This window comes from Salvelinus fontinalis, chromosome 41 (assembly GCF_029448725.1).
Source record: "Salvelinus fontinalis isolate EN_2023a chromosome 41, ASM2944872v1, whole genome shotgun sequence".
Lineage (NCBI taxonomy): Eukaryota > Metazoa > Chordata > Actinopteri > Salmoniformes > Salmonidae > Salvelinus > Salvelinus fontinalis.
The window spans coordinates 17,739,213-17,883,391 of record NC_074705.1 but is presented as its reverse complement, the minus strand read 5'-3'; the positions used below and the strand labels follow the sequence as shown (position 1 = coordinate 17,883,391).

General features: G+C 42.7%; 5 protein-coding genes across 8 annotated transcripts; 1 reads left to right on the top strand and 4 right to left on the bottom strand.

Annotated features, from left to right (window-relative positions):
* Positions 1–25,571: 25,571 nt before the first annotated feature.
* Positions 25,572–28,562, bottom strand: LOC129840581 (scaffold attachment factor B2-like). The gene is made up of 2 exons (XM_055908564.1): positions 26,739–28,562; positions 25,572–26,348 (listed from the first exon to the last, which is right to left on the bottom strand). Exons 1-2 carry the CDS (start codon positions 28,527–28,529, stop codon positions 25,698–25,700), a joined length of 2,442 nt encoding a protein of 813 aa, XP_055764539.1. The 5' UTR covers positions 28,530–28,562; the 3' UTR covers positions 25,572–25,697.
* A 35,365-nt stretch (positions 28,563–63,927) lies between these two features.
* On the bottom strand, positions 63,928–87,572 carry LOC129840269 (1-acyl-sn-glycerol-3-phosphate acyltransferase gamma-like). Of its 2 annotated transcripts, none has more exons than XM_055908025.1 (10): positions 87,298–87,572; positions 70,438–70,495; positions 69,752–69,976; positions 68,255–68,424; positions 67,975–68,136; positions 67,257–67,410; positions 67,074–67,176; positions 66,900–66,975; positions 66,583–66,781; positions 63,928–64,990 (listed from the first exon to the last, which is right to left on the bottom strand). In XM_055908025.1, exons 3-10 carry the CDS (start codon positions 69,927–69,929, stop codon positions 64,899–64,901), a joined length of 1,134 nt encoding a protein of 377 aa, XP_055764000.1. In that variant the 5' UTR covers positions 69,930–69,976; positions 70,438–70,495; positions 87,298–87,572; the 3' UTR covers positions 63,928–64,898. The 2 variants fall into 2 exon arrangements, with proteins under 2 accessions (XP_055764000.1, XP_055763999.1); XM_055908024.1 differs by lacking the exon at positions 87,298–87,572 and adding an exon at positions 74,688–74,965.
* Positions 87,573–88,991: 1,419 nt separating this feature from the next.
* On the bottom strand, positions 88,992–115,773 carry pdxkb (pyridoxal (pyridoxine, vitamin B6) kinase b). 2 transcript variants are annotated; one of them, XM_055907973.1, is made up of 11 exons: positions 115,316–115,770; positions 109,784–109,838; positions 104,261–104,365; positions 102,257–102,340; positions 99,018–99,052; positions 97,443–97,528; positions 96,698–96,743; positions 94,808–94,919; positions 94,533–94,669; positions 92,611–92,677; positions 88,992–92,407 (listed from the first exon to the last, which is right to left on the bottom strand). In XM_055907973.1, the coding sequence occupies exons 1-11, from the start codon at positions 115,403–115,405 to the stop codon at positions 92,289–92,291; spliced, it is 936 nt and encodes a 311-aa protein (XP_055763948.1). In that variant the 5' UTR covers positions 115,406–115,770; the 3' UTR covers positions 88,992–92,288. The 2 variants fall into 2 exon arrangements, with proteins under 2 accessions (XP_055763948.1, XP_055763949.1); XM_055907974.1 differs by lacking the exons at positions 88,992–92,407; positions 92,611–92,677 and adding an exon at positions 92,684–94,098 and having other exon boundaries at positions 115,316–115,773.
* Positions 115,774–128,244: 12,471 nt separating this feature from the next.
* LOC129840328 (transmembrane protease serine 3-like) lies at positions 128,245–135,140 on the top strand (the record flags this gene model as incomplete). Its single annotated transcript, XM_055908126.1, has 10 exons — positions 128,245–128,578; positions 128,722–128,871; positions 129,422–129,538; positions 129,760–129,883; positions 131,056–131,184; positions 133,084–133,130; positions 133,242–133,407; positions 133,572–133,744; positions 134,675–134,770; positions 134,905–135,140. Coding segments are annotated over 10 exons (1,572 nt in total), but the record flags the coding sequence as incomplete, so codon positions are not given.
* A 1,648-nt stretch (positions 135,141–136,788) lies between these two features.
* Positions 136,789–143,952, bottom strand: LOC129840431 (homeobox protein PKNOX1-like). Of its 2 annotated transcripts, none has more exons than XM_055908321.1 (11): positions 143,759–143,952; positions 142,944–143,056; positions 140,960–141,102; positions 140,584–140,755; positions 139,893–140,066; positions 139,598–139,715; positions 139,170–139,267; positions 138,939–139,073; positions 137,904–137,980; positions 137,627–137,799; positions 136,789–137,305 (listed from the first exon to the last, which is right to left on the bottom strand). In XM_055908321.1, the coding sequence occupies exons 2-11, from the start codon at positions 142,992–142,994 to the stop codon at positions 137,115–137,117; spliced, it is 1,332 nt and encodes a 443-aa protein (XP_055764296.1). In that variant the 5' UTR covers positions 142,995–143,056; positions 143,759–143,952; the 3' UTR covers positions 136,789–137,114. The 2 variants fall into 2 exon arrangements, with proteins under 2 accessions (XP_055764296.1, XP_055764295.1); XM_055908320.1 differs by having other exon boundaries at positions 139,568–139,715; positions 143,759–143,951.
* Between the last annotated feature and the right edge of the window lie 227 nt (positions 143,953–144,179).

Sequence of the window (144,179 nt, the reverse complement as noted above, 5' to 3'; positions counted from 1 at the left end):
ACAAAACACTTACACTAACAAAAACAACAAACGATCGTGAAGCTAAACAAACTACGTGCACACATGCAACATAGACATAGACATAGACAATTACCCACAATAGCCTAATGCCTATGGCTGCCTTAAATATGGCTCCCAATCAGAGACAATGAAAGACAGCTGTCTCTGATTGAGAACCATTCAGGCAACCATAGACACCTACACTAAACACAACCCCATACCCTCTACAAAACCCCCTATACAATACAACCACCCAAGATGAGACAAATACACACAAACATCCCCCCTGTCACACCCTGACCTAACCAAAATATTACAGAAAACAAGGATAACTAAGGCCATGGCGTGACAGTAGCGCCCCAAAGGTGCAGACTCTGGCCGCAAAACCTGACACAGAAGGGGAGGGTCCGGGTGGGCCTTCCTACGGCGGTGGCTCGGGTGCGGGACGTGGCCCCCACTCCACCATAGTTAATACCCGCTTTGGTGGCTCTGGCAGATCCTGGCTGACTGGCGGCTCTGGCAGATCCTGGCTGACGGACGGCTATGGCAGATCCTGGCTGACGGGCTGTTCTGGCAGATCCTGGCTGACGGGCGGCTCTGGGAGATCCTGGCTGACGGGCGGCTCTGGGAGATCCTGGCTGGCTGACGGCTCTGGCTGGTCATGGCTGGCGGGCGGCTCTGGCTGGTCATGGCTGGCGGGCGGCTTTTGCTGGTCATGGCTGGCGGGAGGCTCTGGCTGGTCATGGCTGGCGGGCGGCTCTGGCTGGTCATGGCTGGCTTGCGGCTCTGGCTGCTCCTGGCTGGCGGGCGGCTCTGGCTGCTCCTGGCTGGCGGGCGGCTCTGGCTGCTCCTGGCTGGCGGGCGGCTCTGGCTGCTCCTGGCTGGCGGGCGGCTCTGGCTGCTCCTGGCTGGCGGACGGCTCTGGCTGCTCCTGTCTGGCGGACGGCTCTGGCTGCTCGGGACAGACGGGCGGCTCTGACGGCTCGGGACAGACGGGCGGCTCTGACTGCTCGGGACAGACCTGCGGCTCTGACGGCTCGGGACAGACGGGCGGCTCTGATGGCTCGGGACAGAAGGGCGGCTCTGGCGGCTCGGGACAGACGGGCGGCTTTGACGGCTCGGGACAGGCGGGCGGCTCTGACGGCTCGGGACAGACGGGCGGCTCTGACAGCTCGGGACAGACGGGCAGCTCTGACGGCTCGGGACAGACGGGCAGCTCTGACGGCTCGGGACAGACGGGCAGCTCTGACGGCTCTGGGCAGACGGATAGCGCAGGTGGCTCTGGGCAGACGGACAGTGCAGGCGGCACTGGGCAGACGGCAGACTCTGGCCGGCTGAGGCGCACAGTAAGCCTGGTGCGTGGTACTGGAACTGGAGGTACCGGGCTAAGGACACGCACCTCAAGGCTAGTGGGGGGAGCAGCAACAGGACGCACAGGACTCTGAAGACGCACAGGAGGCTTGGTTGCTTGGTGCCGGAACTGGTGGTACCGGGCTGGAGACACGCACCATAGGGCGAGTGCGTGGAGGAGGAACAGGGCTCTGGAGACACACTGGAAGTCTGGTGCGTGGTGTTGGCACTGGTGGTACTGGGCTGGGGCGAGGAGGTGGCGCCGGATATACCGGTCCGTGGACGTGTACTGGCTCCCTTGAGCACTGAGCCTGCCCAACTTTACCTGGTTGAATGCTCCCCGTAGCCCGACCAGTGCGGGGAGGTGGAATAACCCGCACTGGGCTGTGTTGGCGAACCGGGGACACCATGCGTAAGGCTGGTGCCATGTTTGCCGGCCCGAGGAGACGCATTGGAGACCAGACGCGTTGATCCGGCTTCATGGCACCTGGCTCAATGCGCAATCTAGCCCTGCCAGTGCGGGGAGGTGGAATAACCCGCACCGGGCTATGCACACGTACAAGAGACACCATGCGCTCTACCGCATAACACGGTGTCTGCCCGTACTCTCGCACTCCACGATAAGCATAAGGAGTTGGCGCAGGTCTCCTACCTGACTTCGCCACACTCCGTTGTATCCCCCCCCAAGAATTTTTTGGGGCTGACTCACAGGCTTCCTACCGCGTCGTCGTGCTGCCTCCATTCTCCGGTATCCCTCCTCACACTGCTCCATAGAATCCCAGGCGGGCTCCGGCATTCTCCCTGGGTCGATCGCCCACCTGTCGATCTCCTCCCATGTAGTATAGTCCAGAATCTGCTCCTATTGCCATAAATCCTGTGTAGGTTGCTCCTGCTGCTGCTTAACACGCTGCTTGGTCCTGGTAAGGTGGGTAATTCTGTCACGATCGTCTTGATGAGGAAGAGTGGACCAAGGTGCAGCGTGATAACAATACATCTTCTTTAATGAAGACAAACAAAACACTTACACTAACAAAAACAACAAACGATCGTGAAGATAAACAAACTACGTGCACACATGCTACATAGACATAGACAATTACCCACAATAGCCTAATGCCTATGGCTGCCTTAAATATGGCTCCCAATCAGAGACAATGAAAGACAGCTGTCTCTGATTGAGAACCATTCAGGCAACCATAGACATACCTAGACACCTACACTAAACACAACCCCATAACCTCTACAAAACCCCCTATACAATACAACCACCCAAGACGAGACTAATACACACAAACATCCCCCCTGTCACACCCTGACCTAACCAAAATATTACAGAAAACAAAGATAACTAAGGCCATGGCGTGACAGATGTTTTATTTATCTTATACTTGTCATTAGAATGTCTTCTTTTGGACTATACTGTTGGCAGTTGCATTTTCCTTTCTCCTCTAGGGAAAAGTCACTTGGGGCCCAGAGAGGGGAGAGGTCAGACTTGTCTTTTACATATCTGGTAATATGCAGAATACCAGAAAGGGAGAAGTCAGGTTTGAACATTGTCTTTCATAGGTGAATATATCTGTGAAACCATGTGAAGGGCTCCACTATGTCTGTACTCCAGTCACTCCCTCATTTTCCCATTGGGGGGGAGGAGTATGGCAGTGTCTGGAACCATTATACCACCCCTCTGATGTTGAACTTATCTTTCATAGTATATGACCTAGAGGTTCACTCCCCTTAGTGAGCTTCTCCAGGAGTGGGGAGAAGAGGGGGTGTATTTGAGATGGGAGTATCTAGATTTTACTATTGATATAAGATGAGGTAATGTTTTGGTCCTAAGAAGTACCAAGAACGAGATAAGAACCTCGTCTAAGAGACCAAACTGAACGATAATTTATAGCTAATGCTATCTGGCTATGGGATACTCCTCTTTCAAGTAAAAGGCCCTTTGTGAAGTTCCTAAGATCTGTGGTTCGTCATGTGAGTTGAGAGGGGTGTTTCTTGGCTATAAAAGATACTAAGATACTATATTATTTTGTAAGCACTCTCAGAGAATTAATTTATAGACACTGAATTGATCTGATAATCAAAGGGCCATGGTGAAGCTCATATAATTAAAGATGGACTATAATTCTGACTTTTTTTGTGGTTTGTAAACTCTCATCATTTAGTAATACAGGAAATTACCATGAAAGCTGTGTAAGGGATATTTGACCAAGAAGGAGAGTGATGGAGTGCTGCATCAGATGACCTGGTCCACAGTCACCCAACCTCAACCCAATTGAGATGGTTTGGGATGAGTTGGACTGCAGAGTGAAGGAAAAGCAGCAAACAAATGCTCAGCATATGTGGGAACTCCTTCAAGACTGTTGGAAAAGCATTTCCAGGTGAAGCTAGTTGAGAGAATGCCAAAGTGTACAAAGCTGACATCAAGGCAACGGGTGGAAACTTTGAAGAATCTCAAATCAAAAATATATTTTGATTTGTTAATTATAGATTAAACGTATCATTGCTCAACGGCCATTGGACATAAGCATTTAGTTGGAAATCGCAAATGCAACAATGAGTGGTTTGGAAGGAATCAGTCGCTAACTGCAAGAATTGCAATGCAGTCATTAGCCTGCTATTCACTGGAGTGGCTGTGTAGTCCCAAGTCTAAGATTAAGGGTCTCTTTTCCTAGTTCAAAATGATAAACAATCAACATTGGCCATGCTGTCAATGAAGCATGATTTGTGCCCCCCTCAAAACAACTGTTAACTCGGAACTGCAAAATCTGACTTACGTAAATTCAAGACAACTGTCAACTCGGGAAAAATGATCTATGACTGGGAAAATACATTTTGAACTTTTATCCAGCTCGGAATGTTAATTTCGCAACTCAGGCCTCATTCTAGAGCTATGACCTGACGATCACTGACGTCATCATGATTCATGCTTTTTTTGTTGTTGAGTTCCCAGTTTTCTTGAAGGCACCATGAATCCAGAAAATGCCAGACTTTGATGACAAAGTTTGGTGACAATTTAGCCAACGATGGACCGCCGCGCCACCTTCCTGTTCAAGTGAGCACAGCACAACAAGGTGAGTCCAAAAAGGTTGTGTATGCTGCTACATAAATGACGTAATATGGCAGGGAGATATATATACTGCAGCTAAGAAAGTAAGCTGTTAGTAGCCCATGTGCCTCACCGAATGAACAAACTATTTCGCTGCCAGACAAGGCTTTGCTGATAGCTAGGTGCAATATTGGTAAGGTGTTGGGACTGCTGTTGGGACTCTGCTGTTGGGACAGCTTTATGTAGGCTCTAACAGTTTGTGGGCACCGCTTTTCATTGTTGTAGTGCAATTAATGTATTGTTTAGTGTTGGGTAGTGGTTTTGCTGGCATGCATTCTACATTGATCATATTCCCTCATTCATATCCCCCTCTATCATATTCCTCTCTATCATATTCCCTCATTCGTATCCCCCTCTATCATATTCCTCTCTATCATATTCCTCTTTATCATATTCCTCTTTATCATATTCCTCTATCATATTGATCTCTATCACATTCCTCTCAATCATATTCCTCTCTATCATATTCCTCTCTATCATATTCCCCTCTATCATTTCCCTCTCTATCATATTCCTCTTTATCATAATCCTCTCTATCATATTCCTCTCTATCATATTCCCCTCTTTCATATTCCTCTCTATCATTTTACCCTCTATCATATTCCTCTCTATCATATTCCTCTCTATCATTTTACCCTCTATCATATTCCTTATATATTATATTCCGCTCTAACATTTTCGTCTGTATTTAATTCCCCTCTATCATATTCCCCAGGGCTCTGGCAGTGCTTTTTTGCAGGGCTCTGGCAGTGCTCCTCCTTGCACAAAGGCGGAGGCAGCGGTCCTGCTGCTGGGTTGTTGCCCTCCTACGGCCTCCTCCACGTCTCCTGATGTACTGGCCTGTCTCCTGGTAGCGCCTCCATGCTCTGGACACTACGCTGACAGACACAGCAAACCTTCTTGCCACAGCTCGCATTGATGTGCCATCCTGGATGAGCTGCACTACCTGAGCCACTTGTGTGGGTTGTAGACTCCGTCTCATGCTACCACTTGAGTGAAAGCACCGCCAGCATTCAAAAGTGACCAAAACATCAGCCAGGAAGCATAGGAACTGAGAAGTGGTCTGTGGTCACCACCTGCAGCTCATTGTATATCATATTCCGCTCTATCATTTTTGTCTGTATTTAATTCCCCTCTATCATTTTCCCCTATTTCATATTCCCTTTATCTTTTCCCTCTATTTCATATTCCCCTCTTATTACATTCCTCTAAATCATATTCCTCTGTCATATTCCTCTCTATTGTATTCCTCTATAATTTTTCTCTATTTCATATTCCCTGTTTCATATTCTCCTCTATCATGTGCCTCTATCATATTCCCTCTATGGCTGCTTCGAGTGATGTATTGTTGTCTCTACCTTCTTGTCTGTTTTGCTGTTGTCTGTGCCCAACAATGGATGTGCCTTGTTTTGTGCTGCTGCCATGTTGTGTTGCCTCCATATTGTTGTCATGTTGTGTTGCTAACATGTTGTGTTGTCATGTGTTGCTGCCATGCTATGTTGTCATCTTAGGTCTCTCATGATGTAGATGTGTGTATTGTCCTATATTTTCATTTAATGTATTTATATTTTTAATCCCAGCCCCCATCCACGCAGAAAGCCTTTTGCCTTTTGGTAGGCCGTCATTGTAAATAAGAATTTGTTCTTAACTGACTTGCCTAGTAAAATGAAGGTTAAATAAAATAAAATAAATAAAACATCATATCATATATTCCCCTCAATCATATTCCTCTCTATTATATTCCTCTCTATCATATTCCTCTCTATCATATTCCCCTTTATCATATTCCTCTCTATCGTATTCCCCTTTATCATATTTGTCTGTATCATATTCCTCTCTATTATATTCCTCTCTATCATATTCCCCTTTATCATATTCCTCTCTATCGTATTCCCCTTTATCATATTTGTCTGTATCATATTCCTCTCTATCATATTCCTCTCTATCATATTCCACTTTATAATTTTCCTCTATATCATATTCCTCTTTATCACATTCCTCTCTATCATATTCATCTCTATCATATTCCTCTTTATCATATTCCTCTCTATCATATTCATCTCTATCACATTCCTCTCAATCATATTCCCCTCTATCATATTCCTCTCTATCATATTCCACTCTATCATATTCCCCTCATTTATATTCCCCTCTATCATATTCCTCTCTATCATATTCCTTTCTATCATATTCCCCACTATCATATTCCTCTCCATCATATTCCTTCCTATCATATTCCCTCCGTCATATTCCTCTTTATCATATTCCCCTCTATCAACTTCCTCTCTATCATTTCCACTCTATCATATTCCTTTCTATCATATTCCTCTCTATCATATTCCCCTCTATCATATTCCTCTCAATCATATTCCCCTCTATCATATTCCTTTCTATCATACTCCACTCTATCATATTCCCCTCATTCATATTCCTCTCTATCATATTACACTATATCATATTCCTCTATATCATATTCCTCTCTATCATATTCCCCTCTATCATATTCCTCTGTATCACATCCCTCTATATCATATTCCCCTCTATCATATTCCCCTTTATCATATTCCCCTCTATCATGTGCCTCTATCATATTCCCCTATTTCATATTCCCTTTATCTTTTCCCTCTATTTCATATTCCCCTCTTATTACATTCCTCTAAATCATATTCCTCTGTCATATTCCTCTCTTTTGTATTCCTCTATCATTTTTCTCTATTTCATATTCCCTGTTTCATATTCTCCTCTATCATGTGCCTCTATCATATTCCCTCCATGGCTGCTTCGAGTGATGTGTTGTTGTCTCTACCTTCTTGTCTGTTTTGCTGTTGTCTGTGCCCAACAATGTATGTGCCTTGTTTTGTGCTGCTGCCATGTTGTGTTGCCTTCATGTTGTTGTCATGTTGTGTTGCTAACATGTTGTGTTGTCATGTGTTGCTGCCATGCTATGTTGTCATCTTAGGTCTCTCATGATGTAGATGTGTGTATTGTCCTATATTTTCATTTAATGTATTTATATTTTTAATCCCAGCCCCCATCCACGCAGAAAGCCTTTTGCCTTTTGGTAGGCCGTCATTGTAAATAAGAATTTGTTCTTAACTGACTTGCCTAGTAAAATGAAGTTTAAATAAAATAAAATAAATAAAACATCATATTATATATTCCCCTCAATCATATTCCTCTCTATTATATTCCTCTCTATCATACTCCTCTCTATTATATTCCTCTCTATCATATTCCCCTTTATCATATTCCTCTCTATTATATTCCTCTCTATCATATTCCCCTTTATCATATTCCTCTCAATCATATTCCCCTCCATCATATTCCTCTCTATTATATTCCTCTCTATCATATTCCCCTTTATCATATTCCTCTCTATCATATTCCTCTCTATCATATTCCTCTCTATTATATTCCTCTCTATCATATTCCCCTTTATTATATTCCTCTCTATCGCCTTCCCCTTTATCATATTCCTCTCTATCGTATTCCCCTCAATCATATTCCTCTCTATTATATTCCTCTCTATCATATTCCCCTTTATCATATTCCTCTCTATCGTATTCCCCTTTATCATATTCCTCTCTATCATATTACCCTCTATCATATTCCTCTCTATTATATTCCTCTCTATCATATTCCCCTTTATCATATTCCTCTCTATCGTATTCCCCTTTATCATATTTGTCTGTATCATATTCCTCTCTATCATATTCCTCTCTATCATATTCCCCTCAATCATATTCCTCTCTATTATATTCCTCTCTATCATATTTCCCTTTATCGTATTCCCCTTTATCATATTCCTCTCTATCATATTCCTCTCTATCATATTCCTCTCTATTATATTCCTCTCTATCATATTCCCCTTTATTATATTCCTCTCTATCGCCTTCCCCTTTATCATATTCCTCTCTATCGTATTCCCCTCAATCATATTCCTCTCTATTATATTCCTCTCTATCATATTCCCCTTTATCATATTCCTCTCTATCGTATTCCCCTTTATCATATTCCTCTCTATCATATTACCCTCTATCATATTCCTCTCTATTATATTCCTCTCTATCATATTCCCCTTTATCATATTCCTCTCTATCGTATTCCCCTTTATCATATTTGTCTGTATCATATTCCTCTCTATCATATTCCTCTCTATCATATTCCCCTCAATCATATTCCTCTCTATTATATTCCTCTCTATCATATTTCCCTTTATCGTATTCCCCTCTATCGTATTCCTCTTTATCATATTTGTTTGTATCATATTCCTGTCTATCATATTCCTCGCTATCATATTCCCCTTTATCATATTCCTCTCTATCGTATTCCCCTTTATCATATTTGTCTGTATCATATTCCTCTTTATCATATTCCTCTCTATCATATTCCTCTCTATCAAACCCTCTCTATCATATTCCTCTCTATCATATTCCTCTCTATCATATTCCTCTCTATCATATTCCTCTCTATCAAACCCTCTCTATCATATTCCTCTCTATCATATTCCTCTCTATCATATTCCCCTCTATCATATTCCTCTCCATCATATTCCTCTCTATCATTTTCCTCTCTATCATATTCCACTCTATCGTATTCCCTCATTCATATCCCCCTCTATCATATTCCTCTCTATCATATTCCACTCTATCATATTCCTCTCAATCATATTCCCCTCTATCATATTCCTCTCTATCATATTCCTTTCTATCATATTCCCCTCTATCATATTCCTCTCTATCATATTCCACTCTATCATATTCCCCTCATTCATATTCCCCTCTATCATATTCCTCTCTATCATATTCCTTTCTATCATATTCCCCACTATCATATTCCTCTCCATCATATTCCTTTCTATCATATTCCCTCCGTCATATTCCTCTTTATCATATTCCCCTCTATCAACTTCCTCTCTATCATTTCCACTCTATCATATTCCTTTCTATCATATTCTTCTCTATCATATTCCCCTCTATCATATTCCTCTCAATCATATTCCCCTCTATCATATTCCTTTCTTTCATACTCCACTCTATCATATTCCCCTCATTCATATTCCTCTCTATCATATTACACTATATCATACTCCTCTATATCATATTCCTCTCTATCATATTCCCCTCTATCATATTCCTCTGTATCACATCCCTCTATATCATATTCCCCTCTATCATTTTCCTCTCTATCTATTCCCCTCTATCATATTCCTCTCTATAAAATTCCCTCTATCATATTCCCCTCTATCATATTCCCCTTTATCATATTCCCCTCTATCATACTAACCTCTATCATATTCCTCTCTATCATATTCCTCTCTATCATATTCCTCTCCATCATATTCCCCTCTATCATTTCCCTCTCTATCATATTCCTCTTTATCATAATCCTCTCTATCATATTCCTCTCTATCATATTCCCCTTTATCATATTCCTCTCTATCGTATTCCCCTTTATCATATTCCTCTCTATCATATTACCCTCTATCATATTCCTCTCTATTATATTCCTCTCTATCATATTCCCCTTTATCATATTCCTCTCTATCGTATTCCCCTTTATCATATTTGTCTGTATCATATTCCTCTCTATCATATTCCTCTCTATCATATTCCCCTCAATCATATTCCTCTCTATTATATTCCTCTCTATCATATTTCCCTTTATCGTATTCCCCTTTATCATATTCCTCTCTATCATATTCCTCTCTATCATATTCCTCTCTATTATATTCCTCTCTATCATATTCCCCTTTATTATATTCCTCTCTATCGCCTTCCCCTTTATCATATTCCTCTCTATCGTATTCCCCTCAATCATATTCCTCTCTATTATATTCCTCTCTATCATATTCCCCTTTATCATATTCCTCTCTATCGTATTCCCCTTTATCATATTCCTCTCTATCATATTACCCTCTATCATATTCCTCTCTATTATATTCCTCTCTATCATATTCCCCTTTATCATATTCCTCTCTATCGTATTCCCCTTTATCATATTTGTCTGTATCATATTCCTCTCTATCATATTCCTCTCTATCATATTCCCCTCAATCATATTCCTCTCTATTATATTCCTCTCTATCATATTTCCCTTTATCGTATTCCCCTCTATCGTATTCCTCTTTATCATATTTGTTTGTATCATATTCCTGTCTATCATATTCCTCGCTATCATATTCCCCTTTATCATATTCCTCTCTATCGTATTCCCCTTTATCATATTTGTCTGTATCATATTCCTCTTTATCATATTCCTCTCTATCATATTCCTCTCTATCAAACCCTCTCTATCATATTCCTCTCTATCATATTCCTCTCTATCATATTCCTCTCTATCATATTCCTCTCTATCAAACCCTCTCTATCATATTCCTCTCTATCATATTCCTCTCTATCATATTCCCCTCTATCATATTCCTCTCCATCATATTCCTCTCTATCATTTTCCTCTCTATCATATTCCACTCTATCGTATTCCCTCATTCATATCCCCCTCTATCATATTCCTCTCTATCATATTCCACTCTATCATATTCCTCTCAATCATATTCCCCTCTATCATATTCCTCTCTATCATATTCCTTTCTATCATATTCCCCTCTATCATATTCCTCTCTATCATATTCCACTCTATCATATTCCCCTCATTCATATTCCCCTCTATCATATTCCTCTCTATCATATTCCTTTCTATCATATTCCCCACTATCATATTCCTCTCCATCATATTCCTTTCTATCATATTCCCTCCGTCATATTCCTCTTTATCATATTCCCCTCTATCAACTTCCTCTCTATCATTTCCACTCTATCATATTCCTTTCTATCATATTCTTCTCTATCATATTCCCCTCTATCATATTCCTCTCAATCATATTCCCCTCTATCATATTCCTTTCTTTCATACTCCACTCTATCATATTCCCCTCATTCATATTCCTCTCTATCATATTACACTATATCATACTCCTCTATATCATATTCCTCTCTATCATATTCCCCTCTATCATATTCCTCTGTATCACATCCCTCTATATCATATTCCCCTCTATCATTTTCCTCTCTATCTATTCCCCTCTATCATATTCCTCTCTATAAAATTCCCTCTATCATATTCCCCTCTATCATATTCCCCTTTATCATATTCCCCTCTATCATACTAACCTCTATCATATTCCTCTCTATCATATTCCTCTCTATCATATTCCTCTCCATCATATTCCCCTCTATCATTTCCCTCTCTATCATATTCCTCTTTATCATAATCCTCTCTATCATATTCCTCTCTATCATATTCCCCTCTTTCATATTCCTCTCTATCATTTTACCCTCTATCATATTCCTTATATATTATATTCCGCTCTAACATTTTTGTCTGTATTTAATTCCCCTCTATCATATTCCCCTATTTCATATTCCCTTTATCTTTTCCCTCTATTTCATATTCCCCTCTTATTACATTCCTCTAAATCATATTCCTCTGTCATATTCCTCTCTATTGTATTCCTCTATAATTTTTCTCTATTTCATATTCCCTATCTCATATTCTCCTCTATCATGTGCCTCTATCATATTCCCTCTATGGCTGCTTCGAGTGATGTATTGTTGTCTCTACCTTCTTGTCTGTTTTGCTGTTGTCTGTGCCCAACAATGTATGTGCCTTGTTTTGTGCTGCTGCCATGTTGTGTTGCCTCCATATTGTTGTCATGTTGTGTTGCTAACATGTTGTGTTGTCATGTGTTGCTGCCATGCTATGTTGTTATCTTAGGTCTCTCATGATATAGATGTGTGTATTATCCTATATTTTAATTTAATGTATTTATATTTTTAATCCCAGCCCCCATCCCCGCAGAAAGCCTTTTGCCTTTTGGTATGCCGTCATTGTAAATAAGAATTTGTTCTTAAAACTTCTTAGGGATAGGGGGTGACATTTTCACTTTTGGATGAATTGGTGCCCAAATTAAACAGCTTCGTACTCTGTCCTAGATCATATGATATGCATAGTATTATTACTATTGGATAGAAAACACTCTGAAGTTTCTAAAACGGTTTGAATTATATCTGTGAGTAAAACAGAACTCATTTGGCAGGCAAACTTCCAAACAGGAAGTGAAAATTCTGAAATGGGTCGCTGTGAAAGGCATCGCCTATTCATTCTCCTATATTTATGGATCTGTATGCACTTCATACGCCTTCCACTAAATGTCAACAGGCAGTAGAACGTGGAATGAAGCGCATAGCTTGATGTGGGACCGGATGAGGGCCAATGGAGTGACTGGTCAGGCATATTGCCAGTTCTTGGCCACGCACACTACGCATGTGATGTCCTTGTCTGCAATGCGTTAGATAGACATGAAGAAATGCTCCGTCTGGGACGTTATTGGATATACACTGCTCAAAAAAATAAAGGGAACACTTAAACAACACAATGTAACTCCAAGTCAATCACACTTCTGTGAAATCAAACTGTCCACTTAGGAAGCAACACTGATTGACAATAAATTCACATGCTGTTGTGCAAATGGAATAGACAAAAGGTGGAAAATATAGGCAATTAGCAAGACACCCCCAATAAAGGAGTGGTTCTGCAGGTGGTGACCACAGACCACTTCTCAGTTCCTTTGCTTCCTGGCTGATGTTTTGGTCACTTTTGAATGCTGGCGGTGCTTTCACTCTAGTGGTAGCATGAGACGGAGTCTACAACCCACACAAGTGGCTCAGGTAGTGCAGCTCATCCAGGATGACACATCAATGCGAGCTGTGGCAAGAAGGTTTGCTGTGTCTGTCAGCGTAGTGTCCAGAGCATGGAGGCGCTACCAGGAGACAGGCCAGTACATCAGGAGACGTGGAGGAGGCCGTAGGAGGGCAACAACCCAGCAGCAGGACCGCTACCTCCGCCTTTGTGCAAGGAGGAGCACTACCAGAGCCCTGCAAAATGACCTCCAGCAGGCCACAAATGTGCATATTCCTCTCTATCATATTCCGCTATATCATATTCCCCTCTATCATATTCCTCTCTATCATATTCCCCTCTATCATATTCCTCTCTATCATCTTTCCTATATCATATTCCTCTCTATCATATTCCTCTTTATCATATTCCTCTCTATCATATTCCCTCCATCATATTCCTCTTTATCATATTCCCCTCTATCACATTCCCCTCTATCATATTCCTCTCTATCATATTCCCTCCATCTTATTCCTCTTTATCATATTCCTATCTATCATATTACCATCTATCATATTCACTATTTATCATATTCCCTCTACCATATTCCTCTCTATCATATTCCTCTCTATCATATTCCTCTCTATTATATTCCTCTCTATCATATTCCCCTTTATTATATTCCTCTCTATCGCCTTCCCCTTTATCATATTCCTCTCTATCGTATTCCCCTCAATCATATTCCTCTCTATTATATTCCTCTCTATCATATTCCCCTTTATCATATTCCTCTCTATCGTATTCCCCTTTATCATATTCCTCTCTATCATATTACCCTCTATCATATTCCTCTCTATTATATTCCTCTCTATCATATTCCCCTTTATCATATTCCTCTCTATCGTATTCCCCTTTATCATATTTGTCTGTATCATATTCCTCTCTATCATATTCCTCTCTATCATATTCCCCTCAATCATATTCCTCTCTATTATATTCCTCTCTATCATATTTCCCTTTATCGTATTCCCCTTTATCATATTCCTCTCTATCATATTCCTCTCTATCATATTCCTCTCTATTATATTCCTCTCTATCATATTCCCCTTTATTATATTCCTCTCTATCGCCTTCCCCTTTATCATATTCCTCTCTATCGTATTCCCCTCAATCATATTCCTCTCTATTACATTCCTCTCTATCATATTCCCCTTTATCATATTCCTCTCTATCGTATTCCCCTTTATCATATTCCTCTCTATCATATTACCCTCTATCATATTCCTCTCTATTATATTCCTCTCTATCATATTCCCCTTTATCATATTCCTCTCTATCGTATTCCCCTTTATCATATTTGTCTGTATCATATTCCTCTCTATCATATTCCTCTCTATCATATTCCCCTCAATCATATTCCTCTCTATTATATTCCTCTCTATCATATTTCCCTTTATCGTATTCCCCTCTATCGTATTCCTCTTTATCATATTTGTTTGTATCATATTCCTGTCTATCATATTCCTCTCTATCATATTCCCCTTTATCATATTCCTCTCTATCGTATTCCCCTTTATCATATTTGTCTGTATCATATTCCTCTCTATCATATTCCTCTCTATCATATTCCTCTCTATCAAACCCTCTCTATCATATTCCTCTCTATCATATTCCTCTCTATCATATTCCTCTCTATCAAACCCTCTCTATCATATTCCTCTCTATCATATTCCTCTCTATCATATTCCCCTCTATCATATTCCTCTCCATCATATTCCTCTCTATCATTTTCCTCTCTATCATATTCCACTCTATCGTATTCCCTCATTCATATCCCCCTCTATCATATTCCTCTCTATCATATTCCACTCTATCATATTCCTCTCAATCATATTCCCCTCTATCATATTCCTCTCTATCATATTCCTTTCTATCATATTCCCCTCTATCATATTCCTCTCTATCATATTCCACTCTATCATATTCCCCTCATTCATATTCCCCTCTATCATATTCCTCTCTATCATATTCCTTTCTATCATATTCCCCACTATCATATTCCTCTCCATCATATTCCTTTCTATCATATTCCCTCCGTCATATTCCTCTTTATCATATTCCCCTCTATCAACTTCCTCTCTATCATTTCCACTCTATCATATTCCTTTCTATCATATTCCTCTCTATCATATTCCCCTCTATCATATTCCTCTCAATCATATTCCCCTCTATCATATTCCTTTCTTTCATACTCCACTCTATCATATTCCCCTCATTCATATTCCTCTCTATCATATTACACTATATCATATTCCTCTATATCATATTCCTCTCTATCATATTCCCCTCTATCATATTCCTCTGTATCACATCCCTCTATATCATATTCCCCTCTATCATATTCCTCTCTATCTATTCCCCTCTATCATATTCCTCTCTATAAAATTCCCTCTATCATATTCCCCTCTATCATATTCCCCTTTATCATATTCCCCTCTATCATACTAACCTCTATCATATTCCTCTCTATCATATTCCTCTCTATCATATTCCTCTCCATCATATTCCCCTCTATCATTTCCCTCTCTATCATATTCCTCTTTATCATAATCCTCTCTATCATATTCCTCTCTATCATATTCCCCTCTTTCATATTCCTCTCTATCATTTTACCCTCTATCATATTCCTCTCTATCATATTCCTCTCTATCATTTTACCCTCTATCATATTCCTTATATATTATATTCCGCTCTAACATTTTTGTCTGTATTTAATTCCCCTCTATCATATTCCCCTATTTCATATTCCCTTTATCTTTTCCCTCTATTTCATATTCCCCTCTTATTACATTCCTCTAAATCATATTCCTCTGTCATATTCCTCTCTATTGTATTCCTCTATCATTTTTCTCTATTTCATATTCCCTATCTCATATTCTCCTCTATCATGTGCCTCTATCATATTCCCTCTATGGCTGCTTCGAGTGATGTATTGTTGTCTCTACCTTCTTGTCTGTTTTGCTGTTGTCTGTGCCCAACAATGTATGTGCCTTGTTTTGTGCTGCTGCCATGTTGTGTTGCCTCCATGTTGTTGTCATGTTGTGTTGCTAACATGTTGTGTTGTCATGTGTTGCTGCCATGCTATGTTGTTATCTTAGGTCTCTCATGATATAGATGTGTGTATTATCCTATATTTTAATTTAATGTATTTATATTTTTAATCCCAGCCCCCATCCCCGCAGAAAGCCTTTTGCCTTTTGGTAGGCCGTCATTGTAAATAAGAATTTGTTCTTAAAACTTCTTAGGGATAGGGGGTGACATTTTCACTTTTGGATGAATTGGTGCCCAAATTAAACAGCTTCGTACTCTGTCCTAGATCATATGATATGCATAGTATTATTACTATTGGATAGAAAACACTCTGAAGTTTCTAAAACGGTTTGAATTATATCTGTGAGTAAAACAGAACTCATATGGCAGGCAAACTTCCAAACAGGAAGTGAAAATTCTGAAATGGGTCGCTGTGAAAGGCATCGCCTATTCATTCTCCTATATTTATGGATCTGTATGCACTTCATACGCCTTCCACTAAATGTCAACAGGCAGTAGAACGTGGAATGAAGCGCATAGCTTGATGTGGGACCGGATGAGGGCCAATGGAGTGACTGGTCAGGCATATTGCCAGTTCTTGGCCACGCACACTACGCATGTGATGTCCTTGTCTGCAATGCGTTAGATAGACATGAAGAAATGCTCCGTCTGGGACGTTATTGGATATACACTGCTCAAAAAAATAAAGGGAACACTTAAACAACACAATGTAACTCCAAGTCAATCACACTTCTGTGAAATCAAACTGTCCACTTAGGAAGCAACACTGATTGACAATAAATTCACATGCTGTTGTGCAAATGGAATAGACAAAAGGTGGAAAATATAGGCAATTAGCAAGACACCCCCAATAAAGGAGTGGTTCTGCAGGTGGTGACCACAGACCACTTCTCAGTTCCTTTGCTTCCTGGCTGATGTTTTGGTCACTTTTGAATGCTGGCGGTGCTTTCACTCTAGTGGTAGCATGAGACGGAGTCTACAACCCACACAAGTGGCTCAGGTAGTGCAGCTCATCCAGGATGACACATCAATGCGAGCTGTGGCAAGAAGGTTTGCTGTGTCTGTCAGCGTAGTGTCCAGAGCATGGAGGCGCTACCAGGAGACAGGCCAGTACATCAGGAGACGTGGAGGAGGCCGTAGGAGGGCAACAACCCAGCAGCAGGACCGCTACCTCCGCCTTTGTGCAAGGAGGAGCACTACCAGAGCCCTGCAAAATGACCTCCAGCAGGCCACAAATGTGCATATTCCTCTCTATCATATTCCGCTATATCATATTCCCCTCTATCATATTCCTCTCTATCATATTCCCCTCTATCATATTCCTCTCTATCATCTTTCCTATATCATATTCCTCTCTATCATATTCCTCTTTATCATATTCCTCTCTATCATATTCCCTCCATCATATTCCTCTTTATCATATTCCCCTCTATCACATTCCCCTCTATCATATTCCTCTCTATCATATTCCCTCCATCTTATTCCTCTTTATCATATTCCTATCTATCATATTACCATCTATCATATTCACTATTTATCATATTCCCTCTACCATATTCCACTCTATCATATTCACCTCTATCATATTCACTATATATCATATTCCCTCTACCATATTCCTCTCTATCATATTCCCTCCATCATTTTCCCCTCTATCATATTCCTCTCTATCATATTCCCCTTTATCATATTACCCTTTATTATATTCCCCTCCATCATATTCCTTCTATTACATTCCTCTCTATCATATTCCCTCTATCATATTCCCTCTATCATATTCCTCTCTATCATATTAACCTTTATCATATTCCCCTCTATCATATTCCTCTCTATCATATTCCTCTCTATCAAATTCCCTCTATCATATTCCTCTCTATCATATTCCTCTCTATCATATTCCTTTCTATCATTCTCCTCTCTATCATATTCCTCTCTATCATATTCCCTCTATTATATTACTCTCTATCATATCCCCCTCTATCATATTCCCCTCTATCATATTAACCTCTATCATATTCCCCTCTATCATACTAACCTCTATCATATTCCTCTCTATCATATTCCTCTCTATCATATTCCTTTCTATCATTCTCCCTCTCTATCATATTCCTCTCTATCATATTCCTTCTATTATATTCCCCTCTATCATATTAACCTCTATCATATTCCCCTCTATCATACTAACCTCTATCATATTCCTCTCTATCATATTCCCCTTTATTATATTCCCCTCAATCATATTCCTCTCTATTATATTCCTCTCTATCATATTCCCCTTTATCGTATTGCCCTCTATCGTATTCCCCTTTATCATATTTGTTTGTATCATATTCCTGTCTATCATATTCCTCTCTATCATATTCCCCTTTATCTCATTCCTCTCTATCGTATTCCCCTTTATCATATTTGTCTGTATCATATTCCTCTCTATCATATTCCTCTCTATCATATTCCTCTCTATCAAACCCTCTCTATCATATTCCTCTCTATCATATTCCTCTCTATCATATTCCTCTCTATCAAACCCTCTCTATCATATTCCTCTCTATCATATTCCTCTCTATCATATTCCCCTCTATCATATTCCTCTCCATCATATTCCTCTCTATCATTTTCCTCTCTATCATATTCCACTCTATCGTATTCCCTCATTCATATCCCCCTCTATCATATTCCTTTCTATCATATTCCCCTTTATCATATTCCTCTCTATCGTATTCCCCTTTATCATATTCCTCTCTATCATATTACCCTCTATCATATTCCTCTCTATTATATTCCTCTCTATCATATTCCCCTTTATCAAATTCCTCTCTATCGTATTCCCCTTTATCATATTTGTCTGTATCATATTCCTCTCTATCATATTCCTCTCTACCATATTCCCCTCAATCATATTCCTCTCTATTATATTCTTCTCTATCATATTCCCCTTTATCGTATTCCCCTCTATCGTATTCCCCTTTATCATATTTGTTTGTATCATATTCCTGTCTATCATATTCCTCTCTATCATATTCCTCTCTATCAAACCCTCTCTATCATATTCCTCTCTATCATATTCCTCTCTATCATATTCCTCTCTATCATATTCCTCTCTATCAAACCCTCTCTATCATATTCCTCTCTATCATATTCCTCTCTATCATATTCCCCTCTATCATATTCCTCTCCATCATATTCCTCTCTATCATTTTCCTCTCTATCATATTCCACTCTATCGTATTCCCTCATTCATATCCCCCTCTATCATATTCCTCTCTATCATATTCCTCTCAATCATATTCCCCTCTATCATATTCCTCTCTATCATATTCCTTTCTATCATATTCCCCTCTATCATATTCCTCTCTATCATATTCCACTCTATCATATTCCCCTCATTTATATTCCCCTCTATCATATTCCTCTCTATCATATTCCTTTCTATCATATTCCCCACTATCATATTCCTCTCCATCATATTCCTTTCTATCATATTCCCTCCATCATATTCCTCTTTATCATATTCCCCTCTATCAACTTCCTCTCTATCATTTCCACTCTATCATATTCCTTTCTATCATATTCCTCTCTATCATATTCCCCTCTATCATATTCCTCTCAATCATATTCCCCTCTATCATATTCCTTTCTATCATACTCCACCCTATCATATTCCCCTCATTCATATTCCTCTATCATATTACACTATATCATATTCCTCTATATCATATTCCTCTCTATCATATTCCCCTCTATCATATTCCTCTGTATCACATCCCTCTATATCATATTCCTCTCTATCATATTCCTTTCTATCATATTCCCCTCTATCATATTCCTCTCTATCATATTCCACTCTATCATATTCCCCTCATTTATATTCCCCTCTATCATATTCCTCTCTATCATATTCCTTTCTATCATATTCCCCACTATCATATTCCTCTCCATCATATTCCTTCCTATCATATTCCCTCCGTCATATTCCTCTTTATCATATTCCCCTCTATCAACTTCCTCTCTATCATTTCCACTCTATCATATTCCTTTCTATCATATTCCTCTCTATCATATTCCCCTCTATCATATTCCTCTCAATCATATTCCCCTCTATCATATTCCTTTCTATCATACTCCACTCTATCATATTCCCCTCATTCATATTCCTCTCTATCATATTACACTATATCATATTCCTCTATATCATATTCCTCTCTATCATATTCCCCTCTATCATATTCCTCTGTATCACATCCCTCTATATCATATTCCCCTCTATCATATTCCCCTTTATCATATTCCCCTCTATCGTGTGCCTCTATCATATTCCCCTATTTCATATTCCCTTTATCTTTTCCCTCTATTTCATATTCCCCTCTTATTACATTCCTCTAAATCATATTCCTCTGTCATATTCCTCTCTTTTGTATTCCTCTATCATTTTTCTCTATTTCATATTCCCTATCTCATATTCTCCTCTATCATGTGCCTCTATCATATTCCCTCTATGGCTGCTTCGAGTGATGTATTGTTGTCTCTACCTTCTTGTCTGTTTTGCTGTTGTCTGTGCCCAACAATGTATGTGCCTTGTTTTGTGCTGCTGCCATGTTGTGTTGCCTCCATGTTGTTGTCATGTTGTGTTGCTAACATGTTGTGTTGTCATGTGTTGCTGCCATGCTATGTTGTTATCTTAGGTCTCTCATGATATAGATGTGTGTATTATCCTATATTTTAATTTAATGTATTTATATTTTTAATCCCAGCCCCCATCCCCGCAGAAAGCCTTTTGCCTTTTGGTAGGCCGTCATTGTAAATAAGAATTTGTTCTTAAAACTTCTTAGGGATAGGGGGTGACATTTTCACTTTTGGATGAATTGGTGCCCAAATTAAACAGCTTCGTACTCTGTCCTAGATCATATGATATGCATAGTATTATTACTATTGGATAGAAAACACTCTGAAATTTCTAAAACGGTTTGAATTATATCTGTGAGTAAAACAGAACTCATATGGCAGGCAAACTTCCAAACAGGAAGTGAAAATTCTGAAATGGGTCGCTGTGAAAGGCATCGCCTATTCAATTCTCCTATATTTATGGATCTGTATGCACTTCATACGCCTTCCACTAAATGTCAACAGGCAGTAGAACGTGGAATGAAGCGCATAGCTTGATGTGGGACCGGATGAGGGCCAATGGAGTGACTGGTCAGGCATATTGCCAGTTCTTGGCCACGCACACTACGCATGTGATGTCCTTGTCTGCAATGCGTTAGATAGACATGAAGAAATGCTCCGTCTGGGACGTTATTGGATATACACTGCTCAAAAAAATAAAGGGAACACTTAAACAACACAATGTAACTCCAAGTCAATCACACTTCTGTGAAATCAAACTGTCCACTTAGGAAGCAACACTGATTGACAATAAATTCACATGCTGTTGTGCAAATGGAATAGACAAAAGGTGGAAAATATAGGCAATTAGCAAGACACCCCCAATAAAGGAGTGGTTCTGCAGGTGGTGACCACAGACCACTTCTCAGTTCCTTTGCTTCCTGGCTGATGTTTTGGTCACTTTTGAATGCTGGCGGTGCTTTCACTCTAGTGGTAGCATGAGACGGAGTCTACAACCCACACAAGTGGCTCAGGTAGTGCAGCTCATCCAGGATGACACATCAATGCGAGCTGTGGCAAGAAGGTTTGCTGTGTCTGTCAGCGTAGTGTCCAGAGCATGGAGGCGCTACCAGGAGACAGGCCAGTACATCAGGAGACGTGGAGGAGGCCGTAGGAGGGCAACAACCCAGCAGCAGGACCGCTACCTCCGCCTTTGTGCAAGGAGGAACACTACCAGAGCCCTGCAAAATGACCTCCAGCAGGCCACAAATGTGCATATTCCTCTCTATCATATTCCGCTATATCATATTCCCCTCTATCATATTCCTCTCTATCATATTCCTCTTTATCATATTCCTCTCTATCATATTCCCTCCATCATATTCCTCTTTATCATATTCCCCTCTATCATATTCCCCTCTATCATATTCCTCTCTATCATATTCCCTCCATCTTATTCCTCTTTATCATATTCCTATCTATCATATTACCATCTATCATATTCACTATTTATCATATTCCCTCTACAATATTACACTCTATCATATTCACCTCTATCATATTCACTATATATCATATTCCCTCTACCATATTCCTCTCTATCATATTCCCTCCATCATTTTCCCCTCTATCATATTCCTCTCTATCATATTCCCCTTTATCATATTACCCTTTATTATATTCCCCTCCATCATATTCCCTCTATTACATTCCTCTCTATCATATTCCCTCTATCATATTCCCCTCTATCATATTCCTCTCTATCATATTAACCTTTATCATATTCCCCTCTATCATATTCCTCTCTATCATATTCCTCTCTATCATATTCCTCTCTATCAAATTCCCTCTATCATATTCCTCTCTATCATATTCCTCTCAATCAAATTCCCTCTATCATATTCCTCTCTATCATATTCCTCTCTATCATATTCCCTCTATTATATTACTCTCTATCATATTCCCCTCTATCAAATTCCCCTCTATCATATTAACCTCTATCATATTCCCCTCTATCGTACTAATCTCTATCATATTCCTCTCTATCATATTCCTCTCTATCATATTCCTTTCTATCATTCTCCCCTCTATCATATTCCTCTCTATCATATTCCCTCTATTATATTACTCTCTATCATATTCCCCTCTATCATATTAACCTCAATCATATTCCCCTCTATCATACTAACCTCTATCATATTCCTCTCTATCATATTCCTATCTATCATATTCCTCTCCATCATATTCCCCTCTATCATTTCCCTCTCTATCATATTCCTCTTTATCATAATCCTCTATATCATGTTCCTCTCTATCATATTCCCCTCTTTCATATTCCTCTCTATCATTTTACCCTCTATCATATTCCTTATATATTATGTTCCGCTCTATCATTTTCATCTGTATTTAATTCCCCTCTATCATATTCCCCTATTTCATATTCCCTCTATCTTTTCCCTCTATTTCATATTCCCCTCTTATTACATTCCTCTAAATCATATTCCTCTGTCATATTCCTCTCTATTGTATTCCTCTATCAATTTTCTCTATTTCATATTACCTATCTCATATTCTCCTCTTTTTTATTTATTTATTTATTTCACCTTTATTTAACCAGGTAGGCAAATTGAGAACACATAAAGCAAAGCAGTTCGACACATACAACAACACATAGTTACACATGGAGTAAAACAAACATACAGTCAATAATACAGTGAAAAATAAGTCTATATACAATATGAGCAAGTGAGGTGAGATAAGGGAGGTGAAGGCAAACAATATATATATATAAATAAATAAAAATATAAAAAGGCCATGGTGGCGAAGTAAATACAATATAGCAAGGAAAAATAACACTGGAATGGTTGGTTTGCAGTGGAAGAAGGTGCAAAGTAGAGATAGAAATAATGGGGTGCAAAGGAGCAAAATAAATAAATACAGTAGGTAAAGAGGTAGTTGTTTGGGCTAAATTATAGATGGGCTATGTACAGGTGCAGTAATCTATGAGCTGCTCTGACAGCTGGTGCTTAAAGCTAGTGAGGGAGATAAGTGTTTCCAGTTTCAGAGATTTTTGTAGTTCGTTCCAGTCATTGGCAGCAGAGAACTGGAAGGAGAGGCGGCCAAAGGAAGAATTGGTTTTGGGGGTGACCAGAGAGATATACCTGCTGGAGCGCGTGCTACGGGTGGGCGTTGCTATGGTGACCAGCGAGCTGAGATAAGGGGGGACTTTACCTAGCAGGGTCTTGTAGATGACCTGGAGCCAGTGGGTTGGGCGACGAGTGTGAAGCGAGGGCCAGCCAACGAGAGCGTACAGGTCGCAGTGGTGGGTAGTATATGGGGCTTTGGAGACAAAACGGATGGCACTGTGATAGACTGCATCCAATTTATTGAGTAGGGTTTTGGAGGCTATTTTGTAAATGACATCACCGAAGTCGAGGATTGGTAGGATGGTCAGTTTTACAAGGGTATGTTTGGCAGCATGAGTGAAGGATGCATTGTTGCGGAATAGGAAGCCGATTCTAGATTTAACTTTGGATTGGAGATGCTTGATGTGAGTCTGGAAGGAGAGTTTAAAGTCTAACCAGACACCCAGGTATTTGTAGTTGTCCACATATTCTAAGTCAGAGCCGTCCAGAGTAGTGATGCTGGACAGGCGGGCAGGTGCAGGCAGCGATCGGTTGAAGAGCATGCATTCTCCTCTATCATGTGCCTCTATCATATTCCCTCTATGGCTGCTTCGAGTGATGTATTGTTGTCTCTACCTTCTTGTCTGTTTTGCTGTTGTCTGTGCCCAACAATGTATGTGCCTTGTTTTGTGCTGCTGCCATGTTGTGTTGCCTTCATGTTGTTGTCATGTTGTGTTGCTAACATGTTGTGTTGTCATGTGTTGCTGCCATGCTATGTTGTCATCTTAGGTCTCTCATGATGTAGATGTGTGTATTGTCCTATATTTTCATTTAATGTATTTATATTTTTAATCCCAGCCCCCATCCACGCAGAAAGCCTTTTGCCTTTTGGTAGGCCGTCATTGTAAATAAGAATTTGTTCTTAACTGACTTGCCTAGTAAAATGAAGGTTAAATAAAATAAAATAAATAAAACATATCATATATTCCCCTCAATCATATTCCTCTCTATTATATTCCTCTCTATCATATTCCTCTCTATTATATTCCTCTCAATCATATTCCCCTGTATCATATTCCTCTCTATCGTATTCCCCTTTATCATATTTGTCTGTATCATATTCCTCTCTATCATATTCCTCTCTATCATATTCCTCTCTATCATATTCCACTTTATAATTTTCCTCTATATCACATTCCTCTCTATCATATTCCTCTCTATCATATTCTCCTCTATCATATTCCCTCCATCATATTCCTCTCTATCATATTCCCCTCTATCATATTCTTCTCTATCATAATCCTCTCTATCATATGCCTCTATCATATTCCCCTCTATCATATTCCTCTCTATCATCTGTCCTCTATCATCTTCCTCTCTATCATATTCCTAGCTATCATATTCCGCACTACCCTCCACCCATCCTCGTCATCCCTTTCCATCCTCATCATCTCAGCACAGCTACGCTCCATCGGGTCAATTTGGAACTCAACATTTTAACAGTGCAACACTCCCCAGATTTGTGAAAAGTAAACATTGTGTGTTTATACTGTGTTATACAGTATGCCTTGACAAAAATCAAACAGAGAGTAAACCTGTTCAATTAAAACATTTTATTCCTTTTTTCATTGCATGCAAAAATACAGTATCCCTCCCTGCTCTCTCTCTCTATTACCCAGTATGCTCATCCATCTTCAAGCTTTCATCCTTTCCCTGCTCTTCTATCACCCTCTTAGTTCCACCTCCAGCTGGCTCTTTTTCTTCTTCTCCAGTCTCTTCCTCTCCTCTTTCCTCATCTTTTCTCTCTTCTTCTCCTCCTTTTCTTGAATCTTTCTCTCCATCTCCAGGAACTCAGTTTGAGCTTTCTCTCTCTTTTTCAGCTCCTCAGAACACTTCTTCTCTTTCTTAATCCTGTCTTTCATCATGTCATTATGTATCTTCATCAGCCCCTCTAACCTCTTTTTCTCTGCCCTTTCCTCCTCTTTTCTTTCCTTCTGTCTCTTTTTCTGTTCTAACTTCTCCCTCTTTTCCTCAGCCTTCATGACTTTCTCCTGCTCTTTCTCTCTCTCATTCATCTCTTTCTCCTCCCTCTTTATTTTCTCCTTCTCCTTGTTTTCCATCCCCTTTCTCTCTTTCTCATCATCTTTCAACTTCTTATTCAGTTTCGTATTCTTCAAAAACGGGATTTTCTGCATGTGGTTCCTGACCAGAATGCCCACTCTTCCCAGGATGCTCTCTGCTCTCTCTGATGAAAACATTCCATTGGAGCTCTTGGAATGGGCACAGTCCGCCCCACGCTTCCATCCCTCCCTCGGTCTCACCTCCTCCTTGACACTCCTCTCTTCACTCTCAAGTTCAATATCTGTCCAATAATCCTGACAGGAAGACATTGACTCTAGATGTAATATTGTTCCAATGTGGCACATTCAATACACATTTGAGTGATCAACATAGAATGATGGCCTCATGGGGCACACAATTTGGAGGACAGTAAATTAAGGTCCTTTGTTTTTTTGTATCCCCATTATATTTTACAATACCCATAGATGTTCTTCCTGGGTCCATACTAAACGTAATACAAATGTTAACCCTAGTGAGGGGTGATGGCTCATACTATGAGCAAAGAGCAGCAAGGTTGGGGTCAATTCCAGTCAATTCCAGTCAATTCAAGAAGAACTCTAAAATTCCAAATCTCTTCAATGCTTTGAATTGAAATGGAACTGACCCCAACCCTGTAAAATTGTAGTGTAAAATAGGACACCTACCTTTGCCTCTTCCAGGGTCCAGGTCCTGGGTTCATCATTGTGGGTTGCCAGAGTTGAGTTAACATCTGGGACCAGCTGGTGAGCGTGAGGGCAGAGATCTACCTCTTCACTAGTGCCCTTCACTTTCTGCTCTGCCTCCTTGTGGTCCTTGTCATGGATGCATGCCCGGCTTGGAGGAAGTGCTAGGACAGGGCTTTTATCACCTGTCAGTTCCTCTCTCTTGACAGTGGATGCAACTGCACTTGCCTCTGTGTCAACTGAGCACTCTGTGTTGTCCTCAACTGTCTCCTCTGGCAGTTGGTGGTCGTTGTTGTAGTGGAGGCATGGCAGAACTGAAGGACTTTTTTCACTCCAAGTGTAAATGACGTCAGTTGCCTCTGTGTCGACTGAGCACTCTGTGTTGTCCTCAACTGTCTCCCATAGCTGTGTGTGGTCAGTGCTGTGGGTGCAGGACAGCCTTAGAGGCAGTACTGCGGGTGCAGGAGGACTTATATCAGCCGAAACCTCCTCTTGGAGGACAGTGGACACGGAAGCGGCTGCTTCACTGGCAACTGGACATGTGTCCTCTACTGCCTCCTCTGGCAGTTTGTAGTCATTGTCAAAGACAAGTGGCAGACTTGAAGGCAGCACTGAGGGAAGACGTGTAGCTGCCGATGAATCCTCTCTATTAACAACTGATGCCTCTGTGGAAACTGAGCACTCAGTGGCGCCCTCTATCGTCTCCTCTGGCTGCTTATGGTCATTGTCCAAAATGTGTGACAAGCTTGGAGTCAGCCTTGGAGCAGGGCTTTTATCACTCAACAGGTCCTCTCCCTGGACAATGGATGTGTCTACAGCGATCTCTGTGGCAAGGGAGGACTCGGTGGCGTCCTCTTTTTGCTCCTTTGTCAGTTTGTGGTCAGAGTCTCGGATACATGGCAAGCTTGGAGGCAGTGCTGCAGGGTCAGGAGGGCTTTGATCAGCTGCCATGTCCTCTTTGAGGTGAGTGGACACATCATTGGCTGTTTCACTGGCAACTGGACACTTGTGGGTTCCCTCTACTGCCGACCCTGGCAGCTTGTAGTCAATGTGAAAGACAGGTGGCAGACTTGGAGGCAGCATTGGGACAGGGCATTTAGCTGCTGATCTGTCCACTCCATCAACAGTAGCTGTGCCTGAAGTGTTCTCTGTAGCACCTGAGACCTCATAGGCATCCTCTACTGTCTGCTCTGGAGGCATGAAGTCATCGTCAAAGACTGATGGCAGGCATGGAGGCAGCACTGAAGGAAGACTTCTATCTGCCCATCGGTTCTCTCTCTTGACAGTGGCTGTGCCTGCAGTGGCCTCTTTGGCAACTCGGCACTCTGTGGCTGAAACAGCAGGCTGGGAGGTTTCCGGGACATTGAATGAATTGCCAATGAACCGCTGATTAAGTGGTGGGAGGGAGAAAGGATAGAATCTGTCCTCTTCCTTGACATTAGATTTTGCCACTGGAGCAACTGAGACCTCAGTGGTTCCCTCTACTGTCTGCTGTGGTGGAATGGAGTCATTGTTAAAGAAGTGTGGCAGGTATCGATGCAGCATTGAGGAAAGATGTGTATCTGTCGATAAGTCCTCTCTTTCACCAGTACATACATCTGCAATGGCCTCTGCGGCAACTGGGCACTCAGCAGGGACAAAGTATGAAAATACAATGAACCGCTGTGCATCCTGAGCGCGTATGGCCAATAGAGAGGGGGGATGCAACATGGTTGGTATAGGCCTCCGATTGGTGAAAGCCAGCGGTGGGAGGGAGTCAATACAGGGAGCCATGAACTCAGTGAGTGGACGGTTGGTCACATCTCTCACATTCTGCGGGAGAAAAAAAACTGACATGTGATCATATTCGCTACATAAATACTTTATGAATCAATGCTATTTTCTTATACATCACATATACAGTGCCTTCGGAAAGTATTCAGACCCCTTCACTTTTTCCATATTTTGTTACCTTATGGCCTTATTCTAAAAATGATTAAATCGTTTTTTCCCCTCTTCGATCTACACACAATAGCCCATAATGACAGAGCAAAAACAGAATCGTTCCAAATTCATTACAAAAAGAATTTGGAATATCACATTTACATAAGTATTCAGACCCTTTACTCAGTACTTTGTTCAAGCACCTTTGGCAGCGATTACAGCATAGAATCTTTTTGGGTATTACGCTACAAGCTTGGCAATCTTGTGTTTGGGGAATTCTCCCATTCTTCTCTAAAGATCCTCTCAATCTAAGTTAGGTTGGATGAGGAGATTTTCTGCACAGCTATTTTCCGGTCTCTCCAGAGATGTTCGATCCGGTTCAAGTCCAGACTCTGGCTGGGCCACTCAAGGACATTCAGAGACTTGTCCCGAAGCCACTCCTGCATTGTCTTGGCTTTGTACTTAGGGTCATTGTTCTGTTGGAAGGTGACCCTTCACCCCAGTCTGAGGTCCTGAGTCTTCTGCAGCAGGTTTTCATCAAGGATCTCCCTGTACTTTGCTCTGTTCATCTTTGCCTCAATCCTGACAAGTCTCACATTCCCTGCTGCTGAAAAACATCCCCACAGCATGATGCTGCCACCACCATGCTTCACCGAAGGGATTGTGGCAGATTTCGTCCAGACGTGACGCTTGGCATTGGGGCCAAAGAGTTCAATCTTGGTTTCATCAGAGCAGAGCATCTTGTTTCTCATGGTCTGAGAGTCTTTAGGTGCCTTTTGGCAAACTCCAAGAGGGCTGTCATGTGCCTTTTACTGAGGAGTGGCTTCCATCTGGCCACTCTACCTTAAAGGCCTGATTGGTGGAGTGCTGCAGAGATGGTTGTCCTTCTGGAATGTTCTCCCATCTCCACAGAGGAACTCTAGAGCTCTGTCAGTCACCATCTGGTTCTTGGTCACCTCCCTGACCAAGGCTCTTCTCCCCCGGTTGCTCAGTTTGGCTGGGCGGCCAGCTCTAGGAAGAGTCTTGGTGGTTCCAAACGTCTTCCATTTAAGAATGATGGAGAACAGTGCCTTCTTGGGGACCTTCAATGTTGCAGAGACTTTTTGGTACCTTTCCCCAGATCTGTTCCTCGACACAATCCTGTCTCGGAGCTCTACGGACAACTCCTTCGACCTCATGTTTTGGTGTTTGCTCTGACATGCACTGTCAACTGTGGGACCTTATATAGACAGGTGTGTGTCTTTCCAAATCATGTCCAATCAGTTGAATGTACAGCTGGTGGATTCCAATCATGTTGCAGAAACATCTCAAGGACTATCAGTGGAAACAGGATGAACATGAGCTATATTTACAGTCTCATAGCAAAGGGTCTGAATACTTATGTAAAAAAGGTATTTCAACATTTCTAAATACCTGTTTTTGCTTTGTCAATATGGGGTATTGTTTGTAGATTGCTGAGAATTTGCATTTATTTAATCCATTTCAAATAAGGCTGTTAAGTCACAGATGCTCTGCACCAGTCTGTACCAACCCTGGGTCTTCTAGCCAATGGGTCAACTAAGTGTAAATGTACATGTCCCACACCCAGCATAACGTCTGACATTTTAGACATTTAGCAGATGCTTTTATCCAGAACGACTTACAGTTAGTGCATTCAACTTAATAAGATAACGAGGTGGGAGAAGCATATAATCCTGATATGAAGGTCTACTAGAGATCGCTTGGTCTTGTAATTTATATATTTTTAAAGACAAGATAACCATAAGAACTGAGGACTATGTACATAACAATACTCAGACAGAGAGACAGACACGATACAACACAAGAGAAGATATCAGACCAAATATTGTTAGCTTACATTTCATGGCATATCGCACATTTTGCCCGTATATTAACATGTATTTGCTTTAATCAATATTGTTGAATAGAACTCTAGTCAACTTTAGTTGGTCTTGTTACCTCCTCAATTAGGCTTGGCATTTTCCTCGTCTCAAACCAAATCCTCTTCATTACCTCCTGCTCCCTCTGGATCTGCCACACCAGAGCCAAAATACATAATGTTGTAGTAAGTGGAGTGCTGCTCACCAAAGAATAATGCATCTCTTTACAATGTACACACATTTTCTTCCCAGCTACTTACATTGAAGCAAGTGACAATCCTGATCCAGAGATGATTACGCAATAGACCTATCTGAATTACTAGTAACAAGTTGGCTACTGGAATAGCGACCAAGCTCAAATGAATTGATTTAGGCTGTACCTATCATTATGTGCACAATATTCTTTATGACATCATCATTGTGATGCAAGGCGTTGCCATTGGAGATGACAAAGCACAACACAGATTTTAAAAAGAAAACTTCAGTCTCTCTCTGTACCTTACTACTGAGCCTTATTCAACCCCCCCCCCCATCATGTAACTCCACTCCATATTGGGCCTGGTTCTCACAAACCACACTAATCACTTATATCATGTCATTCAAAAAAAGGTTTGGGATAGAAAATGACTCTATATCCATGCAGGACGTAACTTATTGTACAGTTTCATCTATTTTATAAAACAAGGAGGGAAACACTCCAGTCTTCTCTTTGAGTGCCCCTTTGTGCACCTTCATTTAAAGAGGTCTATCAATTCAACCATTTGAAATGGATGACCATTCAATTAAGAAAAGCTGATTTTCATTAGCAATTTAGCAACTACAAATTAGGTAGGCCTACTTGTTTTTTTACAGAACCTTCCCTTTTGGTACAATATTATTGAGATAATTCATTACAATATAGGTTGTTATTAACACAGAGAGATGGTTTTCTTTCATCAATATAATGATTTGCCATTAGCCTGGCTCACTACAACAACTAACATGCCATCTCAGGTGTCAGGATGAACCATTTTCTCACAAAAAAAGGATTCAAGCAAACTGTCTCTCGTCAACAGTTTCTCTTGTCGCCATGATTTCATGTTATGCCTACTTAAAAGGTCTTGTTAGCACACAAGTAATTTGAAGTAGTTATTCTACAGAATCATAGTTATTCAGTAAGTTCTATTACAACCTACCTCTCAAGTAAGCAGTGTGTTCTCTCTCTAATGAAATAGGACATGAATAATGTGTCAGTGGTTCGTTGAATCAGTCTCTTTGCACGGTTCTGTTTGTCTGTACAACAGGGAACCTTCCAGAATCAGAATCTTGTGATGTCACAATGAAGGCCTCGTTGCCATGATTACCCACAGAAGCTCTCATGTGTAATCAAATGCTGGAACAATTCACTTTTTTTAACCTATGCAGCACAGTCATAACTAATATTTACATTGAATCCATGTAACCACATTTCTTTTTCAATTAAAATGCTCTACCTCATATCAAATGGTTGACCATTCATGATACAGGTGTTTTGATTAATTCAAAGTCAATGTGTTTTAGATATCACAACTAGCATCCAGGTTAACTTAGGTTACTTGTTTGATCTCAGCCTACCACTAATATCAATGTTTCTCATCATCCTTAATAACATATGTAGGCTACCTAACTACAGTAAGACAAGTCTTCCATAGTCTATGCCAACTCAGTAACAAAGTTCCATCAAACAAATGAGGGTTTAAGAAAACATCTCTCTTCAATGGCCTCAGCTCTTAGCCATATGATCAACAAGGTCAAGTTCAGCACTAAAATCAAGAAGCGGCTCACCCACAAGTAGATCTTGGTCATGTGACCTGAGCCATTGATGGGTTCAATCAACTAGAGCTGTTGCAGTCGAGGGATCTTTACGGTACGCATGCTGGTAGAGAAATAAGATGTGCTGGATGTGTAATTATCTAGGCCTAAAACACTTGATTGAAGAGGAGGTGTCCCTGAATTCTTGTATTGTAGTTTAGTATATTACTCATGAAGGAAATCAATATCAGCTGACTATAGAACAGTAGTTTTAGACCTGCCAACGGGGCCCATTGTTTAAAAACCTTTCTGAAATGTTTCTTATCCATGTCTTTCTAGTTGATCTAACCAATCAGACTCAAGAGCATCACACATTCCTCCATTCATTCCCCTCTATCATATTCTTCTATCATATTCATTTATAGCAAAAAACTGGCTTTCCTGTTTTGCATGTTATTTTGACATTAATAGATGTCACATATCAGTTTGCGAACAATGTAAAAATATATATACAGTAACAGTCAAAGGTTTGGACACACCTACTCATTCAAGTTTTTTTTCCCAACATTGTAGAATAATAGTGAAGACATCAAAACTATGAAATAACACATATGGAATCATGTAGTTAGAAAAAAGGTGGTAAATAAATGAAAATATGTTTTATATGGGAGATTCTTCAAAGTAGCCACCTTTTGCCTTGATAACAGCTTTGTACACTCTTGGCATTCTCTCAACCAGCTTCATGAGGTAGTCATCTGGAATGCATTTTAATGAACAGGTGTGCCTTGTTAAAAGTTAATTTGAGGAATTTCTTTCCTTTTTAATGCGTTTGAGCCAATCAATTGTGTTGTGACAAGGTATGGGTGGTATACAGAAGATAGCCCTATTTGGGGGGAAAAGGCCATATTATGGTAAGAATAGCTCAAATAAGCAAAGAGAAATGACAGTCCATCATTACTTTAAAACATGAAGATCAGACAATCAGGAAAATGTCAAGAACATCAAGCGCTATGATGGAACTGGCTCTCATGAGGACTGCCACAGGAAAGGAAGACCCAGAGATACCTCTGATGCAGAGGATAAGTTCGTTAGAGTTACCAGCCTCAGAAATTGCAGCCCAAATAAATGCTTCACAGAGTTCAAGTAACAGACACATCTCAACATCATCTGTTCAGAGGAGGATGCGTGAATCAGGCCTTATAAGGTCGAATTTCTGCAAAGAAACTACTACTAAAGGACACCAATAAGAAGAAGAGAATTGCTTGGGCCAAGAAACACAAGAAATATACTTTAGGCCAGTGGAAATCTGTCCTTTGGTCTGATCAGTCCAAATTTGAGATTTTGGTTCCAACCGCCGTGTCTTTGTGAGACGCAGAGTAGGTGAACGGATGATCTCCGCATATGTAGTTCTAGGCCTGAATCATGGAGGAGGAGGTGTGATGGTGTGGGAGTGCATTACAGGTGAAACTGTCTGTGATTTATTTAGAATTCAACCACACTTAACCAGCATGGCTACCACAGCATTCTGCAGCGATCCACCATCCCATTTAGTTTGCGTTTAGTGGAACTATAATTTGTTTTCAACAGGACAATGACCCAACACACCTCTAGGCTGTGTCGTAGCTGAATCAGACTTAGTTAGGTAACATAGATAAATAAGATGTTGTCACGATCGTCTTGATGAGGAAGAGTGGACCAAGGCGCAGCGTGATAACAATACATCTTCTTTAATGAAGACAAACAAAACACTTACACTAACAAAAACAACAAACGATCGTGAAGCTAAACAAACTACGTGCACACATGCAACATAGACATAGACATAGACATAGACAATTACCCACAATAGCCTAATGCCTATGGCTGCCTTAAATATGGCTCCCAATCAGAGACAATGAATGACAGCTGTCTCTGATTGAGAACCATTCAGGCAACCATAGACACCTACACTAAACACAACCCCATACCCTCTACAAAACCCCCTATACAATACAACCACCCAAGCAAGATGAGACAAATACACACAAACATCTCCCCTGTCACACCCTGACCTAACCAAAATATTACAGAAAACAAGGATAACTAAGGCCAGGGCGTGACAGTACCCCCCCAAAGGTGCGGACTCTGGCCGCAAAACCTGACACAGAAGGGGAGGGTCCGGGTGGGCCTTCCTACGGCGGCGGCTCGGGTGCGGGACGTGGCCCCCACTCCACCATAGTTAATACCCGCTTTGGTGGCTCTGGCAGATTCTGGCTGACTGGCGGCTAAGGCAGATCCTGGCTGACGGGCGGCTATGGCAGATCCTGGCTGACGGGCGGCTCTGGCAGATACTGGCTGACGGGCGGCTCTGGGAGATCCTGGCTGACGGGCGGCTCTGGGAGATCCTGGCTGGCTGACGGCTCTGGCTGGTCATGGCTGGCGGGCGACTCTGGCTGGTCATGGCTGGCGGGCGGCTTTAGCTGGTCATGGCTGGCGGGCGGCTCTGGCTGGTCATGGCTGGCGGGCGGCTCTGGCTGGTCATTGCTGGCGGGCGGCTCTGGCTGGTCATGGTTGGCGGGCGGCTCTGGCTGCTCCTGGTTGGCAGGCGTCTCTGGCTGCTCCTGGCTGGCGGGCGGCTCTGGCTGCTCCTGGCTGGCGGGCGGCTCTGGCTGCTCCTGGCTGGCGGGCGGCTCTGGCTGCTCCTGGCTGGCGGGCGGCTCTGGCTGCTCCTGGCTGGCGGACGGCTCTGGCTGCTCTGGTCTGGCGTACGGCTCTGGCTGCTCGGGACAGACGGGCGGCTCTGACGGCTCGGGACAGACGGGCGGCTCTGACTGCTCGGGACACACCTGCGGCTCTGACGGCTCGGGACAGACGGGCGGCTCTGACGGCTAGGGACAGGCGGGCGGCTCTGACGGCTCGGGACAGACGGGCGGCTCTGACAGCTCGGGACAGACGGGCAGCTCTGACGGCTCGGGACAGACGGGCTGCTCTGACTGCTCGGGACAGACCTGCGGCTCTGACGGCTCGGGACAGACGGGCGGCTCTGACGGCTCGGGACAGACGGGCGGCTCTGACGGCTCGGGACAGACGGGCGGCTCTGACAGCTCGGGACAGACGGGCAGCTCTGACGGCTCGGGACAGATGGGCAGCTCTGACGGCTCTGGGCAGACGGGAAGCTCTGACGGCTCTGGGCAGACGGATAGCGCAGGCGGCTCTGGGCAGACGGACAGTGCAGGCGGCACTGTTTAGACGGCAGACTCTGGCCGGCTGAGGCGCACAGTAGGCCTGGTGCGTGGTACTGGAACTGGAGGTACCTGGCTAAGGACACGCACCTCAAGGCTAGTGGGGGGAGCAGCAACAGGACGCACAGAACTCTGGAGACGCACAGGAGGCTTGGTTGCTTGGTGCCGGAACTGGTGGTACCGGGCTGGAGACACGCACCATAGGGCGAGTGCGTGGAGGAGGAACAGGGCTCTGGAGACACACTGGAAGCCTGGTGCGTGGTGTTGGCACTGGTGGTACTGGGCTGGGGCGAGGAGGTGGCGCCGGATATACCGGACCGTGGACGTGTACTGGCTCCCTTGAGCACTGAGCCTGCCCAACTTTACCTGGTTGAATGCTCCCCGTAGCCCGACCAGTGCGGGCAGGTGGAATAACCCGCACTGGGCTGTGTTGGCGAACCGGGGACACCATGCGTAAGGCTGGTGCCATGTTTGCCGGCCCGAGGAGACGCACTGGAGACCAGACGCGTTGATCCGGCTTCATGGCACCTGGCTCAATGCGCAATCTAGCCCTGCCAGTGCGGGGAGGTGGAATAACCCGCACCGGGCTATGCACACGTACAGGAGACACCATGCGCTCTACCGCATAACACGGTGTCTGCCCGTACTCTCGCACTCCACGATAAGCATAGGGAGTTGGCGCAGGTCTCCTACCTGACTTCGCCACACTCCGTTGTATCCCCCCCCAAGAATTTTTTGGGGCTGACTCACAGGCTTCCTACCGCGTCGTCGTGCTGCCTCCATTCGCCGGTATCCCTCCTCACACTGCTCCATAGAATCCCAGGCGGGCTCCGGTATTCTCCCTGGGTCGATCGCCCACCTGTCGATCTCCTCCCATGTAGTATAGTCCAGACTCTGCTCCTATTGCCATAAATCCTGTGTAGGTTGCTCCTGCTGCTGCTTAACACGCTGCTTGGTCCTGGTAAGGTGGGTAATTCTGTCACGATCGTCTTGATGAGGAAGAGTGGACCAAGGCGCAGCGTGATAACAATACATCTTCTTTAATGAAGACAAACAAAACACTTACAAACGAACAAAAACAACAACCGATCGTGAAGATTAACAAACTACGTGCACACATGCGACATAGACATAGACAATTACCCACAATAGCCTAATGCCTATGGCTGCCTTAAATATGGCTCCCAATCAGAGACAATGAAAGACAGCTGTCTCTGATTGAGAACCATTCAGGCAACCATAGACATACCTAGACACCTACACTAAACACAACCCCATAACCTCTACAAAACCCCCTATACAATACAACCACCCAAGACGAGACTAATACACACAAACATCCCCCCTGTCACACCCTGACCTAACCAAAATATTACAGAAAACAAAGATAACTAAGGCCAGGGCGTGACAGATGTTTTATTTATCTTATACTTGTCATTAGAATGTCTTCTTTTGGACTATACTGTTGGCAGTTGCATTTTCCTTTCTCCTCTAGGGAAAAGTCACTTGGGGCCCAGAGAGGGGAGAGGTCAGACTTGTCTTTTACATATCTGGTAATATGCAGAATACCAGAAAGGGAGAAGTCAGGTTTGAACATTGTCTTTCATAGGTGAATATATCTGTGAAACCATGTGAAGGGCTCCACTATGTCTGTACTCCAGTCACTCCCTCATTTTCCCATTGGGGGGGGAGGAGCATGGCAGTGTCTGGAACCATTATACCACCCCTCTGATGTTGAACTTATCTTTCATAGTATATGACCTAGAGGTTCACTCCCCTTAGTGAGCTTCTCCAGGAGTGGGGAGAAGAGGGGGTGTATTTGAGATGGGAGTATCTAGATTTTACTATTGATATAAGATGAGGTAATGTTTTGGTCCTAAGAAGTACCAAGAACGAGATAAGAACCTCGTCTAAGAGACCAAACTGAACGATAATTTATAGCTAATGCTATCTGGCTATGGGATACTCCTCTTTCAAGTGAAAGGCCCTTTGTGAAGTTCCTAAGATCTGTGCTTCGTCATGTGAGTTGAGAGGGGTGTTTCTTGGCTATAAAAGATACTAAGATACTATATTATTTTGTAAGCACTCTCAGAGAATTCATTTATAGACACTGAATTGATCTGAGAATCAAAGGGCCATGGTGAAGCTCATATAATTAAAGATGGACTATAACTCTGACTTGTGTGTGGTTTGTAACCTCTCATCATTTAAGTAATACAGGAAATGACCATGAAAGCTGTGTAAGGGATATTTGACCAAGAAGGAGAGTGATGGGGTGCTGCATCAGATGACCTGGTCCACAGTCACCCAACCTCAACCCAATTGAGATGGTTTGGGATGAGTTGGACTGCAGAGTGAAGGAAAAGCAGCAAACAAATGCTCAGCATATGTGGGAACTCCTTCAAGACTGTTGGAAAAGCATTTCCAGGTGAAGCTGGTTGAGAGAATGCCAAATTGTACAAAGCTGACATCAAGGCAACAGGTGGAAACTTTGAAGAATCTCAAATCAAAACTATATTTTGATTTGTTAATTATAGATTAAACGTATCATTGCTCAACGGCCATTGGACATAAGCATTTAGTTGGAAATCGCAAATGCAACAATGAGTGGTTTGGAAGGAATCAGTCGCTAACTGCAAGAATTGCAATGCAGTCATTAGCCTGCTATTCACTGGAGTGGCTGTATAGTCCCAAGTCTAAGATTAAGGGTCTCTTTTCCTAGTTCAAAATGATAAACAATCAACATTGGCCATGCTGTCAATGAAGCATGATTTGTGCCCCCCTCAAAACAACTGTTAACTCGGAACTGCAAAATCTGACAACTGTCAACTCGGGAAAAATTATCTATGACTGGGAAAATACATTTTGAACTTTTATCCAGCTCGGAATGTTAATTTCGCAACTCAGGCCTCATTCTAGAGCTATGACCTGACGATCACTGACGTCATCATGATTCATGCTTTTTTTGTTGTTGAGTTCCCAGTTTTCTTGAAGGCACCATGAATCCAGAAAATGCCAGACTTTGATGACAAAGTTTGGTGACAATTTAGCCAACGATGGACCGCCGTGCCACCTTCCTGTTCAAGTGAGCACAGCACAACAAGGTGAGTCCAAAAAGGTTGTGTATGCTGCTACATAAATGACGTAATATGGCAGGGAGATATATATACAGCAGCTAAGAAAGTAAGCTGTTAGCAGCCCATGTGCCTCACCGAATGAACAAACTATTTCGCTGCCAGAAAAGGCTTTGCTGATAGCCAGGTGCAATATTGGTAAGGTGTTGGGACTGCTGTTGGGACTCTGCTGTTGGGACAGCTTTATGTAGGCTCTAACAGTTTGTGGGCACCGCTTTTCACTGTTGTAGTGCAATTAATGTATTGTTCAGTGTTGGGTAGTGGTTTTGCTGGCATGCATTCTACATTGATCATATTCCCTCATTCATATCCCCCTCTATCATATTCCTCTCTATCATATTCCCTCATTCATATCCCCCTCTATCATATTCCTCTCTATCAAATTCCTCTCTATCATATTCCCCTCTATCATATTCCTCTCCATCATATTCCTCTCTATCATTTTCCTCTCTATCATATTCCACTCTATCATATTCCCTCATTCATATCCCCCTCTATCATATTCCTCTCTATCATATTCCACTCTATCATATTCCCCTCATTTATATTCCCCTCTATCATATTCCTCTCTATCATAGTCCTTTCTATCATATTCCCCACTATCATATTCCTCTCCATCATATTACCCTATATCATATTACCCTATATCATATTCCCCTCTATCATATTCCTCTCTATCATATTCCCCTCTATCATATTCCCTCCATCATATTCCCTCTATCATATTCCCCTCTATCATATTCCTCTCTATCATATTACCCTCAATCATATTCCTCTCTATCATATTACCCTCTATCATATTCCACTCTATCATATTCCTCTCTATCATATTACCCTCTATCATATTCCCACTATATCATATTCCTCTATATCATATTCCCCTCTATCATATTACCCTCTATCATATTCCCTCAATCATATTCCCTCTATCATATTCCCCTCTATCATATTCCCTTCTCTCATGTGCCTCTCTATCATATTCCCCTCTATCATATTCCTCTCTATCATATTCCCCTCTATCATATTCATCTCTATCATATCCCTTTCTATCATATTCCCCACTATCATATTCCTCTCCATCATATTCCTTTCTATCATATTCCCTCCATCATATTCCTCTTTATCATATTCCCCTCTATCTTATTCCTCTCTATCATATTCCTCTCTATCATATTCCCTTCTATGATATTCCTCTCTATCATATTCCCCTCTATCACATTCCTCTCTATCATATTCCCTCCATCATAATCCTCTCTATCATATTTCCTCTATCATAATCCTCTATATCATATTCCCCTCTATCATATTCCGCTCTATCATATTCCTCTCTATCATATTCCCCTCTATCATATTCCCTCCATCAAATTCCTCTCTATCATATTACCCTCCATCATATTCCTCTCTATCATATTACCCTCTATAATATTCCTCTCTATCATATTACCCTCTATCATATTCCTCTATATCATATTCCTCTCTATCATATTACCCTCGATCATATTCCTCTATATCATATTCCTCTATATCACATTCCTCTCTATCATATTCCCCTCTATCATATTCCCTCCATCATATTCCCTCTATCATATTCCCCTCTATCATATTCGCCTCTATCATATTCCCTTCTCTCATATTCCTCTCTATCATATTCCCCTCTATCATATTCCCTCCATCATATTCCTCTCTATCATATTACCCTCTATCATATTCCCTTCTCTCATATTCCTCTCTATCATATTCCCCTCTATCATATTCCTCTCTATCATATTCCTTTCTATCATATTCCCCACTATCATATTCCTCTCCATCATATTCCTTTCTATCATATTCCCTCCATCATATTCCTCTTTAACATATTCCTCTCTATCATATTCCTCTCTATCATATTCCCCTCTATCATATACCTCTCTATCATATTCCCCTCTATCATATTCCTCTCTATCATCTTTCCTCTATCATATTCCTCTATATCGTTTTCCCCTCTATCATATTCTCTCTATCGCATTCCTCTATATCATATTCCCCTCTATCATATTCCTCTCTATCATATTCCCCTCTATCATATTCTACTCTATAAAATTCCCTCTATCATATTCCCCTTTATCATATTAACCTCTATCATATTCCCCACTATCATATTCCTCTCTATCATATTCCTCTCTATCAAATTCCCTCTATCATATACCTCTCTATTATATTCCCCTCTATCATATTCCTTTCTATCATATTCTTCTCAATCATATTCCTCTCTATCATATTCCCCTCTATCATATTAACCTCCATCATATTCCTCTCTATAATATTCCTTTCTATCATTCTCCCCTCTATCATATTCCTCTCTATCATTCACCCCTCTATCATATTCCTCTCTATCATTCTCCCCTCTATCATATTCCTCTCTATCATATTGCCTCTATTATATTTCTCTCTATCACATTCCTCTATCTTATTCCCCTCTATCATTTCCCTCTCTATCATATTCCTCTTTATCATATTCCTCTCTATCATATTCCCTCCATCATATTCCTCTCTATCATATTCCTCTCTATCATATTCCCCTCTATCATATTCCCCTCTATCATATTCCCCTCTATCATATTCCCCTATATCATATTCCTCTCTATCATCTTTCCTCTATCATATTCCTCTATATCATATTCCGATCTATCATATTCCTCTCTATCATATTCCTCTATATCATATTCCCCTCTATCATATTCCTCTCTATCATATTCCCCTCTATCATATTCCCCTCTATCATATTTCCACTATCATATTCCTCTCTATCATATTCCCCTCTATCATGTTCCTCTCTATTGTATTACCCTCGATCATATTCCTCTCTATCATATTACCCTTTACCATATTCCTCTATACCATATTCCCCTCTATCATATTGCCCTCTATCATATTCCCTTCTTTCATATTGCCTTCTATCATATTCCTCTCTATCATTTTCCTCTCTATCATATTCCACTCTATCAAAAACCTCTATATCATATTCCCTCATTCATATTCCCCTCTATCATATTCGTCTCTATCAAATTCCTCTTTATCATATTCCCCTATATCATATTCCTCTCTATCAAATTCCTCTCTATCATATTCCCTCATTCATATTCCCCTCTATCATATTCGTCTCTATCAAATTCAACTCATTCATATTCTTCTCTATCATATTCCTCTCTATCAAATTCCTCTATATCCTATTCCTCTCTATAATATTCCTTTCTCTCATATTCCCCAATATCATATTCCTCTTTATCATATTCCCCTGTATCATATTCCTCTCTATCATATTCCCCTCTATCATATTCCTCAACATCATATTCCTTTCTATCACATTTCCCACTATCATATTCCTCTTTATCATATTCCTCTCTATCATATTCCTCTCTATCATATTCCCCTCTATCATATTCCCCTCTATCATATTCCCCTATATAATATTCCTCTCTATCATCTTTCCTCTATCATATTCCTCTATATCATATTCCGATCTATCATATTCCTCTCTATCATATTCCTCTATATCATATTCCCCTCTATCATATTCCTCTCTATCATATTCCCCTCTATCATATTCCCCTATATCATATTTCCTCTATCATATTCCTCTCTATCATATTCCCCTCTATCATATTCCTCTCTATCGTATTACCCTCGATCATATTCCTCTCTATCATATTACCCTTTACCATATTCCTCTATACCATATTCCCCTCTATCATATTGCCCTCTATCATATTCCCTTCTTTCATATTGTCTTCTATCATATTCCTCTCTATCATATTCCTCTCTATCATATTCCTCTCTATCAAATTCCTCTATATCCTATTCCTCTCTATCATATTCCTTTCTCTCATATTCCCCAATATCATATTCCTCTTTATCATATTCCCCTGTATCATATTCCTCTCTATCATATTCCCCTCTATCATATTCCTCAACATCATATTACTTTCTATCACATTTCCCACTATCATATTCCTCTCTATCATATTCCCCTCCATCATATTCCTCTCCATCTTATTCTTTTCTATTACATTCCCCACTATCATATTCCTCCCTATCATATTCCTCTCTATCATATTCCACTCTATCATATTTCCTTCTATCATATTCCTCTCTATCATATTCCCCTCTATCATATTCCTCTCTATCATAATCCTCTCTATCATATTCCCCTTTATCATATTCCCCTCTATCATATTCCTCTCTATCATATTCCCTCCATCATATTCCTTTCTATCATATTTCCTCTATCATATTCCTCTATATCATATTCCCCTCTATCATATTCCTCTCTATCATGTTCCCTCTCTATCATATTCCTCTATATCATATTCCTCTCTATCATCTTTCCTCTATCATATTCCTCTACATCATATTTCGATCTATCATATTCCTCTCTATCATATAATCCTCTATATCATATCCCCCTCTATCATATTCCTCTCTATCATATTCCCCTGTATCATATTCCTCTCTATCATCTTACCTCTATCATATTCCTCTACATCATATTTCGATCTATCATATTCCTCTCTATCATATAATCCTCTATATCATATCCCCCTCTATCATATTCCTCTCTATCATATTCCCCTGTATCATATTCCTCTCCATCATATTCCTCTCTATCATATTCCTCTCTATCAAATTCCCTCTATCATATTCCTCTCTATCAAATTCCCTCTATCATATTCCTCTATATCATATTCCCCTCTATCATATTCCTCTCTATCATAGTCCCCTCTATCATATTCCTCTCTATCATCTTTCCTCTATCATATTCCTCTCTATCATATTCCCCTCTATCATATTCCTCTCTATCGTTTTACCCTCGATCATATTCCTCTCTATCATATTACCCTTTACCATATTCCTCTATACTATATTCCCCTCTATCATATTGCCCTCTATCATATTCCCTTCTTTCATATTGCCTTCTATCATATTCCTCTCTATCATATTCCTCTCTATCAAATTCCTCTATATCATATTCCCTCATTCATATTCCCCAATATCATATTCGTCTCTATCAAATTCCTCTTTATCATATTCCTCTCTATCAAATTCCTCTCTATCATATTCCCTCATTCATATTCCTCTCTATCATTTTCGTCTCTATCAAATTCAACTCATTCATATTCCTCTCTATCATATTCATCTCTATCAAAATCCTCTATATTCTATTCCTCTCTATCATATTCCTTTCTCTCATATTCCCCAATATCATATTCCTCTTTATCATATTCCCCTGTATCATATTCCTCTCTATCATATTCCCCTCCATCATATTCCTCTCCATCATATTCTTTTCTATCACATTTCCCACTATCATATTCCTCTTTATCATATTCCTCTCTATCATATTCCCCTCCATCATATTCCTCTCCATCATATTCTTTTCTATCACATTCCCCACTATCATATTCCTCCCTATCATATTCCTCTCTATCATATTCCACTCTATCATATTTCCTTCTATCATATTCCTCTCTATCATATTCCTCTCTATCATATTCCCCTCTATCATATTCCCCTCTATCATATTCCCCTCTATCATATTCCTCTCTATCATATTCCCTCCATCATATTCCTTTCTATCATATTTCCTCTATCATATTCCTCTATATCATATTCCCCTCTATCATATTCCTCTCTATCATGTTCCCTCTCTATCATATTCCCCTATATCATATTCCCCTCTATCATATTCCTCTCTATTATATTCCCCTCTATCATATTCCTCTATATCATATTACCCTCTATCATATTCCTCTCTATCATATTCCCCTCTATTATATTCCCTCCATCATACTCCTCTCTATCATATTCCTCTCTATCATATTCCATCCATCATATTCCTCTATACCATTTTGCACTCTATCATATTCCCTCTATCATATTGCTCTCTATCATATTCCCTTCTTTCATATTGCCTTCTATCATATTCCTCTCTATCATATTACCTCCATCATATTCCTCTTTATCATATTCCTCTCTATCATATTCCTCTCTATCATATTCCCCTCTATCATATTCCCCTCTATCATATTCCTCTCCATCATATTCCTTTCTATCATATTCCCTCCATCATATTCCTCTTTATCATATTCCCCTCTATCTTATTCCTCTCTATCATATTCCTCTCTATCATATTCCCTTCTATGATATTCCTCTCTATCATATTCCCCTCTATCACATTCCTCTCTATCATATTCCCTCCATCATAATCCTCTCTATCATATTTCCTCTATCATAATCCTCTATATCATATTCCCCTCTATCATATTCCGCTCTATCATATTCCTCTCTATCATATTCCCCTCTATCATATTCCCTCCATCAAATTCCTCTCTATCATATTACCCTCCATCATATTCCTCTCTATCATATTACCCTCTATAATATTCCTCTCTATCATATTACCCTCTATCATATTCCTCTATATCATATTCCTCTCTATCATATTACCCTCGATCATATTCCTCTATATCATATTCCTCTATATCACATTCCTCTCTATCATATTCCCCTCTATCATATTCCCTCCATCATATTCCCTCTATCATATTCCCCTCTATCATATTCGCCTCTATCATATTCCCTTCTCTCATATTCCTCTCTATCATATTCCCCTCTATCATATTCCCTCCATCATATTCCTCTCTATCATATTACCCTCTATCATATTCCCTTCTCTCATATTCCTCTCTATCATATTCCCCTCTATCATATTCCTCTCTATCATATTCCTTTCTATCATATTCCCCACTATCATATTCCTCTCCATCATATTCCTTTCTATCATATTCCCTCCATCATATTCCTCTTTATCATATTCCTCTCTATCATATTCCTCTCTATCATATTCCCCTCTATCATATACCTCTCTATCATATTCCCCTCTATCATATTCCTCTCTATCATCTTTCCTCTATCATATTCCTCTATATCGTTTTCCCCTCTATCATATTCTCTCTATCGCATTCCTCTATATCATATTCCCCTCTATCATATTCCTCTCTATCATATTCCCCTCTATCATATTCTACTCTATAAAATTCCCTCTATCATATTCCCCTTTATCATATTAACCTCTATCATATTCCCCACTATCATATTCCTCTCTATCATATTCCTCTCTATCAAATTCCCTCTATCATATACCTCTCTATTATATTCCCCTCTATCATATTCCTTTCTATCATATTCTTCTCAATCATATTCCTCTCTATCATATTCCCCTCTATCATATTAACCTCCATCATATTCCTCTCTATAATATTCCTTTCTATCATTCTCCCCTCTATCATATTCCTCTCTATCATTCACCCCTCTATCATATTCCTCTCTATCATTCTCCCCTCTATCATATTCCTCTCTATCATATTGCCTCTATTATATTTCTCTCTATCACATTCCTCTATCTTATTCCCCTCTATCATTTCCCTCTCTATCATATTCCTCTTTATCATATTCCTCTCTATCATATTCCCTCCATCATATTCCTCTCTATCATATTCCTCTCTATCATATTCCCCTCTATCATATTCCCCTCTATCATATTCCCCTCTATCATATTCCCCTATATCATATTCCTCTCTATCATCTTTCCTCTATCATATTCCTCTATATCATATTCCGATCTATCATATTCCTCTCTATCATATTCCTCTATATCATATTCCCCTCTATCATATTCCTCTCTATCATATTCCCCTCTATCATATTCCCCTCTATCATATTTCCACTATCATATTCCTCTCTATCATATTCCCCTCTATCATGTTCCTCTCTATTGTATTACCCTCGATCATATTCCTCTCTATCATATTACCCTTTACCATATTCCTCTATACCATATTCCCCTCTATCATATTGCCCTCTATCATATTCCCTTCTTTCATATTGCCTTCTATCATATTCCTCTCTATCATTTTCCTCTCTATCATATTCCACTCTATCAAAAACCTCTATATCATATTCCCTCATTCATATTCCCCTCTATCATATTCGTCTCTATCAAATTCCTCTTTATCATATTCCCCTATATCATATTCCTCTCTATCAAATTCCTCTCTATCATATTCCCTCATTCATATTCCCCTCTATCATATTCGTCTCTATCAAATTCAACTCATTCATATTCTTCTCTATCATATTCCTCTCTATCAAATTCCTCTATATCCTATTCCTCTCTATAATATTCCTTTCTCTCATATTCCCCAATATCATATTCCTCTTTATCATATTCCCCTGTATCATATTCCTCTCTATCATATTCCCCTCTATCATATTCCTCAACATCATATTCCTTTCTATCACATTTCCCACTATCATATTCCTCTTTATCATATTCCTCTCTATCATATTCCTCTCTATCATATTCCCCTCTATCATATTCCCCTCTATCATATTCCCCTATATAATATTCCTCTCTATCATCTTTCCTCTATCATATTCCTCTATATCATATTCCGATCTATCATATTCCTCTCTATCATATTCCTCTATATCATATTCCCCTCTATCATATTCCTCTCTATCATATTCCCCTCTATCATATTCCCCTATATCATATTTCCTCTATCATATTCCTCTCTATCATATTCCCCTCTATCATATTCCTCTCTATCGTATTACCCTCGATCATATTCCTCTCTATCATATTACCCTTTACCATATTCCTCTATACCATATTCCCCTCTATCATATTGCCCTCTATCATATTCCCTTCTTTCATATTGTCTTCTATCATATTCCTCTCTATCATATTCCTCTCTATCATATTCCTCTCTATCAAATTCCTCTATATCCTATTCCTCTCTATCATATTCCTTTCTCTCATATTCCCCAATATCATATTCCTCTTTATCATATTCCCCTGTATCATATTCCTCTCTATCATATTCCCCTCTATCATATTCCTCAACATCATATTACTTTCTATCACATTTCCCACTATCATATTCCTCTCTATCATATTCCCCTCCATCATATTCCTCTCCATCTTATTCTTTTCTATTACATTCCCCACTATCATATTCCTCCCTATCATATTCCTCTCTATCATATTCCACTCTATCATATTTCCTTCTATCATATTCCTCTCTATCATATTCCCCTCTATCATATTCCTCTCTATCATAATCCTCTCTATCATATTCCCCTTTATCATATTCCCCTCTATCATATTCCTCTCTATCATATTCCCTCCATCATATTCCTTTCTATCATATTTCCTCTATCATATTCCTCTATATCATATTCCCCTCTATCATATTCCTCTCTATCATGTTCCCTCTCTATCATATTCCTCTATATCATATTCCTCTCTATCATCTTTCCTCTATCATATTCCTCTACATCATATTTCGATCTATCATATTCCTCTCTATCATATAATCCTCTATATCATATCCCCCTCTATCATATTCCTCTCTATCATATTCCCCTGTATCATATTCCTCTCTATCATCTTACCTCTATCATATTCCTCTACATCATATTTCGATCTATCATATTCCTCTCTATCATATAATCCTCTATATCATATCCCCCTCTATCATATTCCTCTCTATCATATTCCCCTGTATCATATTCCTCTCCATCATATTCCTCTCTATCATATTCCTCTCTATCAAATTCCCTCTATCATATTCCTCTCTATCAAATTCCCTCTATCATATTCCTCTATATCATATTCCCCTCTATCATATTCCTCTCTATCATAGTCCCCTCTATCATATTCCTCTCTATCATCTTTCCTCTATCATATTCCTCTCTATCATATTCCCCTCTATCATATTCCTCTCTATCGTTTTACCCTCGATCATATTCCTCTCTATCATATTACCCTTTACCATATTCCTCTATACTATATTCCCCTCTATCATATTGCCCTCTATCATATTCCCTTCTTTCATATTGCCTTCTATCATATTCCTCTCTATCATATTCCTCTCTATCAAATTCCTCTATATCATATTCCCTCATTCATATTCCCCAATATCATATTCGTCTCTATCAAATTCCTCTTTATCATATTCCTCTCTATCAAATTCCTCTCTATCATATTCCCTCATTCATATTCCTCTCTATCATTTTCGTCTCTATCAAATTCAACTCATTCATATTCCTCTCTATCATATTCATCTCTATCAAAATCCTCTATATTCTATTCCTCTCTATCATATTCCTTTCTCTCATATTCCCCAATATCATATTCCTCTTTATCATATTCCCCTGTATCATATTCCTCTCTATCATATTCCCCTCCATCATATTCCTCTCCATCATATTCTTTTCTATCACATTTCCCACTATCATATTCCTCTTTATCATATTCCTCTCTATCATATTCCCCTCCATCATATTCCTCTCCATCATATTCTTTTCTATCACATTCCCCACTATCATATTCCTCCCTATCATATTCCTCTCTATCATATTCCACTCTATCATATTTCCTTCTATCATATTCCTCTCTATCATATTCCTCTCTATCATATTCCCCTCTATCATATTCCCCTCTATCATATTCCCCTCTATCATATTCCTCTCTATCATATTCCCTCCATCATATTCCTTTCTATCATATTTCCTCTATCATATTCCTCTATATCATATTCCCCTCTATCATATTCCTCTCTATCATGTTCCCTCTCTATCATATTCCCCTATATCATATTCCCCTCTATCATATTCCTCTCTATTATATTCCCCTCTATCATATTCCTCTATATCATATTACCCTCTATCATATTCCTCTCTATCATATTCCCCTCTATTATATTCCCTCCATCATACTCCTCTCTATCATATTCCTCTCTATCATATTCCATCCATCATATTCCTCTATACCATTTTGCACTCTATCATATTCCCTCTATCATATTGCTCTCTATAATATTCCCTTCTTTCATATTGCCTTCTATCATATTCCTCTCTATCATATTACCTCCATCATATTCCTCTTTATCATATTCCTCTCTATCATATTCCTCTCTATCATATTCCCCTCTATCATATTCCCCTCTATCATATTCCCCTCTATCATATTCCTCTCTATCATATTCCCTCCATCATATTCCTTTCTATCATATTTCCTCTATCATATTCCTCTATATCATATTCCCCTGTATCATATTCCTCTCTATCATATTCCCCTCTATCATATTCCTCAACATCATATTACTTTCTATCACATTTCCCACTATCATATTCCTCTCTATCATATTCCCCTCCATCATATTCCTCTCCATCTTATTCTTTTCTATCACATTCCCCACTATCATATTCCTCCCTATCATATTCCACTCTATCATATTTCCTTCTATCATATTCCTCTCTATCATATTCCCCTCTATCATATTCCTCTCTATCATAATCCTCTCTATCATATTCCCTTTTATCATATTCCCCTCTATCATATTCCTCTCTATCATATTCCCTCCATCATATTCCTTTCTATCATATTTCCTCTATCATATTCATTTACATTTACATTTAAGTCATTTAGCAGACGCTCTTATCCAGAGCGACTTACAAATTGGTGCATTCACCTAATGACATATTCCTCTATATCATATTCCCCTCTATCATATTCCTCTCTATCATGTTCCCTCTCTATCATATTCCTCTATATCATATTCCTCTCTATCATCTTTCCTCTATCATATTCCTCTACATCATATTTCGATCTATCATATTCCTCTCTATCATATAATCCTCTATATCATATCCCCCTCTATCATATTCCTCTCTATCATATTCCCCTGTATCATATTCCCCTCTATCATATTCCCCTCTATCATATTCCTCTCCATCATATTCCCCTCTATCATATTCCTCTCTATCAAATTCCCTCTATCATATTCCTCTCTATCAAATTCCCTCTATCATATTCCTCTATATCATATTCCCCTCTATCATATTCCTCTCTATCATATTCCCCTCTATCATATTCCTCTCTATCATCTTTCCTCTATCATATTCCTCTCTATCATATTCCCCTCTATCATATTCCTCTCTATCGTATTACCCTCGATCATATTCCTCTCTATCATATTACCCTTTACCATATTCCTCTATACCATATTCCCCTCTATCATATTGCCCTCTATCATATTCCCTTCTTTCATATTGCCTTCTATCATATTCCTCTCTATCATATTCCTCTCTATCAAATTCCTCTATATCATATTCCCTCATTCATATTCCCCAATATCATATTCGTCTCTATCAAATTCCTCTTTATCATATTCCTCTCTATCAAATTCCTCTCTATCATATTCCCTCATTCATATTCCTCTCTATCATATTCGTCTCTATCAAATTCAACTCATTCATATTCCTCTCTATCATATTCCTCTCTATCAAAATCCTCTATATTCTATTCCTCTCTATCATATTCCTTTCTCTCATATTCCCCAATATCATATTCCCCTCCATCATATTCCTCTCCATCATATTCTTTTCTATCACATTTCCCACTATCATATTCCTCTTTATCATATTCCTCTCTATCATATTCCCCTCCATCATATTCCTCTCCATCATATTCTTTTCTATCACATTCCCCACTATCATATTCCTCCCTATCATATTCCTCTCTATCATATTCCACTCTATCATATTTCCTTCTATCATATTCCTCTCTATCATATTCCTCTCTATCATATTCCCCTCTATCATATTCCCCTCTATCATATTCCCCTCTATCATATTCCTCTCTATCATATTCCCTCCATCATATTCCTTTCTATCATATTACCTCTATCATATTCCTCTATATCATATTCCCCTCTATCATATTCCTCTCTATCATGTTCCCTCTCTATCATATTCCTCTATATCATATTCCCCTCTATCATATTCCTCTCTATTATATTCCCCTCTATCATATTCCTCTATATCATATTACCCTCTATCATATTCCTCTCTATCATGTTCCCCTCTATTATATTCCCTCCATCATACTCCTCTCTATCATATTCCTCTCTATCATATTCCATCCATCATATTCCTCTATACCATTTTCCACTCTATCATATTCCCTCTATCATATTGCTCTCTATCATATTCCCTTCTTTCATATTGCCTTCTATCATATTCCTCTCTATCATATTACCTCCATCATATTCCTCTTTATCATATTCCCCTCTATCATATTACCATCTATCATATTCACTATATATCATATTCCCTCTACCATATTCCTCTCTATCATATTCCCTATTATTTTCCCCTCTATTATATTCCTCTCTATCAAATTCCCTCTATCATATTCCCCTCTATCATATTCCCCTTTATTATATTCCCCTCCATCATATTCCCTCTATTACATTCCTCTCTATCATATTCCCTCTATCATATTCCCCTCTATCATATTCCCCTTTATTATATTCCCCTCCATCATATTCCCTCTATTACATTCCTCTCTATCATATTCCCCTCTATCATATTCCCCTCTATCATATTCCTCTCTATCATATTAACCTTTATCATATTCCCCTCTATCATATTCCTCTCTATCATATTCCTCTCTATCAAATTCCTTTCTATCATATTCTTCTCTATCATATTCCCCTCTATCATATTCCTTTCTATCATATTCTTCTCTATCATATTTCCCTCTATCATATTCCCCTCTATCATACTAACCTCTATCATATTCCTCTCTATCATATTCCCTCCATCATATTCCCTCCATCATATTCCTCTCTATCATATTCCTCTCTGTCATATTCCCCTCTATCATATTCCTCTCTATCATATTCCTCTATATCATATTCCTATCATATTCAATCAATCAATCAATCAATTTTATTTTATATAGCCCTTCGTACATCAGATAATATCTCGAAGTGCTGTACAGAAACCCAGCCTAAAACCCCAAACAGCTAGAATGCAGGTGTAGAAGCACGGTGGCTAGGAAAAACTCCCTAGAAAGGCCAAAACCTAGGAAGAAACCTAGAGAGGAACCAGGCTATGAGGGGTGGCCAGTCCTCTTCTGGCTGTGCCGGGTGGAGATTATAACAGAACTATGCCAAGATGTTCAAAAATGTTCATAAGTGACAAGCATGGTCAAATAATAATCATGAATAATTTTCAGTTGGCTTTTCATAGCTGATCATTAAGAGTTGAAAAACAACAGGTCTGGGACAGGTGGCGGTTCCATAACCGCAGGCAGAACAGCTGAAACTGGAATAGCAGCAAGGCCAGGCGGACTGGGGACAGCAAGGAGTCACCACGGGCGGCAGTCCCGACGCATGGTCCTAGGGCTCAGGTCCTCCGAGAGAAAGAGAGAAGGAGAAAATTAGAGAGAGCCAAGATTTTCAAAATGTTCATAAATGACAAGCATGGTCAAATAATAATCAGGAATAAATCTCAGTTGGCTTTTCATAGCCGATCATTAAGAGTTGAAAACAGCAGGTCTGGGACAGGTAGGGGTTTCGTAACCGCATTTATGTACTGAAAGTATATTACAGCACTAGCTGTTACGAGACTGGAACAGGATTTTTTGTAAATAACTGAACAAATAAGCCTTTCGCACCACCGTGACCTCCTAACTGTCCCAAAGCCCTTCGAACGACATGTATATACTCCGCACCGTAACCGCATTCCCCTCTATCATATTCCTCTCTATCATCTTTCCTCTATCATCTTCCTCTATATCATATTCCCCTCTATCATATTCCTCTCTATCATATTCCCCTCTATCATATTCCTCTCTATCTTTCCTCTATCATATTCCTCTCTATCGTATTCCCCTCGATCATATTCCTCTCTATCATATTCCTCTATATCATATTCCCCTCTATCATATTCCTCTCTATCATATTCCCCTCTATCATATTCCTCTCTATCTTTCCTCTATCATATTCCTCTCTATCGTATTCCCCTCGATCATATTCCTCTCTATCATATTACCCTCTATCATATTCCTCTATACCATTTTCCACTCTATCATATTCCCTCTATCATATTCCCTTCTTTCATATTGCCTTCTATCATATTCCTCTCTATCATATTACCTCCATCATATTCCTCTTTATCATATTCCCCTCTATCATATTAACCATCTATCATATTCACTATATATCATATTCCCTCTACCATATTCCACTCTATCATATTCCCCTCTATCATATTCACTATATATCATATTCCCTCTATCATATTCCCCTTTATTTTATTCCCCTCCATCATATTCCCTCTATTACATTCCTCTCTATCATATTCCCTATATCATATTCCCCTCTATCATATTCCCCTTTATTATATTCCCCTCCATCGAATTTCCCTCTATTACATTCCTCTCTATCATATTCCCTCTATGATATTCCTCTCTATCATATTCCCCAATATCATATTCCTCTTTATCATATTCCCCTGTATCATATTCCTCTCTATCATATTCCCCTCCATCATATTCCTCTCCATCATATTCTTTTCTATCACATTTCCCACTATCATATTCCTCTTTATCATATTCCTCTCTATCATATTCCCCTCCATCATATTCCTCTCCATCATATTCTTTTCTATCACATTCCCCACTATCATATTCCTCCCTATCATATTCCTCTCTATCATATTCCACTCTATCATATTTCCTTCTATCATATTCCTCTCTATCATATTCCTCTCTATCATATTCCCCTCTATCATATTCCCCTCTATCATATTCCCCTATATCATATTCCTCTCTATCATATTCCCTCCATCATATTCCTTTCTATCATATTTCCTCTATCATATTCCTCTATATCATATTCCCCTCTATCATATTCCTCTCTATCATGTTCCCTCTCTATCATATTCCTCTATATCATATTCCCCTCTATCATATTCCTCTCTATTATATTCCCCTTTATCATATTCCTCTATATCATATTACCCTCTATCATATTCCTCTCTATCATATTCCCCTCTATTATATTCCCTCCATCATACTCCTCTCTATCATATTCCTCTCTATCATATTCCATCCATCATATTCCTCTATACCATTTTCCACTCTATCATATTCCCTCTATCATATTGCTCTCTATCATATTCCCTTCTTTCATATTGCCTTCTATCATATTCCTCTCTATCATATTACCTCCATCATATTCCTCTTTATCATATTCCCCTCTATCATATTACCATCTATCATATTCACTATATATCATATTCCCTCTACCATATTCCTCTCTATCATATTCCCTATTATTTTCCCCTCTATCATATTCCTCTCTATCAAATTCCCTCTATCATATTCCCCTCTATCATATTCCCCTTTATTATATTCCCCTCCATCATATTCCCTCTATTACATTCCTCTCCATCATATTCCCTCTATCATATTCCCCTCTATCATATTCCCCTTTATTATATTCCCCTCCATCATATTCCCTCTATTACATTCCTCTCTATCATATTCCCCTCTATCATATTCCCCTCTATCATATTCCTCTCTATCATATTAACCTTTATCATATTCCCCTCTATCATATTCCTCTCTATCATATTCCTCTCCATCAAATTCCTTTCTATCATATTCTTCTCTATCATATTCCCCTCTATCATATTCCTTTCTATCATATTCTTCTCTATCATATTTCCCTCTATCATATTCCCCTCTATCATACTAACCTCTATCATATTCCTCTCTATCATATTCCCTCCATCATATTCCCTCCATCATATTGCTCTCTATCATATTCCTCTCTATCATATTCCCCTCTATCATATTCCTCTCTATCATATTCCTCTATATCATATTCCCCTCTATCATATTCCCCTCTATCATATTCAATCAATCAATCAATCAATTTTATTTTATATAGCCCTTCGTACATCAGATAATATCTCGAAGTGCTGTACAGAAACCCAGCCTAAAACCCCAAACAGCTAGAATGCAGGTGTAGAAGCACGGTGGCTAGGAAAAACTCCCTAGAAAGGCCAAAACCTAGGAAGAAACCTAGAGAGGAACCAGGCTATGAGGGGTGGCCAGTCCTCTTCTGGCTGTGCCGGGTGGAGATTATAACAGAACTATGCCAAGATGTTCAAAAATGTTCATAAGTGACAAGCATGGTCAAATAATAATCATGAATAATTTTCAGTTGGCTTTTCATAGCTGATCATTAAGAGTTGAAAAACAACAGGTCTGGGACAGGTGGCGGTTCCATAACCGCAGGCAGAACAGCTGAAACTGGAATAGCAGCAAGGCCAGGCGGACTGGGGACAGCAAGGAGTCACCACGGGCGGCAGTCCCGACGCATGGTCCTAGGGCCCAGGTCCTCCGAGAGAAAGAAAGAGAGAAGGAGAAAATTAGAGAGAGCCAAGATTTTCAAAATGTTCATAAATGACAAGCATGGTCAAATAATAATCAGGAATAAATCTCAGTTGGCTTTTCATAGCCGATCATTAAGATTTGAAAACAGCAGGTCTGGGACAGGTAGGGGTTCCATAACCGCAGGCAGAAGAGTTGAAACTGGAATAGCAGCAAGGCCAGGCGGACTGGGGGCAGCAAGGAGTCACCACGGCCGGTAGTCCCGACGTATGGTCCTAGGGCTCAGGTCCTCCGAGAGAAAGAGAGAAGGAGAAAATTAGAGAGAGCCAAGATTTTCAAAATGTTCATAAATGACAAGCATGGTCAAATAATAATCAGGAATAAATCTCAGTTGGCTTTTCATAGCCGATCATTAAGAGTTGAAAACAGCAGGTCTGGGACAGGTAGGGGTTTCGTAACCGCATTTATGTACTGAAAGTATATTACAGCACTAGCTGTTACGAGACTGGAACAGGATTTTTTGTAAATAACTGAACAAATAAGCCTTTCGCACCACCGTGACCTCCTAACTGTCCCAAAGCCCTTCGAACGACATGTATATACTCCGCACCGTAACCGCATTCCCCTCTATCATATTCCTCTCTATCATCTTTCCTCTATCATCTTCCTCTATATCATATTCCCCTCTATCATATTCCTCTCTATCATATTCCCCTCTATCATATTCCTCTCTATCTTTCCTCTATCATATTCCTCTCTATCGTATTCCCCTCGATCATATTCCTCTCTATCATATTCCTCTATATCATATTCCCCTCTATCATATTCCTCTCTATCATATTCCCCTCTATCATATTCCTCTCTATCTTTCCTCTATCATATTCCTCTCTATCGTATTCCCCTCGATCATATTCCTCTCTATCATATTACCCTCTATCATATTCCTCTATACCATTTTCCACTCTATCATATTCCCTCTATCATATTCCCTTCTTTCATATTGCCTTCTATCATATTCCTCTCTATCATATTACCTCCATCATATTCCTCTTTATCATATTCCCCTCTATCATATTAACCATCTATCATATTCACTATATATCATATTCCCTCTACCATATTCCACTCTATCATATTCCCCTCTATCATATTCCCCTTTATTTTATTCCCCTCCATCATATTCCCTCTATCATATTCCCTATATCATATTCCCCTCTATCATATTCCCCTTTATTATATTCCCCTCCATCATATTCCCTCTATTACATTCCTCTCTATCATATTCCCTCTATGATATTCCTCTCTATCATATTCCCCAATATCATATTCCTCTTTATCATATTCCCCTGTATCATATTCCTCTCTATCATATTCCCCTCCATCATATTCCTCTCCATCATATTCTTGTCTATCACATTTCCCACTATCATATTCCTCTTTATCATATTCCTCTCTATCATATTCCCCTCCATCATATTCCTCTCCATCATATTCTTTTCTATCACATTCCCCACTATCATATTCCTCCCTATCATATTCCTCTCTATCATATTCCACTCTATCATATTTCCTTCTATCATATTCCTCTCTATCATATTCCTCTCTATCATATTCCCCTCTATCATATTCCCCTCTATCATATTCCCCTCTATCATATTCCTCTCTATCATATTCCCTCCATCATATTCCTTTCTATCATATTTCCTCTATCATATTCCTCTATATCATATTCCCCTCTATCATATTCCTCTCTATCATGTTCCCTCTCTATCATATTCCTCTACATCATATTCCCCTCTATCATATTCCTCTCTATTATATTCCCCTCTATCATATTCCTCTATATCATATTACCCTCTATCATATTCCTCTCTATCATATTCCCCTCTATTATATTCCCTCCATCATACTCCTCTCTATCATATTCCTCTCTATCATATTCCATCCATCATATTCCTCTATACCATTTTCCACTCTATCATATTCCCTCTATCATATTGCTCTCTATCATATTCCCTTCTTTCATATTGCCTTCTATCATATTCCTCTCTATCATATTACCTCCATCATATTCCTCTTTATCATATTCCCCTCTATCATATTACCATCTATCATATTCACTATATATCATATTCCCTCTACCATATTCCTCTCTATCATATTCCCTATTATTTTCCCCTCTATTATATTCCTCTCTATCAAATTCCCCTCTATCATATTCCCCTTTATTATATTCCCCTCCATCATATTCCCTCTATTACATTCCTCTCTATCATATTCCCTCTATCATATTCCCCTCTATCATATTCCCCTCTATCATATTCCCCTCCATCATATTCCCTCTATTACATTCCTCTCTATCATATTCCCCTCTATCATATTCCCCTCTATCATATTCCTCTCTATCATATTAACCTTTATCATATTCCCCTCTATCATATTCCTCTCTATCATATTCCTCTCTATCAAATTCCTTTCTATCATATTCTTCTCTATCATATTCCCCTCTATCATATTCCTTTCTATCATATTCTTCTCTATCATATTTCCCTCTATCATACTAACCTCTATCATATTCCTCTCTATCATATTCCCTCCATCATATTCCCTCCATCATATTCCTCTCTATCATATTCCTCTCTGTCATATTCCCCTCTATCATATTCCTCTATATCATATTCCCCTCTATCATATTCAATCAATCAATCAATTTTATTTTATATAGCCCTTCGTACATCAGATAATATCTCGAAGTGCTGTACAGAAACCCAGCCTAAAACCCCAAACAGCTAGAATGCAGGTGTAGAAGCACGGTGGCTAGGAAAAACTCCCTAGAAAGGCCAAAACCTAGGAAGAAACCTAGAGAGGAACCAGGCTATGAGGGGTGGCCAGTCCTCTTCTGGCTGTGCCGGGTGGAGATTATAACAGAACTATGCCAAGATGTTCAAAAATGTTCATAAGTGACAAGCATGGTCAAATAATAATCATGAATAATTTTCAGTTGGCTTTTCATAGCTGATCATTAAGAGTTGAAAAACAACAGGTCTGGGACAGGTGGCGGTTCCATAACCGCAGGCAGAACAGCTGAAACTGGAATAGCAGCAAGGCCAGGCGGACTGGGGACAGCAAGGAGTCACCACGGGCGGCAGTCCCGACGCATGGTCCTAGGGCCCAGGTCCTCCGAGAGAAAGAAAGAGAGAAGGAGAAAATTAGAGAGAGCCAAGATTTTCAAAATGTTCATAAATGACAAGCATGGTCAAATAATAATCAGGAATAAATCTCAGTTGGCTTTTCATAGCCGATCATTAAGATTTGAAAACAGCAGGTCTGGGACAGGTAGGGGTTCCATAACCGCAGGCAGAAGAGTTGAAACTGGAATAGCAGCAAGGCCAGGCGGACTGGGGGCAGCAAGGAGTCACCACGGCCGGTAGTCCCGACGTATGGTCCTAGGGCTCAGGTCCTCCGAGAGAAAGAGAGAAGGAGAAAATTAGAGAGAGCCAAGATTTTCAAAATGTTCATAAATGACAAGCATGGTCAAATAATAATCAGGAATAAATCTCAGTTGGCTTTTCATAGCCGATCATTAAGAGTTGAAAACAGCAGGTCTGGGACAGGTAGGGGTTTCGTAACCGCATTTATGTACTGAAAGTATATTACAGCACTAGCTGTTACGAGACTGGAACAGGATTTTTTGTAAATAACTGAACAAATAAGCCTTTCGCACCACCGTGACCTCCTAACTGTCCCAAAGCCCTTCGAACGACATGTATATACTCCGCACCGTAACCGCATTCCCCTCTATCATATTCCTCTCTATCATCTTTCCTCTATCATCTTCCTCTATATCATATTCCCCTCTATCATATTCCTCTCTATCATATTCCTCTATATCATATTCCCCTCTATCATATTCCTCTCTATCATATTCCCCTCTATCATATTCCTCTCTATCTTTCCTCTATCATAATCCTCTCTATCGTATTCCCCTCGATCATATTCCTCTCTATCATATTACCCTCTATCATATTCCTCTATACCATTTTCCACTCTATCATATTCCCTTCTTTCATATTGCCTTCTATCATATTCCTCTCTATCATATTACCTCCATCATATTCCTCTTTATCATATTCCCCTCTATCATATTACCATCTATCATATTCACTATATATCATATTCCCTCTACCATATTCCACTCTATCATATTCCCCTCTATCATATTCACTATATATCATATTCCCTCTATCATATTCCCCTTTATTTTATTCCCCTCCATCATATTCCCTCTATTACATTCCTCTCTATCATATTCCCTATATCATATTCCCTCTATTACATTCCTCTCTATCATATTCCCTATATCATATTCCCCTCTATCATATTCCCCTTTATTATATTCCCCTCCATCATATTCCCTCTATTACATTCCTCTCTATCATATTCCCTCTATGATATTCCTCTCTATCATATTCCTCTCTATCATATTCCTCTCTATCATATTCCCCTCTATCATATTCCTCTCTATCAAATTCCTTTCTATCACATTCTTCTCTATCATATTCCCCTCTATCATATTCCTTTCTATCATATTCTTCTCTATCATATTTCCCTCTATCATATTCCCCTCTATCATACTAACCTCTATCATATTCCTTTCTATCATTCTCCCCTCTATCATATTCCTCTCTATCATATTCCCTCTATTATATTACTCTCTATCATATTCCCCTCTATCATATTAACCTCTATCATATTCCCTTCTTTCATATTGCCTTCTATCATATTCCTCTCTATCATATTCCCTCCATCATATTCATCTTTATCATATTCCCCTCTATCATATTCCTCTCTATCATATTCCCTCCATCATATTCCTCTTTATCATATTCCTATCTATCATATTACCATCTATCATATTCACTATATATCATATTCCCCTCTATCATATTCACTATATATCATATTCCCTCTACCATATTCCCTCCATCATTTTCCCCTCTATCATATTCCTCTCTATCAAATTCCCTCTATCATATTCCCCTTTATTATATTCCCCTCCATCATATTCCCTCTATTACATTCCTCTCTATCATATTCCTCTCTATCATATTCCCCTCTATCATATTCCTCTCTATCATATTCCTCTCTATCATATTCCTATCATATTCTGAGCTAATCAGAACACACTGTTTAGACATTGCCACAGGCTGTCAGAATTGGAAGAAGAGGTGAGAGGCCTTTGGAAGCAGCGTTGGCATGGAACCCATCTGCCATCTGGTGCCCGTGCCTAGCAAGTCCTTCCTGGCACCAAACCTCTGTCACCTGGTTCCCGGATTATCCACGTAACACATGGAGCCCCTTTCCACCAACCACTCTGGCATGATCAACGGACCCAGAGGCAAATACCATTGCCCACCACCCAGCGTACCCATGTGGCTTCCCATGCCCAAGCCAGAGCCCAACTTCACCCTGGGCTTCTGTCTAGCCTGCTGTGGCTGATCATGGACCAGCAGCTCCATCGGTTGGATATGTTGGTTCTTTTGACTCTGCTGAAGAACCAAGCAGAAGCAGGAGCAGCAGCAACAGCAGCAATTGCAGTAGGAGCAGTAGCAACAGCAGCAATAGCAGTAGGAGCAGCAGCAATAGCAGCAATAGCAGTAGGAGCGGCAGCAACATCAGCAATAGCAGTAGGAGCAGCAGCAATAGCAGTAGGAGCATGCAGCAATAGCAGCAATAGCAGTAGGAGCGGCAGCAACATCAGCAATAGCAGTAGGAGCAGCAGCAATAGTAGCAATAGCAGTAGGAGCAGCAGCAATAGCAGTAGGAGCAGCAGCAATAGCAGTAGGAGCAGCAGCAATAGTAGCAATAGCAGTAGGAGCAGCAGCAATAGTAGCAATAGCAGTAGGAGCAGCAGCAATAGCAGCAATAGCAGTAGGAGCAGCAGCAATAGCAGCAATAGCAGTAGGAGCAGCAGCAATAGCAGTAGGAGCAGCAGCAATAGCAGTAGGAGCAGCAGCAATAGCAGCAATAGCAGTAGGAGCGGCAGCAACATCAGCAATAGCAGTAGGAGCAGCAGCAACAGCAGCAATAGCAGTAGGAGCAGCAGAAATAGCAGTAGGAGCAGCATAAATAGCAGTAGGAGCAGCAGCAATAGTAGCAATAGCAGTAGGAGCAGCAGCAATAGCAGCAATAGCAGTAGGAGCAGCAGCAATAGCAGCAATAGCAGTAGGAGCAGCAGCAATAGCAGTAGGAGCAGCAGCAATAGTAGCAATAGCAGTAGGAGCAGCATAAATAGCAGTAGAAGCAGCAGCAATAGTAGCAATAGCAGTAGGAGCAGCAGCAATAGTAGCAATAGCAGTAGGAGCAGCAGCAATAGTAGCAATAGCAGTAGGAGCAGCAGCAATAGTAGCAATAGCAGTAGGAGCAGCAGCAAAAGCAGCAATAGCAGTAGGAGCAGCAGCAATAGCAGTAGGAGCAGCAGCAATAGTAGCAATAGCAGTAGGAGCAGCAGCAATAGTAGCAATAGCAGTAGGAGCAGCAGCAAAAGCAGCAATAGCAGTAGGAGCAGCAGCAACAGCAGCAATAGCAGTAGGAGCAGCATAAATAGCAGTAGGAGCAGCAGCAATAGTAGCAATAGCAGTAGGAGCAGCAGCAATAGCAGCAATAGCAGTAGGAGCAGCAGCAATAGTAGCAATAGCAGTAGGAGCAGCAGCAATAGTAGCAATAGCAGTAGGAGCAGCAGCAAAAGCAGCAATAGCAGTAGGAGCAGCAGCAATAGCAGCAATAGCAGTAGGAGCAGCAGCAATAGTAGCAATAGCAGTAGGAGCAGCAGCAATAGTAGCAATAGCAGTAGGAGCAGCAGCAACAGCAGCAATAGCAGTAGGAGCAGCAGCAACAGCAGTAGGAGCAGCAGCAACAGCAGCAATAGCAGTAGGAGCAGCAGCAATAGCAGCAGCAGCAATAGCAGTAGGAGCAGCAGCAGCAATAGCAGTAGGAGCAGCAGCAATAGCAGCAGCAGCAATAGCAGTAGGAGCAGCAGCAGCAGCAGTAGGAGCAGCAGCAGCAATAGCAGTAGGAGCAGCAGCAGCAATAGCAGTAGGAGCAGCAGCAATAGCAGTAGGAGCAGCAGCAGCAGCAATAGCAGTAGGAGCAGCAGCAGCAATAGCAGATGCAGCAGTAGTATCAGCAGCACCTGTGTGCTGCTAACTGCCCAACACTGGGCTCATCAATACCTGCCTAACTAGCAAAAGATGATCTCGTCTGATCTAATTATTAGACCAGTGGGGTATTAATGCAGATAGTTAACCCCATGCTTCAGCCATCTATATATAGCCACTATGCTTCATCAGTTTTATACACTGTAGGTGATCAGTCTTATTACTTAAATAACACACCTGTCTGATATGGGCCATGTAGGCCTCCTTTTTAATATGTTATTGGGCTAATTTCAGGGGGTGGGAGAGGCATAGCATTTTAGAATGACAATAACTGGCCATGCATTAAGTATTATGCTTATTTTTCTTATAAAATGCTGGAAAATCCAATTTTGGATATGACAAATCTACTCCGCAAATGGCCTGTGGTCAAAGCATAAATCTATTCTGCTGGCAGCCGAGTTGGATGGCAGGGACAGCCAGTGTTAGTGATGATGTCATCCTCAGACGAGTCGTCAGCTCTTGGTCACTGGACGACTCTGATACTAGCTTTGTGTCACCTGATATTGGGCTTAAAGGCATTCAAACTGTGGTTACAGACATTGTATTGCATACAGTAAGGGGTCAAATAGACAGGGGACCAGAGTGTGGTGGGATGGTAGGCCTAACTATCTTACAATTAATTTGTATTAATTAGATGTTGATCCACCATTGACGAAAAGCACTCATCAAAACCCCTTGAACAATTCTCGCCAGAGTACTGTAGGGAAAGAAATGAAATCCCACCATTCAATCACTTTTGTATATTCATTGACAACCAAACGGTAAATGTTTTATTGTTTATAACAATCAGTATTTCTGGGATCTACAAGCAATTCAGAAAACTCAGGCCCAAACCTGGCTTTATATTAACCTTAAATACTGCATTTCATTGGTGCGAGGTTGGCCGCCACGTCTGTGCTTTTCTGGGAAGGACGGCAGGAGTAGCAGCATGCTCAATCTCGTTTGTGTCAGGATTCAGCACAAGTTTCATGATGAGACGGACAAACAAATAACAGGATGTGCTCAGAGGCGTTACGATTCCTTCACCTCCACACCCAACCTTCATGGGGGTAAGGGTGGGGAGCTAAAGCATGCTGGGAATCTGTCTTCTCCAGACAGTAGAGCCCCTTGCTGAAACTAGAGGGACATCTGACTGGTATTGGGCTGGCCCAGTCAGAGATACTGAAGCAGAAAATTAGGATCTTTGATAGGTGGAGAGAACTTGTTTAGGGTGGGCTACTGTGGCAGGAAGTAGGGTGCGTGTTGGAGGAAGTGGTACTGCTGAAACATGAAAATTCTGCAGCACGTGGATGAGGTGAAACCACAAGGCTGTGCAGAGGAGACCGACACCGATGCGGGACCTCGAGCTGCGGTGCAGGGAGCGTTGGGTGTTAAAGAGATACACCCCCTGGTATCTACCATGCAGTCCTGCTGTCTGTCACCCCCCCCTCTCACCGGAAGGATGCATTCACTGAGAGTCAACTGCAACAATTCCATTTCAAATTTTGTTCCGAGTCACAATCATCATAATCAATATTTTAACTTAGGTCTAAAAAGTCTATTCGGTTATATCCCCCCCCCCCCCACCTTCCTGCTGTGTTTTAACATATTTTTGCAGGAGGGTGGCTGCACAGGGTGTATCTGTGCGGGGACCGCAACGACCGCTCAGACCCCGAGTATATTGACAGTAGAGGGACCGTAACGTGACTGCCACAAAGAGTTCTAGTTCTCCTTCTTGCCCTCCATTTTGCCGTAGGTAGAGCCGGTTTTGTTCACCTCAGATACACTGATCAGGCGGCGCACTGCTATGGAGGCTGTGGAGAGAAGAGACAGAGAGAGATTTGTCAATAATAGTAGAAAAAAAAGCAGAGGATAAAAACTGAGGTATAATACAAATGAACAAAGTGCAGATACAGGAGTAGGCAATCATATGTACATACTATACAGGGCTCAACACTGCAACCAAAACACTCATTCAGTCATGCGCTGTTTTGAATGAACATTTCTAAAGTCTTTCCCAAAAAACTTCCCCGATTTAAAATGTTGACTGCAAAGATGGAATCAGGAAAACGGAATTTACGAAAAGATAAAACAGATTTTTTTACAGGGCCCTACAACTGTAGAGTGACTGTTCAAAATCGCTAAAAATAGTATGGGGTCACTTTCACGCCATATGTATTGAATTCCAAAAATGACAAGTTGCACAACGTTCGGCGCAGGTGTATGGCGAACCAGCTACCAACACCTGCGCCGATCGCTGTGCGACAGGTAATTAATATGTTTACCTAAGTAGTTAGATGGTTTGTCATTAAATGTGTTGATAGACATGCTTCTAATATCCGTAGAGTATTGACCCGTGACTGAGAATTTTGAAGTACTGACGTCAGACCATCTACTTAAGTAGGCAATAGGAAAAAAGCCTGTCTATCACGTTCTTTGATTGGTTTAAGACGAACCGTCGCTCCAAAACTAGCGGACCAATGGAGACTAATTGTCTGCGCCTCCCTCTAAACCCCGCCCTTCGTGGAAAAATAATGACAAAACTCGCAATCGAAAAGACTGGCAGTGAAAGCAAAAGAAACAGACATCGAAAGCAAAGATAAGAGGAGCGCAACCAAAAGGTAGTACATGCAGGCAGGAGCGTAGGCAAAATCTATTCAATAGGATTGGTTTCTGGGAAAGTTTAACCGAAAAACGATTATTGCATTCATTTTCAAATATTTGTTCAAATCATTTGTCATAGACTTAGACTCTCGCTTTAAAATTATTTGCTTACAAGTATTTGGGTTTTGCTTTTGATGTCTTATTTTTATAAATAAAAGATAAAAGATGACTATTCATCATCAGCCTGGTCGTCATTAATTGGCGCTCAGTGGTGAAAAGAATTGGTGCGACCAAATCTTGTGCCATCAACTGAAAAAGCAGCAGAAAAGGGTAGTCTAGAGCCATGCTTTATTTACACTATACATTTAGAGCAGATAAGTGTATTTATTTAACTAGGCAAGTCAGTTAAGAACAAATTCTTATTTACAATGACAGCCTACCCCGGGCCAAACCCAGACGATGCTGTGCCAATTGAGCGCCGCCCTAATGGGACTCCCAATCACGGCCGGATGTGATACAGCCTGGATTCGAACCAGGGACTGTAGTGGCGCCTCTTGCACTGAGATGCAGTGCCTTAGACCACTGCGCCACTCGGAAGCCCTAGTCCTGGACTAAAACACATGCTTAAATGAAGAATCTCTATTGAAATAGCTTTTTAGTCTAGGACTAGGCTTATTCTGTGTTCGGGAAACGAGCCAATAATGAGTCAAAATTAGATTATATAGTACAGGAAGGTCCTAACAACAGAAGAACTTGGAAAAAGCAGTAGGCTTAGCGCAGGCTAAATGGGTGGCATCCGCACCGATGATGCAGAAGATCAGGAAGCCGATGATGAGGAGGGGAGAGCCGCTGACAAACACCCCGCAGGCGAAGTTGAGGAGGGGGGTGAGAAGCAGGGTGGCCCAGAAGAGGAAGTTGAGCAGCGTCCACAGCCGACGGGGGGGCTTGATGGTGGGACCGGGGAAACTGCCCTCCTTCTCGTAGTGCTCCTGCAGTGCATCCTACAGAAAGAGAAAGGAAGAAAGAGAGAATGTCGTCAATATTATATTAGTGGAGAGAGTCATTGACTTATGGCTAGAAAGGGTAAACAAATGGGAGGGAAAGCTGAGTTCCCAGCACCTTCCGCTGGTAGAGCTTGTGAAGCCAGGTTGCACACTCCTTCTCGTCCTCTGGGATTTCCTCCACTGGGTACCGCCTATACAGGAAGGAGAGGAACTGTCAGTTCAGTACAACGCTACTAAAGGTCAGCAAGTCACTGCCTTTGTTTGTGGGAGAGGGATAGGCGCCACCTACTTGATATTCATATCCGCCATGTACTTCTTTCCACTGACGATTCCCAGCAGCGTTGGGACCTTCTTGTCTCTGAAATTCAGTGTCACGTCGTACACAGCAGATACTGAGAAAGGAAAGAGTGCGACCATGAGTGTGATGCTGCAAATGTGTGTGGGCACGTGCTTGTGCGTGTGCGTGTCCCACCTGTGCCTTTGAGACAGCTTAGTGTTGTGGTGAAGCCTTTGGTTCTGGGCAGTAGATGGTATTTGAGTTTCGGTAGACCTTTACTCTCTGCTATCTCCATACTGATCTCATGCTTCTTCGGTGTGAAACGGGTGCCTTCACAGTACAAGAGGAACTGAAGAGAGAGAGAGAGAGAGACAAGTCAACAAACACACACACTGTTGATGTCTTTGGAGGTGACCCTGTTGATGTCTTTGGAGGGCAAACACTTAACACACTAAAGCTCGTTGACCTTGTAATCCCCGTTTGTCCCACTGGAAACTACAGAAAGTAGGAACGCCAACAGAGGTGAACTACCTCAGACACACCCTGCCTTTCTGGAAACACTGTCCACAGTAACACGTACACAAACAACACACACAGAATCTCAGTTGTATTTCTTTGGTTCCTCCTCTCAGATCCTCTCTCCCTTGCATTCCCGCCCCCCCCCATGAGAGTTTGTCAGATTACTGGCTTAGATTATGTGCACGTACCCACCAACAATTCTTGGGCCGTGTTTATTTGGGCACTCAGCGGAAAACAGATGAAAAACGCATATTTTTGTTTACCGATATGCGTTTTTCATCTGTTTGATGCCTAATGAACACGCCCCAGGGTACAACTCCATACAGAGACGCGCTGACGGTCAGGGGGAAGAGGGGCAAACGTCATTGTGTTGTCGGTTTGTCGTCCTACTCACCCACATAAACTCAGGGTAATCCTTTAGCTGGGTCAGGCCTTTGAACACGGTGTCTCTGTCCTCCTCCCACTTCCTCTTACAGAAGACAATCTCCAGGAAGTACCAGGTCCAACCAATCAGAGGCACCTTCAGCAGTTCGTACTTGGCCAAGACCTTTGAAGCCTGAGAAGACAAGACAAGACGACTTCGTTCAGCCAAACTACAATACATTTTATTTTCATAAACAGTAGATATAGGCGGCTAAACTCAATCCCCCTCTCACACACACACACGTACTCACTCCAAGCACGCCGTAGCGTTCACACATGGTCCAGCCGCAGAGGAAGTCGATCTCGTAGTTGTGGTTGAGGATGATGATGACGTGCTCCTTGCCAAATTTGTCCACCGTGGCCTGGTCTGCGAATATGGTGCATTCTGTACCCGACCACCACTCCAGCAGCATCACCAGCTCTACAGGACAGAGAGGGCCAGCAGAGAGTTAAGACAACGAACCAGTGTAAACTCCGTCACAATGAACCACCCAGTCACAAACTGCAGTCAATTTTGTCCCCCCACACCAGACGCGATCAGGACACGCAGGTTGAAATATCAAAACCAACTATATTAATTTGGGGACAGGTCGATAAGCAAATATTTATGACAATTTAGCTAGCTAACTTGCTGTTGCTAGCTAATTTGTCCTGGGATATAAACATTGGGTTGTTATTTTACCTGAAATGCACAAGGTCCTCTACTCTACCGTTTTACCTGTGGATTATTTGTCAAACCGAGTTTGTTTCTCGTAATCTCTCCTCCTTCAGGCTTCTTCTTCTTCTCTGGACTTTATATGGAGGTTGGCAACCAACTTTAAGGTGCATTACCACCACCAACTGCTCTGGATTGTGGACCTCAGTTTGTGTTTCAATCACCCACGTGGGTATATGCTTCTAAAAACCAATGAGGAGATGGGAGAGGCAGGACTTGCAGCGCATCAAGCATCACAAATAGAAACAAGTTCTATTTTGGCACCTGGCTACGCAGACGTGGGTGCAATGACTGAATAACTTGTGTAAATATATTTTTGCCACGTTTGCGCACGCGATGGGAGAGGTGTGGTCAGAATAAGGAGCGGTGTGGTCAGAAATAAGAATTTGTTCTTAACTGACTTGCCTAGTTAAGTAAAGGTAAAAAGAAATAAATGCTACAGCGTTCACACTTGGTCGAGCCACAGAGTACTATCTGCGCATCAACCAGTCAATCCTTAGCATGTTCATAATTATTAAACACACCATCAACGATTAACCAAATAATTTTTATGTTTGATTATTAAACAACAAATTGACTGAAGTTGGTTCAATTACTTGAATTCCATTTAGATATTTTTTTTGTGTGAGCACAACGCCCGTTTCTCTAGAGAGAAATCCTATCAAGCACAAGAGACATCAAATCAAGAACGAACTGTGGGATGCTGTTGGGAGTTGTAGTTTTCAACAGACAAATATTCAACCTAGTTCAGTGCAGAAAACGTGGTAATGAACTACAATGACCAAAATCCATTGCGCCCATTGTTCACCGGCAGCCCCACACACAGACCGCATGAGAGAGGAATGCACACAACACAGCAACGAGAGGGATAGAGGGGAACACCAAAACCAGTACACTATGTGGGTGGAGTTTGCACTGCATTTAAGACTGGTTTGTTTTAGGACAACAGACAGAATGTGCTGCTCTGAGCCGAGCCCCCCCTCCCACACACACACACAAACAAATACACGACCCAAGACTGAGTGTGACTCACGGCTCCAGAGGGAGTAGGAGAGGCGGGTGTTGATCTTTCTGTAGAGCTGCCTGTCGATGGGCCATAGGACGCAGGTGCAGAGCTGAATGAAGTTGATGATGAGGCCGCTGACCACAAACACAAAGCCAACGAGCAGCTGCAGGATGAACAGGCTCTTGATGTACGCTATCAGCCCCATGGCCAGGGCTGTCTAGGGGCTAGCAGGGCCACCAACACACTACCGACCTGGGGGAGAACACCACAAAAAAACAATGCACTTCCATTTAATCCTGTGGAAAATACCACCAGGTAGCACCGGTTCTCCATATGACGTTGAGAAATAGTGCATTGTGGGTAGTTCCGAAGATATCCAAAAGAAGTTTATAAATAAGTACAAAAAATAACATAACTATGATCATGACTAGAATTAAGTTACTAAGTATTTGACCACACCGTTGTTACTTCGGTGAGTAAAAACCTCATGCTTCCTACCCTTTAAAAGAGGATGTTTATGAATATGAGTAGGGAAAGGAGTTTCCCCTGACCATCTGATCTGACCAGGAATAGGTTTGAGCCTTATTGCCTATGACGAGGACCCAGAGTTTTCTTAGTCTGGTCCCATGGTCAGGGAAAACTCCTGACCCCTTCGATGAGGCTGGGTTAATAATGGAAGGGTGATAATGTTCAGAAATTCCAGTGCAACTAACCACGGTGGGTTCCCTTCACAAGCCCCGTTTGCACGGTCCGTCAGCCAATACCACAGACCTGTGGGACAGAGAAGAACATCATTACAAACTAGTCAGTCACAATCAGTTTAACAGTCAGCCATGCGCAAGGTCCTAAACGATATCCTTACAGCCATCGATAAGAGACATTACTGTGCAGCCGTATTAATTGACCTGGCCAAGGCTTTTGACTCTGTCAATCACCTCATTCTTATCGGCAGACACAACAGCCTTGGTTTCTCAAATGATTGCCTCGCCTGGTTCACCAACTACTTCTCTGATAGAGTTCAATGTGTCAAATCGGAGGGCCTGTTGTCCGGACCTCTGGGTGTCTCTATGGGGGTGCCACAGGGTTCAATTCTCGGGCCGACTCTTTTCTCTGTAACTATCAAATGTTATCGCTCTTGCTGCGGGTGATTCTTTGATCCACCTCAACGCAGACGACACCTTTCTGTATACATCTGACCTGTCTTTGGACACTGTGTTAACTAACTTCCAGACGAGCTTCAATGCCATACAACTCTCCTTCCGTGGCCTCCAACTGCTCTTAAATGCAAGTAAAACTAAATGCATGCTCTTCAACCGATCGCTGCCCGCACCTGCCCGCTCGTCCGACTAGCATCACTACTCTGGACGGTTCTGACTTAGAATATGTGGACAACTACAAATACCTAGGTGTCTGGTCAGACTGTAAACTCTCCTTCCAGACTCACATTAAGCATCTCTAATCCAAAATTAAATCTAGAATCGGCTTCCTATTTCACAACAAAGCATCCTTCACTCATGTTGCCAAACATACCCCCGTAAAACTGACCATCCTAGCGATCCTCGACTTCGGCGATGTCATTTACTAAATAGCCTCCAACACTCTATTCAACATACTCGTCGCCAAACCCACTGGCTCCAGGTCATCTACAAGTCTCTGCTAGGTAAAGCCCCGCCTTATCTCAGCTCACTGGTCACCCTAGCAGCACCCACCCGTAGCACGCGCTCCAGCAGGTATATCTCACTGGTCACCCCCAAAGCCAATTCTTCCTTTGGCCGCCTTTCCTTCCAGTTCTCTGCTGCCAATGACTGGAACGAACTGCAAAAATCACTGAAGCCTCATATCTCCCTCACTAACTTTAAGGACCAGCTGTCAGAGCAACTCACAGATCACTGCACCTGTACATAGCCCATCCAACTACCTCATCCCCATACTGTATTTATCTTGCTCCTTTACACCCCAGTATCTCTACTTGCACATTCATCTGCTGCACATCTACCATTCCAGTGTTTAATTGCTATATTGTAATTACTTCACCACCATGGCCTATTTATTGCCTTACCTCCCTTATCCTACCTCATTTGCACATACTGTATATAGACTTTCCCTAAGGTATTATTGACTGTACGTTTGTTTATACCATGTGTAACTCTGTGCTGTTGTATGTGTCGAACTGCTTTGCTTTATCTTGGCCAAGTCGCAGTTGCAAATGAGAACTTGTTCTCAACTGGCCAACCTGGTTAAATAAAGGTGAAATAAAATCTATAAAAAAAAAAACAACAGCTTAACTCTTTCCCAAAACAGAATCTAACTTGCACCAAATGGCCGCAAACAATTCTTTAAAAAAGACTGCAAACATACAACTGAATTAAAACAGAGAACTGTGACAAAAAAAGAAAAGAGCAGGTTCATTCTGAGGAGTTCAGCAGACAACCAGTCGGTTTCTGTGACTTCTTTCCATTTATATTTCCCCAATATAATATAGGAAACTATCAGGTTAAAAACACAGCTTGCCCACAAAAATAAACGCCCTTCCACCCAAATGGCGTTGCCCATAACCTCCCTCGCACTGATATGTACATGTCCGCATACCCACACACACACGCTCACACACCCTTTCACCTAGTTGGAACAAGGCCAGCAACTCTTTACTCACTCCCTTTCTTGCTCTCTTGTTCACACACACACACAGTGTCCAACTCCTAAACTAGCCCCATTCAGTGTATTGCTAACTTTTTTTTCAAAGTCACAGCACAAACTTGCCTTGCTGCAACACAGCTGGGGTCCCCAAAGTAGCGTTTTCGCACCCTCTCCCCTTGCCTCTATGCCTGTCAATCTATCAATCAAATATATTTTATATAGCCCTTTTCACATCAGCAGTTGTCACAAAGTGTTAACTCTTTGTGTGATGTTGCTGTGACTTCTGTTGCAGATAGATAATCCCAGAATTGAGTGGGAAAAGTCGCCAAATGCTATTAAAACCCCTTGGTGGCAAATCTCTCCAAGGCAGCCTGATAAGTAGCTGCATTTGTTGCTAGGCTCTGAACAATAACAGTCTCTGGAGCAGTTTCAAAACTCGCTAAATATAGAGACAAAGTCTCTACATTGGCAACACTTGCCCCATTCAACCTCTCTGGGATTCTGGTGTGTCCTCTTTGCTAAATCTAGACCCCACACACACACCCTCAAACAGCAGCCCTGCATCACTCCACTCCCTTCCCCATATTACTATTATTAGTAATACTACAGAATTAGTAATACTGTATCCACTACAGAAATTTCACCTACTGTGCCCCAATTCCTATGTCCAATCTCAATAATAAAATAGGCTACTTTCCAAAGCTATACCGAACCCATCCTAAAACAGTGATAACTACAGTGGCCTAATAACAGAATGAGCATTAAGTCAAAGTCACACTGTTTTTGTCAAATCACATCCTAGAACGAGTCAAATCAATGGCTGTGTGTGTGTGTGTGTACTACAGGCCAGCTGTACCAACTCCACAGGAGGTCCCACCCACAGAGCACCCACAGAGCGTGGACTTGAGTAACCTCAGTACCCACTGAACCAATTTCAATCAATGTTGGCACCAATGCTTATTGTTGGAACCCACTGAATTGTTTAATCACTATGACCTTGACCTTTTGTCAATATTCCAGCAGCCCAAACGGCATTTTCAGAGATAAATAAACAACATGTATCTGACCAGCATCTACTCAAATATAGGGCTGTGGGAACCGAGGGCTGTGGGAACCGAGGGCTGTGGGAACTGCGGGAACATAGGGCTGAGGGAACATAGGGCTGTGGGAACTGAGGGAACATAAGGCTGAGAGAACATAGACTTGGTCCCTCTGAACACACTAACTCTCACCCTCCTGTGTGTGTGTGTGTGTGTAACAGAGTTGGATTCATAGCCTCACTACTTAACGTGGGTGGAGACATTTCAAGCTATCAAACTGCTAGCTATATGCTAGCTATAGTTGGCTAAGACACTGTCAAACGGGCAGTCTTGGTGCCGTGACCCAGATCTACAGCTGCACTCTGCTCAACGACTGGGGTCACTGTGGAGTGAGTTTAGGAGGTGTGAGTGTAACCGTGTTGGATTCATAACCTCATTCCCCAGCTTGAAACGTCTCCACCTGTACTTTCGAACTGCTATCTTTTCAACAGCGTAGTCAAGCGCGGGTCACTTGTGTTTGAGAAGCAGAGGATCCGAGATCAAGGGTCAGTAAGGACTTGTGAGGAAGGAAGCTATACTGTTGAGCAAGCACAGTGACACGTGTGCATATTTCTCCGTGGGCTGACTAGGATTTCCCAATCCACTTTCTCAATAGTTCAAGGTTCTGTTCTAACTTCACTGTCCTGAGGAGTTGTGAAAGATGCCATACAGCCAAGGCATAACAGGGTGTGGTGTAGGTCTGTAGGACCCATGTTTTAAATGGCCCATTAAATGAAGGCCGTTTCCTGCAGATAGCGCTGAAGGCAAGAAAACGTCCTTTTCCCGAAACTCAAGAATCAAGCAGACATCCACAAAGGCGGGTGCCGTTCTCTACGGATACTGATCTTTGGTATAGGCTATCAAACTTCAACTTTTCCCCCACATTGACATCGGGTTGCAAAGCGTTGGACTGCTTCCGTCACCAAACAACCACGGCAGTCAAACGTAAAAACTGTAGCCGGCAATATCAACTCTGCAAACAGTTGAATTAGAATACGAACAGTTGATACAGTGCGTCTGGCATCTGCAAGGAGATAATAGCATGCATGCTTAACATTTTAACTACCGGTATAGCCTATCTATTTCTCTACAGTAGGAGCATCAGTTCAGTCAAACAGGTGATTGAGTTAACACGGAGACATTTTTTCTTTGACTAGTAATTCCATCGTCCAACGATGTCAATATTCGTGAAATAACATCCCATTCACACCGATAGCCCCTGGGAAATGAGCATAAATACCACTAACCTTGTTCTGGAAGAGAGAGCAAGTAGTTTTGTCAAAGTGTGAAGCCTTCGCTTTGCCCACAGACAGGAACAGAGTGAGAATTACAAATAGTGGGAAAGAGAGCGTGAGAAACACCAGCGCTCCTCAGTAAACATGGGTGAACTTTGGAGTCTTGCCTAAGAGACTAATGACATCTCACAAGGCCGTCCATCAGCAGAGTGGGAAACTTGTCCCCACACAGAACAAAAAGGAGCGAGAGACAAAAGGAGAGGGAGACGCTCCCTCAGCCTGCCTGCCAAAGCGCTGCCTGGTGAGGGGGGATGGGGAGAGGGGGATGTCTGCCATCACCTGATCCCCTCAGACGAATGGCTGGCCGTCAATACTGGGCCAATGAACTGAGTGACACACACGCACACAAAGAGGTTAAAAAAGTTCAGCCATAATTTTCCCCAGGTATAAGGAGGGTGGGGGAGACCACGTCCTGCTTTCGTCTCTCCCGACACACACTATTCTAATCACTGAATTAAATTGAGTGGAAGAAATAGAACACGTGTTTGGTTTTTTAAATTCTATACACAGGCCTATACATTTTGGGGATGTTCAGTTGTCAACTCATATCTTGCTTTCTATGGGCATGGTGCCCATAAGGCTGCTTGTCTATTAGTTTTAGACCAAATGGAGTCATCGTGTTATTTGATGATTTACCCAAACATATCCTAAGAAGTCCACTGTTTGCCAACTAGGAGGCCTCAGGCAGATTTCAGTAGATACAACTACAAACATCTCACATATAGTATGTATGTAGGCATTAACACATTGTGAAATGTCATTTTTACAAGTGTCTTAATGCGATTTCTGATGTAGGGGGTCCCCATATATTTGTTTAAGCGTTTCAGTGAGTCTTGAAACAGAAGAGATTTACAACCCCTGGCCTAGCCTACATGGCAGGCAAAGGATGTAAATTGCCATTGATTATGTACCAGGTTAATGCCATTTAGCAGGCTACCAAGTATGCAAGGGTAAACACACACACACACACACACACACACACAAGGCCTGATTGGATGTGGGACGTGGCAGAGATTAGCAATAGCCACTCAGGGCTAAACTGATTAACAGGGAGAAACAGCCTGGCCTCCATTGTCCTTCCGAAGGCCAAAACAGGCTAAACTTGGCCAAGATGTTACGCAGCAGAAGGTCCCGAGCCACGTCTGAACAAATAAGACAAACCCACAGAAGTCAACAACCAACCAAGCCCAGTCTACTAAAACCAGAGTCAGGCAGTTGAATAGATTTTAATTGATAGTTTGTGGTTGCCCACAGCCTCACGCAGTTGGAGTCAACAAACGTACCAGTCATGTCTATAAAGTTCTTATAAGTTCTGGCGCAATCCTCGACTGCTCCCTCAACAGGACTTACCAGTAGGTATAGTAGGCGATCGCCAGCACCAACAGTGCCCCACACAGCCCTGTAAAGAGCATCACGGCCCCCTGGTTCAGCATCTTCACCCCCCTCCTTGATTCCCCCCCCAAAGGAAAGAAAAAAGGATCACGGAAAAGAAAGAGATAAATCTCCAAAGCGTTTTAAGAGGAGGAGTCAGTGTCCACGGTGCCTGAGACTCATGCTAATACGGTGCCTGAGACTCATGCTAATATGCATAGGAGACAAATTATGATGACAGCATGAACACTAAATCCCAAGGAAAAGAGGAGGATGAGGAGGGAGCGTCCATCTGCGCAACAGGAAAGCAACTCAGGTGAGAAACGAAAGAGCTTCGCACCAGATCCCCAAGAGACGAGAACAATAATCAAGACACACTGGTTGAAAAGTGTTCAAACAGAGGGAACACAGAAGGAGCCTCCTTTGTAGAGAGAGGAAAATGAGAGATGTAGGATAACAAAGCGCTAATCTGGCCCAGAACAGATTAGCACTGATTAGTGCTCTTGCAGCAGCACCTTGGATAAATCACCATCCATTTATATGGGGGGATTGGGTGGAGAAGCTCAGCTGCTGTGATGAGTCCAGCAATGAGGAAGGGCCTGGGTCGTGTTCAATAGTCAACAAAATGGAAGAAAGCAGATGGAAACTGGGAGTGCCTGGATTGGTCTGATAAAATGAAAATTTTTACTTTCCGTTGCTCAACGTTTTAAAACGCTTTGTTACAGTGCTTTCATGGAGGTGATCAGGCCCCACACCACTGTCCTATCTAAACGACCAACCCTCATCACTGTCAAACGCTCCCTAAAACACTTCAGCGAACAGGCCTTTCTAATCGACCTGGCCGAGGTATCCTGGAATGACATTGACCTCATCCCGTCAGTAGAGGATGCCTGGTTATTCTTTAAAAGTGCCTTCCTCACCATCTTAAATAAGCATGCTCCATTCAAAAAATTTTGAACTAGGAATAGATATAGCTCTTGGTTCACTCCAGACCTGTCTGCCCTCAACCAGCACAATAACTTCCTGTGGCGGACTGCAATAGCATCGAATAGTCCCCGCGATATGCAACTGTTCAGGGAAGTTAGGAACAAATATAGACAGGCAGTTAGGAAAGCTAAGGCTAGCTGTTTCAAACATAAATTTGCATCCTGTAGCTCTAACTCCAAAAGGTTCTGGGACACTGTAAAGTTCATGGAGAACAAGAGCACCTCCTCCCAGCTGCCCACTGCACTGAGGCTAGGTAACACTGTCACCACCGATAAATCCACGATAATCGAAAATTTCAACCAGCATTTCTCTACGGCTGGCAATGCTTTCCTCCTGGCTACCCCAACCCAAGCCAACAGCTCCAAGCCTCCCCAGCTTCTCCTTCACACAAATCCAGATAGCAGATGTTCTGAAAGAGCTGCAAAACCTGGGTCCGTACAAATCAGCTGGGCTAGACAATCTGGACCCTCTCTTTCTGAAATGATCTGCCGAAATTATTGCAACCCCTATTACCAATCTGTTCAACCTCTCTTTCGTATCGTCTGAGATCCCTAAAGATTGGAAACCTGCCGCGGTCATCCCCCTCTACAAAGGGGGTGACACTCTAGACCCACACTGTTAGAGACCTATATCCATCCTGCCCTGCCTTTCTAAAGTCTTCGAAAGCCAAGCTAATAAACAGATCACTGTACTGGGCCGCCTGTGAGTGCTTTGGGACAGGGGTGGGGCCCACGGCAGCACCTGCTGCTTGTTGAGAAGAGTGAGAACGATACGTGCTTTCACGTCAGAGTCTCCAAAAGTCTCCAATAACACCAGAAAAAGTCGCTCGATTTGTCGCTAGCCGCTTTTTTGAAAATGTGTCGCTAGAGGGGTCTGAATACTTGCTAAAAACAGCAACAAAGTCGCTACGTTGGCACCACTGGTTTGGGGCAGTTTTGAAACTGAAATGGTAGACAGCCAGGGCACTGACAACCCCCATCTGGTTTTCAATGTAATTGTTATTTGGGGGATGTGAGAAGATCTATCTAATTTTCTCCAATGGTCATTTTGAGTTATGAATTTATTACGTTTAATAAAAAAAATATTTAGGCTAGTACTTTGAAGGTGATTCTCTAAACTCTTCAGATACATACTATTGTAACTAGTTAGCTAAATAGTGTAGTTTGAGTCATGAATGCTGATTGGCTGAAACAGCATTCCAGCAGTGTGTATATCAGACAATATACCATGGGTATGACACAAATCTACCTGTTTAGTTACATTTTGTTGATAACTGACTTATAATAGCAATAAGGCACCTCGGGGGTATTTGGCCAATATACCATTGCTAAGGGCTGTATCAAGGCACTCCGCTTCCGTGCAGTGCATAAGAACAGCCCTTAGGTGTGGTATATTTAAGCAATAAGGCTCAAGGAGGTGTGGTATATGGTCAATATACCACAGCTAAGGGCTGGTCTTAGTCACAAATTGCCTTATTGTTATTATACTGAACAAAAATATAAATGCAACAATTTCAAAGATTTTACTGAGTTATAAAGATCATATAAGGAAATCAGTCAATTGAAATAAATGCATTAGGTGCTAATCTATGCATTTCACATGACTGGGAATACAAATATGCATCTGTTGGTCACAGATACCTTAAAAAAAAATAAGGGGCGTGGATCAGAAAACCAGTCAGTATCTGGTGTGACATGTCCTTTCTATTGACAGTCAGTATCAATATCTTGCACGACACATGTCCTTTGTATTGAGTTGATCAGGCTATTGGAGTGTGGCCTGTGGAATGTTGTGCCACGTGCCACTCCTCTTCAATGGCTGAGCAAAGTTGCTGGGTATTGGCGGGAACTGGAACATGCTGTCATACACATCGATCCAGAGCATCCAAAAAATGCTCAATGGGTGACATGTCTGGTGAGTATGCAGGCCATGGAAGAAGTGGGACATTTTGAGCGATGTTGAAGGCGGTTATGGTAGAGAAATGAACATTAAATTCTCTGGCAACATTCTCTGGTGGACATTTCTGCAGTCAGCAAGCCAATTGCACGCTCCCTCAAAACGAGAAATCTGTGGTATTGTGTTGTGTGACCAAATCGCACCTTTTAGTGTCCTTTTATTGTCCCCAGTACAAGGTGCACCTGTGTAATAATGATCATGCTGTTTAATCAGCTTCTTGATATGCCACACCTGTCAGGGGGATGGATTATCTTGGCAAAAAACTAATTTGTGCACAACATTTTAAAGAAAAAAGCTTTTTGTGCGTATATAACATTTCTGGGATCTTTTATTTCAGCTCATGAAACATGGGACCAACACTTAACATGTTTGCGTTTCTATTTTTGTTCAGTGTATAAACTGGTTACCAACACAATTAGAACAGTAAACAAGTAATTTTTCATCATACCTGTGGTATATTGTCTGATATACCACAGCTTTCAGCCAAACAGCATCCAGGACCCAAACTACCTGGGGTGTTTTCATTACTGCCCTTTTTGTCATCGTGCTAGCTAGCAGTAGTCACAGCAGGCATTATAGATTGTCACATTGTGGCTGTGGTAACTAGTAAAAACCACACAAAGTCAAAATGGCCCATCTCGTAAAAATTCATGAAAACAAAAATGTGCTTTTTGGTCTTAATTTAAGGTTATGGTTAGGCATAACGTTAGCAGTGTGGTTAGGGTTAGCTTTAAAATCAGATATTAAGAAATTGTAGAAATAGGCGGGGTTTATGACTTTGTGGCTGTGGTAACAAGTGACGACAACGTCGTGTTCAACAACAAAAGAGCTGATTGGCTGACACTGCCATTCCAAAATTGCTGCGGTGGCTACTACAAACTAGCATGAGGACGAAAAGAGCTGTTTTCCTGGAAAACTAGCAGTATTTTAATCTTTTCGATGGAGCAGTGTTGATAAAAGTAAAACCTGGAGTACAGAGGCATATCCCATCCCTGCATTACGGTACGTTTTCCGACCCATATCTCGCGCCGGCTCCACTGTGTAATAATGTAACCAGGATCGCATTCTGACCCCAGTGCAGCTCAGTGTAAACAAGCGTAACGGTCAGTATCTTCCGGCAAGCAACTGGGCATGAGAAATGGTGGTGCAGAGGTCTAAGGCACTGCATCTCAGTGCAAGAGACGTCACTACAGTCCCTGGTTCGATTCCAGGCTGTATCACATCCGGCCGTGATTGGGAGTCCCATAGGGCGGCGCACAATTGGCCCAGCGTCGTCCGGGTTTGATCGTCATTGTAAATAAGAATTTCTTCCTAACTGACTTGCCTAGTTAAATAAATAACAATATATTTTTTAAATAACCTAGATGTTGATTGACTAGTAGGCGGCATTCTGCCTTCTTCCTACAGTTTCAGCCATTGGCTTCACCCACCACTCTCATGTCAACTACAATCTGTGTTTTAACGTTTAAAAACGTCCATAATCATCGCTTGCGATACTGCTTTTGAAATACATGGCCCTTATCTTTCATCAGCGAGAAAGAATCCTTCAAATAAAAGATACACTTACTGTAGCAGTTTTGCACAGATCCATACCAGCTAAGAGTGCCTCCATCCGATGAAACTACACTTCCACTGCACTTCCCAAGTTACGCTTACACACAGTTGTTCAGAGCATGCTAGATAGCTTAAAACTTCTTATGGCTGGGGGTAGTATTGAGTAGCTTGGATGAATAAGGTGCCCTGAGTAAACTGCCTGCTACTCAGGCCCAGTTGCTAATATATGCATATTATTAGGAGATTTGGATAGAAAACACTCTGAAGTTTCTAAAACCGTTTGAATGATGTATGTGAGTATAACAGAACTCATATGGCAGGCAAAAACCTGAGAAAAAAATCCAACCAGGAAGTGGGAAATCTGAGGTTTGTAGTTTTTCAAGTCATTGCCTATTGAATATACAGTGTCTATGGGGTCATGTTTGATGCTTCTACTGTGAAGGAGGGGGGAAGGAGAGCTGATTGAGTCAGGGGTCTGCCAGAGTGGCATGAGCTGATCACGCGCGCTCACGTGAGAGCGACCTGCGTTCCATTGCAATTCTAAAGACAAAGGAATTCTCCGGTTGGAACATTATTGAAGATTAATGTTAAAAACATCCTAAAGATTGATTCTATACATCGTTTGACATGTTTCTACGAACTGTGATAACTTTTTGAACTTTTCGTCTGAACATTTGCGCGTCGTGAGTTTGGATTTGTGAACTCAACACGTGAACAAAAAGGAGGTATTAGGACATAAATGATGGACTTTAACAAACAAAACAAACATTTATTGTGGAACTGGGATTCCTGGGAGTGCATTCTGATGAAGATCATCAAAGGTAAGTGAATATTTATAATGCTATTTCTGACTTCTGTTGACTCCACAACATGGCGGGTATCTGTATGGCTTGTTTTGGTCTCTGAGCGCTGTACTCAGATTATTGCATGGTGTGCTTTTTCGGTAAAGCTTTTTTGAAATCTGACACAGCGATTGCATTAAGGAGAAGTTTATCTAAAGTTCCATGCATAACGCTTGTATTTTCATCAACATTTATGATGAGTATTTCTGTAAATTGATGTGGCTCTCTGCAAAATCATCGGATGTTTTGGAAGCAAAACATTACTGAACGTAAAGCGCCAATGTAAACTGAGATTTTGGATATAAATATGAACTTTATCGAACAAAACATACATATATTGTGTAGCATGAAGTCCTATGAGTGTCATCTGATGAAGATCATCAAAGGTTAGTGATTCATTTTATCTCTATTTATGCTTTTTGTGACTCCTCTCTTTGGCTGGAAAATTGGCTGTGTTTTTCCGTGACTAGGTACTAACCTAACATAATCGTTTGGTGTGCTTTCGTTGTAAAGTCTTTTTGAAATCGGACACTGTGGTGGGATTAACAACAAGTTTATCTTTAAAATGGTGTGAAATACTTGTATGTTTGAGGAATTTTAATTATGAGATTTCTGTTGTTTGAATTTGGAGCCCTGCACTTTCACTGGCTGTTGTCAAATCGATCCTGTTAACGGGATCTTAGACGATCTTAGCCATAAGTGATATGAAAGATAAGGTCATTATGGTTCCGAAATCATACCACAAGCGCTCCATGTTAATGTTCAGATTGAGCTTCGTGGCTCTTAACAAAACTCCCCCTACAGAAGATGCCTTGACTCTTATGTATAATGTAATGGAACTGAGTCATGATCAAGGGCTAGTGGTTGACTGACATTAGCTGGTCTAATTCATTCACGTGTGGGAGCGTATTATGAACATAAATAGTTGCTGATTAATTCCACATGCATATTTATACTAACTTTAGTTAGCTAACACTCCAATGTTCATGTGAATGACAGCTTTAACTGAAAGTCACAGCTAGCTAGCAAGGCTAACTTCTCCTAGCTATCTAGTTTCTCTCAAACGTTAACTCGAACTTGGTCGTAACCATGGAGTTGAACCTATTATTTCAATTATTTCAAGGCAATAGCCTACAAATAAATCAATTGTGAAGCATTTGCGAGTGCGACACACTAGGTTTGCTGGAACATTAAGCGCTCAGCATTTAAACATTTTGTTGTATAAAATCATTAGTCTATAAATTGTGCATTTAGACTGTGAAATACTTACAATTAAATGAAACTAAAAATGCCTTACTAGGCTCAGTCTACAGAGTCTGTGGCTTCAGGCTTATGAGATGGTGCCTGGAGAGCAGGCCAGCCTCGGAGAACACCCTCTCGGCGCAGTGTGGTGCCAGGACAACAACCTCTCCCTCAATGTGAGCAAGACAAAGGAGCTGATTGTGGACGGGGCTGTAGTGTAGCGGGTCGAGAGTTTCAAGTTCCTTGGTGTCCACATCACCAACGAATGATCATGGTCCAAACACACCAAGACAGTCGTAAAGAGGGCACGACAGCACCTTTTCCCCCTCAGGAGACGGAAAAGATTTGGCATGGGTCCCCAGATCCTCAAAAAGTTCTACAGCTGCACCATCGAGAGCATCCTGACCGGTTGCATCACAGCCTGTTATGGAAACTGCTCGGCATCTGACAGTAAGGCGCTACAGAGCGTAGTGTGTACGGCCCAGTACATTACTGGGGCCAAGTTTCCTGCCACCCAGGAGCTATATAATAGGCGGTGTCCGAGGAAAGGGCAAAAAATTGTCAGAGACTCCAGTCACCCAAATCATAGACTGTTTCCTCTGCTACTGCACGGCAAGCGGTACCGGAGCGCCGAGTCTAGGACCAAAAGGCTCCTTAACAGCTTATATCCTTAAGCCATAAGACTGCTGAACAATTAATCAAATGGCCACCTGATCATTTACATTGACCCCCCCCATTTCTTTTTAACACTGCTGCTACAGGTGCTTTTATCTATGCTGTCACTTCACCCCCAACTACATGTACAAATTACCTCGGATAACATGCACCCCTGCACATTGACACGGTACCGGTACCCCCTGTATATAGCCTTGCAATTGTTATTTTATTGAGTTACTTTTTATTATTTTTTACTTTAGTTTATTTGGTAAATATTTTCTTAACTCTTCTTGAACTGCACTGTTAGTTACGGGCTTGTAAGTAAGCATTTCACAGTATGGTCTACTCTTGTTGTATTCGGCGCATGTGACAAATACAGTTTGATTTGATTTACAGAGAGTGTTTTTTCCCTTTTCTATAGGTGGGCCTAAAGATTTTTAGGCTAAATAACCCTATAAAACAGAAAGCTCCTTGAAAGAGGTTTTTAGTTTATAAATCCTTGGATACAATGCCAGTTAGCTACCCACCTTGTTCCTTTCTGTTAGCATGTGCAGGTAGTACACCATCATGCTTTCGGGATATGTGTCTTTTCCACAATGATTCTTTAGATGTGGACTAGGGCTGATCCCATTTAGTCGACTGGTCAATTGTATAATAATTATGGTGTACAAGACACTAGAGGTTGACCGATTAATCGGCATGGCCGATTAATTAGGGCTGATTTCAAGTTTTCATAACAATCGTCAATCTGCATTTTTGGATGCCATTTATGGCCGATTACATTGCAATCCACGAGTGCACTGTTATGCGAGTGCAGCAAGGAGCCAAGGTAAGTTGCTAGCTAGCATTAAACTTATCTTATAAACAACAATCAATCTTCACATAATCACTAGTTAACTACACATGGTTGATGATATTACTAGTTTAACTAGCTTGTCCTACATTGCATATAATCAACGCGGTGCCTGTTAATTTATAATCGAATCACAGCCTACTTCAACTTCGCCAAACAGGTGATGAATTAACAAAAGCGCATTCGCGAGAAAAAAGCACTGTGGTTGCACCAATGTACCTAACCGTAAACATCAATGCCTTTCTTAAAATCAATACACATGTATATTTTTTTTAAACCTGCATATTTAGTTCAATTAAATTCATGTTAGCAGGTAATATTAACTAGGGAAATTGTGTCACTTCTCTTGCGTTCAGTGCAAGCAGAGTCAGGGTATATGCAGCAGTTTGGGCCGTCTTGCTCGTTGCGAACTGTGTGAAGACCATTTCTTCCTAACAAAGACCGTAATTAATTTGCCCGATTTTTACATAACATTGAAGGTTGTACAATGTAACAGCAATATTTAGACTTAGGGTTGCCACCCGTTCGATAAAATAGGGAACGGTTCCGTATTTCACTGAAAGAATAAACGTTTTGTTTTCGAAATGATAGTTTCCGGATTTGACCATATTAATGACCTAAGGCTTGTATTTCTGTGTGTTTATTATATTATAATTAAGTCTATGATTTGATATTTGATAGAGCAGTCTGAGTGGTGATAAGCAGCAGCAGACTCGTAAGCATTCATTCAAACAGCACTTTCCTGCGTTTGCCAGCAGCTCTTCACAATGCTTGTTAATGACTTCAAGCCTATCAACTCCCGAGATTAGGCTGGCAATACTATAGTGCCTATAAGAACATCCAATAGTCAAAGGTATATGAAATACAAAATGGTATAGAGAGAAATAGTCCTATAATAACTACAACCTAAAACTTCTTAACTGGGAATATTGAAGACTCATGTTAAAAGGAACCACCAGCTTTCATATGTTCTCATGTTCTGAGCAAGGAACTTAAACGTTAGCTTTCTTACATGGCACATATTGCACTTTTACTTTCTTCTCCAACACTTTGTTTTTGCATTATTTAAACCAAATTGAACATGTTTCATTATTTAGAGACTAAATTGATTTTATTAATGTATTATATTAAGTTAAACATAAAAGTGTTCATTCAGTATTGTTGTAATTGTCATTTTTACAAATATAAACTCAACAAAAAAAGAAACTGCCCTTTTTCAGGACCCTGTCTTTCAAAGATAATTCTTAAAAATCCAAATAACTTAACAGATCTTCATTGTAAAGGGACACTGTTTCCCATGCTCATTCAATGAACCATAAACAATTAATGAACATGGAACGGTCGTTAAGGCACTAACAGCTTACCGATGGTAGGCAATTAAGGTCACAGTTATGAAAACTTAGGACACTAAAACAGGCCTTTTACTGACTCTGAAAAACACAAAAAGAAAGATGCCCAGGGTCCCTGCTCATCTGCGTGAACGTGCCTTAGGCATGCTGCAAGGAGGCATGAGGACTGCAGATGTGGCCAGGGAAATAAATTGCAATGTATGTACTGTGAGACGCCTAAGACAGCGCTACAGGGAGACAGGACGGACAGCTGATCGCCCTCGCATTGGCAGACCACGTGTAACAACACCTGCACAGGATCGGTACATCCGAACATCACACCTGCGGGACAGGCACAGGACGGCAACAACTGCCTGAGTTACACCAGGAACGCACAATCCGTCTATCAGTGCTCAAGAGTGTCCGCAATAGGCTGAGAGAGGCTGGACTGAGAGCTTGTAGGCGTGTTGTAAGGCAGGTCCTCACCAGACATCACCGGCAACAACGTCGCCTATGGGCACAACCCCCCGTCGCTGGACCAGAACAGGACAGGCCAAAAATGCTCTTCACTGAAGAGTTGCGGTTTTGTCTCACCAGGGGTGATGGTCGGATTTGCGTTTATCGTCAAAGGAATGAGCGTTACACCGAGGCCTGTCTTCTGGAGCGGGATCGATTTGGAGGTGGAGGGTCCGTCATGGTCTGGGGCGGTGTGTCACAGCGTTACAGGGAAGACATCCTCCTCCCTCGTGTGGTACCCTTCCTGCAGGCTCATCCTGACATGACCCTCCAGCATAACAATGCCACCAGCCATACTGCTCGGTCTGTGCATAATGAGCCTATATTTTAAGTGCTACTAAAATCCCTTATGGGAAAAATGAATGGTGGAAAAACAATTGGAACCATTTCTTGTTTGACCTGGTACTCTATAGCAGCACACAAGTAGCCTACAAAAGTATGTAATAACAAAAAAATATTTAAAAAATACAAATATTTAAAAAAATCCTACAAAAAAACAAATAGTAAAAATAAAAATGTCAAAAAAGTAGCCTACAAATGCATGATGGCAGGCACACCGACAGTGTTATTGCACAAAATGGTATGCACTATCATCTGAATATGTGAACAACAAAAGTTCAACATTCAGCTTCTACTTCCATTTCCGTCAAGCCGCCTACGCATACAGTTTGATGCATATGTTCAATAAATCCAATGTATGCGCCACACAGAACGTACTACAACTGCCTCTGCAACGCAATGCTGCAAGGCAAACGCAGCGTGCCATTGGAAATGAATGTACTACTAATACCAAAATGTAAAACACTCTCAGTGTGATAGAGGCGTGAGCTCACGAAGTGAGCGCTACTGGAGAAGGCCGAAGCTCCAGCCTTGGGAAACTCGTTCTGCGCTCCAGTCAAATTGGGCACATACTGTGGTCTTAACTCCCAACCCACGAAGGCATGTCTGTGCCAATACATTGTGTCTGAGTCCAGACTGCTACGCAGTGATATGTTAAATTAGGTGGCATGTTAGCTGGCTTCTGCAGTGGTTTTAGCAATCTAGTTAACCAGGGGTGTATTCATTACGGAAACCGTTTACCGTTTAACAACCAAACGGAAACAAACAGAACGAAATGAGGAGGGACCTACCTGCATTTGTCCAATAGAAACCCTGGTTTAGGTTTTCCGTCTGAGTAAACGTTTTGCAACAGAATCGACGTAAAGATTATTTACACCTCTGCTAACTTGGATAGCATTTTAGCTAGCTAACGTTACCTGATTTCTGGATCCCGACGACGAGTAATGTTACCAAACAGGTCCAACGCGTTGGTTTTCAACTCAACACATAAATAACATTGGTGTCTTTGCACCACAGAGTCATAGACGCATTTATTTTTCAATATAAAGGTTTATCTTTTAGCTAGCTAGCTACATCCTTCTGTGAAATATGGAACTTCCTGTCTATCCAACCACAAACTCTGTCCCTCTGGAAACAATGCATAACAATCAATAGTATCTATTATATTTCCAAGATAATCGAGTGACCGCTCTAACAATGGTAATACATGTCCTCAAAGATGGAAGGCAGGCGGGAGGTGGCGAGATCAGGTGGGACCATTCTAGCCAATGAGAGGCCAGATACGCGTGTGCACAACTGTCACAACTCCATAGACACAACTCGGATATAAAATTGATGTTTTTTTCTGCCGAAATGCTACGTGCATCCAATTATATCAGTGCACCCGTAACAACCTAACCAGTACCAAACTTATATTGGATCAAATAAGCCTCACGTAGCAAATGTATTGTTTTTTTGTTGACCAAATTCGACTCTCTCATTGACCTCTTTGGCAGAGAGTAAAGACTCTCGCTTTGCCTCTTCCTCTCTGATAACAAGCCAGCGTTCCCATTATGTCCCCTCTCTCCCAACACCTGTGACTGAATTGTAGTGCAGGTAGATATCCCTGTGACTCTTTTCATTCTGAATATGTTAAGGGTTGTACCTACCTTGAACTTGTGAATTCCTTCAGATCATGAATTATTTTTGCCAGTTCAGTCAAGGGTGACCATGTCATTATATTGGTTTCCATGGCAAAATGCTCTGATTTTAAATGTTTTCCACAAGCTGTTTATGTGTTTTGTGTCTTATAATAACTGAGGCATACACACATGAAACATTTATGAGCATTAATTGACAGCCCCATGCAGTGAGAGGGAATGCAGTTTTCAGCAGACGGTACTGATGACCCTCCAGAAAGTAGGTGTGAAGGCCGTGCTTGACTTGGGCAGGACCTCACACTGCCAAAGGAGCTAAGTACCAGCACCTCAAATGTTCTACTGCTTGAGCTCCTGTTCCTCTTATATAATATTATCTCAAAAGTATTGTGGCGCTCCTGCACCTGTATATAAACAGTACCGGCACCCAAAATGAGTACCGGCACCTATTTAAGTCCAAGTCAAGCACTGCCTATAGGTATCATCTTAGGTATTCTAACTCTGTGCAAACTGGTATACCTGTGATCAGTTGAGTATAGGTAGACAGCATATGTGAGTATGATTATTCATTGACCATGCCATACAGATATACAGAATACAGTTTTCGACAAACACCCTACCAGTGTCAATGAAATGGTCAACCTTTCTCTGTCTGCTGTATTGGAGGAAATTAATATTCATATTAGTTGCTTGTAGTAAAGTGTCCCCTGATAGGCATGCATTGGCTTACGTACATGACAAGCATCGTATGGAATATGTTACCAGGAAAGATAGTTACCCGACATTGCAGGTAGATATTGAATGTACATTTTGTAAACAACTGTCTATTTCAAATATAATTTTTTTTGCATGTAATTTTTTATCTGTTACATTTTTTACGTACTTTCAGTTTCAGCCAACTATGGACTTCCTTGACCGGCCCCTTCCTTTGGCAGTGTGTTGATACTTATTATTTACAGAAAAAAGCAGGTGGATATAATATAATCATTACTTTATTTTTATTGCATCATAACATACATATTATATATTATAAATGTGGATTTGTACACTACAATCTTCATTGTAACATGTTATAAAATATTCAGGCTCAAAAAACGAAGCACTAAAAACTTTACCAAACAGTTAATACATTTCATTGTTTGCCCATTGAGAAAAGAAAATGTAAAAAGAAAATCTTCAACATAAGAACAAAACAAAAGAAGAGCCAAGCATAGACTGGTCACTGTTAAAACCACTAAGGGACAGATACAGTTACAAAGGCAGGGGGTAGTAGGGGGCACTCAGTTGCGCTTAATGCTGCATTCGTCACCAAGTGAGAAGTGGGAATTTACCACATACAACTGGGAAAAATCCACTTGAACGGCCCTACAACTGGTAATTACTTGTGGGAAACTTGTCCACCATCCTGAGCTCCTCTTTCTCCTACATGCTGACATCATCTACTAAGGATATAAACTCGAAAATAGCATTTCTGGCAGTTAAATGCAACAAAACATTATTTATAAAAAATCTATTAATATGGTTTTTGAACACTATCATTTGTTTACAAGCCTGACAGCTGTACTTTTAGTTTATGGTTTTCGCAGCTTGTTGGCCATTAGTCAATCAGCGTTTCTCGACGAGTTCAAAGCAGGAAATTGCAACCAACTAGTTTTATGACTTCACAACTTGTAAATTCCCACCTCCCACTTGTTCACGAATGCTGCATTAGTCAAAGATCTCCCTTTCTGTACTGACATCATGGTTAATATTCTAGTGTTGCCTACTGTTTCTTGTATACACATGGCAAGAGTACATGTTATGATACTTTGCCAAAGGGACTATTTTAGGATAGAGTCAACACTACAGCAAACACAGTGGTCCAAACAAAGAAACATCTTTTATTTATTTTTTATTTAACCTTTATTTAATTAGGCACTACCTTGAATCAGATGGGCCATTCCAAAATCTCTTCTTCCCTAATATTCAGCCAATAGCACGTGCAGTAGTGGTGAAACAAAAACAAAATGGGTTAAGGATGATTGTTGACATGTAATGCCCTATGGGCTTTTTTTCTCATTTTTTCTAGACCAAGACACAAAATGTTGCACACCATTACATGTCAACAATCATCCTTAACCCATTTTGTTTTTGTTTCACCACTACTGCACGTGCTCTTCGCTGAACGTTAGGGAAGAAGATACTTCGGAATGTCCCATCTGATTCAAGCCAGCGCCCTCAAATATGTTTCAGAAATTGGCCATATCTTTAGCACAGATTCATGATCCACAGTACATGACATATTTATACATATACTATATATATGTATAAATAACATATATTTTGTAATCCACGTGAACTATCCCTCTACGTTTCCCCCAGGGAATGTGCTAAAACATTGCTGCAACAACAGTCAATATGTTGTTTCCATGGTTTCCCACAGAATACCGGGGGAGCTGAAGATTTAGTTATGTGACCAGACCCCATTTTGCAAGGCAACCCACTTCAGACCAACATATACATATATTGTCCGAAGACACAGATAGCCTCGACCATCCAACTCCCCCAAGCTCCTACTCAAAGTACACACTCGGTCCACTCAATGGCAGTTTTAGGTGCTTCCGTTTTGGAGTTCAATGCCCACATACAGTATTTGGGTTCAAAAGCTGGCACAGCCAACAAACCTCACTACCACTGACTTAGTCAGCAGCTGGGTTATTCCTACGACAGCACCGGAAAGGCTAGTTTCTGGATGATAAGTCATTGCTTCTCTTCTTTTTTTCCCTTTTTTAAAAACTAGTTTCCCCCCACGCCACCCCACCCCACGCCCTCCCCTAAAACCCCCAAACCCGATTACAGAGGAAATATACACGTACATACATGTACATACTCTCACACACACACGCAAACACACAAATGTACAGTAACGCACAGTTGGAACATAGATTAAACAGTTCACTGGTTTCATGAAAAGCTGAGGAGTAAGTACATGTCAGTCAGAGCAGAACTAACCCCTGATTGGTCCTGCACACGGACACTCCCCCTGTCTGAGGAGAAATGGTTGTAACATAGCATCACCAGAAAGATCAAATCAGCTTTCTCCACATTGTCCATTCTTCAGAACAGAGCGTAAGATATGGAGAGTTCCCCACAAAGCAGGGGCAGACAGAAAACTTACAGCAAGTTGGCTAAATAACAGGATTCATATTAACTTTATTGCAATTTCATGCCTGTTTCAGGAAACAGCCAGTTTGGCACTCTCTAACATAATTTGATTTCACAAGTTTGGCACAGACAGAGAAACCATATCAATATTATATCTGCTCAAGATATGTAAATATACAAATACATAAAAAAGTATATGAATGTTTTGCTTAATTTGTATGTATAAAATGAACAGTGTAGATTATCCTTGCTAGTCCTTGCAACCAATTAAGAACAAAATAAAAATACAAACGTATGGTCATTCCAATAACATTGAAATTTGAACACACCATTTTCATACATCAACAAATGTTGAAATGATAGATCTCCAGCATTTCACACATTGTAAATAACAAACAACACACAACCACAACGTTAATGACGTGCTTACAATGATCATACACTGATCATGATCTAAGCACTGAACATAGGACAATTGATTTAAGAATCAACATACCCAAAACCATTGTCCTGTTGTGACATGAGGTAAAACGTTTAGAAACCACCACTCAAATAAGTGCCTCAGATTCTATCCTATCCCTGATCAGTATTCTGCCCTCAGCTGTGCATATATTTCACAAGGCTTGATTGATTGACAGATTGTTGATTGGTTGATTTTTGCAGGCCAGATATAACCTCGGCCTAGGCTTTAGCTAGCCTGGGCCACCACATTGCCACCGTAGTTAGCTAGTGCTGCAACTCCAATAAGCCCTGGGATGCCTGGCCTTGGAATAGTCTAGGCCTGGGCTGGCCTGGGCTGGTCTGTGAAGCTGTGTGTGCAGGACAAACCAAGAAGTTAGGCGAGCTCAAAGAGGGAGTGGGAGAGATGAAGAGAGACCGAGAGAGACCAGGTTGTCGAAAAGAGGTGTCTGAGGTGCAGTAGCCCCCACCCCAGCCCACTCAGGTCTTCCCCTCCTCTGCTCACCCCCCGTCTGTCCATCCATACCCTGCTAAGTCTCCTCATATGGAAATGTTGTGCTCTGTAAGAGATTTCTAAGGCAATGTCACATTACAGATCAAAATGTACAACACCTATACATTGTGCGGTTGTGGCGCGGGGGGGTGGTGGGAGATGGGGGGTGGAGTCTCTATAGGGTTAGGACAGTAGCCTCCATCACGATGGCGGGGTCCTCAATGTCCGCTTTGCTCTGAACCATTCTCAGCTCCAGTTGAGGCGGGCTGGGTTTTCGGCCAGGCCCTGCTAACTCTGAAAGAGAGAAAGAGAGAGAAAGAGATAGAGAGAGAAAGATGGAGGGGGGGAAAAAGAGGAGAGAGAGAATCACCCAGCGAAAGAGAAAAACAAAGACAGAAGGAGCAAGTGAACGCTCGAGCGTCTTAAACACAAGCGCACACACACACACACACACACACTTCTTACAGCGAGTAAAACGATGCTCGATTTTGTCTTACCGTGAGCATAGGAGATGGTCCTCTTGATAACGTGATGCATCACTGAGAAAGTCTTCTCGCACGCAGTCTAACAGAGAGAGAGCGAGAGAGAGACAGAGAGAGACTTGTTTGTCAAAGCAATGTTGAAACTTTCAAAGGAAATTAAGCTGCCATCCCGATCTTTCTTTTACAATTGCGGTTTAAAAATCCTAGGACTGAGCACCCCTTCAGTGGTCCAGACAATTTTTGAAATATTGGTAAGAGCGCCAGCATACCCCAACTATCAAGTTTGACCTTACCTTGAGAATTTTTTGGGGGGAAGTTTGAATGGTGGGAACGTAGTTGACTGATTGATATCACTATTATTCTAAGTATGACGCTGACAGTATCAGTGGTGAGCTTCAGCTATACAAGAGAGCGCTATAAAACCTAGAGGGTGCACCTCCAATCTATTCTATTGATTGCTTCTATGACAGCATGGGCAGCGCCATGGAGGGCCATTACTATCACACTCCGGGGTGAAGTTTCCCCTAGATCTAGGATGATCTTCCCCTTCCCCAATCTTAACCATTAGTGGGGGGAAATGCAAAACTGACTCAAGATCAGCATGTAGGGCAGTGGTCACCAACCGGTCGATCGCGATTGGTCCATCTCCAAGCCATTCCTAGTCGATCACCAAACATTTCTGTAAAAAACCCAATGATAAAGCCTTGCGTTCCTCTTTTTTTTAAATTTGTTTCATGCTGTTGGCGGTAGGTGCATTTGATTCAGCAGCCCTAGCGCCGGTAAGGCAAAGTGTTACCATTATGAACAATTTCGTGTGTCTGAAGGTAGAACTCCGGCTACCCGGCAGACCCAGAGAGCAAATCAAGTGCACCTATATGTCTACCGCTAGCCAATCACATAGCTAAGATCTCCGTGTCTACAGTTCCCTTGCGCCATAGACTGTAAAAAGAAGCCTCGAACGCACAGCAAAGTTTGTAATGTGAGATTTAAAAACTTTTAAAATCATGACTAGAGAGAGACTCAACGAATACAGCAAAGTGCTGATGTTTTTAGAAGTAAGTAAGTTCCTGTTTAAGTTGTTATTTAGCACTGTCAACACTTTGTTCAACACTTTGTTCAACACTTTGTTCAACACTTTTATAAGTCATTAAATGTGTGTTCTCCCTACTTTCACTCACACTACAACCAGCACCGCAGCTGCAATAAATGAGTATCGCAAAGTGTTTTCGATAAGATTGCGTTATTATTATTATTATTAGCGGCTTGTGTCTTTTTTAAAATCAAGGAATATTTCATTTTCTGTGGTCATAGGAGTAACAACATGAATTGGTGCATGAGGCAAAAATAATGCAGTGCGACTTAAGTTTCACCATCAGCTGGAAGACAGTGTCCCCTTTCCGAGCGGAGGGAGGGAGAGAGGAGGGACGGTGAGTCGGGAAAGAGGCAGCCTCAACGCTGCTCCCTCCCTCCCCTCAGATTGACCATCAGATGCAGGCCATCAGTCTAGTAAAAAAAAAAAAAGACCAAATTATTATGCTCACTCAGCTGTGCCTCACAAGGAATACAACAAATTATCTATTACCAGTGTGATCATATACCTACATTTAAAAATGTAGATAATTTAAAAATGGCCTGAGAAGAACAACATTGGCAGGGCAATTGAAGCATAGCCAATATGCAGTGATAATGTATAGGGCATATAGCCTACTGCACAAACCTCATTACTACAGAACTGTTTTTAATTGGTTAATGTTGCATAGGCATATGTTTTTTTAAGTCACGTTTTTAAAATAATCTGAGCGGTAGATCCCGGGCTTGCATTTTGGTTGGTGACCAATAGTCTAGGGGCAACTTCACCTTCCACCTTACAATCACAGTCTTTTGTGCCAAAATGAGCCCTCTAGGTTTTATAACTGGCTTTAGTACACACTGCAGACCTTGAGGTCGTTGGGGTAGTGGTGAGTCCAGGCCAGCAGCATCGCAGCAAACAGGTCCCCTGTCCCCACAAACACAGCGTCCACCTTGGGGATTTCCATACGGACCCTCTGGGTGGACTTGGTACCATCAGGCATCACTGGAGATGCAAGAAGAGGAAATGTTACACCAATGACCAATGATTCACAGATGGGACATAAAACCATGACAGTTACATCAATTACTCATTGTCATTGTTAGCTTGCCCACTCTTGACCACACACACACACACACTTACACGTCCTCTGGCTGCCCAGGGACACAAGGAAGCGGTCACCAAGACGCGAGGGCAGGTCAGAGCTGGTGATGACCACCGTGTCAGGACCCATCTTGTGGAGCAGGTCCATCACCTGGGGAAGGAGGCAGCAGCCAGGGGAAAAAGGTCAACTTCCTGCTACATTTAATGGTGCCACCTCCCTATTCAAAATCAACTACTTAAAAAATGCCACCCTTCTGTGCAGGGCCATGGTTGAGTTGGTGACACCCAGCACATATTCATGCCTCCCCAGCAGAGACAGGGCTTCAATCCCCGTCTCCACCCTTCTTGGGAATACAGATATGCATCTGTTGGTCACAGATACCTTAAAAGAAAAAAGGTAGGGGTGTGGATAAGAAAACCAGTCAGTATCTGGAGTGACCACCATTTGCCTCATGCAGCGAGACACATCTCCTTCGCATAGAGTTGATCAGGCTGTTGATTGTGGCCTGTGGAATGTTGTCCCACTAATCTTCAATGGCTGTGTGAAGATGCTAGATATTGGCGGGAACTGGAACACTCTGTCGTACATATCGATCCAGAGCATAACAAACATGCTCAATGGGTGACATGTCTGGTATGAGTATGCAGGCCATGGAAGAACTGCAAAATTTTCAGCTTCCAGGAATTGTGTACAGATACTTGCGACATGGCGCCGTACATTATCATGCTGAAACATGAGGTGATGGCGGCAGATGAATGGCACGACAATGTACCTTAGGATCTCATCATGGTATCTTTGTGCATTGAAATTGCCATCGATAAAATGCAATTGTGTTCTGTGTCCGTAGCTTATGCCTGCCCATACCATAACCCCACCTCCCCCATGGGGCACTCTGTTCACAATGTTGACATCAGCAAACCGCTCACCCACACAACGCCATATACGCTGTCTGCCATCTGCCCGGTACAGATGTGAAACCGGGATTCATCCATGAAGAACACACTTCTCCAGCGTGCCAGTGACTATCGAAGGTGAACATTTGCCCACTGAAGTCGGTTACAACGCCGAACTGCAGTCAAGTCAAGACCCTGGTGAGGATGACGAGCACACAGATGAGCTTCCCTGAGACAGTTTCTATTTGGTTGTGCAACCGAACACAACCGAATATAAACTTTTACCAGCTGTCCAGGGGGCTGGTCTCAAACGATCCCGCAGGTGAAGAAGCTGGATGTGGAGGTCCTGGACTGGCGTGATTACACGTGGTCTGCGGTTGTGAGGCCGGTTGGACGAACTGCCAAATTCTCTAAAACAATGTTGGAGGCGGCTTATAGTAGAGAAATTAACATTCAATTATCTAGCAACATCTCTGGTCGACATTCCTGCAGTCAGCATGCTAATAGCACACTTGAGACATTGTGTCATTGTGTTGTGTGACAAAACTTCACATTTTAGAGTGGCCTTTTATTGTCCCCAGCACAAGTTGTACCTGTGTAATGATCATGCTATTTAATCGGCTTCTTGATATGCCACACCTGTCAGGTGGATGGATTATCTTGGCAAAGGAGAAATGCTGACTAACAGGGATGTAAACACATTTGTGCCATTTCTGTGCGTATGGAACATTTCTGGGATATTTTATTTCAGCTCATGAAAAATGGGACCAACACTTTACATGTTGCGTTTATTTTAGTTCAGTGTAATAAAGCATAAAACCTTGAGGAAATCACAGCTCTGTCACGGAAGGCTTGGTGAAAACAATGGGGTGGATGCCACCCGCTTACTTACATATCAGTGAATACCTCAAGGAAGGAAGAATCCATTTTATTGGTATTCAAACATGGCCCATGGATTATGGACAAAGTTCGACATGACTTGAGGACAACTTTGCCACATAATATATCTGTTGCATGTTCTATGGTAAGACTCACCTCCACTGCATCTTTCTCTGTGCTAATGTTCTTCCCTGTCAGGAGCCTGGAGGACAAACACGGGCACATTAATAAGGTCACACACACACACACACAAACACGCCCACGCTAATTTAACCTTGGCACCAGAGGAGGCTGGTGGGAGGAGCTATAGGAGGACGGGCTCATTGTAATGGCTGGAATGGAATAAATGGAACGGTTCTAGTGGCCATACAGTGAGCAACATGTACGCTATCATCTCCAAGCTAAACGACTGAGACTATCTTTAGGCTGTGGAAACACTTCAGACACAACGCACAGCATATTATTATTCATCTGTCATTCCCTGGGTATCCACCAGAGGGACCCTGTGCACCAGTAGAACTGGGATTGCAGTGATGAGCGGAGGAGGTGGTTTAGAAGTAGGGTTGAAAGGAGCGAGGGGAGAAGCAGTGGAGCACACACAAACCGACACAGGAAAAATGATGGAGGAATGCAGACAAAAAGACAAGCAGACAAACACAGAGAGGAGTGACTGGGTATCACTCAGCGTAGCAGCCATCTTACTGACATGCTACACGCCATACATAGGCCTTTGGTGTGTCTGTATATCAGTTGATAGGATATTGAGTAAAATAACATCAGTGTAGCTGATTAGGATGTGGATGAGGCTTAGTGATAGTAACATATACGATACAGTCCCTGTGGTGATTTAACTCTCCGTCTCACACACACACAGCAGCTGTATAGGTTCACTACTACTCACTCCGCTTCAAACTGATTGGGTGTGATGATGTCGGCCACTGGCACCACCTTGTTCTTGTAGACCGGGTGCAGGTTCTCAGGAACGTACTGGAGACAGAAAGAAACACACTACCATCAGTACCGGTGAGCAGACACACACACACACACACACACACACACACACACACACACAGGGTGCATCTCAATCACCTGAAGTGGCTGTCTCTCCTCATCAGCCCTTATTTATCTACACCGAGCTGAAATTGCTGCCTAGCTCAGATCAGAACAGACGAAGAAAAGGGGACGAGGAAAGGAAGCAACTTTAGACTACTGAGATGCATAACAAGGAAAGGATGGATGTATTGAGTAAATCAGAATGATGAGCACAACAGGTGTACACGCCATTTTCTCAATGTCTCTATGTACATCAACAAACATTATGCATGTATGCTCTTCTACTCTCTCTACCTATCAAACACACACACAAATACTAATGCACGCACGCACGCACGCACAGTGAGTCACAATCGAGCAAATTATTCCGCATAATTCTCTCTGTACAGACAGCGAGGGCAGCTCCGCTCATGCTAATTTCATCTGTCACTGTGAAATGAGATGCGGTCTATCCTTCCCCAATCCACAACACGCACAAGCACGTCACACACACACACACACACCCACCCACACCTTGATGCAACAATGACATCATGTCGACTGATACTTGATGCTCAGCCCATAAAGGTAAAGAAGAGATTCCAGTAAGAGAGGGGGAGCGAGATAGAGGGAGAGAGACAGGGACAGGAAGTGACACAGGGAGAAACACAGGGAGCGACAGAGGGAGAGCGACAGGGACAGGAAGTGACACAGGGAGAAACACAGGGAGAGACATAGAGGGAGAGAGACAGGGACAGGAAGTGACACAGGGAGAGACATAGAGGGAGAGAGACAATGACAGGAAGTGACACAGGGAGAGACATAGAGGGAGAGAGACAATGACAGGAAGTGACACAGGGAGAGACATAGAGGGAGAGAGACAAGGACAGGAAGTGACACAGGGAGAAACACAGGGAGAGAGACAAGGACAGGAAGTGACACAGGGAGAGACAGACAGAGAAAGTCGGGTTCTAAGTCCGCAGTCACATTGTGATTTTGTGTCTGAAAAATTTGCCAGTGGTTTTCAACGGACATCATTATCCATCAAAAAATGCTCAATATGCCTTTTTACATACGCAGCTCGTTCGAAAATAGTTGACTTGAATTGAACTTTTGCCAGACAGACAAAAACAGGCAATTGATGAATGCATATAGGATTTCTGTTTATGTGTCTCAGTGTGGCTGCGGTCTTAGGTTTAACTCGTTGGTCAGCGTTGACCCACTGAATGAGATTGAGCAGGAATAGTGACATCACTTACTAGTACCATCTGATCCCTCATTAAACGCACAGTAGTCTCTGGTGGCCTGGATTGTGTAGGATACATACCTACCACTGTCAGTGATGAACTCTTCCAATCTTTCCCACTATTATCTTTTCATGATCTTTTCTGCTCTGTCGAATAAAATACAGGCAGCGCAACACAAAAAAACACAAAGTACTCACCATGGAGCCATGGTCCCCCAGCACCGGGTCACACACTGAGAAGGCAAACGAGAACACGCTCAATCTCTAACACAGATCTCTCAGGTTTTACACAGACATTACAGATGTTTCGTATCGAAGTTAAGCTGACCCAAGATGTCTTCTGATTATGTTCATCGTCAGCTAATTACGTCAAACACCTGGGTCGTATTCACTAGACGCCAAACGGAGGATAACGGGACGAAATGGGGATGGACTACGTGGACAAAGAAATTCCTGTTTTCATTTCCCGTTGCAAAACGTTTTGCAACGTTGCGCACTAATGAATTTTTTTTTTTTTTTTTTTTTTTTTTCACCTTTATTTAACCAGGTAGGCTAGTTGAGAACAAGTTCTCATTTGCAACTGCGACCTGGCCAAGATAAAGCATAGCAGTGTGAACAGACAACAACACAGAGTTACACATGGAGTAAACAATAAACAAGTCAATAACATGGTAGAGAAAAGAGAATCTATATACAATGTGTGCAAAAGGCATGAGGTAGGCAATAAATCGAATAATTACAATTTAGCAGATTAACACTGGAGTGGTAAATCATCAGATGATCATGTGCAAGAAGAGTTACTGGTGTGCAAAAGAGCAGAAAAGTAAATAAATAAAAGCAGTATGGGGGTGAGGTAGGTAAATTGGGTGGGTAGTTTACAGATGGACTATGTACAGCTGCAGCGATCGGTTAGCTGCTCGGATAGCAGATTTTTAAAGTTGTTGAGGGAGATAAAAGTCTCCAACTTCAGAGAATACGACACTGCCCTCAGAACAGACTGTAACAACACGCGCTACAGCAGTTTCATTCATCCTGCTCCTACATGTTGTTCAACTAATTCCCATGGAAATGCATGGCCGTTATTAAATGATGTCAACTTTAATCTTAGTTAGCAGCTTAATGAAGAATGATTTACTTGGGACACGCTGAAACAGATACAGCTGTCCTGTCAGCGCTTTTTCTAAATGCAGCAAGGGCTTAAGGCGTCCGCATACTTAGGTTCAGCTTGGAGAACTCAGTTAGGCAAAACAAACGTCTGAGCTCGCATACTCCCTAAAGACCTTTGCTTGAAAAAAGGGGGGAAAAGCAGCAATATCACTGTTGTTTGTCCCTATTGAGCCACCATAGCAACAACATACCCAGTAACTCTTCCTCAAAATAGGCAAAATTAATACAATATACAATGCATTCGGAAAGTATTCAGACCCCTTACCTTTTTCCACATTTTGTTACGTTACAGCCTTATTCTAAAATTGATTAAATAAAAATTTTCCTCATCAATCTACACACAATGCCCCATAATGATAGAGCATTTTTTTTGCTATTTTTGCTAAAAAAATATATATTTCTAAAATACCTTATTTACAGTGTTACAGACCCTTTGCTATGAGACTTGAAATTGAGCTCAGGTGCATCCTGTTTCATCTTTGAGATGTTTCTACAACTTGATTGGAGTTCAACTGTGATAAATTCAATTGATTGGACATGATTTGGAAAGGCATACACCTGTTTATATAAGGTCCCACAGTTGACAGTGTATGTCAGAGAAAAATACAAGCCATGAGGTCGAAGGAATTGCCCGTAGAGCTCCGAGACAGGATTGTGTCAAGGCACAAATCTGGGGAAGGGTACCAAAAAATGTATGCAGCATTGAAGGTCCGCAAGAACACAGTGGCCTCCATCATTCTTAAATGGAAGAAATTTGGAACCACCAAGACTCTTCCTAGAGCTGTCTACCCGGTCAAACTGAGCAATCGGGGGAGAAGGGCCTTGGTCAGGGAGGTGACCAAGAACCCAATGGTTCCTCTGTGGAGATGGGAGAACATTCCAGAAGGACAACCATCTGCAGCACTCCACCAATCAGGCCTTTATGGTAGAGTGGCCAGACGGAAGCCACTCCTCAGTAAAAGGCACATGGCAGCCCGCTTGGAGTTTGCCTGTAGGCACCTAAAGGACTCTCAGACCATGAGAAACAAGATTCTATGGTCTGATGAAACCAAGATTAAATTCTTTGGCCTGAATGTCAAGCGATACGTTTGGAGGAAACCTGGTGCCATCCCTACGGTGAAGCATGGTGGTGGCAGCATCATGCTGTGGGGATGTTTTTCAGCGGCAGGGAATGGGAGACTAGTCAAGATCAAAGGAATGGCGCAAAGTACAGAGAGATCCTTGATGAGGATCTGCAGAGAAGAATGGGAGACACTCCCCAAATACAGGTGTGCCAGGCTTATAGCATCATACCCAAGAAAACTCGAGGCTGCAAAAGCTGCTTCAACAAAGTACTGAGTAAAGGGTCTGAATACTTATGTAAATGTCATAATTCAGTTTGTATTTTTAATACATTTGCAAAAAATTTTTTTTTTTAACTGTTTTTGCTTTGCCATTATGGATTATTGTGTGTAGATTGATGAGGGAAAAAACGATTTAATCCATTTGAGAATAAGGCTGTAACGTAACAAAATGTGGAAAAAGTCAAGGGGTCTGAATACATTCCAAATGCACTGTGAATCAAGGTAAGTCATTAATTGGGCAGTTTTTGCCGAGGAAGTCTTAGTCACGCAATTTTACATCTGACTAACATGTTTGGTGCAGTATTTCTCATGTGAACAGATTACATGAAAACTAGTCGTCTCTTGTTGAACGACAACACGTCATGTTCCCACACCTACTAGGAGTAGTACTGTTGACCAATCACAGACAAAGGGGGCTGGACTTCAGCTACCGAACTTCGGCTTGCCTCAGGAAAAAATGTTATGTGCACAAACAGCCCAAAAAGAACCCGCTGAAGACCAAAACAAACCTAATATTGTCATAATATATGCATGAACTGTCTCGACTGGGAAGCATATGGTAAGATTTATTCCACATCAAGCTTGTCATTACCCTGAAACCCGGATGAAGGCAGCTAAGCTGTCGAATAACAGGCTATATTAAATGTATTGCTTCGGAGCCATGAGTGTGAGGCTTTTCTTTGCTTTGCTACGTGTCCTTACGCTTCTACCAACTCAAACCTGAAGACGATGATACAATAGCTAGGGCCAGGAGTTTTCCAGACCAGTTCTCCCAGGTCAGGTGGCCAGGAAAAACTCTTGGCCCCAACAATAACCCATACTGGCATCTTGAACGTGTGATCAGCAGTGGTCGAACCCCACCCTGTTGATTTGAACAGATGTGTCAGACACACACACATAGGGTTGACATAGCGAGGGTATACACACCATACACAAGGTTAGGATTGGCCCTCTTCAGCTCTTGTACGATGTCCACAACCATCTCCAGAAAGGAAGTGTCTCGAGTGTACCCTGAGGGGCGAAGAGGATTCCGGGTCAAAACAAACTCCTCAATGTCTCAATAAAGTTTTATACGGTTCACTGCAAAACAAAACCAACCCCTCGCCCAGGGCTCTAATGAGAGGATCGGGGATCATGGTGTGACAGTGAGGGTGTCAGTCCCTTCTCAGAGTGGACACAATTAACAGTGTGTGTGTGTGTGTGTGTGTGTGTGTGTGTGTGTGTGTGTGTGCGTGTGTGTGTGTGTGTGTGTGTGTGCGTGTGTGTGTGCGTGCGTGCCTGTGTGTGTGAGCAAGACCTGCTGACGCTGCAGTGCTGGCTCTACATACAGTATGTGGGAGATAAGGGCCAGAAGAGAGGAAGATGATTCAATGGGAATGCTGATGTCAGGCTTGTTTGTGTGTGTGCCTCACTTTTGTGCTCGGCCACCAGGCTCTCAGTGAGGGAAAGCCCATGTCCTCATGGCTGATTTAAACACACAGGGGCTAACTGTCTCGACACCAATTCCCTTCCTAGCCCCTGACCCTAGATTTTTGCCAATCTGAAGGGTCTGGATAGGTATGAGTATAAATAACGACACACTGCTTGCTTAGCGACTACCGCTTCCTCCTAATTTTGGCTCACACCGAAGCCTCGAACCCAGGACCTCTGCCTTGCAAACATACGTGATCGCCCTCCTGAAGCTAGCTATTTGGCAGCGCAAGTGGGGACACTTCAGGCTAAGGAGTGACCTTCACACATCCCTATGCACTCCATGAGCAGTGTATTGGTTGAGCTTCCACCATATTTCTTACATTTTACCGATCTGTAAATTACAAAGATTTAGGGCCACGGGAAGAGTTGGGAATAGGGAGAAAATTGGCACGGCTAGATTCTAACTCAAACTCCTCTTATTCAGGTTACCCACTTATAGGATGATAAACACAGAGTACTTCATGCCATGTATCTGACCGTAGATACATTTGTAAGTCCCATTTGTAAGCTATGTTTCTTGCAGACAAAGTTTCAACTGACAAACCTAAGAGTCTAGTCAGGGTGAACCTTTTCATTGTTGGTGATATACAGTACGTAGCCTAACTGCTGTTTTTTAGCAGTACTTAAGTCTCAACTACTGTATCCATGATATCTACTCTAGTGGGCCCGTAACGATTACTTCCAAATGTCTAGCAGTCTTGTCTTAATAAAAGAGTTGAACAGCCAATAGTCTGCTTACTGGAATGTAACATTTCACACCTCGACAGATTCACAAGGACTCGGAGAGAATAAAACCATGACCTTCACTCTCTCCTCTCCTCTTCTCTCCCTTATTGTCTGCTCCCTCTTTCTCTCGCTCTCCCTCTCGCTTCTCTTCTCCCTCTCAAGGTGATAGGAGAGGAGACGTAATCCATCAGGGAGTGCCGGCGTTTCTGTTCCGTCTCTCTCTCTCTGGGCCAGGGCTAGCAGAGCACGACGGCTCCCACAGAACAGTGGCAGTGGGTTCTGCCTGCCTGGCAGCCTGACTGACATTAGGTCCTGTAAACCCTGCAGCCCGACACCATCTCTGTCTGGGTGACCTCATGAGGCTCATGTCCATCAACTGCTTCCTGTGTTCTCCCTGGAAAGCTGCAGAGGGAGCTGAGGACTGACGAGAACAACATCTGTCTGAAGAGAATTTATGCCTCGACCAGAAGCAGGCACTTTATGAAGCTATTTATGAAGCTATTGACTTAGCTAGCCGCTCTCTATGAAACATTTCTTCAGCTAGCTAACTGTTATCTCCTTTTTTCCCTCGTTTCTTTCTTGTCTGTATACTGCAAGTCAGAGTGTAGCAGCGAATGTGTACAAGACAGTCTAACCAATCATGAATAAATACTTGATATAAACTAACAACCCTCCCCAGTCTGCTAGCACTGCTGCCGCTAGCCTTCACTTCTTTCTGTGTGTGCGTCTCACCTGTGAGAACATAGTCGTAGTGGTGGACGTTGTTGAGCTTGATCCCCTCGTAGAGGACGTGCAGCTCGTCCGCGGTCAGCACCTGGCCTTTCCAGTGGGAGTAGCCTAGGGACAGAGGTCAGGGGTTAGAGGTGAGGGGTCAGGGAGACAACTCCCCAACAGAGTGACAACACTTCCACTGTAATGGTTGGAACAATGGTGAAAACTTCCTCCACCAATGCTTTGAAATCTATGACGGGGATTGAGCCAGTGCAACTTTGGGGAAAGTGTGGAGAATCGGGACGCAATCAGAACAACTGACAGTTCACAACATAGGCTAGTATCTTCATTCATTTCTATGGTTTAAATGATGAAAACAACAGTGCTGATTTCTTTTCTACACAGAGGGGGCCTCGAGAAGCCCCCAGCCACAGTGAGACAGCTTCTCAGCAAAGGGGATGGGACATGGGGCATGTTTGTTGCCGTCAGCTCCCTCAAATGCAACAAAAAAAATGTGCGGGGCTGTGGGGGCAATCAGCATTTTGTCAGAGACCAGTGTCGCTGCCGCAGGAATTGTGATGTCACACTTCAGGTGAGTCACCCAGCAGATCACATGGTGTGGTGCTGGTTGCCTAGTAACAGGCCAGAAGAAAGCCTGAGGGGCTGAGAGCAATAAAGAGTTGCCGCTGCTCGTCTGTGTGTGTGTGTGTGTGTGTGTGTGTGTGTGTGTGTGTGTGTGTGTGTGTGTGTGTGTGTGTGTGTGTGTGTGTGTGTGTGTGTGTGAGAGAGAGATAGAGGGGGAGGGAGCCAAGGAAGGAGAGAAATCTTTGTGATAAAGGCTGGCTCTGTCGTCATCATTTTCTGCTGTCGCAATTGCATGATTCGCTGCTGGGGAGAGCATTTTCAGCTCGTCACAATCCAAGACACACACAAACACACATACATACACGTTTTCTTCAGCATGTGCAGAGTGAAGAAGAGATGGACGCTGCGTATCCTTCCCCACTGGGAAGATACCCGCCACTGTGTTTTGAGCTGAATCTACCCATCAGGCCCTGCTTCTCTTTGCCCCCCTAAAGCTAACACAGAGAGACACTTACACACACACACACACACAGCAAAAAACACTGTTCTTTAAAACCTTGAAAAAATACTATTGGGCATGGGAAAAGACAAATGTTCCATCCTAAATGGTACTCATTCCCAATAGAGTGCACTACTTTTGACCAGAGCCCTATTGCCACTATACGGAATAGGGCGCCATTTGGTACACAACCAGAGATGAAACTGCAGTAGCTAGCCTAAGTCACTGACATAATTCAAGTCTGAATCTTCCTCATTGCAGTAATGTTTGATGTGTGACGAGCGGAGTGACCCTTATGACAGGAGCAAGGGTTTTGGCCTCCATTGCTATGATGTTCCAGAATCCAAACACATCTTCAGAAACTCAATGAACTGTGTGTGATTGTGTGCTCATGAGAAAACTACCACTGAGTTAGTAGATACAGTAATGGTCCAATCGATATTGCATGTTCCTGTCTCGAAAGAAACCACAGTGAAAACCCTTAAGAAGTAGTCAAGATGTGGCATTCTCTCATCCTTAGCCAAACTGGAACTGCTTACAAAGGATACGTCTGAGCCAAGCCTTTTCGAAAAGAAGTTTCCATTAACCCAGTGCACGGACATAAGAATGGCAGCTAACAACAACACAACCGGAGGAATGAGTCTGATTTAGGTGGCAACAAATGTTAAGGCATTCGAAGATGGATCGTTCATGAGCGATGTGTATGGGCTCTTTTAATCGTTGTGCACTTTTTGGGCATCATGATGTCCCAATAACTCTGTCTTTTTTTCCCTTTATATTGACAGAGAGTCATGCTGAGACCAAGGTATCTTTTAACAGATGAGCCTTGTATCAAACACACATCTATACACATCGATATAAACCAATGCACAAAAAGCAAATGCAATCATTGAAAACAAACGCATTCTTCAGTAAAAAAAAAAAATCCTTCATTAGCCGTCTGAATTGCCCCTAGAGGCACCAACTCTTTGTTGTTGTTGGTGCCTTCAAAATAACTTAAACCTGACCTTAATAACAAACTTAAGCTTAAATAACTCAGAGCATGTGTCAAACCCATTCCACGGAGGGCCGAGTGTCTGCGGGTTTTTCGCTATTCTCTTGTACTTGATTGATGAATTAAGGTCACTGATTAGTAAGGAAAACCCATCACCTGGTTGTCTAAGTCTTTCCCTGACTCAGAGGGATCACGTAAACTTCCGGATTTAAACACGGATGATTTGTACTGCTGGACTGTATGCATTCGGTTAGGTGTATCAAAGCAAAATGGGGGACGTTTACCCAATTACCTAGAAGCTGTTGGAGCGTGGGGAGGCTAAGAGGACACAGTGAGTTGTGTGACAAGTGGACAGAGAGGGCTACGGGACTAGCATATAGCATGGTGAAGACTGAGGGGCCAGGGATTAGCTTGGGCCCCAAGCCCAGAGAGGAGAGCTCTAATAGGGGTGAGGATAGCAGGACAGTGCCTCCCCTCGTTGAACACTACAGAACCTTCTAGATAAATGTTTACCATTATTTAACCAGGTAAGGATCTTTGAGGTTAAAAACCTATTTCGCAAGAGCGACCTGGCACATTCAAGTGGATGAGGTCAGCACAGCCAAACTGGCTCTTTGACACGATGCTGCTCTCCAGGACATCTGCCCATGAACGAACACTCAGCAAGAACACCAGCGGGCACACGAGGCTGACTGATTCATACGTTGACTGACGCGGTGCAATAGATTGGGTCATTCCCCAAACGTACGTCAGATACACACAGTGTACTTATCCCTCTGCTCTCCTTTAATCTCCCTCCCAATCACGCACTTCCTCTCCGTTCATCGGGCTCAGGCAGGCATCCGTGGTTTTCCAGACGGAGCGGCAGAGGAAGTGAGAGACGGAAACCGAGAGGAGCCTCTCAATTAGCAGTCACGCACACGTTTCTTTCCCAGACACGCACGGACACGCGCACACACAAACACACTGGTGTCTACCATGTCATTCACCTTCAGCTCGAAGACCAACGGCCCCCTCCCATCCTCCCTTAGGTGACCCTGTACAATTACTGTACTAGGCTATAACAGCGTCCACAACCCCAAAACATTTGGCACAATTGTTACATAACTGCCCTAGCGGCGTCCAGTGCATTCTGCTGTCACTATTGACATCGCAGTAGAGCTGGAGTCCCTCTGAAGATTTCCTCTGTGGTGGATGTGACGGGCTCATGGGGCCGCTGGCAGGTGACTCGTGCGGCAGTGAGGCTGTGATTGGCGTTGCCTGGAGGCTGCATCCAAAATGACGCCCTATTCCCTACATAGTACACTACTTTTGACCAGAGCTCTATAAGCCCTGGTCAAAAGTAGCACATGACTGTATATAGGGAATAGGGGTCCATGGTTTGGGACATAGAATCCTTGGATATCTGAGAGAGATTACTGTGAGACTGACTGCTAATCTCTGGCCCATAGCTATGGGACTCAGTGTCAGGTTGTCCCTTCCAAATGGGGCTCCTGTAACAAGGGTGGTTCAGAGAACCTTGCTCGCATGTTGATGAGCTACCTTTCCTGAGACTAAATCAAATCCAATTTTATTTGTCACATGCGCCGAATAGAACAGGTTGTAGACCTTTCAGTGAAATGCTTACTTACAAGCCCTTAACCAACAATGCTTTAAGAGGTTTTAAGAAAAAAAGTGTTAAGTAAAAAATATATAAGTAATTTTTTTAAAATAAAAGTATCAAATAATTCAGTAGCAGCAGTAATATAACAAGCGAGGCTATATACAGGGGGTACCAGTACAGAATCAATGTGCAGGGGACACATGTTTGGACCATGATAGTTTGTTGTTGATGTGGACACCAAGGAACTTGAAACTCTCAACCTGCTCCACTACAGCCCCGTTGATGAGAATGGGGGCGTGCTCGGTCCTCCTTTTCCTGTAGTCTACAATCATCTCCTTTGTCTTGAACACGTTGAGGGAGAGGTTGTTGTCCTGGCACCACACAGCCAGGTCTCTGACCTCCTCCCTATAGGCTGTCTCATCGTTGTCGGTGATCAGGCCTACCACTGTTGTGTCATCAGCAAACTTAATGACGGTGTTGAAGTCGTGCTTGGCCATGCAGTCATGAGTGAACAGGGAGTACAGGAGGAGACTAAGCACGCACCCCTGAGGGGCCCCCGTGTTGAGGATCAGTGTGGCGGATGTGTTGTTACATACCCGTACCACTTGGGGGCGGCCCGTCAGGAAGTCCAGGATCCAGTTGCAGACGGAGGTCTTTAGTCTCAGGGTCCTTAGCTTAGTGATGAGCTTTGAGGGCACTATGGTGTTGGACCCTGAATGACTAGAGCGGGCTAACACAGTCTTATGGCATACAAGAGACCCAGGTTCAAACCACAGTTGACCACATTGGTGCTGTAACCTGGAGGGGTTTATGTGAGGCGCAGGAGGAGGTCAAAGGGGAGGAAGTGTAAAGGAGATGCTTCATGTAAGCTTGCGTCATGAGTAACCTTGTCCGAGACCTGATTATTTGTGTAGGCTTAGTGGGCTAACACAGTTTTGTAAGGCACAGAAGACCCAGGTTTGAACCCTGTTGGGAACACTTCTCAATGAATAACCCAAGACACACCAGTGGCACTGAAGATGTCCACAAACGTGCTACTTCATTAAGTAACTCAAAGGCCTATGAAGCAGGGCAGGTGTGTGTGTGTGTGTGAGAGAGAGAGAGTCAAAAAGTACAGTAGCCTATACTGTAGTGTGGCTCAACAGCGGCCTCTTGTTATGCCATCGTTTCCGTTTCTCTCAGACCACCTGCACTGTCAGCGTGTAGGCTATCCCCCAGTCAGATCCCATGTAGAGCAAAATACAATCCTGAGACTGTGTCCTGAACTGGCCCAGACAGACAGTTAATCTTCTCCACTTAAGGGAGGACAAATTGTACATGTGGCGTCACTTCGACCATTACAACCAGTGACACTTTGTTCCACCCAAGAACTTGTCTGATAACTTGACACCATGAGGAATGTGACACAAAACCCAGATCTTTTCATCACACTTTTCCTGACGTGAGCCTGATCAACAGCTCCACTTTCAAGATGGAAGAGATTTTGTTTCGTGTGAGAAAGGTTGATTGCAGTCATAGTGGAAATATAATGGCAGGTTAGGGGGAGGCAGGTAGCTTTAAGGGTATATGAAAATGTTTGGCTTACCCAAAATATGTCAAGATCTTTCAGCAATGATAGTAACGGTACCAAATACACTGTTCTTCTCCCCAAAAATGTGAAATAATTTTCTTTCAGGAAGGGTTAAAAAAGACAGCAACACATGGGACTTTTATACTTCTACTTTTATAAATTCCAGGCAATTCATAAAGATCACCAAATTCCAATTCCACATTTTCTTAATTTAAGAGAATTGGAATTTCAGTGCCTGAATTGACTAAAATGTCAATAGAAATGACCCCAACCCTGCTCTACATTATATTTACCTGTATGATTGGAGAACTGTACCGAATTGATTGAATCCACCTCAAACCCCAGCACCTGTGGAAGAGACAGACAGAGCATTAATCAAAGCATCGGGCAGAAGACGAACAATGTGGGTAGCACAGGAGGTTGGTGGCACCTTAATTGGGAAGGACCGGCTCGTGGTAATGGCTGGAGCGGAATTGGTGGAATGGTATCGGATGCCATTCCATTTGCTCTGTTCCAGCCATTATTATGAGCCGTCCTCCCCTCAGCAGCCTCCACTGGTGGGTAGGTTAATCACTTAGGCCCCTCAAACTCAACTCTGGACCTCGAAGCCAGTTCCACTGCTTTTTTCCCATTGTTCCCCTCTAATCAGAGACTGGTTTAGAACAGAAAACCAGCAGTCGCCATAGCTCGTAGGGTAAGAGTTTAATACCCCTGATGTGGGCTATACAAAAGGCCAGATTTAGAGATGTGGTGGTCCGTTTAAAAATGTCATTGAACCAGCCCCCAAAAGGGACACCCCCCCCATACATTTGTATTATTCCACAACTAAAAACACATTTTTCATAATGTTTAATGCATGCAATTCTGAAATGTACTGGACCTATAAATCTGTTGAGTCAGTGACTAACAGTGAGGGTCTCCGGGGCTGTTGGGGCCCATTTAACTTGAAATTAAACATAGCTAAGTCCACCTCATATGGTAGAAATAGTCTACAAAGCAAGAACACCCCTACACGTTTCAAATTACCAGCCATTTGACTTATATTTGGATTAGCAGTTTCAGATACCTGCACAATAGGGTTCATGTTAGACTTCAACTAAAATTACAGAATGTACCTGGTGGAAAGCCTCATGTTGACACGGACTCCTGCACTGTATTGAGCAGGCTACCCCAAGGGGATTTTTTTTGAACATGACTTGACCTTTCTATAAATAGAAGGCAATGGTTTTGACTTAGAGTACCCACACTAATAGATTTCACTTACATGACTTCACATGCAACAGATTGATATAACCAGTGGCAACCTGTCATTTTGAGCCCCACATGTAGCCTCTAACCTGTTTCAGAGAAATGTCATCATCACTTTTTTTAAGAGCTTTCATTGTCTGCTTATATGCCCCCTTCATTTATCCTACGGTTCTGACTTGGTGTCAGAAAGCAAAAAACAGACCATGTTTGTATGCGGCTTTATTAACTCAATAATCATTTTTGACATTGTTTGCAAACTGATATGTGACACGTATTAATGCCAAAATAACATGCAACATGCCTGTTTTGCATTAATACGTGTCACGTATCAGTTTGCAAACAATGTAATAAATAAATATGTCGTTAATAAAGCCACATACAAACATGGTCTCTTTTTTGCGTTCTTGAGTAAGGCAGCTCCAAAATACCTAGCTCAGTGCTTTCTGTGGTGGTGGGGCAGCCCGCGGAATATACGGAGCGTAGGGGTTGGTAATGTTCTCTAGTTGCACCGTGATTGGCTCAGTGTCCAGTCAGTAATGGGGACCCTACGTCACTGCAAAATCTATAGGGAGAGCTTGAAAATTCACGCACCTTGGGTGCTGCCATAGATGTACAATAGAAGTCCCCATCCAAGAAGGCTCAAGGTCATTGGCCACAGATAAAATGACGTCAAATCACGTTATACAGTACCAGTCAAAAGTTTGGACACACCTACTCATTCAAGGGTTTTTATTCTACATTGTAGAATAATAGTGAAGATATCAAAACTATGAAATAACACATATGGAATCATGTAGCAACCAATTCAAAACATATTTTATATTTGAGGTGCTTCAAAGTAGCCACCCTTTGCCTTGATGACAGCTTTGCACATGCTTTGCATTCTCTCAACCAGCTTCATGAGGTAGTCACCTGGAATGCATTTCAATTAACAGGTGTGGAATTTCTTTCCTTCTTAATATGTTCGAGCCAATCAGTTGTGTTGTGACAAGGTAGGGGTGGTATACAAAGATAGCCCTATTTGGTAAAAGACCAAGTCCATTATGGCAAGAACAGCTCAAATAAGCAAAGAGAAACGACAGTCCATCATTACTTTAAAACATGAAGGTCAGTCAATCCGGAATATTTCACGAACTTTGAAAGTTTCTTCAAGTGCAGTCGCAAAAACCATCAAGAGCTATGATGAAACTGGCTCTCATGAGGACCGCAACAGGAAAAGAAGACCCAGAGTTACCTCTGCTGCAGAGGATAAATTCATTAGAGTTAAATGCACCTCAGATTGCAGCCCAAATAAATGCTTCACAGAGTTCAAGTAATAGACACACCTCAACATCAACTGTTCAGAGGGGACTGCGTGAATCAGGCCTTCATGGTCAAATTGATACAAAGAAACCACTACTAAAGGACACCAATAATAAGACAAGACTTGCTTGGGCCAAGAAACACGAGCAATGGACATTATACAAGTGGAAATCTGTCTTTGGTCTGATGAGTCCAAATTTGAGATTTTTGGTTCCAACGGCCGTGTCTTTGAGAGAAGCAGAGTAGGTGAACGGATGATCTCCGCATATGTGGTTCCCAACATGAAGCATGGTGAAAGAGGTGTGATGGTGTGGGGGTGCATTGCTGGTGACACTGTCAGTGATTTATTTAGAATTCAAGGCACACTTAACCAGCATGGCTACCACAGCATTCTGCAGCGATACACCATCCCATCTAGTTTGCGCTTAGTGGGACTATCACTTGTTTTTCAACAGGACAATGACCCAAAACACACCTCCAGGCTGTGTAAGGGCTATTTGACCAAGAAGGAGAGTGATGGAGTACTGCATCAGATGACCTGACCTCCACAATCACCTGACCTCAACCTAATTGAGATGGTTTGGGAGGAGTCAGACCGCAGAGTGAAGGAAGAGCAGCCAACAAGTGCTCAGCATATGTGGGAACTCCTTCAAGACTGTTGGAAAAGCATTCCAGGTGAAGCTGGTTGAGAGAATGACAAGAGTGTGCAAAGCTGTCATCAAAGCAAAGGGTGGCTACTTTAAAGAATCTAAAATCTAAAATATATTTATATTTGTTTAACACTTTTTGGATTACTACATGATTCCATATGTGTTATTTCATAGTTTTGATGTCTTCACTATTAATCTACAATGTAGAACATAGTCAAAATACCTTGAATGAGTATGTGTGTCCAAACTTTTGACTGGTACTTTATCTACCGTAGCTTTGATTGGACTGATCATTTCAACCTTTCAAAAGCTAGACAAGCGGTCATCATCATGAATCAAGTGGACAATCTCCTGGCAAATCCTTTTCAGTCCTTGTCATTATGAAGATAAATTATAGATAAAACGTATTTGTGCTCCTCGGCCATTGGACATAAACATTATACAACAAGTTGGAAATCGCAAATTCAACAATGATTGGTTTGGAAGGAATCAGTGGCTAACTGCAAGTGTTGCAAAGCAATCACTAGCCCACTATTCAGTGGAGAGGGTGCGTGGTCCAAGTTTGGGTTTTAGGGTCTCTTTTCCAAGCTTAAAAGGATAAACATTCACATGCAACACCATGGGCCAGGTTGAAGACATTGGCCATGCTGTCAGCCCAGCATGACTTCTGCCACATTCAAAACAACTGGAAACTCGGAACAGGAAAATCTCAGACTTCAGTAAGTTCAAGACAACTGGGAACTCGGTAAAAAACTAGCTCTGACTGAGAAAATACGTTTTGAACAGTCATCCAACTCAGAATTCCAAGTTGGGAACTCTGGCCTCTTTCTTTTCGACCTTAAGATCACTGACGTCATGAATCAACCTTGTTTTGTTTTTCTAGAGTTCCCAGTTGTCTTGAAAGCACCATAAATCCAGAGAATGGAAGACTTTGATGACAAAGTTTGATGACAAAATTTGCCCACAAGAAGGTCCGCTGCATCACCTTCCTGTTCAAATGATTGCAGCACAACAAGCTGAGTCCAAAAATGTTTTGTATGATGCTGAATAAATTATGTCATATGCCAGGGAGATATGTATACTGTAGCTAAGCAAGTGATACTAAGTGTATGTTGTGTAGTAAGCTGTTAGTAGCCATTGTGCCTCACCCTAGTAATTTGGTCCCTTTCCCCTCATAACTTAGCCTACTGTTCTGATTTTCTTGTGCACATGTAGCCTATAGCCTGTTTTAGAGGAATGTCATCATTGAATATTGTAAGAGCTTTCATTGTCTGCTTAAATGCCCCCTTTATTTATCCTACGGTTATGACTTAGTGTACAGGGATAATACTGTAAGAATGGCCCATGTTCTGAATTCTGTCGCTGTGCATTTCAAAAGTGCTGAACAAATAGTTATATTGACTACGTTCGTCCAGGCTCGCTCATTAATGTCTTATTCGAAATTACGGATTGCCTCTTGTCCGCTTGTCGCCCCCTTATGCCATAGTTTGTACATCTCAATTGTCAGTAAAATCCACATTCATTTAATAAGCAAGTCAGCCATATCAGCTATGTATTTACAAAGGCAGTAAATGAGGCTGAATGAACTGTTTCGGTGTCAGACAAGGCTCCGCTGATAACCAGGTGTAGCGGTGGTAAGGATTCACTCCATGGTGCTGAAAAGAAAGCTCTGCTGTTGGGACAGCTTTATGTGGACCCTCACAGTTTGTGGGCCTCATTTGTCACGTCACAGTGCAATTAATGTATTGTTTAGTGTTGTGTTGTGTAGTGGCTTTGCTGGCATGCATCTAAAGAAAATAGAGGGAGTTTGCCCCACCATGATGTACATGCTAAAATCGTCAGTGAATATAAACAATTGAAACAGGAGGTACATCCTTTTAGTGAATGGTTTTTGGCCTCAGGGTTTAATCAAGATAATTATATTACAAGCTCCTGTCTCCTCTTTAGTGACGTCAGTGAGAGGAATATATGCTAAATACGTCAGTTATCCATGCAGAATCTCTCTGCTGTCTTTCTCAACTGATAGGACAGCAGAAACAGAGGATTCCCAGCTAATTGAGGACAGCAGAAACTGAGGATTCCCAGGTCATTGAAATGCCTTTACGGTCATCATCTATGACAGACCTGTACATTTGGATGACAATCAACTGTCCATGGTAATAATGATCACCATGGTACCCAAATCACAGCAGTGTCTAATGTGATGAGGAGGATGAGAAAAAAGAGGATGTCATGATGGTATTGATTATGAGGAGGACGAGGGTGAACGGATGACACACTATTGATGAGATTGCGTTGCTGCAAGAGTAAAATCTGAATGTTCTTCACGAATGTCGCACACATCCATACTACGGTGTTGTGCCTAATCTGACAGGCATGATCATGGAACGAATATTCTCGCCATAACAATATGTCTGATGATTGTTACATGTAAAATATACTATCATCTCTATTTCCTTTGAGTGTTCAGGGATTGTCATCACCTTTGCGAGCGCCAAAAGGATATTTGCCATGTGACCTTTTGCTACCTGCAAGCGTGCACAATTGTCTCTACTCAATAAATAGAATGAAATACCGTTACATTAGCTCATCAAAACATTGTATCAGAATAGAATAGATTCCTACCTGTAACGGAAATGATGCCGATTTATTGCCAACATATCCCCTGACAACATGACTCTGAATTGACAATACTCTGCATTCCATTTCGTGCATAAAGTTATAATAAAACACGCTACACAATCCGCGCAAAACAAACGCAGGTTTTGTGTTCAGGGCTGCACGTAAAGCAGCGATCCCGAGTCCACAATCCAAGGTGTTTTCAGTGAGGGTAAAATCAGAATCCAGCCACTAAACTGAAGGACATGGAACCCACACAGAAACGCTCATTGACGAGACACATCATTATTCTTCAGGCATTCGTGACGGGCACCTAAATCCACTGACATCACAAGCGCAATAATGGAACGGACGCGACAGCAATATTGTGAAATAGAAAAAAGTGTGTTGCTTCTATGCAAATCACCCGTAGTCCTTCACGATGTTATATGTGGATTTCAAGGACAGGTGTTGTGCGCACACAGGAAGTGGTGGGCTAATTCGAATGAAATGAATACAGATGTTATAGGTGGAGCCCAACATTTGTAGCCAGGGATTTTGTTACAATATAAGTATTAATGGGAGCAAAGAACCCTGTCTAAAAGGACTGTAATGGGAGCGAGCAGAGCGAGGATACTAGGCATTTCTTTGGAGCAAGAGGCAGTGTGGGAATCGGGTTGGGGGTCCTTCATTCCGTTACACGTTATGGTCAGTGCTATCTGGGATGCTTGGGACGTCCCTGCACCATAGCCGCGAGGAGAAGTGGTGCTGAGGGTGCTGCAGCACCCCCTGAAAAATCGGAATTAAAAATAATATGAATAAAAATATTTTATTAAGTAGTGCACTGGGCCTTTACTAGTCCTGTAAAGTTATTTGCAAAGACCCAAAACATGCCCACAACAAATTAAATATTTTTCTTGATCAAATAAGATGGAAAACAACCACTTTTTGTGCAGTATTAATTTACCATACTTACAAACCACTTAATGTAAATATACATTACTGTATTGTACATAGGCTGGTCATCTAAATTTGTACCTGTAGACTTTCCATCGCCATAAAGAAAAGCCATGCACAATACAGTACCTGAGTACATTGAAACATCAAGAGGTTTATGATGATGTGATGTGATTAGATGATGGCTCATTTGGTAGAGCATGGTGCTTACAATGCTAGAGGTGTGGATTCAATTCCCAAGGGGGACCAGAAAGAAAATGCATGCACTCACTGCTGTAGGTTCATCTGGATAAGAGCATCTAGTAAAAGGAATGAATAGACCATTTCAGTTTTCACATAGAAATAAGTTGCATTTGCAAACTATTTCAAGAAACTGGAAAATGTATATCAAGCAAGTATTATCAGATTAACTGTTTTGTACAGATAATTATGAGACTCAAGTTACAAATTCTGGTAAACACTCAGATACAAATACATTTAGTTTTTAAAAAATCACAAAAGTAGTGCACGGGGCCTTAACTAGTCCTGTGTTAGCTGACAGATATAGACTTCTGTAGTGCGGGCCAATTTTTTTTGCAGCACGCCCACCTCCAAACTACTTACCGCAGCTATTCCCTACCCTAAACCCTACTCCTAACCTTAACCCCTAACCTTAACCAGAACCATAATCTTTACCATAACCATTGCACATTTAAACTTCAATGGGGTAGGAGCGTCCCAAGAATCCTGTATAGTACAGATCTATACTGTATTGGCCATTTACATGGAAAGGCATTTTGTGACGTCAGCCTACAAATACACAAACACAACACAATATATTACATGCAGCATGGAAAACTGGAAAGTTAGTACACAAGTCACACATTTAGGTTACATTGTCACATGTTCAAAGTCTCTGCGGCTTACTGTCTGACCGTGTACTGGGCCTGCATCATCCTATGTCCCACTGTTCAGCAGCCCGATGGCTGATGGTATGAAACTTGCCTTGCTCCTGTTCTAGCTGAACAGTGGGACCCTCCTGGAGGACAGCAGCTCAAAACATTGGGATTGTGTGTGGGATACTCTATGACGTGTGCTTGGCCTTGTCCCTTGTCGGTTTATCATAGAGGCCCTGACACCCCCTGCACTGCAGCCTGCAGAGCTTGGACCCCAGGTTATCTTTGTCGCGTTGTGAACATCCTCTATCAGAAATAGTAGGGGAGATGGGGAATGGTGCTAATGAATGGGCTCTCTGAATGGTCACGCCTACATAATGATGTGAACATAGACTAGAGTGATTCAATGCAAGATGTATGGATATGAATGTACAGTAGGATATTGAGAATGTGATACTGACTGGGAACAGGACAGTATAACCCCATCACTGGGAGGTAATGGGACCTGTAGCAGCCTTTAGCTAATACACATACATACTGTAGCGACCCGCACAGACAGCTGTGTGTTATGTGTTAGGCTAGTAGGTGGTTGTGTTCGCGGGGTCCGACATGTCAGTCAACCTGCTATCTGCCAATCACGGGAATGCCTGGAATGTTCTGATGCCGGGCATCCTGGTGGTTGGCGGAGTGGCGTGGAGGGGGGTTGGGCAGGGGGATGGAGCATTGGAAGTTAAGACCAGGTTTTGCCTTTGTTCTCTCTCTTACGTCTGGGCTTCACAAGAGAAGGTCACGATTCGCTTGTGGGTTATCTTTAATTTATTTGGCGTGGGCTACGGCCAAACAGTAGCCTGTGTAAAGTTGGTTTAATAAACCGTCCATTCGTAAACTCAATCCTCTGTCTGGACAGTCGTTCTTTTATGATCTAGTCAGGTCATTACAATACACACACGTAATAGAGCCCACTAAATCAAGCCAAGCCAGACTTGACTGATGCACTCTTTTCACAGTGTGATAGGATTTCATGTAGGCTAGTCTAGACCACCTATACACAGTCTGGCTGGAAAGTGATGATACTAAAAAAGAGAGAAAAAATATATCACAGTATTTCTTCTCAACTAGACTAGAAATGGTGGATCATTTTAATCTTCGGGAATATCGAGCAGCAAATTATTCAGAGCACTAACCCAATGTACAGAGAGGAAGGTCAATAAATTGACCAAGTCAAGGCGAGGGTTCTTTCTAAATTTGTCACTCGCGATTCCTCGGATCATACTCACCGCCGCCTTCTCGACCATATTGGAGGACAAGGTCCAAGGTCTCTCGAACATTTTCCAATTTGTTTTGAGAAGGAGGCAAGGTGAGAAGATGTGAACAAATGTCACGCTGCTTGCTTATGTAACGGATGTGAAATGGCTAGCTAGTTAGCGGTGGTGCGCGCTACTAGCCTTTCAATCGGTGACGTCACTTGCTCTGAGACCTTGAAGTAGTGGTTCCCCTTGCTCTGCAAGGGCCGCGGCCTTTGTGGAGCGATGGGTAACGATGCTTCGTGGGTGACTGTTGTTGATGTGTGCAGAGGGTCCCTGGTTCGTGCCCGGGTCGGGCGAGGGGATGGACTAAAGTTAAACTGTTACATTGATGCTGTTGACTGGTTGCTGTGGAAAAGGAGGAGGTCGAAAGGGGGGTGAGTGTAACGGATGTGAAATGGCTAGCTAGTTAGCGGTGGTGCACGCTAATAGCCTTTCAATTGGTGACGTCACTTGCTCTGAGACCTTGAAGTAGTGGTTCCCCTTGCTCTGCAAGGGCCGCGGCCTTTGTTGATGTGTGCAGAGGGTCCCTGGTTTGCGCCTGGGTCGAGGGGACGGACTAAAGTTAAACTGTTACACTTAGTCGTACCTCTTTTAAATTTCAAGCTAAGGCGCAAGCTAAGGTGCAAGCTTCACAAATCCCCATCTGCAACACACTCACCCCCCAAACGGACTCCACAGCGACCCCAAATATTGCGCTAACCAATCACCATTATAACAGACTTCATTATAATGGATGCATTTAAGCCGGATGGTTGTGGTTATTTGAGGTGTTCATTCTGACTGTGCGTGCTGCTCAGTTCTGGCTGCTGAGTCATACAGTCTTTATCTGCACAGTCGTGACTGAGAGTAGAGAGCTGAGAGGAGGAGGAAGAGGATGGGATTAAAAGGGGAGCCTAACTTTGGCTTCGTGATATTACTGTACCCAAAGCTGTGAAATTGAATCAACGCTACCAAACTACCCAACACTTCAGCTCCGATTTAGCTTTTTCCTAGCTTTTAGTTAGCTGTCTTCATGGGGGATTGGGTTACTCTGTATGAGCATGGTTCCCATAGTTTAACTGTAGCCTGGCTGTGTCACAGGCGATGTGGACAATTCTTCGTCCAGGTCTCTTTCTCAATGAATCTTTCCTCGATTCCTCGCAGCCTCTCTCCTCGTCGCCGTCTTCAAAATCCATTGTAGGGAGGGATCGTGGACCTTCTCCATCAATACAGTTGAGAAGGAAGCTTGGGATGCGAATAATCACATTGGAAACACACATTTAGATATATCCCATAGAGAACCCCTTTAGCTGTAGGGTTGAACAAAGAGCAAGGTTCTGACATCTGCTGGTAAGATATTGCCATTACATCATAGTCCTCATTCATGAATGCCCTCTGCTTATTCCTATACTTGTATGGTGAGTAGTTGAAAGAGAAAGACCATTCACATACACATGGCCAGTGGCGTCCCGTCATTCAGGGCAGATGGGGCAGAGTATGTTATTTTGGTATTAAAACGTGTCACATATCAGTTTGCAAACAATTTAAAAAAAAATGTATTGAGTTGATAAAGCCACACACAAACATGGTCTCTTTTTTGCTTTCTTGAGTAAGGCATCTCCAAAAGGCATTTGTTTCAGCCTAGCTCGGTGCTCTCTGTGATTAATTGGCTCATTCATCTCCCTCCTCTCCCCTGTAACTATTCCCCAGGTCGTTGCTGTAAATGAGAATGTGTTCTCAGTCAACTTACCTGGTAAAATAAGGGTTAAATAAATAAATAAAATAAAATAAAATGGAGAAGTAGCCAGCGGAAAATACAGAGCGTAGGGGTTGGTAATGTTCTCTAGTTGCGCCGTGATTGGCTCAGTGTTCTGACACTCATGGGGACACTACGTCACCGCAAAATCTACAGGGAGAGCTAGAAAGTTCAAGCCCCCTTGGGTGCTGCCATAGATTTACATTGGAAGTGCCAATCCAAGAAGGCTCAAGGTCATTGGCCACAGATAAAATTATGTCAAATCACATTATATGTACCGTAGCTTTGATTGGACTGAAGTCAACATCATACTTTCAAAATCTTAGCTAGCAAGCTGGACAAGTGTAACAGTATAACTTTAGTACGTCCCCTCGCCCCGACACGGGCGCGAACCAGGGACCCTCTGCACACATCAACAACTGACACCCACGAAGCGTCGTTCCCCATCGCTCCACAAAAGCCGCGGCCCTTGCAGAGCAAGGGGCAACACTACTTCTAGGTTTCAGAGCAAGTGACGTAACTGATTGAAACGCTAGTAGCGCGTACCCGCTAACTAGCTAGCCATTTCACATCCGTTACACAAGCAGTCATCATCATTAATGACGTTGACAATCTACTGGCAAATCCTTTTCAATCCTTGTCATATGAAGAGAAATTATACTGTGGATAAAATATATCTGTGCTCATTGGCCATTGGACATAAACGTTACACAACAAGTTGGAAATCGCAAATTCAACAATGAGTGGTTTGGAAGGAATCAGTGGCTAACTGCAAGCGTTGCAAAGCAATCACTATTTTGCTTCCCCTGCTATTCAGTGGAGTGGGTGTGTGGTCCAAGTCTGGGTTTAAGGGTTTAAAACATCTGCCTGAAAGGGTCCAAGCTTAAAAGGATAAACATTCATGTAACACCATGGGCCAAAGAAGGTTGAATACATTGGCCATGCTGTCAATCCAGCATGACTTCTGCCTCGTTCAAAACAACTGGAAACTCAGAACTGGGAAATCTCAGACTTCAGTGAGTTCAAGACAACTGGGAACTCTGAAAAAAAACAAGCCCCAACTGGGAAAATACGTTTTGAACGGTCATCCAACTCGGGAACTCGGGCCTCTTACTAGAGCTCCGACCTGAAGATCACTGATGTCATGATTTGACCAGTTGTCTTGAAAGCACCATACATCCAGAGAATGCCAGACTTTGATGACAAAGTTTAATTGCAAAATTTGCACACAAGAAGGACTGCCGCGCCACCTTTCTGTTCAAGTGAGCACAGCACAATGGTGAGTCCAAAAATGTATTGTATGCTGCTACATAAATGATGTAATGTGTCAGGAGATACAGTGCATTCGGAAAGTATTCAGACCCTGTAACAGTCCTGACCTATTTATGTTAGTTTTTATGTGTTTTTGGTCAGGGCATGTGTTTTGGGTGGGCAGTCTATGTTACCTGTTTCTATGTTGGTTTCGGTTTGCCTGGTATGGCTCTTGATTAGAGGCAGGTGGTTTGCATTTTCCTCTAATCAAGAGTCATATTTAGGTAGGGCATTATCACTGTGTGTTTGTGGGTGATTGTCTCCTGTGATGTCTTCGTTATGTTAGATGTATTCACTTTTGGAGCTGTTTGGCTGTTCGTTCGTTTCGATGTCCGTTCCTGTTCGTGAGTTTACGTTTGTCCATGTAAGTTTATGTTCAGGTTGCGTGTACGTCGTTTTCTTATTTTGTAGTTTGTTAAAGTGTTTGTTTTCGTGTCATCAGTTTTCGTATTAAATAAAAAGATGGCATATTTCCCTGACTCCGCATATTGGTCTGAAGATCCTTCTCTCCTCACCTCATCTGAGGATGAGGAAAGCGACAGCTCTTACAGAATCACCCACCAAAATACAGAGACCAAGCGGTATGGGAAAAATGCTCGACGGAGCAACAAGGACTTTTGGACTTGGGAGGAGATCCTGTCTGGTAGAGGACCCTGGGCGCAAACTGGAGGAAATCGCTGCTCTCGTGAGAAGAGTGAGGCAGCCACAGCCCAGGAGCGCTGGTATGAGGAGGCAGCTAGGAGACGTGGATGGAAGCCGGAGATTCAAGCTCGTAACCGGAATTATGAGGGGACACGTCTTGCACGGAAGCCCGAAAAGCCCGTGAGTAACTCCCAAAAATTTCTTGGGGGGGGGCTAAGGGGTTGTGGGCCAAGGGCAGGTAGGAGACCTGCGCCCACTTCCCAGGCTAACCGTGGAGAGCGGGTGTACGGGCAGACACCGTGTTACGCAGTAGAGCGCACGGTGTCTCCTGTACGTGTGCATAGCCCAGTGCGGGTTATTCCACCTCCCCGCACTGGTAGGGCTAGATTGGGCATTGAGCCAGGTGTCATGAGGCCGGCTCAACGCGTCTGGTCTCCAGTGCGTCTCCTCGGGCCGGCATACATGGCACCTGCCTTACGCATGGTTTCCCCGGTTCGCCTGCATAGCCCAGTGCGGGCTATTCCACCTCGCCGCACTGGCAGGGCGACCGGGAGCATTCAACCAGGTAAGGTTGGGCAGGCTCAATGCTCAAGAGAGCCAGTACGCCTGCACGGTCCGGTATTTCCGGCGCCACCTCCCCGCCCCAGCCTAGTACCTACAGTGCCTATATTACGCACTAGGCTACCAGTGCATTTCCAGAGCCCTGTTCCTCCTCCACGCACTCTCCTTATAGTGCGTGTATCCAGTTCGGTGCCTCCAGTTCCGGCCCCACGCACTAAGCCACCTGTGCGTCTCCCAAGTCCTGTACACACTGTCACTTCTCCCCGTACTAGTCCTGAGGTGCGTGCCCTCAGCCAGGTGCCACCAGTGCCGGTACCACGCACCAGGTATAGAGTACGCTTTGAGAGTTCAGTGTGCCCTGTCTCTGCTCCCCGCACTAGTAGGAAGGTGCTTATCATTAGCACGGTGCCTCCAGTTCCGGCACCACGCACCAGGTCTACAGTGCGCCATATCCGGCCAGAGCCATCCGTCTCCCCAGCGCCATCTGAGCCATCCGTCTCCCCAGCGCCATCTGAGCCATCCGTCTCCCCAGCGCCATCTGAGCCATCCGTCTCCCCAGCGCCATCTGAGCCATCCGTCTGCCAGGAGCCTGCAAAGCCGCCCGTCTGCCATGAGCCTGCAAAGCCGCCCGTCTGCCATGAGCCTACAGAGCCGTCAGCCAGACAGGAGCCGCTAGAGCCATCAGCCAGACAGGAGCCGCTAGAGCCGTCAGCCAGACAGGATCTGCCAGAGCCGCCAACCAGACAGGATCTGCCAGAGCCGCCAACCAGACAGGATCTGCCAGAGCCGCCAACCAGACAGGATCTGCCAGAGCCGCCAACCAGACAGGATCTGCCAGAGCCGCCAACCAGACAGGATCTGCCAGAGCCGCTAACCAGACAGGATCTGCCAGAGCCGTCAGTGAGCCATGAGCAGCCAGAGCCGTCAGTGAGCCATGAGCAGCCAGAGCCGTCAGTGAGCCATGAGCAGCCAGAGCCGTCAAAGAGCCATGAGCAGCCAGAGCCGTCAGTGAGCCATGAGCAGCCAGAGCCGTCAGAGAGCCATGAGCAGCCAGAGCCGTCAGAGCGCCATGAGCGTCGTGAGCCGTCAGCCTGCCATGAGCGTCGAGAGCCGTCAGCCTGCCATGAGTGTCGAGAGCCGTCAGCCTGCCATGAGTGTCGAGAGCCGTCAGCCTGCCATGAGCGTCGAGAGCCGTCAGCCTGCCATGAGCGTCGAGAGCCGTCAGCCTGCCATGAGCGTCGAGAGCCGTCAGCCTGCCATGAGCGTAGAGAGCCGTCAGTCTGCCATGAGCGTCGAGAGCCGTCAGCCAGCATGGACCTGCCAGAGCCGTCCAAACAGGACCTGCCAGAGTCCTTCAGCCGGGATCTGCCCCTTGTCCCGGTGCTGCCCCTTGTCCCGGTGCTGCCCCTTGTCCCGGTGCTGCCCCTTGTCCCGGTGCTGCCCCTTGTCCCGGTGCTGCCCCTTGTCCCGGTGCTGCCCCTTGTCCCGGTGCTGCCCCTTGTCCCGGTGCTGCCCCTTGTCCCGGTGCTGCCCCTTGTCCCGGTGCTGCCCCTTGTCCCGGTGCTGCCCCTTGTCCCGGTGCTGCCCCTTGTCCCGGTGCTGCCCCTTGTCCCGGTGCTGCCCCTTGTCCCGGTGCTGCCCCTTGTCCCGGTGCTGCCCCTTATTCCAGTGATGGTCCTTATCCTGGTGCTGCCCCTTGTTTTTGTGCTGCCCCTTGTCCCGGTGCTACCCCTTGTCCCGGTGCTGCCCCTTGTTCCGGTGCTAGCTGATTATTTAGGGGAAGGTAATGTTTGGGTGGTCAGTGGTAGGGGTAGACAGAAGAGGGGAGTGACTATGGTGGTATGGGGACAGCGTCCGGAACCGGAACCACCACCGTGGTCAACTGCCCACCCGGACCCTCCCCTGGACTTTGTGCTGGTGCGCCCGGCGTTCGCACCTTGGGGGGGGGGGTACTGTAACAGTCCTGACCTATTTATGTTAGTTTTTATGTGTTTTTGGTCAGGGCATGTGTTTTGGGTGGGCAGTCTATGTTACCTGTTTCTATGTTGGTTTCGGTTTGCCTGGTATGGCTCTTGATTAGAGGCAGGTGGTTTGCATTTTCCTCTAATCAAGAGTCATATTTAGGTAGGGCATTATCACTGTGTGTTTGTGGGTGATTGTCTCCTGTGATGTCTTCGTTATGTTAGATGTATTCACTTTTGGAGCTGTTTGGCTGTTCGTTCGTTTCGATGTCCGTTCCTGTTCGTGAGTTTACGTTTGTCCATGTAAGTTTATGTTCAGGTTGCGTGTACGTCGTTTTCTTATTTTGTAGTTTGTTAAAGTGTTTGTTTTCGTGTCATCAGTTTTCGTATTAAATAAAAAGATGGCATATTTCCCTGACTCCGCATATTGGTCTGAAGATACTTCTCTCCTCACCTCATCTGAGGATGAGGAAAGCGACAGCTCTTACAGACCCCTTGACTTTTTCCACATTTTGTTACGTTGCAGCCTTATTCTAAAATTGCTTAAATATTTTTTTCCCTCATCAATCTACACACAATACCCCATAATGACAATGCAAAAGCAGGTTTTTATGAAATGTTTGCACATTTATAAAAAAAATAATAAACATTTACATAAGTATTCAGACTCTTTACTCAGTACTTTGTTGAGGCACCTTTGGCATAGATTACAGTCTTCTTGGGTATACCTGTATTTGGGGAGTTTCTCCCATTCTTCTCTGCAGATCCTCTCAAGCTCTGTCAGATTGGATGGGGAGCGTCGCTGCACAGCTATTTTCAGGTCTCTCCAGAGATGTTTGATCGGCTTCAAGTTCGGGCTCTGGCTGGGCCACTCAAGGACATTCAGAGACTTGTCCCGAAGCCACTCCTGTGTTGTCTTGGCTGTGTGCTTTAGGTCGTTTGTCCTCTTGGAAGGTGAACCTTCACCCAGACTGAGGTCCTGAGCGCTCTGGAGCAGGTTTTCATCAATGATCTCTCTGTACTTTGTCTGTTTATCTTTCCCTCGATCCAGTACCTGCCGCTGAAAAACATCCCACAGCATGATGCTGCCACCACCATGCTTCACCGTAGGGATGGTGCCAGGTTTCCTCCAGAAGTGACGCTTGGCAATCAGGCTAAAATAATAAAATCTTGGTTTCATCAGACCAGAGAATCTTGTTTCTCATGGTTTCAGAGTCCTTTAGGTGCCTTTTGGCAAACTCCAAGCGGGCTTGTCATGTGCCTTTTACTGAGGAGTCGCTGCAGAGATGGTTGTCCTTCTGGAAGGTTCTCCCATCTCCACAAAAGAACTCTGGAGTTCTGTCACCTCCCTAAAATGTTGAAAAACCTGTTTTCACTTTGTCTTTATGGAGTATTGTGTGTAGATTGATGATAATATATTTTTATAATCCATTTTAGAATAAGGCTGTAATATAACAAATTGTGAAAAAAGTCAAGGGGTCTGAATACTTTCTGAATGCACTGTATGCATACTGTAGCTAAGAAAGTAATAATATGTGTATGTTGTGTAGTAAGCTGTTAGTAGCCCATGTGCCTCACCCTAATAATTTGGTCCCTTTCCCCCTCATAACTTAGCCTACTGTTCTGACTTGGTGGTGCACATGTAGCCTATAGCCTGTTTTATAGAAATGTCATCATTGAATATTGTAAGAGCTTTCATTGTCTGCTTAAATGCCCCCTTCATTTTTCATACGATTCTGACTTGGTGTACAGGGAGAATACTGTAAGAACAGCCCATGTTCTGAATTCTGTCGCTGTGCATTTCAAAAGTGCTGAACAAAAGGTTATTTTGACTACATCCGTCTTAGCTCGCTCATTAATGTCTTATTCGAAATTACGGATTGCCTCTTGTCCGCTTGTCGCCCCCTTATGCCATAGTTTGTACATCTCAATTGTCAGTAAAATCCACATTCATTTAAGCAAGTCAGCCATATCAGCTATGTATTTACAAAGGCAGTAAATGAGGCTGAATGAACTGTTTTGCTGCCAGACAAGGCTCCGCTGATAGCCAGGTGTAGTGGTGGTAAGGATTCACTCCATGGTGCTGAAAAGAAAGCTCTGCTGTTGGGACAGCTTTATGTAGGCCATAACTGTTGGTGGCCACCATTTGTCACTATTATAGTGCAATTAATGTATTGTTTAGTGTTGTGATGTGTAGTGGCTTTGCTGGCATGTTTTTTTGCCCCACCAAGATTTATATGCTAAAATCGTGGCCATACACCCCCGCACACGTAAAGACACCGTAGCGCCACCCAAGGAAACAAGACACAGGAAGCAGAGGAAAAGGATCAAACGCTAAAGGGTTCTCCAGTAACCTCACTAGCTAATGACCTGTGATGTAATGGAACTCATCGTTCCTCCACTCCTTGATGACACAGTACTGCTATTGGTGGCGTTAGATCACTAGAGGCTCTGCTCACTACACAATTACTAGCGTATTGTATTTTATATTAGCCATACCCTTAGATTCAGATAAGTACGCATCAAAGATCTTGACTGTTGACAATAGAGAAACCTTCCTGTTATACAGTATGAGCCAATGATCAGTCACGCACTGTGCAATTCAAATGACGGAGCACTCCCCACTCCATCTCTGTTAGCCTGTACACCTGAGTGACCCCATCATATGGAACAGCCAGTAAGTAGGCTTATGACCTTTCACCTTACAACCACAGACCCCCCACGCCCTCCCTAATTCCCCCAACACCTGTAGCAGCAATGTGAACTGAGTGTCTTTCCAGAATACTCCATTGTAACCTTACCCGCGAGGTCGAGGAGCTTTCAGACGTTACTTGATCCCCTCTTTATGTGGCACGGCACACTGGTGTTGCACCTGCTCAGGTGTCCCATTCTCTCCCCATCAGGGTGTGGCCAGAGTGAAGACACGAGAGAGAGAGAGAGAGAGAGGGAGAGAGAAAGAGAGAGAGGAGGACAACAGAGAGACAGTTTGTCAGTCAGTTGGCCAGACCAAGATCTGGCCAGTTTGTCAGGCAGTTTGTCGGGCATACGGATTACAAAGGTAAATTTGTCAGTTAGTGAGTTAGTTAGTGAATACAGTTTGCTAGGAAACTGGTCTGTGAGCAATATACAGGGAGTATGCGTTCAGGTTCTCCATTGGTGGTGGTCGGTCAATTGGTCAGTCACTCAGCTAGGCAGTAGCATTATATCCTGGATGTTTGTCAGTGCAGTCCTTACTCTCCCATCGCTCCACCAGCCTCCAGCGGTGGTCATCTTACTACCATGGGGCCAAGATGATTAGCTGGGTGAGGAGATATGGCCATGCCTGATAGTGACAAGACTGCTGCTGATGGTTTCGCCGAAGAGAGGGAGGTGTGTAGCCAGACTGACCTCCTGAGGTCTGCGTGTTTTAACATCAACGCTGTTCAGATGAACGAACAACTGACAAGGAAGACTCATCCTCATCTCTTTTTCTTTCTTTCTATCTCGTTCACATTTTCCCTTTTTCTCTCCCCCTCTCGCTCTCACGCCATCCATCTTCTCTCTCGCACGCCTTCCCTCTATTTCTGTCTGTCTCTCTATTTGTGTGTCTCTCTCTCTCTCTCGTACACACTCCATACAGGTGTCTGGGGCAGAGGGAACGGACCCGGTCCGTATTGAGGTTGAGTCTGTGAGTAACGAGGACCTGCCAATCGTGGAGATCCTCACCACCTTCAATGCCAGCTCCCTCAGTAGCCAGACCAGCGGCTCCTTCTCTCAGAACCTCCAGGACCCCCATGTGCCCACCGCTCCACTCCAGGAGCCCCCTGCCCCCATCCCAAAGAGCCAGGGCCTGCTCACCCCACCCAGCTACCTGCCTTCCATGCGCTTCATCAAGGTCCGGCCCTTCATGCACGGTATGGAAGCCTCAGAGGACACAATGACTCTCCATCTATGCGTCAAGAGTTTTTCGTGGTCTGGACACAGAGTCAGGAAAACCCCCTTGCTCTATCTATGAGTGCCTGGCGTGTTGTAATGGGGCTAACCATGGCTCTCAATGGTTTATGACCTTACTAGTGCCAGTGTTGCCCTGTCCCCCATTGTTTAGATTTTCTCTCATGGTTAATTTCTGGTGGTTCAGATGACGGCTTGGTGGAGACTAAGACTCTATGGAGCCAGCTCCTGGCACACTGGCTGCTGCTGGTGATTGCGTGTGGTCTACTGGCCCTGAGTCTAGCCCTAGGCATTGGGCTTGGAGGTAAGGGAACACTGTTTGTGGCCTTGTTATTACATAGTCATTATGAAGCATATTATTGCAGAAAGATAATCTGTCTATAGCAGTTTAATCGGACCATGTGTCGTTGGATTGAAATCAAGGACACATTTGCACTTGACACTATATGGCTGTATTATAAAGTGATATCTATCTATTACAACGGGCAATGTTGTGCGTTAGAATATAGTATCAAGCACTAGGATTAGGATATACAGTGTCTGAGTGGCTCGTAGTGTTATTGTAATAGTATCGTTGTTCTGTACTGTTTTATTGTGATTGTAAGGGGAGTCGTGTGTCGTATGTGTAACAGGAGACAGGGTGCAGTAAGTTACTCTTGAGGTCTGAATGACACGACAAGTTGTGTGTGTAATCAGGGGTGGAACATGTCATGACATATCATTGTGACGTGCTTTTTTTTTACATAGAGTCATAGGATTTTACTACGACCTCTTTCCAATTCCACCACTGTGTGTAACAATGTGTGTGCATGTGTGTCTGTGTGTACATGCGTGCGTCCTCCTTGTTTCCAAAGTGGGAGTCAGCTGCACGGGGAAGTTCCACTGTAGCACATCCACTTTGTGTTTTGCCAGATCCGCGCAGTGTGATGGAGTCAGCGACTGCGCAGATGGGGAGGACGAACTGCAATGTGGTGAGATGCACACTTCTCTCCCACACGCATACAGCACTAAACCCCCCCCCCCCCCCCCCCCCCCCTGCCCACTGTAACCCTGATAAAGGGCTTGAAATTCCCTCACACCATTCATCCACATTATTCACTGTGTAACCTCGTCCCCAGGCTAGGTCAGATAGGCCAGACTTTTCACAGAGTAACCTGTACACACACTGTCTGTCTGTCTGTCTGTCCCTTAGTGCGTCTGAGTGGGAGGAGCTCTGTGCTGCAGATCAACAGTAGGGGTGTATGGAGGACTGTGTGCTCCACCAACTGGGATCACACACTGGGTTATTCTGCCTGCAAACAGCTGGGATACTCCAGGTACACTGTTGGGAATTGAATGGAATTGAATTAGTTCTCTGTGACAGGGGCAAAAAGATAAGTGAAGGGTCAGAGGTTCACTGGGGCTGGCATGGTGGATGACTAGGGTGAGGGTGAGTGGAGCAATGTCAAGAGACATACAGAGAATACAGATCATTCCACCATAGAAACCATTCTCCCACAGGGCCTGAGGAGAAAGAGACTATTACATCGACATGACTCTGCAGTTTGTGATAAAACTCTCTCCCTCCTCGTTGTAATACTCCCACATTTACCCAGAATTCAGAGGGAGGGCTTTCTAATGGGTTTCTGTACCCAAAGGTCCCATTAACTGCATTGCTAATCCCATTAAAATCAGCCTGGCATTAAATGAAGTGAAAAATCACCAGCCCAAACAACCAGCGCTCTAAGTAGGTCAAGATTGTCAGTTATACCATCGGCAGTGTTACAACGGATCTGGCCACGTTCCCATTTTGGGGATCATTTTGGTAATGAAGCCCTTTATCTCCTTCCCCAGACTCAGATGAACATGTGGATACAATTTTTAAGTCTCTGCGTGCAGTTTGAAGGAAGTTGCTAGCTAGCATTAGCGCAATTGCTAACTAGCATTAGCGTATTGACTGAAAGTCTATACCCATAGTCTTCCAGTCATTGTGCTAACGCCAGTTAGCATTGGCTCACAAAACTACCTCTAACTTCCTTTAAACTGGACACAGAGACATAAAAATGGTATCCACAAGTTCATCTGATTCTGGGAAGTAGATAAAAGGCTAAATATGTAGTGTCAAAATCCCAAAGTATCCCTTTAAGACCTTCCTAGTTAATGTTAGGAGTATGTTTGGATTAATAATTAATTACTTTTATAAAATACAAATAAAGTTGACACAGCCACATGAAATCAAAGACACACATTCAAAATAACTGTGGATAAAACACAATAAAGTCAACAGATTTATTTCCGTTGTGGTCCAAGTATATTAGGATCCTGTGACCACTTTTATAAATGGATTGTGAATGAATGAATGGATAGTTCTCTCAATGGATCTAGTCACAGAATGTCAGCATAATACCATCCCAAACCCGCCCACTGCCTTATAAGCGGCAAATTAAAATTCACACTATTTGCCCCAATAAACTGTAAATCTCTGTGTGGTTCCTTCTTGTTCGCTCAGCTACATCAGTTCCAGATCCCTGCCTCTCTCCTCTGTCGAGTCGGCCTTCCAGGTTAACCTGGTATCAGTCAACCTGAGTCATCCAGATCGCCAGCAGACTGTCAAGATCCATAACACCACCTTCCTCAGGTGAACCATTTGGCCATCCATTTCTGACATAAAATAAAACTGTGCTCATTACCAGTCTGCCAGTCTTTTTGTTAAAGTTCTAATGTACAGCTGTAGCAGCAAGTTCTTCCTCTTCTAGCGTATGTCCTTACAACCAAAGATCTTTTCCCAAACACTATTGCGTTAAGTACTCAAATTCTTGATTGTGCCATCAAGCTACAGTATGCCACCGCAAGGACTACATACTATGCTGATGTAAGGCTGTCAACAGGGCTGTGATGGTTGAATGTCTCCCCGTTCCTGTTATCGGAACTGAAGCATTTTGAGCAACAGTGGCTTGCGAAAGTATTCACTCCCCTTGGCATTTTTCCTATTTTGTTGCCTTACACACTGGAATTAAAACGTATTTTTGGGGGGTTTGTATCATTTGATTTACACAACATGTCTACCACTTTGAAGATGCAAATATATTTTCTTGTGAAACAAACAAGAAATAACACAAAAAACAGAAAACCTGAGCGTGCATAACTATTCACCCCCCCCAAAGTCAATACCTTGTAGAACCACCTTTTGCAGCAATTACAGCTGCAAGTCTCTTGGGGTATGTCTCTATAAACTTGGCACATCTAGCCACTGTTTTTTTTCCCATCCTTCAAGGCAAAACTGCTCCAGCTCCAACTGCTCAAGTTGGATGGGTTCCGGTGGTGTACAGCAATCTTTAAGTCATACCACAGATTCTCAATTGGATTGAGGTCTGGGCTTTGACTAGGCCATTCCAAGACATTTACATGTTTCCCCTTAAACCACTCAAGTGTTGCTTTAGCAGTATGCTTAGGGTCATTGTCCTGCTGGAAGGTGAACCTCCGTCCCAGTCTCAAATCTCTGGAAGACTGAAACAGGTTTCCCTCAAGAATTTCTCTGTATTTGGAAAAAAAAAAAAACTTTTGCAAGGCACTATACTGTCTGGAGGTACCCCCAAAGTGGCGCATGATACAGTATTTGTCATGTGAAACAATGGAAGGCTAATTTTAATTAGGCTAATTCTGCGTTTCCCTCAGAAACGCATGTTGCTCGGCGGCACTAACTAAAGCATGTTTCGTAAGCGCGTGTTGATTGTTTATGTTGCTCTGCTCTGCTTCATAAGTCTAGTTGTAATCTCATGTTTCACTTCAGTCCATGTCATCTTTCTCTTTTTTAAACATTTTTTTTTTTATCCCATTTTCTCCCCAATTTTTCGTGGTATCCAATCGCTAGTAATTACTACCTTGTCTCATCGCTACAACTCCCGTACGGGCTCGGGAGAGACGAAGGTCGAAAGCCATACGTCCTCCGAAGCACAACCCAACCAGCCGTACTGCTTCTTAACACAGCGCGCCTCCAACCCGGATGCCAGCCGCACCAATGTGTCGGAGGAAACACCGTGTACCTGGCCCCCTTGGTTGGCGCGCACTGCGCCCGGCCCGCCACAGGAGTCGCTGGAGCACGATGAGACAAGGATATCCCTACCGGCCAAACCCTCCCTACCCCGGACGACGCTATGCCAATTGTGCGTCGCCCCACGGACCTCCCGGTCGCGGCCGGCTGCGACAGAGCCTGGGCGCGAACCCAGAGACTCTGGTGGCGCAGTTAACACTGCGATGCAGTGCCCTAGACCACTGCGCCACCCGGGAGGCCCATGTCATCTTTCTCAATGACATAAGGGCTTGACTGGGTTTGTACATGGTACAAATGAGACCATACATCAAACTTTCCTGTTGGTGTTATACAGAGAATAACCTAATTTGAACCAGTTTACTGTATAATTTCATTTTCTGAAGTTATTCCCAGCATGTTATATACAATTGGTTCTGCGCTCAGGTCCACAGACTGTCTGTATGTATGTTGACAGTAAGTATAAGCCTTCATTCTCTGTTTTCCCAGTAAGACCCAGTGCAGCTCTGAGAGTGTGATCGTACTCAAGTGCCTAGGTGAGTGAAAGAGTGACAGTGGAGTTAGGAAGTGTGTGTGTGTGTGTGCGTTGTGAATGTATACCAGCAACATTATCATATCAATGGTTTTCCCCTGGCTGCCCCCTGCAGATTGTGGCTCCAGGCCCATGTTCCGGTCTCGTATTGTGGGAGGGAACGTCTCCAAACCAGGCCAGTTTCCCTGGCAGGCCAGCCTGCACTATCAGAACCAACACCTCTGTGGGGGCTCCATCATCACACCACGCTGGATAGTGACAGCAGCACACTGTGTCTACGGGTGAGTCTCTCTCACAAACACAGGTGCACATGCGTGCACACACGAGCATGCATGCAAGTACGTACACACACAAACATTTATACTGTACTGACCTTACATGAACACAGCATAACTTTTAAAAGTGATATGATTTTTAATTGGTTGACTGTCCATCCCTTCTCAAGGTTTGCAACAAACACCATGCTGTGGGCGGTGCATGTGGGATTGACAGATCAGCCAGTCAATGGGGTGCTGTCTCGCTCTTTGGAGAAGATTATCTACCATGCCAGCTACCAACCCAAGGGCTTAAACTATGACATCGCTCTATTGAAGCTTACAGAGCCTCTTACCTTTAATGGTACCACGGTCTACATTGAGACCCAAATGTATTGGGACTGCGACATTTTGTTGTTGTTTTGGCTCTGTACTCCAGCACTTTGGATTTTAAATGACACAATGATTATGAGGTTAAAGTGCAGGCTGTCAGGTTTCATTTGAGGGTATTTTCATCCATATCGGGTGAACCGTTACACATTTTTAGGGGACCAAAAGTATTGGGACAAATTGGGACACTTATATGTTTATTAAAGTAGTAAAAAGGTTAAGTGTTTGGCTCCATATTCATACCACGCAATGACTACATCACACTTGTGACTCTACACATTTGTTGGATTCATTTACTGTTTGTATTTGTTTGTGTTTCAGATTATTTTGTGCCCAATAGAAATGAATGGTAAATAATGTATTGTGTCATTTTGCAGTGACTTTTAATGTAAATAAGAATATAATATGTTTATTAACACTTACACGTTAATGTGGATGCTACCATGATTACGGATAATCCTGAATAAATCTTGAATAAGGATGAGTGAAAAAGTCACAAATATATATTTTTTCGAAACGGTTCAGCCGATATGGACATATTTAAGCTGACAGTCTGCACTCTAAGTACCAAGGCAAAACAACCCAAAAATGTGTCCCAATTCTTCCTATCTGTCCTACTGAGTGATAATGATATAGGGCTCTATTCAATATTCAATCTGTATCGCTGACGCATTACAGATTACGTGATAGAAATGTAAAGGTCATTTCTGATTATGCTGACATACAGTATGCAACGTTTACCGTGAATACAGTCCCCCGCCAACGCAGGAACATTGCCTTTAAATTGGGCTTTAGCGTTGAACTTCCGCGATACGGATTGATTAGAGCCCCAAGAGTAACTGCTCTTATTCACCTCAAATCTGAAGGAGCACAGCAGGCTCATTGGCTAAGTATTTTCCTCCAGGTCTGGTTGAGCCTATCTGCCTGCCGAACTATGGGGAGAGATTTGAGGAGGGGAAGATGTGCTGGATCTCTGGGTGGGGTGCCACAGTGGATGGAGGTGAATGGGCTCAAATTCAACACCTGACTAGATGCGCAAGCACGCACCACATGCACGCATTCATGCATGCGGACACACACCGTGATACAACTTTCCTGCCCTTCCTCTCTGTGTGTGTGTGTGTGTCTTTCCAGGGGAGACCAGTGTGTCCATGCACTCTGCCCAGGTCCCTGTGCTCTCCAGCAGGGACTGCAGTGGACCAGGAGTGTACCAGGGAGCCATCTCCCCTTGGCTTGTCTGTGCAGGCTACCTAGAGGGCGGCAAAGACTCTTGCCAGGTATCCTTCAGAAGTGGACCTCAGAGTTCCATGCACCATTTGTCTAAAGGACAAAGTGTAGACAAAAAGCACACAGCGAAGACAAACGGTTAAGAGCAGGGGGTGGCCACTGTGTGTTTGCCATCACGAAACGTCAGAAAATGAACAGAAAATGTCGACCGATTTCCTGTTCAAAGGCGCTAGGACGGTCACCCGCTGCTTTTAACCGTTCGTTAGCACAGTGTGTTTTGTGTTATAAAGCTCACCTATTTGGAGTCAAATGCACTGCTGCTAATCCTGGTGTGTTTGGCTCCTCAGGGGGATAGCGGAGGCCCTCTGGCCTGTGAGGACTCGTCAGTGTGGAAGCTGGCGGGGGCCACTAGCTGGGGCTATGGCTGTGCTGAGAGGGACAATCCTGCCTTGTACACTCTCATCTCCCACGCTCTGAGCTGGATCCACCAGCAGATGGAGGTGAATTCTACTGTTGATACTGTAGCACTCATGAACTCTACTGGTGGCAGACATTACTGCAATACTGTTAAGGCTGCTATGCAAAGGAGAGAGATACATGGTTTAAATTGACCGTTCACGCCAAAATCAAAGTTTGTCAGATGTTTTCAGACATCAAAATGAATTTAGGCCTGGATTTACTAAGAGTTTCACCAGAATGCAGAATGAACTGTTCCTTTAAGAGTGAAGGAGTCTTAAAGTTTGAGACAGCCAGTGAAATCAATGGAAAACCTTTTGGTAGTTTATTCTTTAGGATTAGTCAGTTAAATCTGTTAGTCTATTTAACATCAAAATGACATACACCCATTCTGTGATATCTTTCCCCAGAAAGAAGAGGCACTGAGTCCTTGATCCCCCAAAGGATACAGTAGCTCACATATTTAGAGGACTTTACTCAGAGACACTAATGATTTGTTCTTAAGCACAACAATGAATGGACACAATCTGAGGCTGAGCAACAGCTCTATTTTAAAGTCATATAAGCAAGATGGGGGGAATGGTGGACAATAAATGGAGGACTGGGGAGATGAACTAGGGCCAGGATTCAATACGGACTGCGGAGGATCCACGTTGTAGCAAAGTTGACATTAAAAGGTCATTTCCGATTGAGCCGACATCTGCAGCGTTTACTTTGAATGCGATCTCCACGATCGTGGTAACATCGACTGTGGGTGGGACATAGTCAAAAAGGGTGATCAGCTTAAATACTGGCCTAAGCTTGGTCTCATTAGTTTACAATTGGCTCATTCATCCCCCTCCTCTCCCCTGTAACTATTCCCCAGGTCGTTGCTGCAAATGAGAACGTGTTCTCAGTCAACTTACCTGGTAAAATAACGGTCAAATAAAAATAAATAAATAATTAGATGATCTCCACGGTGAGCCCCTTCCATCCCTACACACAAACTGTGTATGTAGACAAATGGAATAGCTGTAACATGTATTGTGTATAATATACTGTTATATACCATTATATAGCAGTGTTTGTAGAGAAATATGGTACAGAGAACACAAGTAAAAACCTGTATAATATTTAAATGCCATAAAAATATGTATTTATTTTTACAAAAAAAGCTTTTTTCCCCAATGATTCATTTTTGATGTTGCACTCATAAGCATGTGTGAATTTTTTGGTACCGACGTCTTTGCACAACTATCAATACATCCTCCAACACATCCTAGCTCATCATGTCGATATCCCCCCCCTGAAAACACTGCGTCGACACTACGAAATAAAAAACAAAGTTGAGGAGAATCTTTCTTGAACATTTTATTATTAGAGAAATCCAACAGACCTTGAAAAGCAGGTCAGCCATATTGGACATTCAATGTTCATACATAAATATTCTTTAAAAAACAAACTAAACAAAATAAAAACACTAAGCAAAAAAGCCAAATGAAAAAAATAAAACAGCCTTCATTCCAAACATTTTACATATAAAAATAGCATTTTTTTTTCTGTTTCTAGAAGGACCTTAAAGGCCTAGTGTGGGTTGTCTTGGACACTGATGAGTGTTGAGTAATATAGTCAAACACAGGCATGCATGAGGGTGTGACATCACATCCCGCAGTAGTGGTATGTCACTCCAATCCGGCCATGTCACCCCCCTCCTCCTCCTCCTCTTCTTCCTCCTCCTCCTCCTCCTCCTCGCTCTCGCCGTCCTCCTCCTCGCTGTGTCCTCCCATCATCACCTGCTGCATGGCCAGTGTTGCACTGTCTGAGGTCAGCGTCTGCAGCTCGTCTACACTCATGCCCATCGTCACCATGGTAACTGAGGGCACAGGGGGAAACAGAACAAGCTTCAGCCACACCCACTAACCAGCACGTAATTGGACAGCGTATAGTCAAGAGTTGACCGGGGTCATTGTGGTAATAGAGATGGCCGGTGTGTTAAGGACAAGATCAAGTCATATCAAGGTGTGAAAACCACATTCATCCCAGCCTGTAGTAAGGACTGGGGCTAAAAAAAAAATCTTCTCCGGAACTCTGATATGTTCCTACTGTGATTTCTCACTTGCGGTTTAATAAATTTACAACAGGAGCATATCAGAGTTGCAGACTTTTCATATTATTTGTTTTTCTGGGCATTTACCGTCATCGTCCATGGCCACCTCCTGCCCTACACCGGCCGAGGCAATGTTGTTGGCCATGGGCCAGAAACGCTGGGTGGGCCGGCTCTGGGGAGTCCTCTTCCTGCTCTTGGGCGCGTCTGAAGCACTGCTGTCCATCATGGGCTGGAGGATCCGCCTCCTAGCATTAATGAACCTGGAGAGGGAGAGACGGACAGGGGCTAAGCCAATCATCCGAGGCCACATTTCTACGCTTGGGTTTAAGGTGTGTGTGGGTATGTGCGTGAAAGATTGCCTCACCAGTTGTTGACCTGCAGCAGGGTCAGGTTGGTCTGTATGGCAAGCTGTTTCTTCTCGTCCTCTGTGGGATAGGGATGCTGAGAGAGAAAGAAAGAGAGAGAAGGGTAAAGAACACAAACAATCATTTACAGCAAATGAGTTCTATTAGCTCCCTATTAAGCCGAGTAGGTACTGGGAGAGACTGTGGATGGATGACGTAAGACTAAAGGTCAATTTGTATTCGAACGGCACAAGATGTTGATTAAGTAAAGTCGCTTCTATTTGAATTAAGAGTTCGGAGCAGCCTGGCCACTAGTCGGATACCTTTTTACCCAATTTCTCTGTTACTTGATCTGCTATCACGCAACGTTTGTGGGCACCACAGGGACCATTACTTACACCGGTATAAATTGCTAGTGGGCCATGTGGGGGAAAATTCTGAGGTACTGGGAGGTTAGGCTTTCGTCCCAACCCGGATGCATTTAGATTCAACTTTAGGATGTACAAAGGCTTGAGGGCCAGGATTGGCCGCTCGGGAGCAAGCAGAGAGGAACAAGCTGCAGTGAAGACGCGTCATCTCAAAGTGTGTCTTTGTGAGGGCCAGGATGTTCTAACATCTGGCTGCTAGTTAACCGTCTCTTACGCACACGTCCACGCTCAGGCACACAACAAACACACACCGACACCCACACACACAGGGAACAAAGGGTCTCTGTGAGCTACCAGTCTGGTTAGATCCACCATTGGGCTTGTGGGCTGTCCACTGATTAACCTCGGATTAGCATTTAGCCAGCAGACCATGGGCCAGTCATATGAGGACCTAACACATCCGTCTCTATCAATGCAACCGCTCCGAGCCATCATGGGACGAGCCATCGTGACGGGGGCCATCATTCGCTCTCAAATACATGCACGTGCACACTCACACGCACGCAAGCATGCTCAGACACCCTTGGAATAACCTAGCAGAGCTTTACTCTGGGTTACAATACATTCAGTTATAGGTGAAGTTATTCTAATCTTAGGAACGGTTGGTACAAGGTGTTTTTCACTCACCCCTATGTGTTGGAAGAGCCAGGTGCGCATGATGTTGGTGGCTGATTTGGGCAGGACCCCCCTCTTGTTGCTCTTGGATGAGCTGTCCTCCTGGGTGAAGAAACTGCTTAGGTCCTGATTGAGCTGCAACTGGAGCTGTACACACACACACAGTCAAGTCACAGAACCGTCTGTAGTTTGTGTGACTGTGACCGTGCGTCTGTGTGTGTGTGTGTGTGGTGTATTCCTCACCTGTGTGTTGTTGATGCGTATTGTCTGGGGTGAGATAGCTTGTCCCACCACCTGTCCCTGAGGAGTGACTACTGTGATGGGCTGGTACACTGTACCACCTGCTCAAACACACAAATAAAAGTTAGGGCATTTTTGGCAACACCTTGATCCAAGGACCCTCAGCACCTCACCATAATCAACTGAAATCGACTCTGAAAAAAAGAGGCAACATTCACGGATTCAAGAAAACTGACTAAAACAGTTAGTACTACCTGAAGTACTACCTGAACCTGATAAGAAAATATTGTTTTCGTTATCCGTTGCAAAACGTTTTGCGACGGTGTGCCATAATTAATATGACCCAGTATTGCTAGTAGTTGTCTTAACAGGGACACAGAAAGGCGGAGAGGAGAGAGTACCTGTAGAGGTGGTATGCCACGGAGACATACCTGCTAACACTTGGCCAGCAGAATTGACTGTTGTCAGGGTAACGTTGCCCTGCTGCAGGGCCGAGGCTGACATCACAATGCCTTGAGGGCTGAGTGTTCCTGTGAGTGGGCTGGAGGTCTGGGGGGAGAAACACACAGAATTAGCCTTACTGCATTCACATTCATTTGTGTTCATCTTGTATAATTGTACTATTATGCGCTTATCATTTAATCCCAATTCAATATCCAAAGTTCCTTCTGGGAAAGATACAAATAATATATGAAGGGAAAATGTGTGTGTATAACCTGTGTGTACCTGTATCTGGACAGGGGAACAGGGGCTGTCAGTATCTCCTCCACTCAGCAGGGTCTCACTGTTCATCTTGGTACGCAGGCAGGCGATGTAGCGGCTACAGAAGTCCTTACACAAGTCGCTCACTTTCTCCAGCTCCAGGAGGTGGATACGCAGCACCTGGATGGCCTTCACCATCTGGGGTCAGAGGTCAAAGGTCAGGTGAGGTCATTAGCGGTCCATCGGTAGGTATGCTGCCAACCCATAACTCTAACCCTGACCGTAGCCAAGGGTTAAGCTTAACCATGACCAATTAGGTCTTTCAGCATCAGTTTGCTGGTCAGTCATGTCTCTTCAGTTCTTCCCAATAAAGACATGGGTCACAACATTTATTTCTGTCTTTTTGATAAAACATTTACCATCACACATACAATCTTTCAATTGCTCGATGTAAAGAGGCAATTCAAGAGTGGTTTGTTGAGGGGCACAACAGCCGTGGAACTTCGTAATATTCTCTTTTAACGTCAAAGACAGACGTGAAATAGCTAGGTCATGTTCATTAGGTACCAAAAGGAAGAAAACAGACTGAAACAGGAAAGGACCAACTGGGCATATCCAACAAGAAACAACAATTATTTTCAGTTGCAGAACATTTTCAAATGTTTCCAGTTGCATGCCCAAATGAACAAGACCCTAGTCGTGCAGAGTTCCTCACCAGGTTGTCCACGTCTGGGTCGTCACAGAAGAAGCCCTTGCCCTCTTTCTTCTGGCTGCGGACAAAGTTCTCAATGTCCACATTGAAGCTGGCAGAGCTGACGCAGTCCGAGCTCTGAGTCGACTGCTCACACTTCTCAAAGAGTAGGGCCAGCAGAGGGAACAGGGGGTGCCTACGATGCACACGCGAGTGCAAAGGATCAACGCCACAGTAGGCGCAGTTAATGAAAGTACACAAACACACCGACGCTCGCACATCCACACAAGTTCACAGTCATAAACAGGACAAGGGAAGGAAAATGAAGGAGGGGGGGGAAAACAGAGGAAAACAGCTCTGGTGAGGAGGACGGAGTGGAGGAGTACCATGACTCGCCTACCTGTAGATGGCCTGCTTGTCTGTGTCCATGGGCGTCTGGGGCTGCATGGCAGAGGGGCTGCCTGCTCCCCCCTCGCTTCCCTCGGTCAGACTCTGCTCCGGATCCCCCTCGGCATCCGCTCCCACGCGCATCTGCACCAAGACCTTTACCCAGGGAAGAGACAAGTATGGTAAAGAGAAGAGCGGGAAACCGGGCAGATAAAATAGAAGGAGAGTGGAGGAGAAGGGAGGGGATAGGCGTGAAATCCAGTAAAGTTAGTGAGTGGTTGGTGGATGAGTCCCCTCAGGGTGGTAATGGGGTTAGTACACACACCCCAGGGAGAGGAGAGAGATATTGGTCTGTCTCTTTCCCCTCACAACACTGTCTCAATTCAGCGGCTTACAGAGACCGCCTTAGCCATTTATCACTCACATTGAACCCTGATGAATACACTGTCTGTAACTTCTACACTCAAGTTATAAATTACTCATGATCCATTCTAGTCCTTCCCTGTTTCAACAGTTCCTTCCATTTTGTTTCTCGTGAACACGACACTGTCCTACACTGCCTCAGGTCACGCTCATTCCAGCTATGCCTAATTGTTCACTAGATCTGACATTCATTGGTTTTTAAAGTGGTCCTCTGTAGCACAGTTGGTAGAGCATAGTGCATGCAATGCCAGGACAGTGGGTTTGATTAATGGGACCACCCATACATTAAAAAAATGATGCACTCATGACTGCAAGTCATTTTATACGGAACAAAAATATAAAACGCAACATGCAACAATTTCAAAGATTTTACTGAGTCAGAATTCATATAAGGAAATCAGTCAATTGAAATAAATTCCTTAGGCCTTAATCTATGGATTTCACATGGCTGGGACTACAGATATGCATCTGTTGGTCACAGATACCTTAAAAAAAAAAAGTTAGGGGACTGGATCAGAAAACCAGTCTATCTTTCATCAGCTGTCCGGTTGTCTGGTCTCAGTCGATCCCGCAGGTGAATAAGCCAGATGTGGAGGTCCTGGGCTGGCGTGCTTACACGTGGTCTGCGGTTGTGAGGCCGGTTGGACGTACTGCCAAAATGACGTCGGTAGAGAAATGAACATTAAATTCTCTGGCAACAGCTCTGGTGGACATTCCTGCAGTCAACATGCCAATTGCACACTCCCTCAAAACTTGAGACCTCCGTGGCATTGTGTTGTGTAACAAAACCGCACATTTTAGAGTGGCCTTTTACTGTCCCCAGCACAAGGTGCACCTGTGTAATGATCATGCTGTTTAATGCCACAGCTGTCAGGTGGATAGATTATCTTGGCAAAAGAGAAATGCTCACTAACAGGGATGTAAACAAATTTAGTACACACAATGAGACATAAGCTTTTTGTGCATATGGAAAACATCTGGGATCTTTTATTTCAGCTCATGAAACACGGGACCAACACTTTACATGTGGCGTTTATATTTTTGTTCTGTATAGATAAAAGCATATGCTAAATGGCATATATTATATTAAAAAGACATGTATGATGATGAATATTGCCTCTCTCCTACGTGCACACTGTAGATGTGTGGCTGTTACAGTATTTGAAAAACATTCCCCCACGGTCTCTGGATATTGATGGTCCTTGCCCTTGTGATTGCCATGTGATGGCGCAACAATGACTTGAAAGGCAAATGTGTTAAAATACACATTTATGTGAGAGCTAGAAGATGTGTGCTTCGTCTCAGCCCCCACGATCTCTGCCATGTTTGCTGAAAGGCCATGGAGTCCACAGAGGATTGATAGCCTTTTAAAGTGTGTCATATTAATTTTCACAGCAGCTCATTGAAATTGGGAATTCAGGACAGGAACACCCTTCTTCAGACAGTTGTTAATTTACTCTTGAATTTGTGGTTAAGTTTGGGGTATATAACATCACACAGCTCATTCATTGGAATATGGCCACCCACTTTGTAAAATGTTCAAACTTCACTCCTCCTCGTCTTCAATCTCTTACCTGATCCACCTCCGGGTACTCATCTAGAGATGCCGACTGGGCTTCCATCATGGTCGCTGCCAATGATGCCAATACACGGGCATTCCAGTCCAAGACCTGTGTGGTTACCAGTCCTACAGACATGGGGTTTAGATTAGGTTTTCGTTGTTGTCATAGATTAGACATAACCATTGCATGATACATACATAGCCAATGAAGAACATAGAGTCAGGTTACTATGTCAACACAGGGCCTTTCATTCTGGGGTAGGAGGATTCATATTTTTTTGGGAGTGTGGTAAATGCTTGGTCACTGTATGCGTGTATCAGAATGTAATTCAGACAGTGCAGTTATCAATTCACGCGCGTGCAGGGTGGGAGGTATGTTGTACAGTCAGTAGCCCTAACTTCCGGCCACACATTTTGATTAAATAAAGCATTTTTCAACGCAGTAGTTGTGCATCTACAGTTCGTAATGTTCACCAAGCATCATCCTAAACTGGGACACTAGGCCCATGAATCTCTTTTTAGCAAGCCGTATTTGCTAAAAATAAATAAGGTAATAAATCAAATGTGTTTCCATAAGAAACAAAAAGTGCATACAATTTCGTGTCAATTTCATGACCAATGTATCCTACCCTCGCTGTCTAAATATCGTATAGCGGCTCAGGCTACATGCATCAGATAATATTGGTGCTTTCAAATGTTGACCAAATAAAAATGTCAACAGCACACATCCCATCTACATTGCGGTCATCACTAGGTATCTCTCATAATAACATTCGAAAGTCCAATAGTCTGTAGATTAGTGAACACACGCTTGGCCTTCTCATTCACCATTTCCAATGCGCCTTTTCCAAACAAGCGGACATCTTTTTTTTCTCTCGCCACAACAGCTTGCCTTTATGTGTGATCAGTCTTTTGGCTCACTGTTCATTCTGCAAAGTGCACATTGGCTCATTCCATGGCGAGCCATTGCATTCAAGCATGTTGCGTCGATTGTTAGATTGATGGGCTACGAAAAAAAAGAGGAATTTGAGTGACAGCTTACCTTAGTGCCAATCTTCGTCACAGTGACAAGGGGCTGCTGCAATCCGGGCCCGCAGTTTTCGTGTGTCGTCACTACGTATAGGCTCGCTGACTATTTTCTCTCATTAATATTCAACATGTGGGAGGAGAAGCAATTCCGAACATGCCTTGTCCCGCCCCTAGAGGCCGATACCCTTCCCCTTATGCTTAAATTATGATTACAAATTAT

Excerpts from the sequence above, each read along its gene's own strand:
- LOC129840581 (XM_055908564.1), bottom strand. The coding sequence starts at position 28,529 with ATGGCTCCCTGTATTGACTCCCTCCCACCGCTGGCTTTCACCAATCGG. Across the intron at positions 26,349-26,738 it reads GGACCCTGGAAGAGGCAAAG|GATTATTGGACAGATATTGA; the intron begins GTAGGTGTCCTA and ends TCTTCCTGTCAG.
- LOC129840269 (XM_055908025.1), bottom strand. The coding sequence starts at position 69,929 with ATGGGGCTGATAGCGTACATCAAGAGCCTGTTCATCCTGCAGCTGCTC. Across the intron at positions 66,782-66,899 it reads ACAAGCTCTACCAGCGGAAG|GATGCACTGCAGGAGCACTA; the intron begins GTGCTGGGAACT and ends CTCTTTCTGTAG. Across the intron at positions 64,991-66,582 it reads CCTGATCTTCTGCATCATCG|CCTCCATAGCAGTGCGCCGC; the intron begins GTGCGGATGCCA and ends TTCTCTCCACAG.
- pdxkb (XM_055907973.1), bottom strand. The coding sequence starts at position 115,405 with ATGCACGAAATGGAATGCAGAGTATTGTCAATTCAGAGTCATGTTGTC. Across the intron at positions 97,529-99,017 it reads TGGGGGACCATGGCTCCATG|TACGTTCCTGAGAACCTGCA; the intron begins GTGAGTACTTTG and ends TTCTGTCTCCAG. Across the intron at positions 92,408-92,610 it reads GACCATCTCCTATGCTCACG|AGTTAGCAGGGCCTGGCCGA; the intron begins GTAAGACAAAAT and ends TCTCTCTTTCAG.
- LOC129840431 (XM_055908320.1), bottom strand. The coding sequence starts at position 142,994 with ATGATGGAAGCCCAGTCGGCATCTCTAGATGAGTACCCGGAGGTGGAT. Across the intron at positions 140,756-140,959 it reads GACAAGCAGGCCATCTACAG|GCACCCCCTGTTCCCTCTGC; the intron begins GTAGGCGAGTCA and ends TGTGCATCGTAG. Across the intron at positions 139,074-139,169 it reads TACGCATCAACAACACACAG|CTCCAGTTGCAGCTCAATCA; the intron begins GTGAGGAATACA and ends GTGTGTGTACAG.